Raw genomic sequence first — 140,967 nt, 5'->3', positions numbered from 1 at the left:
GAGATTGCCTCCATACTCACAGCCAAGATAGTAAATAACAATATTGCATCTTGGGGAGAAGAGAGAGTGCCACACCTAAGGACCTAAAAGATTTAAGAATGGCGGCCTCCATCACATTCCCATTTAATTAACCAGACTGTTCCCTACTGGTGGATCCTGGAAGATGGCAGTGGACTACTGCAAACTGGACCAAGTTGTAGCCCTAATTGTAGGCGTGGGTATATAACCACTGATCTGGTAAATGCTTTCTTTTCCATCCCTGTTAGGCGGGAGGACCAGAAAGTTCGTATTATGGATACACAACAGTATACTATGGCTATTAACTCACCCGCCCTCAGTACATAATGTAGTCAGAAAGGATCTGGGTCATCTGGATATAATAGCACATTGGTCCACATATTGATAACATTGTGTTACTTGAACTGAATGAACAAGGAGATAAAAGCATATCGAAGGCCTTGGTAAGATACATGCCCTCCACAGGTGGAAGATAAGCTCTCTGAAGATTCAGGGGCCTACCATATCAGTAAAGTTTTTAGGGATCTGATGATCTGGGATATGCCAACATATCTCTTTCAAAATAAAAAACAAAGTATTGTATTTCACAACTCCCTCACTCAGAAGCAAACACAATGGTTGGTAGGACTCTTCAGATTCTGGAGGCAGCATATTTTATAGTGGGAACACTGTTCCAGCCCATTTTTATACAAACAGCTTCCAGCTTTAAGTGAGGCCCAGAACAGGAAAGGAATCTGCAACAGGTCCAGCCTGCAATGCAAGTGTTCCTTCCTCTTGGACCATTCTCCCTGACAGACCCAATGATATTAGCACTGCCAATTATTGCAAAAGATGCAATGTGCTGTTTATGGCATGCCCCAGTTGGACAATTACAACATAAACCCTGTAGCAGCCAAACAATGCTACCTGTAGTGGAAAATTATACGTAATTTGAAAAATAGTTCTTCAGGTGCTAGTGGGCCCTGGTTGAAACGAGCTTCTTACCATAGAAGTGATCATACATCTAGAACTGAGCTGAGATCTGTCAAGTCAAAATCATAAGATATGGCAGACCCCAGCAACAATCTCTGTACTATGATGCAAGTGATATATGGGGAAAATGGGGCCAGAGGACATAAATAAGCTGCACAAGTCCTGATCCCAATTCCATTCTCCGCTGTTGACCACTGCCTCTCCTTCAACTTCAGGGAAAGATAATAGTGTGGAGAAATCCTTCCAGTGGGCAGAACTTTGGGTTATATACATGGGCATCTACTCTGAGTGAAGATAAAAGTGGCCCAAAGTCTCCTAGGCAAACCTAATGACTTGGTTGGTTAGTTAAAGTCTTGGAAGGAGAAAGATTGGAAGATCGAGGACAAGGAGGTTTGGGGAAGAGGCATGTGGATAGACCTATATAGGAATTAGCATGAAAATATGAAGATTTTTGAATCATATGTTACCTATAGAAATCATCTGAAGAGACACCATACTGCCAAATAGACAGAATGACTCAGCGAAGTGTTACTGTGCTTCTGTTATTGGCCTCAGTGTTGGCATAGTGGGAGCTTGAATGGAGTACCCAGGGATTGAGGCTACACATGGGCCCAGCAGCGTGAACTCCTACTCATCAAGGCTGATTTAGCTACTGCTTGTGTCAAATGCCCTGTCTACAGGTAACAGAGACCAATGCCGAGCCCCTGATACAGCACCTTCCCTTGAGGAAACCATGTAGTCACTTGGTGGCAAGTAATTGTGGACCTCTTCCATTTTAGAAAGTGGAGTGAATTAATCCTGATAGAATTGACACATATTCTGGATATGAGCATTTGTTTTTAGAAGTTTATTGCTGTTTTTATAATCACACACAATTTTAATTTTTTTTATTATTTATTTATTTAATTGGCTGTGTTGGGTCTTCATTGCTGCACACGGGCTTTCTCTAGTTGCGGCAAGCGTGGGCTACTCTTCCTTGTGGTGCTTGGGCTTCTCATTGCGGTGGCCTCTCCAGTTGCAGAGCACGGGCTCCAGGCGCGTGGGCTTCAGTAGTTGCGGCACATGGGCTCAATAGTTGTGGCACACGGGCTCAGTTGTTCCGCAGCATGTGGTATCTTCCTGGGGCAGCGATCGAACCCGTGTCCCCTGCATTGGCAGGCAGATTCTTACCCACTGCACCGCCTAGGAAGTCCCTGGATATGAGCTTTTGTTTCCTGACTGCGTGACCTCAGCCAACATCACTATTGGAGGACTTACAAAGGGTTTGATCAACCTACATGGGGACCCACATAGCATCACAAAGGACCAAGGAATCTAAGGGGTAGAAGTAGGAGTGGCCTGACTTACACGACTCCCGGTGACCCATCAGGGGAATTTGTGCTTCCTGTCGTCACACTCTAGGATCTATGGTGTAGAAGTCTTCAGTGCCAGAAATGTTTCCTCCAGGGGGTGCAACAAGAGTTGTATTCACCTTTAGTCTACAGCAGCCCTCCATTCATTTCAAGATCCTCATATCAAAAGATCTTGTTGGCAAAGAAGAGAGTCCCATCCTCCATTCCTCCATAGCTCATTGAAGTCTGACCAAAAAAGTGTCTTTTCAGAGCACCAAAAATAATAGCTATCATGACTTGTCTAGTGAAAATCACAGCTATTTTGAAGACAGGTTTCATTAGGACTCTTGCTGGTATTGCAGCTGCTGACTTAACACAGCTCACTCAGTGTGACTCCAAAACCAGATGTTAAAAATATATATATTGTGTGTGGAGACGGAGAGAGACATCAAACTGAAGAGTAACCGATGATTGCAGGTGAAGAAGAGGTGTGGTTACTACCCATGTAATATCACAGAAATTAGAAAATATAATTTCTATGTCAGAATTACTTTCTGTAATAGATTGATATGTGAGAATTGATAAGGAATGACATCAGCATCATTGTGACGTAAGATGTTCCTCTTTTCTCTCCCCCCTTTTTAACAATTAATTAGACATCTGTCCACGAACAAAAGTGCCTCACAGGGACCTGCAGGACCTACCACCCTACACCAAGGGACCTGGGAGGACTCTCACCTACCTGTGCTTCCAAAAATAGACAAACAGACCTAGTAAGGGCTGCAGATCTAAGGGAGTCAGCGAGACTGCCCCACCCCCACTTGCCCCAGTAAGGGAAAAACCTGGAGATTACTGGCCTATTCAGATACGCAGGAGCAAGAGGATTTTGCAGAGGTCCAGTCTGCCTGAAAGGAGACTGAAGTACACCATTGGGGCGGGAAGGATAAGAGTTTGTACAGAGTGGAAAGGAAGGAACTCTACGAGAGTCCCCACCTTCGTGCAGGGTGACACTACATAGGGCTAAGCTGTCAAGTATTGGTGACCTCTCTGACCTCCTGCAGAGGAGGTGAAAAGCTGTGAGTACCCTGCTACCCCAGTTTTGTGGGTTACAGCTGGAGAAACCCATTTCTCTCCAGCAGCACCCAGAGTACTGAGGTGGGACCTCTATGACTGGGGAGAGGAGGATAAAGGGAAGGAAGCAGATAAGAATATCAAAAGGCATTAAGGAGGTTCCTGCTGACTACTTCAGTACTTCAGCACAAAGTCCACCCTCAAGCTTTTGGAATTATCCCATCGGAAAATCCTCCCACTGGGTCCGTGGGCACCCCCATCACCCAAAGTGCTAAACCCACACTCCTATCCATGCCCCATCCCTGCCCACCTGCCATTCTGTGAACGGATCTTTATGGGTGCTTCAGGTACAGAGGTGAGAGAGCAGGTCCAGTAATCAGAGTGCTCTTAGAAAAATGGACCAGGGAGAAACTACAAACTAGAGCTGTAGTGCCACCTTCTGGAAGACATAAGACGTTTCCAGCAGTCAGCCTGGTGAGTTATAAGAGTAAGAAAAGATGTAAATTCGTCAGAATTCTGCCCCACCTCAAGAGGGAACATGGAGAGTGGAGTAGGTCTTCCCATTCAAAAGTTGAGGTAACCCCAGCAGCACCAATGATCACTGCCCCATCTGAAGGCAATCAATAAAGATTTAAGGAGGTGTCTGCTACTTCAGATGGAAAAATGCAAAGATATAAGGAACATGAAAAGCCAAGAAAATATTTCACCCCAAAATGAATAGTTCTCCAACAACTGAGCTCACAGCTGCAGAAAACTGATCTAGCTGATAAGGAATTCAGAATAGCTGTTTTGAAGAAATTCAATGAAATGCAAGAAAACTCGGATAGTTTGATGGTATTAGGGGGAAAATACATGAAAAAACAAAATTAGTTATTGACCAAAGAGATAGAAATCATAAGAAACAACCAAGCAGAAATCCTGGAGAAGAGCAAATGAGAAGATCACAGTAAAGAGCATCTGTAGTAGAGCAGATGGAAAATAGGATTAGTGACTTAGAAGCAAGGAATTTAGAAACAGCACAGAAGTGAACAAAGAAAAAGAATAAAAAAGAGCAAAGAAAGCCTGAATGATCTATGGAACTCAATCAAAATTAGAATAGCCAGTGTTTCAGAAGGAGAAGATACGGAGAAGGGGTCAGAGAGTTTATTTAAAGAAATAATAGCCAAAAACTTCCCAAATATGGGGAAAGACTTGGACATCCAAGTTCATGAAGCTAGTAAATCACCAATTTACAAATGTAGGCATAAACGGAAGGAAAAAGAAACAGTAGATATACAAAACAACCAGAAAGCAATTTATAGGATGGCAGTAGTATGTCTTTACATATCTGTAATTACTCTAAATGTAAATGAATTGAATTCATCAAGCAAAAGGCACAGGATGGCTGAATGTATTAAAACACAAGATCCAACTTTATGCTGCCTATAGGAGACACACTTCAGCTTTAAGGACACACATAGGCTCAAAGTGAAGGGATGGAAGAAGATACCCTGTACAAGTAGAAGCCAAAAGAAGTGGAGTAGCCATAGTTATATCAGGCAGAGTAGACTTTAAGCCAACAATGATACAGGTGTCAATACAGCAAGAAGGCTTAAGGAGGCAAAAGATCTGTATGCAGAAAACTTTTAAGACACTGATGAAAGAAATCAAAGATGACACAAACAGATGGAGGGACATACCATGTTCCTGGATTGGAAGAATCAACATCGTGAAAATGACTGTACTACCCAAAGCAATTTACAGACTCAATGCAATCTTGATCAAATTACCAATGGCATTTTTCACAGAACTAGAGCAAGAAATCTTATGATTTGTATGCAAATGCAAAAGACCCCGAATAGCCAAAGCAATCTTGAGAAGGAAAGACGGAGTTGGTGGAATCGGGCTTCCTGACTTCAAACTATACTACAAGGCCATAGTGATCAAGACAGTGTGGTACTGGCACAAAAACAGAAAGGAAGATCAATGGAATAGAATAGAGAACTCAGAGGTAAGCCCAAACACATATGGGCACCTTATCTTTGACAAAGGAGGCACGAATATACCATGGAAAAAAGACAGCCTCTTCAATAAGTGGTGCTGGGAAAATTGGACAGCTACATGTAAAAGAATGAAATTAGAACACTTCCTAACACCATACACAAAAATAAACTCCAAATGGATTAAAGACCTACATGGAAGGCCAGACACTATAAAACTCCTCAAGGAAAACATAGGCAGAACACTCTATGACATCCATCAACACAAGATCCTTTTGGACCCACCTCCTAGAATCATGGAAATAAAATCAAGAATAAACAAATGGGACCTCATGAAACTTAAAAGCTTTTGCACAGTGAAAGAAACCATAAACAAGACAAGAAGGCAACCCTCAGAATGGGAAAAAATACTTGCCAACGAAACAACGGACAAAGGATTAACCTCCAAAATATACAAGCAGCTCATGCAGCTTAATACCCAAAAAAGCAAATAACCCAATCCACAAATGGGTGGAAGACTTAAATAGACACTTCTCCAAAGAAGACAGGCAGATGGCCAACAAACACATGAAAAGATGCTCAACATCACTCATCATCAGAGAAATGCAAGTCAAAGCCACAATGAGGTATCACCTCACAACGATCAGAATGGCCATCATCACAAAATCTGGAAACAACAAATGTTGGAGAAGGTGTGGAGAAAAGGGAACTCTCCTGCACTGTTGGTGGGAATGTAAGATGGTACAGCCACTATGGAAAACATTTTGGAGGTTCCTTACAAAACTACAAATAGAACTACCATATGATCCAGTAATCCCACTCCTGGGCATATACCCAGAGAAGACCATAATCCCAAAAGAAACATGTACCATAATGTTTATTGCAGCACTATTTACAATAGCCAGGACATGGAAGCAACCTAAATGCCCATCAACAAATGAATGGATAAAGAAGATGTGGCATATATATACAATGGAATATTACTCAGCCATAAAAAGGAATGAGATGGAGCTATATGTAATGAGGTGAATAGACCTAGAGTCTGTCATACAGAGTGAAGTAAGTCAAAAAGAGAAAGACAAATATTGTATGCTAACTCATATATACGGAATCTAAAAATGGTACTGATGAACTCAGTGACAAGACAAGGATGCAGATGCAGAGAATGGACTGGAGAACTCGAGGTTTGGGGGGACGGGGGGTGAAGGGGAAGCTGAGACGAAGTGAGAGAGTAGCATAGACATGTATATACTACCAACTGTGAAATAGATAGCCAGTGGGAAGTTGCTGTGTAACAAAGGGAGTTCAACTCTAGGATGGATGATGCCATAGAGGACTGGGATGGGGAGGGTGAGGGGGAGTCGAGGGAGGAGGGAATATGGGGATATGTGTGTAAATACAGATGATTGAACTTTGTGTACCTCAAAAATAAATAAATAAATAAAATGAAAAAAAAATACAGCAAGAAGATATAGCAGTCATAAATATACACACACCCCACATTGGAGCACCTAAATATACCAAATACTAAAAGGTCTGAAGGGATAAATAGACAATAAATGCAATAACAGTAGAGGATGTCAGTGCTCTACTTTTCAGCAATGCATAGATCATCCAAACAGAAAATCAATAAGGAAATGTTGGAATTGAATCATATTTTAGACCAAATGGACCTACAGACCGAATATACATTCTGAAAAGTGCACACCACACATTCTCCAGATAAGTCATATGATAGGACAAAAACAATCTTGGCAGATTTAAGAATATTGAAATCATACCAACTATTTTTCCAACCACAGGTAGTATAAAACTAGAAATCAATAACAAAAGGAAAGCTGGAAAATCTATAAATATGTGGAAAGTAAACAACACACTTCTGAGCAAACAGTGGTCAAAGGAGAAATCAAAAGGTAAAATAAAAAATATGTTGAAACAAAAAAAACTGGAAACACAACATACCAAAACATACGGGATGTTGCAAAAGTAGTTCTGAGAGGGAAGTTTATAGCAATGAATGCATCCATTAAGAAATTAGGGGGACTTCCCTGGTGGTCCAGTGGTTAAGAATCTGCCTTCCAATGCAGGGGACGCAGGTTCGATCCCTGGTAAGGGAACTAAGCCTATGTGCTGCAGCTACTGAGCCCATGGTCTCTGGACCCTGCACACCGCAACTACTGAACCCATGTGCTGCAACTACTGACCCTGCACATTCTGGAGCCTGTGCACCATATCTAGAGAGAAGTCTGCACACGACAAAAGATCCTGAGTGCCACAACTAAGACCTAATGCAGCCAACTAAATAAATACTTAAAAAAAAAAGAAATTAGAAAGATCTCAAATAAACAACCTAACTTTATATCTCAAAGAACTAGAAAAAGAAAAATTAAGTTTAAAGTTAACAGAAGTAAGGAAATAGTAAAGACCAGAGTGGAAATAAATGGAATAGACACCAGAAAAACAATAGGAAATATTAATGGAATTAAGTGCTGGCTTTTCAAAAAGATAAACAAAATGTACAAACCTTTAGCTAGACTAAAGAAAACTTTAGCTAGACCAAGAAAAAAGAGAGAATACGCAAATAAAATCAGAAATGCAAGAGGAGACATAACAACTGATAACGACAGAAATAAAAGAGGTCATAATAGACTACTATGAACAATTATATGCCAACAAATTAGACAATTGAGATTAATCCCTAGAAACACACAGCCTCCAAGACTGAATTAGGAAGAAATAGAAAGTCTGAATGGACCAATTACTCATAATGAAATTGTCAATAATAAAAAAATTAACAAAAACAGCTCCCAAAAAACAAAAGTCCAGGACTGGAGGGCTTCACAGGGAAATTCTACCAAATATTTTAAAAAAATACGAGGACAGCATTACCCTGATACCTAAGCCAGATAAGGACACTACAAGGAAAGAGAACTATAAATCATTATTCCTGATGAATATAAATGTAAAAATTATCAACTGAATTCAAGAACACATTAAAAGGATTATACGCCATGACCAAGTAAGATTCATCCCTAGGATGTGAGGATGTTTCAATATGCATAAATCAATAAATGTTTTACAACACATTAATAGAATGAAAGATGAAAATCACATGATCATCTCAATAAATATGGAGAAATCACTTGACAAAATATAACATCTTTTCATGATAAAAACCTTCAACAGATTGGATATAGAAGGAACATACCTCAGCATAATCAAGACCATATATGAGAAATACACAGGTAACATTATAATAGTACACTCAATGGAGAAAAATTGAAAGCTTTTATTCTAAGATCAGGAACAAGACAAGTAACTTCACTCTCACCTCTCTTGTTCAGTATAGTACTGGAAAGCCTAGCTAGAGCAATTAAGCAAAATAAAGAAATAAAAGTCATCCAAATCAGAAAGGAAGAAGTAAATTGACATTATTTGCAAGTGATATGATTTTATATATAGAAAATCCCAGAGACTCAATGAAAAAACTGTTGGAACTAATCAACAGATTCAGTTAAGTTGCAGGATATAAGATTAACATGCAGAAGTCAGGTGCACTTTTATACATTAACAATCAAAAGATCTGAAAAAAGAAATGAAAACTGTCCCTTTCACAATAGCTTCAAAAACAATAAAATACCCAGGAATAAATTTAATCAAGGAAGTGAAAGATCTCTAGAATAAAAACTACACAACTTTGTTGAAGGAACTTGAAGAAGACACAAACAAAAGGAAGTTTGTGGATTGGAAGAATTAAAATTGTTAAAATGCCATCTATATTCTGACTGTTTATTTTTCACCATTGCTAGAGTATAGTGCACTTTGATGCCGCTAATTAGCATCTTTTCATTTCAACTTGAAGAACTCCTTTCAGCATTTCTTGCAAGGCAGGTGGTAGTAATGAACTGCCTCAGTTTTTATTTGTCTGGCAAAGGCTTTATTTATCCTTCATATGTAAAGGTTAACTGTCGGATAAAGTATTCTTGGCTGGCAATTTTTATCTTTCAGCACTTTGAATATTTTTCTTTCTTTCTCTTTCTTTCTTTCTTTTTTTTTTTAAATATGTATCTCACTCTCGCCTGTCCTGTGACAATTCTGCTGAGAAGTCTGCTGATACTCTAGTGGGAGTTCCTGTAGGTTACTTTCTTTTTTCCCTAGCTGCCTTTAAGATTTTTTTATCATTGATTTTTTGACAATTTCATTATCATGTGTCTTGGGAAGTTCTTTTTGAATTGAGTTAATAGGGTGTGCTATCAGCTTCTTGGACTTGTATGTCCAGTTCTTTCCCCAGGGTTTGGAAATTCTCATTTATTATTTCTCTAAATACGCTCTCTGCTCCCTTCTTCTACTCTTCTCCTTCTGGTAGACCAATTATTCTTTTATTTGTTTTTCTCATTATATCTCATAGTTCTCACAGGGTTTCTTTACTTTTTAAAAATCTTAGTTTGTCTTTACTCTTCTGAGTCATTTCTACATTCCTATCCACTGGGTAACTAATCCCTCTTTGATCTTTTGCCTCTTTTCTGAAGTTCTCTAATGTATTATTTATCAAATTCATTGCCTTTTAACTCCAGAATTTTGTCTTGGTCTTTTTAAAAATTTCAGTCTGTTTGGTACATAACTTCTTCTGTTCATTAATTTTATTCCTGAGTTCAATTGCCATTCTGAGCGTTCTCGTAGCTCACTGAATCTCTTCATAACAACTGTTTTTAATTTTTTATCAGTTATATTGCAATATTCTGTACCTTTGGGTTCAGTTGCCAGAGGATTATTGTTTTCTTTTTGTTATACCATATTATCGTGATTTTTCATAGTGATGAAATGTGCCTCTGCTGTTGCATTCAAAATACCACTCATCTTTCTTGTTTACTTTGACTTTCAGTTTAACAGATAGGCAATTAGAAACTTTTGTTTTCCACACGATGGTGCTATAGGTCAAGCTTTTGGATGCCCTTTACCTGAACTAGTTCTGGGGCTGCACTTAGGAGCACCTGCTTAAAAATAAAAATAAAAACAAAAACAAACAAACAAAACCCACAAACAAAAACAAACAAAAAAAGGCATAGAAAAAGTTAGCAGTGGGGGGTAGTGTGGGCTTAGCACCTGGGGTTTGTGAGTGCCCATTGCCCATTAAGAAGTTCCTCGAGTGGGGATTGGACCTCTGCTGAAATCTTGACTAGACAGCAGGGCACTTGTTCCTTTAATGACCTTTGATATACTTGTTTGCCTCTTTCCCTTTCCTCCCCTCTGCCCCCTTCAGTCACAGAGGTTTTTCCTCAGAAATCCATGCTGCTGAAGAGAAACAGGTCCATCCTCCTGTGACCTATGCAGCCCAGTGGTTAGTCACTCACCCCCTTTTGCTTTCCACCTCCTCTGTGAGGGAAGTCACTATTGTCACTGCTGGGAATGCCCAGAACATGCAGTGTCACCCTGGGAAAAGAGGGCTGATCTTTTGAGATTCTCCTTCTTCTCTGTCTCCAAACTCGTCTCTCTCCTGTTCCAATGGCATGCCTGTTCTCCTCTCAGCCTGTCTGGACTTCCACAATTCCTCCATCTCCCTTGCATGTCTGTCTTGTTTTGCATTCACCAGTTTCACCTCCCCTCCCTGACCCCACCCTCTGTGTTCTGGTGTAACGTGAAGAGGCACTTTTATTTGGTTATGAATAACCAATTTGTTGCAAATTAAAGGGGAAAGAAAAAAAGAACAACTCGTGCCGCCATGATGCTGACATCAACCCCCACCCCTAAAGCCATCCATAGATTCAACACAATCCCTATTAAAGTTCCAATGACATTTTCCATAGAAGAAGATGAAAAAAATCCTAAAAGTTGAATGGAATCACAAAACACCAAAGCAATCATGAGAAAGAAGAGCAAAACCAGAGATATCACACTTCCAGGTTTCAAACTATATTACAAAACTATAGTAATTAAAACAGTATAGTACTTGTATAAAAATAGACACATACACCAATAGACAGAATCAAGAGCCCAGAATTAAACCACTGCACATACAGTCAACTAATATTTGACACGGGAGCCAAGAAAACCCAATGGGGAAAGAATAGGTTCTTCAACAAATGGTGCTGAGAAAACTGTATAAGCACATGTTGAAAAAGGAAACTGGACCCTTGTCTCCAACCACTCACAAAAATTAACTCAAAATGGATTAAAGGCTTAACCATAAGACCTGGTATTATAAAACTCCTAGAAGAAAACACAGGGAATAAGCTTCTCAACATTGGTCTTGGCAATGATTTTTAACACCAAAATCACAAACAACAAAAGAGAAAATTGACAAGTGGGACTGCAACAAATTTTAACATATACCTGGAAAAGATGAAAACTTTAATTCAAAAAGATATACACACCCCAGTGTTCATAACAGCACAGTTTATAATAGCCAAGACATGGGAGCAACCTAAGTGTCCATTGACAGATGAATGGATAAAGATGTGACATATGCGTGTGCACACACACACACACACACACAATGGAATATTACTCAGCCATAAAAAGAATGAAATAATGCCATTTGCAGCAACATGGATGGACCTAGAGATTATCATACTAAGTGGAGTAAGTCAGACAGAGAAAGACCAGTATCAAATGATATCACTTCTTTGTGGAATCTTAAAAAATGATACAAATGAACTTATTTACAAAACAGAAACAGACTCACAGACATAGAAAATAATCTTACTGTAACAAAGGGAAAGGGGTGGGGAGGGATAAATAAGGAGTTTGGGATTAACATATACATTACTGTATATAAAATAGATAAACAACAAGAATCTACTGTATAGCACAGGGAATTATATTCAATATCTTGTAATAACCTATAATGGAAAAGAATCTGGAAAAAATATATATATATAAAACTGAATCACTTTGCTGTTCATCTGAAACTAACGTAACATTGTAAATTAACTATACCTCAATTTAAAAAAAGAGGTTAAAAAAACCACAGTGAGATATCAGCTCATATCTGTTAGAATGGCTGTCATCAAGAAGACAAGAGGTGAGTGTTGGTGAGGATGTGGGAAAAAATATCCACACACGCACACACACACAATGGAGTATTATTCAGCTGCGAGAAAGAAGGAAATCCTGCCATTTGCAACCACATGGATCTTGAGGCATTATGCTAAGTGTAAGTCAGAGAAGGACAAATACTAGGTATGATATCACCTGAATACGGAATCTAAAAAAAAGCTGAACTCAAAAACAGAGTAAAATGATAGTTACCAGGTGCTGGCGGATGGGGGAATAGGACAGATGTTAAGGGTACAAACTTGAAGCTATTAGTTAAGTAAGTCCTGGAGATCTAATGCACAGTATAGTGACTATAGATAACAATATTGTATTATAAAATAAACCTCAAACTGCTAAGAGACTAGATTTTAATTATTCCCTCCACAAAAAAGAAATAATTATGTGATATGTTAGAGGAGCTAGCTAAGGCAATCACATAAATGTATCAGATCAACATGTTGCATGCCTTAAACTTTCACAATGTTATATGTTAAATATCTTCCACCTTAAAAAAAAACAAAGAGAATTGATAGGATTGGAAAAAGGAAAAATAAACTCATAGACCTCTCCCATTTCAACCATCCATACCTTAACAATTCCATTCACTGTGAGCTTATTATAAAATAAACCTTTGGCAGTGCTTGAAAGAAACTCCTGCACTGCAGCTACCACGATGATTAATTGCATGGCCTCTAGATTCAAATCACCTGATTTTTAATTCTAGCTTGGTCCATGTTAAGCCAAATACTCAATCCTGCTAAGCCTCATTTTTCTCATGTGTAAGTGGAATACCATGGTACTTACCTCATAGAATTACTGGGATGACTACATGAACTAATCCATGTAATGTGCCCAGCACAGTGCCAAACATAAGGTTGGCATTTAAGGAAATGGTCGCTTTAAAAATATATGTATATGTTTTTGCTCCAGGGAGGGAAATACAAGTACAGAAGGAGCCTGGCTGGCTAGTAAAGAATATCTTTCAGGGCTTCCTAGGTGGCGCAGTGGTTGAGAATCCACCTGCCAATGCAGGGGACACGGGTTCGATCCCTGCTCCAGGAGGATCCCACATGCTGCGGAGCAACTAAGGCTGTGCACCACAACTGTTGAGCTTGCGCTTTCGAGCCCGTGAGCCACAACTATTGAGCCCATGTGCTGCAACTACTGAGGCCCACGTGCCTAGAGCCCGTGCCCCGCAACAAGAGAAGCCACGGCAATGAGGAGCCTGCGCACCACAACGAAGAGTAGCCCCCACTCACTGCAACTAAAAAGAAAGCCTGCGCACAGCAAAAAAAAAAAAAGACCCAACACAGCCAATAAAATAATAAATAAATTTAAAAAAAAAAGAATATTTTTCACTTTCAAGGGTTTTTTCTGTTTGGAACTTTGCCCTTCTCTTTCAGACACCTTCCTTAACTATTAAAGCTCCTGAATTTTGGTTTGCTAAGACCTCTCCTTGCTGCTATTCCAACCTCCTCTGGGGTTCGAGAAGGGCTGCATATTGCAACAAATTAAGATCAGAGTTGTTTTCCATAGTAAAGCTATCTTAGTTTCAGAAGGCAGGAATTCTAATTATTGTGTTTAAAACCCTCTTTGTAATGTATCTTCCACTTCCTGGAGTTTATTTTTATAGGTGCTTTCATGTGCCTATGAAACTAGAAGAGATGATAATACTCAAACCACAGAACCATTCATTCTAAAATTAACAATACATGTGGCATTTTTTCCCTAAAGACCACCCCAGATATGAAGACTAAAATAGATTATTTTCACAATCCACCCTTTACAATAAATACCACCACTCCTTCCTCTATGTGCGTCACCACTGACCTCTATCCGAATGAGCTGGCCCTGTGAATGTGGCCTGGGCCTCTCTTAGAAAGTTGTCCCCTATTGGCTTTAATTAGATGTCATTTCCTAAACATGTGTATTTTGTACGAGTTTACTCATAGGAACAACAGAAGGTGATTATTGACTGTTCCTTCTACCCTTAAGCTGCTTTCTAGTGCCCTACCATACAACATATAGAATTAGGGACACTTTAAAGTTATTTTTAGAGTGAAAACCCTCTTAAACAGTTTTATAATGTGGAAGTCATTATGTTTTCAGTTTTCAGTGGACCAATGCTACTTGTGTCCCATTCAGATGATTTTCAAATGTACTTTAAGTCTGACCTAGTAAAATCTAATAAAGCATAAAGATGGCCACAAAGATAAAGCATAAAGATGAGCTACTTTGTACCATAGTTTAGGAAGTTTGAAACAGTTTGCAGGTGTGGTTGTTTAATTCACTGAGAGCCCCATCCTGGAATAAGCCACTGTGTGCCAAGAAGATCTCATGCACATTTCACCAATCACTGCTTTCCATTAGTAAACTCTTCTAAATGCATCTGTCACTTATCACAAGCTGCTATGATCTGAATGTGTCCCCCCCTCAAAGCTCACACGTTGAAATCTAACCCCCCAAGGTGATGTCATTGGGAGATGGGGCCTCTGAGAGGCACTTAGATCGTGAGGGTGGAGCCTTCCTGAGTGAGATCAGTGCCTTTATAAAGGAGGCTGCTCAGGGCTTGCTGTCCTCTTCCACCATGGGAGGATACAATGAGAAGTCTCAACCTGGAAGAGGATCACCTCACTCGACCATACTGGCACCTTGATTCGGACTCCCAGCCTCCAGAACTGTGAGGAATATATTTCTGTTGTTTATAAGCTACCCAGTTTGTGGTATTTGTTACAGCAGCCCAAATGGACTAAAACATAAACGTAATTCTCAAGAGTTTGTGAATATTTTATGCCAGGTAGGAAAGGCATAATTTTAGACCATAGGACATAGTAAGGGAGAACAGGCCTGGAAAGGGCTTCAGAAGAGATAGACACAGCAGGTTTGGACACAGCTGACTAAGAGAAGATGCAACTGGAATTTGGTTTCTCAACCTTAGCACTATTGACATGTGGGGCTGGATAATTCATTGTTGTGAGGGCTGTCCTGTGCATTGCAGAATGATTATCAGTATCACCCCCAGCCTCCACACACTTGATGCCAGTAGTGGCCTTTCTCCCAGTTGTAACAGCAAAAATGTCCCCAGGCATTGCCCAACATTCCCTGGGCTGCAAAACCACCCTCAGTTGAGAACCATTGAAGTAAAGAATTTTTCCAGAGTTCCAGAGAAAAACTTTACACTGTGCTTTGTTTAGGCCCCTGATGGCAGTGGCACCAACTATAAGCTACTAAGAGGCATTTGTCATATGCTGTCAAGAGGTTGACATTTAAAGCCCATCTCACTTGGGTTCCAGTTTACCCTTCTTAGGTGGTAGTCTCTTCCCTGAACACCAGTGTGTTTCTAGATACTCATTAGGAGATTATGAAATCTATTTAGTGGGTCCCAACCAGCATTAAAAAAAAAAAAAAAAGGAAAGAAAAGAATGGAATAGAATAAAATAGTACAGAAGATGTAAGGGTAATACTTTATGGAATAAATATTGCTTTGCAAAACTTTGGATTATATATTTGTATATAACTGTGTGTGCTTGCTCATATTGGATATTAATGTAAAATGTATTTCTTACCAAGAGTTGGCAGTCAAAAGAGTTTGAGAATCCCTTTTCTATTTTAACACATCCCCTGAACATACACTTCTTTCCTACTGTGCAGTGTATTAGTCTCTCACTGATGCTATAGCAAATTACCACAACTTAGTGGCTTAAAACACACAAGTGTATTCTCTTATAGTTTAGGAGGTCAGAAATCTGAAATCAGTTTCACAGCACTAAAGTCAAAGTGTTGACAGGGCAAGAACTTCAGTCTTATAGCTTCAAGGAACTGAATTCTGCCAGTGGTGAGCTTAGAAGAAGATTGTGAGCCTCAGATGTGATAGCAACCCAGACTGACATGTTGGCTGCAACCTTGTGGGACCCTGAACCGAGGACTCTGTCAAGCTGTGCCTGAACTCCAGACCCATAGAAACTGTAAGTAAATAAACTAGTGTTGTTTTAACTTCCTAAGATTGCACTAATTTGATATGTAGCAATAGGAAACTAATATAGGTGTTCAAGGAATTCACTAAAGCAAAAATCTAAACTATGCTGATAAAGTACATGGATATTAATATTAAAATTATGTGATTTTACGTAATAACATGGAGAAATCTCAAATGCATTTTTACTAAGTGAAATAAGCCAGACCCAAAAGTCTGCAACTATATGACATTTTGAAGGCAAAACTATAAGGATGATGAATAGATCAGTGGTTAACAAAGTTTGGGAAGAAGGGAAGGAGGTTGACTATATAGGGAAACAGGAGAGAATTGGGGTGAGGGGGACAATGCATGAACTGTTCTGTATCATGACTGTGGTGATAGATACACATCTCTATACATTTGTCGAAAGCCATGGAACTGCACATCAGAGACAGTGACTTTTATTCTGTATGAATTTAAACATAAATTTTAAAACTAAGTAAATTACGAATCCTTACTTGGAGCTATTTGCCCTGTAAGAGTTTTATCTCTAGTTGGACAGTAGGAGAGGCCAAAGAGAACTCTTTGTCCCAGGATTGGAGCCACCACCATGGTGCTTAGCCTAGAAATTGTAGAGAAGGTGGCTTCCTTGTCTTGTCCTCTAAACACTTCTGTTACACTCATAGAGCCAAGGTCCAGTCAAAATGATCAACTCTAACGTAGGGCCTGGTAAAGTTATTGAATGTCAAAGATAAGCAAAACTGGTTAAGTAGAAGAAGAGAGAAAATCAGGTTGGCTTTATATTTCTCCACAGTTGCAATATTTACAAAATGTATGGTAATGGATTAGACTTGGAGACGTTAGTATGGACTCATGTTTATCATAATATAGAGACAGATGCATATAGAAATATTTTTAGATATATGTATATACACTGGTTAGTATATACAGAAACATTTCTTTACTCTGTCAGATGAGAGGGTCTAGAAGAAGCAAAAAGGAAAGTAGTGCTAAAACCCAGTGGCAAAGAGCACACACAACACCCAGATCTTGGATTCTAAGTACCATTATTCAATAAAGGGAGACAGGACTCACTGGAGAAATGGCTGATCCTAGGGCTGGGACAGACAGGGAATATACAAGATGAACCTGGAGCATCTTGTGGTGCCAGAAAGCAAGGAAATGCTCAAAAAACAAGACAATGAGTATATTCCATGGGACTCAAGTGCTACCTGAAAGAGCTCTCAGTGGCCAAAGCTGAAACATTTTGAGCAAAAAAATAAATATTGTAGTATTGGATTATAATCCAAAGTATAAAATCTTTCAATCCCTACTGACACGAATGAGTAGGTAAATAAATAAAAGTAGACAAATCTCCTGTACGAAAGAATTTCAAGGGAATTCCCTGGCTGTCCAGTGGTTAGGACTCCGAGCTTCCACTGCAGAGGGCCTGGATTTGATCTCTGGTCGGGGGTACTAAGATCCCACAAGCCACGCAGCATGGCAAAAAAAGAAAAGAAAAGAATTTCAAATAATTTGCGTAGGTACTATACTCTGAAATCAATAGAGCATAACTCCCTATCCCTTAAATATGGGCTGCCTATAGTGACTTCCACCCAAAGAATGCAGTATGGAAAGGAGGACAAGCGTGGAAAAACCTGACAAACACTGCCTGCGATGTACAATCAAGCTTAACATCATCAGCATTGAGTCATGTTGATGGCGTGTATACTGGACATGTTGTGGTGAGAATGGCACTCTACCTTTGCAGTCTTCCTCCCAAGCGCCCTAACCCTAATCACAAGAAAAACATCAGACAAACCAAAACTGAGGGCCAGGCTACAAAGTATCCTGACCTGTGTTCTTCAGAACTCTCAAGTTCATCAAAAAGAAGAAAAATCTGAGAAACTGTCACAGGCCAGAGGAGCCTAAGAAGCCTAATAGCTTATATAATGTGGTATCCTAAATGAGATCCTGGGACAGAAAAGGGACATCAAGTAAAAACTAAGGAAATCTGCATAAAGTATGGACTTAGTTAATAATTATGTTCATTAGCCTTGACAAATTAATCTATTAGTTTTGACAAATGTATTGTTGGCACCCAGGGCAGGCTACCCCCAAATATGCCTCAATGGCATATTGATTGTTTTGAACTAAAGTTACTTAAGAAGCAGCTGGTAAAAAAAAATTAAAAAAATCCACTCTGACCCCACTCTTTCCTGCTGAAAGCAGGAAATAAATCTCCCAAGTGAAGTTATCCTCCCTATATCAGGAGGGTAGAAAGCATCCTTATCACCAGTTAGGGAATTCAAAGCTAAGAAAGCGGTATAAACAAACTGTTGCTTCTTTATTAGTCTACTACCCCAAGCACAAGCCCCTTTGTTTTGTTAAATTATTCACAAATAATTGTTTCTTTGTCTAAAAATGATACATAAACAGCTTGCTTTGGTCACTTTGGAGATTCCATTTCTATGAGAACTCCATGCATACAAATTAAATTGGTTTGTTTCTCCTGCTTTATCTGTCTGTCAATTTAATTACTAGACCAGCCAAAAGAACTCAAGAGCCCTAGGGGGGAAATTTCCCCCTCACTGACAGTATCCTACTAACATAGGATATTAACAGTGGAGACAACTGGACACTGGGTTTAAGGGAACCCTCTGCACAACTGTTGCTACTTTTCTGTAAATTTAAAGCTATTCTAAAATTTAAAAATTTTTTAAAACACATTTTAAAAATCCAAAAGCATGTATAGTATGATTTTCTTTCCTTTCTTCTTTCCATCCATCCATCCTTATATCCATCTATTCTTTTTAAAAAATTATTTATTTATTTATTTATTTATTTATTTATTTATTTATTTATTTATTTTTGGCTGCATTGGGTCTTTGTTGCTGCACATAGGGTTTCTCTAGTTGCGGCTAGTGGGATTACTCTTTGTTGCGGTGCATAGGCTTCTTAGTGTGGTAGCTTCTCTTGTTGTGGACCAACGGGCTCTAGGTGCTCCGGCTTCAGTAGTTGTGGCATGTGGGCTCAGTAGTTGTGGCTCATGAGCTCTAGAGCACAGGCTCAGTGGTTGTGGCGCATGGACTTAGTTGCTCCACAGCATGTGGGGTCTTCCTGGACCAGGGCTTGAACCTGTGCCCCCTGCATTGGCAGGTGGATTCTTAACCACTGCACCACCAGGGAAGTCCCCCCATTTGTTCTTCCATCAATTCTTCTCTCTGGATTTATACATAGAGAGTTGCCTGTAATGTTGTTCACCACATTTTTGTTTTTCCTACAGGGTATGGATCCTTATAAAAAAAAAATTGAAGCAAAGTTGATTTACAATGTTATGCTAGTTTCAGGTGTATAGCAAGTGATTCAAATATATATATAAGTGTGTGTATGTGTGTGTGTGTATACACACACATATTCTTTTTCAGATTCTTTTCCATTATAGGTTATTATGAAATATTGAATATAGTTCCCTGTGCTGTACAGTGGGTCCTTGTTGTTTATTTTATATATAGTAGAGTGTATATATAGTAGTGTGTATAGTAGTGTGTATCTATTTTATATACAGTAGTTAATCCCAAACTCCTTATTTATCCCTTCCCACCTCTTTCCCCGGTGCCCTCCTCTTCCTCCCCAGCTTTTTCCCCATCACTGCTTTCTGTACACCAGGTCAAGAGCCCACAACCATCTGGCTAGAACAAGTCAAGCATTTACTTTACTTAGTAGATGTCCAAGGAAATAAACCAACTTACACAGAAACAAACTAGAAAGGAGAAAATATTAAAATTCTTCTAAATCTTTTACTCTTCCATTCACCTTCATTTTGGATTTCTACTTTTTGGTGGGTATGTGTCTTAATGCTTTAATTCACCCAGATTACTGAAGCTGAGACATTCTGGGTTTAAACATGACTCTGCTGTTTGTCTTAGAAGGAGTCTGTTAAGATTTTATTAGCAGAATGTTAAAGCCTACCTAAGTGTCAGTCAACACTCTTTTGAAAGCTACACCCTGGAGAAGGTATTTGCCTGTAGACAATCACAGGCTGACAGAGTTCTTGGAGAATTTGTAACCAATAGGCCAACTCTAGGACTGGGACTAAAATGAAAAGGAAACATAATTTAATCCTTTGTTTATAGCAGCAACACAGCCGTGTGCACATCAATGTGATCATTTGTAAAGGGTTGATAATTGGGGTAGAGATGATAAAAGTAAAGCATTACTTATACCACACCAGTGTCACCCATGAGGCAGTTATGGTAATGCAAGGATCTAGGCAGATCCAACAGGAGTTTCATGGAGATTCAATTCAAATGTTTATAAAACACCCAGATACATTTCTAAATGACAGATATTCAGAATGCATCTGTTCCCAGCTCTCTTCCTGAAGCTTCTGTCTCCCAGCCTCACAGAACCTGCAGCAATAGCATTTTTCTTTTTGAGTGGGTGTCCAAGTTGAAGTAGTTATGAAGAAAATCATACTGGAAGAAAAACAAAGCCCAACAGCAAAAACAACTTATGAAAGGGAAGAAAAGTCAAGGTGAATTTAGATTTCTAAAGATACTGTGTTTCTGGCCAGAGGAAATAACACACTTTGCCAGTTGGCTTCGTGGAATGCAGTCTGGGCCCAGAGACAGATGGAGCAGATGTTGGAGCTTCTTCCTGGATTGTGTGGCCAGACTTCTATCCTTTAGAATCTCCAACCATAGTTGTCTGAGCGATGGGAATTTGTCCATGTCATCTCTGTTCACTCATGTTCTCATTCAGAGGTGATGATGCTGAGGCTGTGCTCGCTCCTAGTGTGAATGGGGCTGAAAAGGGCACCATGCTCCTGGCATGCCCTGGGCCCCAGGATGTACCTTGGCAAATTCTGCTAATTCTGGGGAGACCTGTTGCTGTTCAGCCTCGCCCATTCCCTCCCTCTTCCTGTCAGTCAGACCTACTCTCCTCACCACATGGAGAACTCTCCCTTGGCTTTTTCTAGAACGGGTCAGTGCATAGCTCTTATTTGTTTGTCTGGCCAACATCCAAATGCCCTAAGCAGACTAGAAATCTCAATACACTTGAGGGCAAGTTAATGAAACACAAGCTAACCACCCTAACATTTCACAACCAGAATGGACTCACAGAAACCAAATGTAAAATGAATTAAAATGTCAAGAATGAGACTAAAAATTTGTGAGAACATTGACGTTATATGTGGAAAGCATAGGGATCTGTTCCAATTCTTTTAGAAAGAGCCCACAATCTAAGAGAGATGCTCACGTCTCAATGTTCGGAGCAACTTGTATGCTGGAGCAGGGGGTGAGGAGCAGAAGGAGATGTGAACTATCAGCTTGAGCATTTCATAGCCATTCATCTCACAGAAGAGCTCTCAGACTGATGGGAATGTTTAGTGTAGTCATCTGAGCTGATTCTTAAAATAATAATTAGTAATAATAACAATTTGTATGTCATACTGTACTCTAGTTTTGATTGCTTTATATAAGCTTCTCTTTTGAGTGACATAATCTTGTCCTTCCAACTAGACTGTAAATTGTAGATCACAGACTGAATCTTAGACTTCTGTTTCTTCTGTCAATACCTAGGCCACCTAAAGAACTTGTAGTAGGTGCCCAATACAGAATGGAGCTTGAAGTACTCACATAGCTAAAATAGACCTAAATAACAGTTTTCTTCTCCGGTCCCCTATTAAAGCAGGTGCATTCTCTCTCTCTCTCTCTCTTTTTTTTTTTTTTGGCTGTCTTGGGTCTTTGTTGTGCGCACGGGCAAGCAGGAGCTACTCTTCGTTGTGGTGCGCGGTTTTCTCATTGCAGTGGCTTCTCTTGTGGGGGAGCATGGGCCCTAGGCATGCGGGCTTCAGTATTTGTGGCATGTGGGCTCAGTAGTAGTGGCTCACAGGCTTAGTTGCTCTGTGGCATGTGGGATCTTCCCAGCCCAAGGCTCAAACCCGTGTCCCGTGCATTGGCAGGAGGATTCTTAACCACTGCGCCACCGGGGAAGCCCAAAGCAGGTGCGTTCTCTGACTCTCCTGAAAAGATAGTTCTCTTTCCTCTTATACATCCCGGGAAGTGACGGACAGTGAGCACCTCACCATCCAGTCCGACCTGGTAATCAGTTTGTAGGTAAACTGATGCACAGCCAAACTGATTGCTCATATACTGAAATGTTTTCATACCCGTTGGAAAATAGGCCCCGCCTGCCACAAGCCTCTAAACGTTCTCCCTCTGCCACCCAGCTTCCACCCCTGGGACTCCCAGGCCCCTTCACCACCCATGTCAGTGTGCTAGGACTAGCTGTAACAAAGGACCACAAACTGGGTGGCTTATACAACAGAAATCTCTTGTCTGACAGTTCTGGAGGCTAGATTCCAAGTCTGACATCAAGATGTTTGGCAGAGTTACGCTCCCTCTGAAAGTGCTCAGGGAAGGGTCTATTCCAGGCCTCTCCCCCAGTTCCCAGGAGTTTGCTGACAGTCTTTGGTGTTCCTTGGTGGTAGACACATTGCTCTGATCTCTACCTTCATGTCACAAGACGTTCTCTGTGTGTGAGTGCCTGTGTTCAAGTGTCCCCTTTTCATAAGCACACCAGTCGTATTAGATTAGGGGCCCACCCTCCTCCAGTATAATCTCGTTTTATCTGTAATGACCCTATTTCCAAATAAGGCCATATTCTGAAGTATTGGAGGTTAGGACTTAAACATATGAATTTGAGGAAGGACACAATTCAACCCATAACATAACTTATCAACTAAAAGTCAACACCTGGCACAACAGGAGGACTCCAGGACTCACTGAAGTCCCCTCATCCATTCTGATATGTCCATTCATGAGATATAGCACTTGGTAAATATTTTGAATATTTCCTTGCTCCCAAGAAGTTCATTCAATGCTGATAGATAGACTGACTTCCCAAGAAGTGTGTATAAAACTTTTGTTCCACATTTGGATAATACTAGGAATGCTACAGATTAGTGTATCAGTGGTTCCAACCCAGCTGTATGCTTAGAATTCTACCTTTGTTTTGTATCAGCTGGTGAATGAGGAGCACCAAGTGGATCTGCCTAACCCCTTCCCCAGGGTCTAAGGAAAACCAGACCCTCAGAAGCTAATGGCAGCATCCTGAAGGAGATTCTTACAGGCTAGAGACGTTTGACATCCAGCTCTGAGGGTCTCTGAATTCTTGATCTGTGGTTCGAGCCAGGATGGAATGAAGGTGTCTTTCATGGCAGAAAGGAGGCCTGCAGGGACTGAAGAACTCTCTTGCAGAGCATGGAAGACCTTGGTAACCCTCTAAGACTTTAGCAAACTAAGGATCTCAACTCAACAGCCATTTATTGGGCTCCCATTTCCTTCCAGGCAAATTCAGGATCTACCAACCAGGACAAAATTCTTCAACATGTTTTCTCCTCCGGTTTATTGAGGGTTGTTCCCAGTGTGGCTGCATTTCCAAATATCTGTCACAAGTGTGGCTCAGATCATTTTTCATTTTCCTTCTTTTCTGCTAGAACATAATAACAGTTCTTATCTTTGAATATCCCATTGCAACTTTAAGATTTCCTTGAGGGGAATCTCTGCTGCGAGTGTGTGAAGTAAAAGACATTATCTGTGTTGGGGGAAGGTGCAGGCAGGAGGCAAGAGCCCTGGGGGGCATTTTCAGTCAGGGCGGCCAGCAATCCTTTAGACCAAGAGTTTTCAATTGTTTCCAATTTTAATGAGAGCAGTTCCTTTAAAAAAATCTGTTTCGAATAAAAGAGTGTTAGGCTTCACAACAAAGAAGCTTGAAAATCTCTGATATAGGCTGACACCCTCCTTCTCAGAGATGAGAATTCTGCGTTTCAAGAGGATTGGGTCTTACTGGGGCACTCGCAGATGTCTCTCCTTGGGAAGCAACGGACTGGATTCAGGTGGCCTCTTTCTTAGCCCAGAGATCTTGCTTCCACACCACGCTGTCTCTTACTCCATCCCCTGTTTAATTCAAACTGAGCTAGTCCTGCTCTTGTTTTATTTCTTCTATCTGTTTGGCAGAGCTGTCCTTTCAAATTAAGTTTTACAGAATTCTGCAAGGAGCTGTGGCTGCAGAAGAAGAGAACACGAGGAGCCCAGAGTAAAGAGACATCTAAGTTCAGACATCTGGACAGCTGTCTCAGGCCTCTGCCTTCATGCAATGACAGCCTAAACTTTTGACAAGCTCTCTTGATTGATTATTATTTTCTCTGAGCCTCAAGCTGAATTCTTTGGTGAAGCTTCTGTTTCTGTAATGTTGGAGGACAGGGAATAACAGAGCTTAAAGCTTGCATAGCTTCAGGCCATCCTGATGAGTCCTGCTCTCTGTCCCTTGGGTCCCAGCTCTTCCCTACAGTATGGGTTCCTGACCTCTGGCTGAGGGGAGCAGCAGGTTCTAACCAACTGCCAGGTGTCCAGGGCTCTTGGGACCTGGAGGTAGGTGGTCTGGCGTGTTCTGGGAATGTAACAACCTTGGACACCAAAAGGCTGATCCTGCTCTCTTTTGCAACAGTGGGACCCTATCCCTGTTCCAAGGAGAGCTACCCCAGAACCTCCCCCTGTCTTAAAGGTGAAGAGAGGGAAAAATAAGTAAGTCCCCTGCATACGAACGAGTTCCATTCTGAGAGTGCATTCATAAATCCAATTTGTTTGTAAGTCCAATAAATTTATCCTAGGTACCCAACTAACACAATTGGCTATGTAGTACCATACTGTAATAGGTTTATATTAATTTTCACACAAATAATATATAAAAAACAAACAAAAAAATAAAGAAAACATTTTAAATCTTAACAGTACAGTATCTTGAACAGTACAGTAGCACACTACAACAGCTAGCATACAAGGGCTTGCATCGCGTGAACAGGCAAGAAGAGTTACTGACTGGAGAACGGAGGAGGTGAGAGATGGTAGAGCTGAAGGTTCGCCAGCAATAGGAGATGGAGGGCAAGCTGCAATTTCACTCATGCCTGACGTTGATGCCACAGGTTCTGGTTCCTTGCTGGATTCAATTCTATCTACCCTTTTGAAACAATGATCCAGTGATGTCTGCATAGTAGCTCTTTTTTTCTTACCATAGATGACACTATAGCACTGGATTGCATTCTGAATGGCTGCTGTGACCTTTGTGTACCATTCTACATTTGGGTCCTGTGCCTCAAAAACTAACAAGTGCCTCCTCAAATAAAGAAAACCCCTTTCCATTTCCTGCATCGTGAATCTCTTTGGTTCTTCAGTTACTTCTTCCTGTTGTCTCTTTTCATCCTTTCTCTGGGCCTCCAATTCCGTCAGATCTTCATTAGTAAGCTTCTCATGTTGCACAGCAAGGAGGTCAATGAAGTTGTCCTCTTGAAGATCTAGCTCCAGCTTCTCGCTGAGGGTAAGTTGCTGAAGCCCTCTTTGGACTTCTCATCCACCTTCTCAAATCCACAAAAATTCTGAACCAACTGTACAGTAAAGTACACAAAAGCACAACCACTTGTTGAGGATGCATGCATGTGACAACATACACCAGACACGTGAACTAACTTACGTGATTGGACATGCGAGCGCACATTTGCATTTTTGAAAGTTCGCAACTTGGAGGTTTGTATGTAGGGAACTTGCTGTACTTAATCTCTAGCAGGTAATTCAGCTACATTATTGTACATTTAGGTGCAAATCAACTGTGGAACTATGAGTGACACTTTAAAATAAGCCCCGTTGCCAAGAGGCTTCATTTGGTGCATCACATCGGTCTGGTAATAATCTGTTTGGAATTGTAAACTATACTGCTTCATATAATAGACTTCGGTTTTCCTTTGGCTTAGTTCCACCATAGCCCCAAGAAATTCCTCATAAAGGCACATCTGAAAGTGCTCTTGTAGGTGTGTCAGTGGCTGGACAATGGGAGCAATGTTTCTGTATTCGGCACCAGATACTAGATGAAGGTTCAGGACATAGAAATGTTTCTTACTCTCTATCTTCTTGATATGAGTTCCCCACCTTCAAAGAAGAAACACAAGCACACTCAATAGTCCCAGTCTTCTGAGTTGGGGAAAAAAATGACATAAGTACTTCTCTGAATTTTTGTTTTTTTGGTCATAGGGAAAGGCAAGGGATTGGGGCATATTTGCATGCATTAAAGCTCTAGTTACAAGGGGAAGTGGGGAAGGGGCAAAATTAGAATCTACATTTTTCCTTTGATTGGGGGGGGTTGGGGGATTTTTTTTTTTTAATTTTAGTGAAGTATAGTTGATTTTAAATGTTGTGTTAATTTCTACTGTACAGCAAAGTGATTCGGATATATATGTTCTTTTCCATTAAGGTTTATCACAGGATATTGAATATAGTTCCCTGTGCTATACAGTAGGACCTTGTTGTTCATCTGTTCTATATATAATAGTTTGCATCTGCTAATCATGAATTCTCAATTCTTCCCTTCCCCACTTCTCCTCCCCCTTGGCAACCACAAGCCTGTTCTCTACATCTGTGAGTCTATTTCTGTTTCGTAGATGTATTCATTTGTGCCATATTTTAGATTCCACATATAAGTGATATCATATGGTATTTGTTTTTCTCTTTCTGACTTATTTCACTTAGTATGATAATCTCTATGTTCATCCATGTTGCTGCAAATGGCATTATTTCATTCTTTTTTATGGCTGAGTAATAGTCCATTGTATATATATACCATATTTTCTTTATCCATTCATCTGTTGATGGCACTTACATTGTTTCCATGTCTTGGCTATTGTAAATAGTGCTGCTATGAACGCAGGGGTGCATGTATCTTTTTGAAGTATAGTTTTGTCTGGATATATGCCTAAGAGTGGGATTGCTAGATCATATGGCAATTCTACTTTTATTTTTTTGAGGAACCTTCATACTATTTTCCATAGTGGCTGTACCAAATTACACTCCCACCAACATGTAGGAGGGTTGGGGTGGGGAATTTCTGCACAGGAACAATCCTTTTTTTTTTTTTTTAATACATCTTTATTGGAGTATAATTGCTTTACACTGTTGGCTTAGTTTCTGTTGTATAACATAATGAATTAGCTATATTTATACACATATTCTCATATCCCTTCCCTCTTGAGCCTTCCTCCCACCCTCCCTATTCCAACCCTCTAGGTTGTCACAAAGCACCAAGCTGATCTCCCTGTGTTATGCAGCAACTTCCTACCAGCTATCTATTTTACATTTGGTAGTGTATATATGCCAGTGCTACTCTCTCACTACGTCCCATGCTCCCCTTCCCAACCCCACCGTGTCCTCAAGTCCGTTCTCTATGTCTTTATTCCTGCCCTGTTGCTAGGTTCATCAGTACCATTTTTCTAAGTTCCATATGTATGCATTAGCATATGGTATTTGTTTTTCTCTTTCTGACTTACTTTACTCTATACAGAGCAATCTTGAGGTCCTGGACCAGCCATGTCATATGCACATGACTGGCTGTTTTGCTGCATGGTAACTTTTGATACTGAGACATTTCGCCCTAACCTAAGAAACAGATCATCTTAGCCTGGGTTCTTCAATGAGTGAAGCCTGAGGTAGAAGCTTATGTGCTTTATTATTGAGTGCAATCCCAGGAAAGGAGTTGGGGAAAGGACTGAAATGGCGAGATATGAGACCCAATATGATAGTGTATTAACAGCTCTACAGCTGGTGCCAAATACAACTGATTGCTCAATCTCATAGGACTGAAGAGAAGGACAGAAGAATTTATATTCAGCCTCTTATTGGTCAAATAAGACATTAACGTCCCACCTCCTTAACCATTCCCCCTTCTGGATTGCACAATGTGGCCACTGGGTGGTCCCATGCCTCCTCAGCATTGAGGAGACTGAAGCCCAAGCCAAGAGGATCAAGTTGCAAGAGGCAAGGCTTGTCAGGTGTTGGAGGCTCCATGAAGTTGATCATGGTAGTGGAGGCTGGAAGGGAACATGTGACCTCTGACTCCAGGTCTTCCCAGGCCCAAGACTGGAAGTGGGTGGACCTCAAGTCTAGTGGCTCTGGCTTCTTCACTCCTTGTCCCATTTACATCTTTTTATCTTCTCATCTCTTTCCCCTTCTCCTTGGTTGGGACTAACCCATCAGTATGGTAGACAGCGATAGGCACCATCAAGATCTCTCTTCAAGGAAGCATTTGCTGACCAGCAGTGAGAAGTGCAGTCAGTGAAAGCCTCCAGCTGTCAGCTGCTTTAGGATCTGCCTCAGCTGCAGAGATTTGCTTTGCCCAAGGTCATGCCCATCCTGGGGCAGTCTGCATCTGGTCACTGAACATGGGCTGGCCATTTGTTTCAGGGATATAAAGTCCCAGATATTTGTTTTAGGTCGGTTTGAAAGGCTTTGTTCAGTCCAGAGCTTCCCACCGGTTGGCCACAGTTTGACTTCTCCTTTTGCCCAATCCTGCTTCATCCCCCTTCCTGCCACAGGTTTTGATTCCTAATAAATATCTTGCATCCCAAACCCCATCTCAGCATCTGCTTCTGGAGAATCCACCCACCCAGCTTACAATATTGCACATGGAGCATATGTCAAATGTGTGTAATGAGTTGGTAAAGTTAGGCCATTCAAGAGTGTGCAACTTGTCTTCTATATCCCATCCCTGGCCCCCACTAGCCTCAAGGGACCTAGTCCTAAGTCTATTCCAGGAGCAGTGGTGTCAGTGACAGCAGTAAATTTCTGATTCATATTGGCAACACCACATGTAGATATCTGGGGCCAAAGAACCCCTGGACAGAAAAGACTGGAATTTCTGCTACTAAGTGCACCAAACAGTATCTTGGGGGCATTACCACATATGCGGCCTCATCTGTATCTAAAGATTGGCTATATCCAAAGGCTAGGACATATAGGTACATTTATGTTCAGTATTTGATGTTTGTAGAATACCTGAGCCCTTTTATTTCCTCTCTAGGTTACTTACCGTTGCCCTGGCTTCCTATGTGTTAGGCCAGGTAGGAGGCAAAGACCCCCATGTCCTTCTTTATGCCCCCCTCTCTGCTCTTTCAGGGTGGCCCCATTTATCATTGCAGTGGCTTACGGAGCAGTGGGACGCTTTTGTGGTAGAGGTTGAGGGGTTAAGCGGTAATAGAATATTTTTCCTGATGATCCCTAATTCTCTTTGCTCATGTTGGACACTGTAGGACAGCATCAGAGCTGTACAGCATCACAGTTTGCTTTCTTCCACGAATGAAACTCACGCAGAACATGTAGGGCGTTGTGTATGTGCCCTGCACCCATATACCCCGGCCCACTCTCCTTAGGAGTTTCATTCTTCCTCCCATCCAGTTGTACCTGGAGCCTCTTTGCCAGCCTTCTCTCCCAGTCAAAATAATATATCTGCTTTCAAGAGAAATGGAAAGGGTGATTGAGAATTGAGCATCTGTTAGATCCATCTTCTTTCAATTTCCATGTTGCTTGATCCAGAACAGTGTAAATGATGCAGAGACACTGACAGGAAGCTTCCTGTTAGAAAGCTTCATATTAGAGCGCAGACCTGGTGTGGTGTGTGTACCTCCAGTATTGGAAATTCCTTCCATGTCCTGCCCTAACCATCGACTCATTTTGTAGAATTGAGAATTATTGGGAGATCACCATCTTAACTCAGTGGATTGACAAGAAAGTAGGCCAATAAGACCCAAAGAAAGACAAAGTGCAGGTGCGGGTAAGGTGGCTGCTTATGGCGGAAACGGTTGGGGCTCATCAGTGAGGGATTTGTCTATGAGACTGGCATTTCATGTTCTCCTATGTTGCCTGTCTCTGTGAGGCCCATGATGTCATGGAAGAAACCCATCATGCATTATTTTTTTATTGTTATTTCCACCCCTAGTCCTTTAGCTAGGAATCATGTAATTTTAACTTTCCTCTAAGAGAATACCCATCTGGTCAGATTTCATACAGTGCTCAGTCTTTACTCTCTGTTGTCCACAACTAATGATAGAAAATATTTACATTTCGACAATTTTAAGAACAATTTATTTACTCTGTTTTTTTCAAGCTAGTCAAATTTTATTTCCATTTTGTGATATTTATCACAATTGAGAAAATCCTTGGTCCTTTCTCAATCAAGATAAAAAGAAATATATAAGAAGGCACTACATTATATAGATCTCATCAAGAGAGTTACTTTTCAATCCACTGGCTCTGAAAAGTTAGCTTTCCATACTTTTTCACCTGTATCCCAGTGGAAGTAAAGACCTTTTCATATGACATTTGAACAAATAGGAGCCTCAGAGCCCAGCCACAGATTTTAGGTTTTATATAAAATATGGATCTAAGTCCTAGCTCTGTTTCCGACCACGAATTCCCTCGTGGCTCCTGGTGTGTTCTTCTGGCTGCTGCCACCATTGCTGATTTCACAACAAGAACATCAGCACTTCAAGGACACAGTGTCTCCTGGATTCGTCAAGGGACCCTGCCCTGGCCTGGCTTCCTGATGGCATCCACATAGGTCATTGTCCTCTCCTCTCTTTCCTCCCCAATCCCCCCTTTTCCAGATGTTCATGTATCAATACTTGCCAGGTCCTCGCTATGATTACTCTTTGGGGCCCTTTCAGAACACAAAGTGGGCAAGTTTACAATTTAAACCTTATGGGTTTGAATTTTCAAGTTAGTGAACTTAAACCTTTTGGTGATTACTCTTGTCCAAATTCAACTTCCTGCCCTTATGAAAAAAATAAAATCGTCTCCAAAGACATTTGGACATGAAGTAGCTATTGTAAAAGAACATACGGTTGGTGACTTCAGTGTAAAGGAATCAGAAACATATGGATTACATTTCCTTTTAAATGAGCATGGTCTTTAAAATGAAGGCAGTGAATGAATTATTTGGTAATATCCAGATGAGAGGCGGTCCATATTAAACTATTTGAACAGTAAGGGAGAGCACCTGGCCTGCTTTCAGGGTTCCCCATCCTTGAGCAGCAGGCAGCTTCTGTATTTGCTTCTGCAGAGGCCAATCACCAGCTGTGAGACCTGTCCTGAAACACAAATACTGGCTTCAGTTGGGAGACCACCACTGTTCAAAGGCATTATTGAGTGGATTGAGTGGTGGGTATTAAATATTTGTAGCCATTGTAGTATATTAGCTGCCAACCAGTCTTTGTAAATAGAAATCCTACCTAAGTGACCATGGGCAAATCCCTTTGCTCTTCTGGGCCTGTTTCCTCATCTGGGTGAACACTAAATAAGAAAATGTAAGTGAAGGGCCAGGTTCAGACCTGAAACATTTATGACTGTGCAGATTTATTTGATTCCTCAGTAGAGAGAAACATTAATTTTTATCACTGCAGCAGAAAGAATGACCATAGCCTTTCTTATATCAGGCCCAATCTGACATAGGTGTATGTTTTCAAGTTGGACACAGTGTGCAGAGGTTGGTCAGTGATCTGATTTTAAAAGCATCTTCAGATCATCAGGTGCAGCTTACCAGCTTTCACTTTAGGTTTCATCAATTATTGGTTTTCCTTGGATTTTTGTCACCAAAAAGACAAACCAGAAACCAGGAGGGAAGAAATGCTAGAAATAGGATGAAGTCATCCAAAATATGTGATACTGTTTCACAAATACAAATATCTTAGAATCAACAAGAACAATCTTAAAGAGGCTGCAAAACCACAAAAAGGCAATTAAAACATCTGTGCAGAGTTGTAGGGGGATGCAGATAGAGCTGGGGTGGGTATGGGCTGATAGTATAAACTATCTTTATATTTCAAATGTTTGGTAGATTAGTGAAGTGAAAATCCAAGTTTGAAATTACTAAGAATTATTGAGTAGTCCTTAAGTGCAAGACAGTGAGCTAGCTGGGGTGGGGAATGAGGACACTGAGATGAGCCAGCCAGGACCTGCAGTCAATAGACAGAATTCAAGACAGTACTGTAATAACAACAACATTATATTATTAACAACCTGCCATCTAGCCCTGTGAAGAAAATGAAAATCTTTCTTCTATGTCTAAACTTGTGCAGAGTTGGCAGCCTTTTTGAAATCTGGTCTGATGCATTCCTCTGTCACTCTCAAAGAAGACCAGGTCCCCAGGAAGAGGGACTTAGCTGGCCCAAGAGCATTTTCACACCCTTTTGTTGTTGTTGGTCTTTTTCATAACCTACGTGGTTCTTTCAAAATCACTGCAGGCTCAACATGTGTATCAGCATGTGATGCAATATTTCTTTATGCCACCCAATTAGGTTCCTCCTGCCTTCCTCTCTTTGTCATTATACTACAGTCTCCCACTGATCCAAGTAGGTTGCCTTAGAAATACTGTAGTTTCATTCTTCTGCTTCATTCCCCATGATACTAAATTGCTACACACTGATGACTTCTTAAAGTGCTTTATTGAGATATAATTCATATATTGTACAATTTGCCCATTTAAGATGTACAATTCAGTGGGTTTTAGGATAGTTGTGTATGTGTGCAACCATCGCCACAGTCAATTTTAGAACACTTTCAACACCTCAAAAAGAAACTGTTCTCTTAAGCTATCACCCCCGTACTCTCTGACTCTTGTCCCTCCCACCTCCTAGCCCTAAGCAACTACTATTCTACTTTGTGTCTCTATAGATTTGCCTATTGTGGATTTTCATATGAATAAATCATGCAGTATGTGGGTTTTTGTAACTGGCTTCTTTCACTTAGCCTAATGTTTTCAGGTTTCATCTGTGCTGTAGCATATATCCGTACTTCATTCCTTTTTATGGCCAAATAATATTCCATTGTCTGGCTATACCACATTTTGTTTTCATTCATAGGTTGATGGATATTTCGATTATTTCCACTTTGGGGTTGTCATGAATAATGATGTTATAGACATTTGTGTACAACTCTTTGCATGTACATATGTTCTGATTTTACTTAGGCATATACTGGAGAGTAGACTTTGCTGGGCCATATAGTGACTCTGAGATGAATCATTTGAGAAGCAGCCAGACTACTTTCCAAAATAGCTGCACCATTTTCCATTCCCACCAGCAACGTAAGAGGGTTCATTTTCTTTACAACTCTCCAACTCTTGTTATTGTCTGACAATGTGATTCTAGCTATCCTGTTGACTTTTGCAGCATTCTTTTTCTCCAAAAAAAAGGCAGCATCTTTCTTACCTATACCTTTTTGTCCTTTCCTGATATCACCACCCTAGTCTAGAATTTCATCACCTCATGCAGAATTCTGGAGGGTAAACTGCTTTCTTTTCTCCCCTTTCCACATTACGCTACCCAGCCCTGCCAAACTCTATACATGAGACGTATGTTAACCTTCTTCCTCAGATCCCTTCAATGACTTCTAAGTTCCTATCACACCAACTCTGAACCCCTCTTGTTGGCTTTCCAGGTATCCCTGAAAAATCTGGCCCAACCTGTTCACCTCACCACAACCTTCCCTCTCCCTGACCACACCCATAGGCAGATGTCACCCTTCTACCAGTGCGATGCTGCTGCTTGGTGGCCTCCTCGGACTTAGAGTTCTCACTGTGACTCTCCTCTTTTCTCTTCCCCTTGGCCAAAAAATACCACAGCTTCTCAGGAGACTTATCTGAGTCCTTACCCTTCCTTCCCCTGTCCAAGAGGCGGGTGTGGCTAACCACATGTCTAACGTGTAGGCCAGTCTTGTACTTTCTCCCTGGAATCTGAGCCAAGTGATATTAGGATTGAAAAATGGTGACAGTGGTCTCCTACGAAGACTCTTCATTCATTCCTATTACGTAGATCCCTGGTTCAGCCTTGAATTCCTCTCCTTTCCATGAGCTGATTTTTTAACTCTTTTCTTGACTGTATAAGCTATTCCCTTAAATTACCAACACATTCCTTTTTATTTATTTGCCTGTGTTAGCCAAAGCCACACTTTATTGATTAAACCTGATAATCCTAATGGATACATGAAGCACAATAGTACTAGTATGAATGTTCCTTCAGCACTTGCTATGGACCAGGCACTGTGCAGATCTCTTCACCTAGATGATTTCAGTTAACTTAAGTAATATCTTGTCTCTCTCTTTTTTTTTCCTGAAGAAAGAGGGCTTATTGGATCAACTACAGGAAAAATTACAGTATCAAAGCAATGTTTACATGTAGTGGTAGGAAAGACTGCCTTTGCTCCAAAAGTGTCTTTGCTGCTAATTGAGTTTCAAGGTTTTTTTTTTTTTCTTTCAAAAATAAATTTTTTGTATTTGTTGTCTATTTTATACATATTAGAGTATATATGTCAACACCAACCTCCCAGTTCATCCCGCAGCCTCCCCCTGGCTTTCCCCTCTTGATGTCCGTATGTTTGTTCTCTACTTCTTGTTTCTATCTCTGCCTTGCAAACTGGTTCATTTGTACCATTTTTCTAGATTCCACATATATGTTAATATACAATATTTGTTTTTCTCTTTCTAAGTTACTTCACTCTGTATGACAGTCTCTAGGTCCATCCATGTCCCTACAAATGACCCAATATCATTCCTTTTTATGGCTGAGTAATATTCCATTGTATATATGTGCCACATCTCCTTTATCCATTCATCTGTTGATGGACATTTCGGTTGATTCCATGACCTGGGTATTGTAAATAGTGCTGCAGTGAACATTGGGGTGCATGTGTCTTTTTGAATTATGATTTTCTCTGGGTATATGCCCAGTAGTGGAATTGCTGGGTCATATGGTAATTCCATTTTTAGTTGTGCAAGGAACCTCCATACTGTTCTCCATAGTAGCTATATCACTTTACATTCCCACCAACAGTGCAAGAGGGTTCCCTTTTCTCTGCACCCTCTCCAGCACTTACTGTTTTTAGATTTTCTGATGATGTCTATTCTAACTGGTGTGAGGTAATACCTCATTGTAGTTTTGATTTGCATTTCTCTAATAATTAGTGATGTTTTCATGTGTTTGTTGGCCATCTGTGTGTCTTCTTTGGAGAAATGTCTGTTTAGGTCTTCTGCCCATTTTTGGATTGAGTTTTTTTTTTTTTATATTGAGCTGCATGAGCTTTAAGACAGTCTCTTCAATAAGTGACACTGGGAAAACTGGACAGCTACATGTAAAGGACTGAAATTAGAACATTCCCTAACACCATACACAAAAATAAACTCAAAATGAACTAAAGACCTAAATGTAAGACCAGACACTATAAGACTCTTAGAGGAAAACATAGGAAGAACACTCGTTGACATAAATCACAGCAAGTTCTTTCTTGACCCACCTCCTAGAGTAATGGAAATAAAAACAAAAATAAACAAATGGGACCTAATGAAACTTAAAAGTTTTTGCACAGCAAAGAAAACTAAATAAGACAAACCTCAGAATGAGAGAAAATGTTTGTCTCCTTTTTATGTATCTTTGAGATACAGGAAAACTGTGCCAGGTGACAAGCTGATTAACAGAGGAGCCAGGTTGATGCTTGATTCTGAGTATGTGCCCTTAGCTGTTACTCAGTAAGTCCTCTCATGCCATCTGTCTGGCAACCAGTGAGGGCTCTTCTCCATTCTTTGGTCTGAGGATAATTCACATTTCTCTGATGGCACTTAATTGCCTTCTAACTTGTATTATAATTATTTGTGTGTGTGTCTTAACTTCCTTAGCCCAGAAGCTAGTATATCTAAGAGATAATCAATAAATATTTCTGAAGGGATAAATAAATATATAGTTGCATCTAAAGAAGATCAGGTGAAATTTCCAATTCTAGTGGAAGAAGGAAATCACTTTAGCAAAGCTAGTACAGGAAATTCACCCTGGCAAAGATGGCAGCAACTACCCTTTTCCCATATTTATAATTTCTTCTTTAAAAAGCATGTTATTATAAAATACTGATCTCTGTTCCAGGACTTTACACACAAACCTTTAATAGTGGATTATGGTTTTGGTCACCAAGATTACTTTAATTAAATTCAGTAGTTAGCAAATACTTGCAGCAAAATTTCTCTCAAGCTGTACCATTGGCCAGTGGAGCAAACTGCTTTTTACCAGGGTCTCTCTGCTGAGATGTTTTCTCCTTTTTTAAAAAAAAATATTTTTTTCTTATTTTTATCTTGTTTCTCCTAGACTTTCATTATGGTTCAGCTGAACCAGCTGCCTCTCCTTGTAATCTTCTCATTACATCCTGGAAGGAACTGAAGAAGAATCAGTTTCCCATGTAGCAGCTATTGGGGGCAGGTAAGAACAAACGGAGGGCAGCAGCCCTGCTGGGATAGAATGATGCCAGGCTGGCTGGCTGATCCTGGGTAGAATTAAGCAGGATGGCAAAGACCAGCATAAATGATGTCAGTAGTAACATTGTCATGTTCCCACAAACTGCATGAGTTGTCTAATTGAGGCAATTTTTTGAAACTTCCACAGAAAACATGCAAAATCTAAGTTGTCCTTTTAAATATCATCAGCTGCTACCGTTCACTTTCCAGGCTTCAGCGGTTAAGACTACTATCCCCCTTATACGGGCCATGGAACACAACCTTTGTATGTTTCTTGCCCCCTGTGGTAATATAGAATAATATAAGCTGCCCCTATCACATGAACTATGTGATAGAAAACCAACTAGACCCTTGCTGGTATGGGAAAGTGGAGCTGATACTGTAACTGGAGACAGAGGAGAAAGGCTAAGACAGACCATGCAATCAGGTTACTTCCAGGAAGGATGGGATCAGTTCAAGAAGATCAATATGGAGAGTGAAAGAACTGAAAATAGCAAGAAGTCACCTTCATTTCAAAAAGTGAATATTTTCTACACACTTGGAAAGTTTTTATTTGTTTCATTGAAATGTTATTTCCCAATATTAATAAATAAGCAGAGTGATTCTGAAGAGAAGCATGCTAAACAATGGAAATGTTATGGACTTAAGGGCACAGAGACCTGGATCCCAGCTCTGCCACCTCTCAGCTCTGTGTTCTTGAGCAAATTGCTGAAGCTTGATGAGCCTCAGTCTCCATGTTTATACAATGGAGAGAAAACGACAGCCTGCAGGGCTATTAGGAAGGGTAAATGAGATGCATGTATATAAAGTACTTGCTACAGTGAGCGGCACATAGTGGTTACTCAACATACGGTAAGCAATCAATGTGCTCTTCCACCACCAATGTGCTGACCTGGTCACCAGCCTTCTTCATGACCAGCAATGTGAACAAGACAGAATTACTGTGTCTGATGCAAGGAGAGATGTTAAAGGAAGGTTAAAGATTAGGTAGAAAGGCTTCTTTGACAAAAAAAAAATTTTGAAGACAACATATTTTCCTAATATAAAGTGTTTACGGCAATGCAGAAGTATCTGAACATCTCTTTTGTAAGACTGGAGGCACCTGCACCTTTCAAACAGAATGGCAGACTGAGTACCTCAGCACAGGCCTAACAATTTTAATTCTTGCTAATTCAAGCCTATCTGAACAATCAGCAAAGCTAACCTGAGTCCCAGAAAGAAAAAAACTATTTGACGCAATGGTGAATTTATATTATGCTGAAAATAAAAGGGGCAGGGTAAAATGAACCTTACTATCTAAACCCAAAAGCTTTAATAACCTGCAGTGTAAATCAGCAGTCAGCCTTATAATAGTATAAAGCCACTGGATGATAGTTGGAAAACTGGGTACATAATCATAGCCAAAAAAGCCCAGGAAATCATAGACCTTTGATTTTTTAAAAAATAAATTTATTTATTTATTTATTTATTTATTTTATTTTATTGGCTGTGTTGGGTCTTTTTTGCTGTGCGCAGGCTTTCTTTTTAGTTGCAGTGAGTGGGGGCTACTCTTCATTGTGGTGCACGGGCTCCTCATTGCTGTGACTTCTCTTGTTGCGGAGCACAGGCTCTAGGCGCGTAGGCTTCAGTAATTGCAGCACACGGGCTCAATAGTTGTGGCTCACGGGCTCTAAAGCGCAGGCTCAGTAGTTGTGGCACATGGGCTTAGCTGCTCCGCAGCATGTGGGATCTTCCTGGAGCAGGGATCGAACCCATGTCCCCTGAATTGGCAGGCGGATTCTCAACCACTGCGCCACTTAGGAAGCCCTAGACCTTTGATTTTATCTTGAAAGACAGATTTAATTTGGATTTGAATGTTTCAGTTATATGCAATAATTTCATTTCCCCCAGCTTTCTAGTTTTTGGAAATTATTCTTGGCCTTAGTAATAACATTCTCGAAGCTGATTCTATGCTAGTGGGTGTAACTTCCAGGGACAGAGTGGAACATAGAGGAAAAAGCAGAACTGCTAAATTGTTTCTCAAATTTGCAACTTTTTTCTTTAAACAATAACTTGTAATTTCTAGGGTATTGCCCGAAAACAACGTGCTCTACTCCAATAAATTTTGTAGGCAAAAAACCAAGAAAGTTTTTTTTTTTTTTAAACTCAACTATTTCTGTGAGGAAATCTTACATTTTAGCTTTCTTAAGCAAAGTAGACAGAATATAGCTAAACCTTTTTTTACTTGGACATGGATGACTCAGGGTAATCAATTAGAATGTCTGGAAGGTTGAGTGGTGATATATTAGAAAAAGCACAGGATCAAGAGATCTAGTTATAACTAATTAATTCTGTTATTTGGACAAATCACTTCACCTGGATCTGGATTTTCTCAGATTTAAAATTAGGGATTGGTTTCTAAGATTCTTCAAGAACTGAAATCCTTTATTTTTAAAGTCAGTTATGGGATTATGCTCAGAAACTATGTGCTGTAGCTAAACCCATGTCCTCACCTGCCTTAACCCTTCAGCACATTTAACACAACTGATCACTGTCTCCTCCTCAAAATACTTCATCACTTGTGTTCCAAGACTCTATACTCGTCTTGTTTTCCCCTTCACTGGCATCCTCTTTTCTAAGTCCTTTGTTGAATCTTCCTTATCTTACCAAAGTGTAAATACTGGAGTGTAAAATCTCCTCTCCATGCATACATCTTTCCTAGATTATTTCACCCAGTTATATGGCCAAAGCCATAAAAAGATCCCAACTATTGATAACTCCCAGATTTATATGCAGAGTCCTCATGTCTCCTGTAAATTCCAGATGGCCTACTCATTATCTCCATTTGAGTATCCAATAAGCATAGCAAAATCAATGATTTAAACAGAACTTGTGATTTTCCTTCACATGCCTAAGCCTTGCCAAGAATTCTGGATGTCAGTAAATGGCACTTCCATTTATCCTGTTTCTCAGGTCAAAGCTTTGGAGTCAGTCTTGGCTTGTGTCTTTCACTCACATTCCACAGGTCCTCCATTAGCAGATCTTTTTGACTCCACTTTCAAAATCTAACCACTTCTTAACACTTTCAACTGATACTGTCATAGTCCACGATACCATCATGTGTTGCCTTGAGATGGTCCCCTGACTGGCCTCCATCAGCAAGAGAGTGATCCTTTCAAAACAGAACCTGATTATATTCCTCTCCTGCTCTCAACTTTGCACTGGTTTCCTGTCACAAAGAGAAGAAAATGTGGCATCCTTACCTCGCCCCAGATGATCCAGCCCTGGCAGCCCTCTTCTCCATCTCCCCTCGCTTCTCCCTCCATTCCAGCCACATTCCTTGCTGTTTCTCAAACTCAGTGAGCACGCTCTTGCCTCAGGGTCCTTACTGCTCCTTCTGCCTGGAATGTCTTCCTCCCAGATCTTTGCATGGTTTGCTCTCTCACTTGTTCAAATGTCACTTTCTTCAGAGAGATCTTCTCTAACTGTACTGTCTAAAATGACAGCTGCCCCACTTTCATTACTCTCTTCCTTTACTGACTTCCTATTTCTCTAAAACATGTACTACTCCCCAATATTATTGACTTGTTTGGTTGTTTACTGTCTGTTACCCTGACTAGAATGTCATCTTCTTGACGGCAGGACTTTGGCTGTTCTGTTCACTGCTACGTCCTTAGCAACTACAGCAATGCCTGACATTCAGTAGGAGCTCAGTAAATATTTGTCAAATGAATTAGGAAGGTATTGAACTGTTTGCATGTAACTCAATTTGTTGCAGAATATTTGCAAGCATGTTTGATGGTTCTGTAATCTCTTTGCTTCTCAGGGTGCTAGCTTTTATTGCCACTCCCACCATTTTATAATCTGTTGCTCCTCATAAACTATGGTTATAACCTACAAAAACCCCCAGGGTTTCCAGGGGAAGCTAGATAAAAAAACTTGTTAGAACCATGAGATTCATTTTATGTACAATGCAGCATTAATAAGTCCTGTCTGTGGCAATGTGGAAAAAAGTGACTTGAATGGGAGCCAGAAACTTGGAGCTCTGGTAATTACTCCTCCACCAACCAGCTGTGTGATGGGGCAAATCACATGGCTTCCCATCCCCTCCTCTGTCTCCAGGTCCTGAAGATATCTTCATATGGCTGCTGGCGGGCAGACTACCTAAATTTGTAATACCTATTTCTATCACAACTGGGAAGATATTTTACTTGCATTTGGAATTTGGGCTGAGTGAAAGATGTGTTGGCTTGAAGTGATGTAGTAGTTGATTGGAGTTCAAGAATCTTATATTTCTCCACCAATTTTATATAAGATTTATTAGGCATATGCTATGCTGAGCAATAAAATAGGAATTGTAAATAAAGTGGTGAATAAGACAGTCTTTACCTTTGCCTTTATGGAGTAAACAGTCCAGTGGATACAGCAGGCTTCAAACAAGCAATCACTCCAAGAGACCAGTTAAGAGGCTTTTTCAATTCTCCAATTCAGGGGTGATGTTAGCCTGGCCTGGAAGGGTATAGATGCACTGAGAGAGAAATTAGAGAGCTGTTTTGGAGGCAAAATTGATAAAACTTGGCAATTGCTTGAATGTAAGGAGTGCAGAAGAAGGGGAAACATGGATAGCTTCCCAAATTTGATGATTGATTGGATGTGAGAAATGAGGAAGAGGGAGGAAGCATGGCTAACTCCCAATTTTCTGGCTCGAACAACTAGGGGTGGGAGTGGTGATGTCATTTCCCAAGACAGGAAACACTGGAAGAGGAGCAGATGTAGGGACAAGAGGTTGGGAGAAAGAATGAGTCCAGTTCAGGCTGAGGAGACTGTGAGACAGTTAGTGAAGATGGAGCAGGTGGGGACGTGGGTCAAGACGACAGGCACCAGACACAAGTGTAGGGTGCGTCAGCAGATGTGGAATTTTTGGACCTATGAGACAGAGTGACATCACTCTGGGAGAGAGAGCCCAGAATCAGAAGACAGTAGGGCCCAGAGCCAAGCCTTGAGGAACTCCTATATTTAATATTTGGAGAGAAGAGAAGGTTGAGCAAAGGTATCAAGATGGGCCAGACAGGAAGAAACCAAGGAGAGCTAGCTGGGTCCCAGAGGTCAACGGAAGAGAGTAGCCAGCTGTGACGACTGCTGCAGAAAGACCAAGTGGGGTGAGAACTTCAGATTCAGCACTATGCACGTAAGTGTGATTGTGGAGTGAACAGTTTCAGGAGATGATGAATTTGGAATTTCAAATGGGGTAATTTGATGAGAAAATACAGGCAGTGCATAATTTTTTAAAGAAGTTTGCTCTAAGGCAGAGGAGATAGTGTAATAAGTGGAGGAGCACAGGGAGCCAAGGGAATAGCTCTCTTTTTTTTAAAGTCCAGACTTGAACCTGTTTAAATGGGAAGAAAAATGATATGGCGAGGGTAAGGTAAGAGAGTGGGAGCAAGAGAATGAGATTAATAGATAGCACAAGATTTCCAAGCAGACATGAGAGAGTAAGATTCAGAGCGTAAGTGGATGGACTGATTTTAGATCACAAATACATGTTATTTGCTGTGTCTGGAGGGAATAAGAAAAGATGGGTGAGGGTGCAGGTAAGTCAGGCTGGTATGGAAACTTGAAGCAGTTCCCAGCTATCACTTCTATTTTCAATGTAAAGTAGGCGGCAATGGGGAGGAGGAGGGTTAAGTGAGGAGAGTGGAGAATGTGTGAAAATAGTTGTGGTAGATAGTGACAAAGTAAGGCAGAGAAAAATGGTAGCACTGAGGATCCAGCAGAAGCTAGTCACCATGAGTTTATAGTGTTACCAACCTGCCCAGTCACGTTACCTTCTCCTGTTTTGTTTGGTTTAATGGTAAAAGTAAGATAGGGACAAGTATAGAGAAGAAAATAAAAATCAGCCATAACATGTAGGAGTGTTTCTTCCGTTGCCCACCACCCTGGGTACACCACTGAGCTCCCACTGTGTATTCCTTGTACCACGTGGCAAGTCCACAAAGCATCATGAATCCAACCACTAGCTGTCTCTGTGGCTGGAGGCCAGGGAAAGAGACCTTCTTGGGAAGAAGAAGGCTGAAACTGCTGCTACCATCTTGCAATCATGAGGAAGAACCAATTAAAAGCTCACAAAGAAAGCAAATGTTACTGAGGATGGAGAGACAGAGAAATCCATTCGTGATGATGTTTTTTGAGCCCTAGACCTAGCAATGCCTGGAGTCATACCCCGCCCTTTCCAGTTTCATGAGCGAATACATTTCCCTTTTCACTTGAGCTAGTTTAGATTGAGGTTTCAGAAGGGCTTTTCCCTGATACAAGATTTTAATTTTTAAAAAGAAGTCCCCTAACCCCTCAGTCATCTCTTTTTTGGAGATGGCTTTGCTGTCCATATGAGGACCGCGGATCAGAGGAATGTTATACAGCTGCGAAAATGGTTGATAAAAATTGCTTTGGAATGATATAAAGTAAAAAAGGGGGGCAAGATTTAAATTTTATAAAAATGTAGTTACAATGCTCTTTTTATAAAAGATGAAGCAAATACAATAGTCTTACAGTGATTATTTTGGGTTATGAAATCACAATTGGTTTCTCCACCCCCTTTTTCCCTATTTTATACACTTAATGAGCATGCATCACTTGTATGCACTTATATACTTACTTACTTTTGAAATTAATTTATATTTTTACCAAAGTAATATGTACACATCTTTTTAAAAAATCAACCATTGTTGTGAAGCTTATAATGAAAAACAGCAATCTCCTACCACACCCCCTCCACCCATCCCTGAACCTGCTTTAACTTTTCCTCCTTGACTGTACCTTTGTATTTCTAAATATTATGCATAGACAGCTGTTTTTGATTGTCAACTTTAGAAAGTATCTTTTGACATTCTATTACATCAAATTAGGAATTAAGCTGTCTTCTACAGTATCACCTCTCAATCTCTTTCCTCTCATCCTCCTAATATTATTATGCCACAATTTAATTTGTACCAGCAATGACTGATATGCACATTATTCACTGCTGAACCAATAGTGTAGTCATGAATATATTTTTGTTCTAAGATAATTTTTTCCTTCTTCTTGCAGTTAATAATTGCCTTGTTTTTTTCATTTGTTTGTATTCATTTATTGCCATATATGCATTGCAATTTTCTTAAAAGGGTCCAATGATCAGTAAACTTGTGGCAAGAATATTTGTCAAAAAATAAAGCATCTCAGATAATCTCACCACCACTCCCACATCTCACCTCAGCCTGGAGATAACACAGTCCTCCGCCCTCCTGGACAGCTTTCTCTCTAGGTCTGCTGCATAGCCCACATCCCCAGGGATGATGGATCCGTGGTTTATTGAGTCCCATGTCTTCATCTTTCTTCAGTGTGTGGGGAAGCACATCTTTCGTTGGCTTCCTAAGAAAGTGCATGGGAGGTGAGTTTTCTAAGTCTTTGTATATCTGAAAGTTTTAGGTATTTAGTTTGCTTTCCTACTTGATCACCATTTTGGCCAGGTATAGAATTCTAGGTTGAAAGTAATTTTCACTGAGAATTTTGAAGAAACTCACAATGTTGTGATAAAACTGATACCATCCTGATTCCTGTTTATTTGGGTTTTTCTCTCTGGAGACTTTTTTTAAATTGTTCTTTTTAGATGCTCTGAAACTCACAATGAAGTACCTCAGTGGGAATCCTGAGTTTTTGTTTCTGTTACTGTTTTCCTATTAATTATGCTGGTCACACAATACAGTCATCCCTACTTATCTGTGGAGGCTTGGTTCCAGGATCTATGGTGTGGATACCAAAATCCATGGATGCTCAAGTCCCTTATATAGAAAGGCATGATATTTGTGTATGTGTATCACAGAATATCTGAGGCTAGGCTGAAGAAAACTAGTTGCAAGGAACCACCAGTGCAAAGGCCCTAAGGTAGAGGTAGGTCTGTCATATTTGAGGAATAGCAAGGAAGTCAGTGTAGCAGGAGAGTGACTGAGGAAGAAATAGAAGGAGAGATCAAAGAGGTAAAAAGAAGGTCTCATGGGTAATGGGAAGCTTTTACAGAGTACAGAGGGATGTCATTATAAGGTTTGAAGGAGAGTGACAAGGTCTGACTTCAGATTTTGAGGAATCACTCTGACACTTATTGAACATAAATTGTAGGGAGCAACATGAGAAGTGAGGAGACGAGTTAGGAGGCTGTTCCAGTAATCCAGTGGAGAGAGAGATGGTGACTTACACCAGGGTAGCAGCAATAAAGGTGGTAAAGAGTAGTTGGATTCTGGATTTATTTTAGAAGTAGAGTGAACAGAATTTCCTGATAAAATGGATGTCAAGTGTAAAAGAAAGAAATGTCAAGGAGGAATCTCAGGTTTGTGGGCTGTGTAACTGGAAGGAAGAAATTCCCATGTGCTACAATTAGAGGAATGTCTGGAGTTCAATTTGCATGCGTTGAATCTTCCTGTGGCTTACCCCTGCCTTCTGTTGGGTGCGTGTCTTAAGGTCAGAGCCACTTCAGTTCAATTCTTCCAGAGAATAAACCCACAGTTCCTTACGTGTATGTGTAGAGGTGGACTGGGGGCAGGAGTGTGAAGTCTTTGGGCCATAAAGAGTGAGAGTGAAAGGCCATGTGGGGAGTTAAGTTGTTCTATCTGTGTTCAACGAAGCCCCCGTTTTTATTCTCACATCACATCTGCACCTTCCATGGAAACAGATACCTCCAAATCCTAAGCCTTTCTGGGGTTCTGTGGAGGTGGATTCTCTTGCTTCTCGTTTCTCTTCTGTAGGCTTTTGGGTTTTTGCTTCCTCAGCTTCTTGAAGTGTTGCAAAAATTTGTTGAAATTTTTTATCCATTCTTCCCTTCTCTCATTCTCGTGTATGTGTATTTGGAGAACAAGAAGATACAGTGTGTGTGATCAGTTTGTGTTACTGAGCTGGTGGTATGCATTCGGGGGAAAAAATCCTTTTTTCAAGCCTACACGATTTTGATATCATCTCAAATTCTAACCTCCAGAATTGTAAGAAATAAATTTCGGTTGTCTAAGTTACCTAGTCTGTGGTATTTTGTTGTAGCCATCAGAGCTGACTAAGACACTAGCCCAATGTAACTTAGCTGGAAAGCCATAGTTTGAGGAGCAAAACCCCTGTCCATCTAACTTCAGAGCCTGCTTTGTTCACCACTGTGCAATGTGGCCTCTCTGATATGTAAGTAAAATATTAGGACTCCAATAAATAAATGTGCAAAGAAATGGAATGAAGGGTTAAAAAGAATGCATTTGGTATGAGAAAAAAAAAAAACTTCAACCTTACTAATAAGGTTGAACATTAAACATTAAAGTAGTATCGACCAAAAAAAGATGAGGGATCTCTCTTTTTGGTTACAGGTTTTTAATATATAAGTGGTAATAATGCTGTTTAGAGTATAATTGGGTGGCCCTGTAAATTAGCATAAGCATGCTAATATTCTGCTGGTGTGCTGCAAGGCTCTTTGACAGGTTATTGACAGTGGTTGGCCTGTGTCCATACTAGGTGTTAAATATTTTGAATTCCACCCCTAGTTGGAAGTCAATTTAGTGACATTTATTTAGAAATATAAAAATGGTCACATTGTAGTACCCTGTAATTCTACTCCTGAGTATCATTCCTAAGGAAGTAATATAATTTTGGAACTAGAGATATATCTGTTTACCACTCCTTAGCCTTTCTTGTAATTATAAACTTTTAGAAATAATCTAAATGTACCATAACAGGAGAATGGTTATGTAAACAAAAATTCTATTATACAGAAATCAAAAATAAAATAAGCCTTGTGAAAATTGATAGTAATATAAGGAAATGCCCATAATATGATTTAAGTTAAATTTTAAAAAACTCTATTGTACATAGTTGGGTTATTTTTTTATAGTGGGTAGCTAGGAAAATAGTTGGAAGGAAACACCCCAAAATGTTCATAATGATATATGTTAGTATGATGCATGCTTTTTTCCTGTTCTGTTTCCTAATTGTCCACAATATGAGTATACTTCATTTAACATAGAAAAAAATTATGAAAGAAAAATAGGCTATCCTCAAGTCAGTTCTTCCTATGCCTCTTCATAAATATGTAAAATGGCAAGTAAAACAACATCATTCCCAGCAGACTCTGCACACTTAATTATTGAAGAAGATAGTACATTTTATTCTTCTTGAAATATATAATGGAGGTACAAAAAAGTCTGTTACTCTCTACATAGATGAGGGGAAGGACCCATTGGTGCTTTTTCAAGGTCTCCTCAGTATGTCCAAATGCAGTCAGTGGGAAACAGCGCCCCCTTATGAGGCGTGGCACAAACCACTGGTTTTCCAATTAGTTGGTTGGTGATGCTCACCGTCTCAGCAAGTCCCTCCAGCGGTGGTTTATTATCTGGCTGTGAATTCCTGGGGAGTGGGGAAGGGTGTGGGAGGTGCTAGGTAGAAGAAAGCTTTATTATGGAGATAATAGACTTCATGCTATCAGGGCAACTTGGGAAAACTGTATCTGTATTGCCTCTGAAGGTTTTGTGGTAGTTTATATGGGTTATTCCCTTCCTTACATCAATTCCTAATTTAGTTTGATGTCTCTTTAATCTTTGTCTTCCTGCTTCTGTATTGTTTTCCTTTGTTTTGTTTTGTTTTCAACATTCTTAAGCTCTTTATTGGAGTATAACTGCATAACACTGTTGTGCCAATTTCTGCTATACAACAGTGAATCAGCTGTATTTATATTCCCATATCCCCTCCCTCCCATGACTCCTTCCCACCCTCATCTCACCCCTCTAAGTCAACACCAATCATCGAGTTGATCTCCTTGTGTTATGCAGCAGCTTCCCACTAGCTATCTATTTTACATTTGATGGTGTATATATGTCAACTCTACTCTCTCACTTTGTCCCAGCTTCCCCTTCGCCCCGGCCCCTGCCCCCCACCCTGTGTCCTCAAGTCCATTGTCTGCATCTGCATCTTTATTCTTGCCCTGCCACTGGGTTCATCAGTGCCATTTTTTTAGATTCCATATATATGCGTTAGCATACAGTATTTATTTTTCTCTCTTTCTGGCTTACTTCACTCTGTATGACAGACTCTAGGTCCATCCACCTCACTATAAATAACTCAATTTCATTCCTTTTTATTGCTGAGTAATATTCCATTGTATATATGTGCCACATCTTCTTTATCCATTCATCTGTCGATGGGCATTTAGGTTGCTTCCATGTCCTGGCTATTGTAAATAGTGCTGCAATGAACATTGGGGTACATGTATCACTTTGAATTATGGTTTTCTCAGGGTATATGTCCAGTAGTGGGATTGCTGGGTCATACAGTAGTTCTATTTTTAGTTTCTTAGGGAACTTCCATATTGTTTTCCATAGTGGCTATACCAGTTTACATTCTCACCAACAGTGCAGGAGGGTTCCCTTTTCTCCACAGCCTCTCCAGCATTTATTGTTCCTAGGTTTTTTGATGATGGCCAATCTGACTGGTGTGAGGTGATACCTCATTGAGGCTTTGACTTGCATTTCTCTAATGATTAGTGATGTTGAGCATTTTTTCATGTGTTTGTTACCCATCTGCATGTCTTCTTTGGAGAAATGTCTGTTTAGGTCTTCTGCCCATTTTTGGATTGGGTTGTTGGCTTTTTTGGTATTGAGCTGCATGAGCTGCTTGTATATTTTGGAGATTAATCCTTTGTCAGTTGCTTCGTTGACAAATATTTTCTCCCATTCTGAGGGTTGTCTTCTTGTCTTGTTTATGGTTTCCTTTGCTTTGCAAAAGCTTTTAAGTTTCATTAGGTCCCATTTGTTTATTTTTGTTTTTATTTCCATTTTTCTAGTAGGTGGGTCAAAAAGGATCTTGCTTTGATTTATGTCATAGAGTGTTCTGCCTATGTTTTCCTCTAGGAGTTTTATAGTGTCTGGCCTTACAGTTAGCTCTTTAATCCATTTGGAGTTTATTTTTGTGTATGGTGTTAGGAAATGTTCTAACTTCATTCTTTTACATGTAGCTGTCCAATTTTCCCAGCACCACTTATTGAAGAGGCTGTCCATTGTATACTCTTGCCTCTTTTGTCAAAGATAAGGTGTCCATATGTGCGTGGGTTTATCTCTGGGCTCTCTATTCTGTTCCATTGGTCTTCCTTTCTATTCTTGTGCCAGTACCATACTGTCTTGGTCACTGTAGCCTTCTGGTATAGTCTGAAGTCAGGGAGCCTGATTTCACCAGCTCCGTCTCTCCTTCTCAAGATTGCTTTGGCTATTCAGGGTCTTTTGCATTTCCATACAAGTCATAAAATTTCTTGTTCTAGTTTTGTGAAGAATGTCATTGGTAATTTGATAGGGATGATGTTGAATCTGTAAATTGCTTTGGGTAGTACAGTCATTTTCACTATGTTGATTCTTCCAATCCAGGAACATGGTATGTGCTTCCATCTGTTTGTATCATCTTTGATTTCTTTCATCAGTGTCTTATAGTTTTCTGCATACAGGTCTTTTTGCCTCCTTAGCCAGGTTTATTCCTAGGTATTTTATTCTTTTTGTTGCAATGGTAAATGGGAGTGTTTCCTTAATTTCTCTTTCTGACTTTTTGTTGTTATTGTATAGGAATGCAGGAGATTTCTGTGCATTAATTTTGTATCCTGCTACTTTTTATATACTTCTTTATTTTTTACTGTTAAAATGTTTAAAAATTTTTAATTCTTGTTTTTTTTTTAATTGAGGTATAGTTGATTTACAATACTGTGTTAGTTTCAGGTGTACAGTAAAGTGTTTTGGTTATACATACATATATACACATATATATGTATATATATCCTTTTTCAGATTCGTTTCCATTATAGGTTAAAATTCATGTATTCTTAAATCTATTTTTACTTCTATCTTACTAATTATTTTAAGTGTTTATTTCATGATTTTATTATTTATTTTGTAAAATGCTTTTATTTTTCTAACTTGTCTTTAAGAATTTTATCATTTATGTATATTTAAAATTTCCATTGTTTTATATCATTCTTAACTTAAACTGACAAGATTCTTTTCCTTGGTTAAATTTTTATCTTATATCCTTTTTCTTTTACATTTCTTTTTATTCTGAATTTTTAGTCAGTCACTTCTTAAATCTTTGCCTGATATTAACCTTAGATCTTTCTCTTATTCTTTATCCCTTAAATTTTGTGTGACTTTATGGTTTGTTTTTCTGGAACTTGGCCACACGGGAGCTGCAAGGAGATTGGAGCTGCCCCTGCAACCACTCTTCTGAGTTCTACTTGCCCTTTCATTCCTTCTAAGGAGAGCTCTTCTAAAAACCTTACTCTTGAGGACTCCAGCTGAATCTCCATAGTGCTATACTTACTTTCTGTTTGCAGATGAGGGGGCATGACCCACCAGGAGTTGTGGAGATAGTTATTAGAGCATGGTGTCTCTAGAATCAGAACATACTGGCAGCCAATAAGGTTGCTCCTTAACATCTATTAAAATGGAAACAACAACAAAAAGTAAGAACTGAAGACTAGAAAGCTGAGGGTGGCCATCCCAATGAAAAGTCACAATCCCTTGTTCTATTCCCAGGCTCAAGCAAGTTTTTCTATCTGAAACCCATTGACTGAAGAAGTGACTGTTCCGTAGGAGGAACGACTAGCCATGATATTGGCTAGTATCTACTGACATAATGCCTCCAGTTCTTCCACGAAGAGATCTCTAACCATTTACTTGGGTGACTTTACATTGGGAAAAGGAGACTAAACAATTTTGAAGAGTATTGAACACAGAATCTGAGCTGACATGATACCAGAGACTCCAAGTGTCATCATGGACTCTTGTCAGCGTGGGACCATGGTATTAAGTGGAGTCCTGGGTAAAGTCTAGTTCACAGTCTCTAAGTGCACATTTGGAATCGATACACTTGGTAGTTGGTGTAACCCTAATATTGAGCCCCTTGTCTGTGGAGTAAAGAGCATCATGGGGGAGAGAGCAAATGGAAACCTCTAAATCCATACCTTCCCTCTCCCAGTTAGATAGTAAATCAAAACAACACTGTACCCCAAGAGGAATGGGAGAGATCAGTGCCATCATTAAAGACCTGAAAGATGCAGGGATGGTGGTTCCTTCCATATCTTCAATTCCAGTCTGGCTCCTGCAGAAACCAGATGCGTCCTAGAGAATGACTGTAGACTATTGCAGATTTGACCAAGTAGCACCAATTGCAGTTGTGAACGATTAGTTACTTTGAAAAGGTCAGTGATCCATTCTCACAATGATAGGTAACCTATTTGAAGTATGGATTTGTCTTTGCTGCCCACAAAGCCTTGGCCAGCACCATTATCTGGGGGCTTTGGGAATACTTGATTCATAGACATGGAATCCCACACAGCATAGTGTCTGACTTGGGGACCCACTTTACTGTAGAAAGATTGTGGGAGAAGGCCTCTGCCTGTGGGATTCACTGGTTGTAGCACATACAACATCATCCAGAGGCAGCTGACCTTATAGAATGCTGGGAAGGACTTCTAAAGCTGCAATTCAATTGCCATCTTGAAGGAAACACTCTGAAAGGATGGGGTCTTATCCTTTGGTGTGCAGTGGATTTATTAAATCAGAGACTTCTAATGTGCTGTTTTCTCAGTTGGAAGGGTACAAGTCAGGAAAACAACAAAGACAGAAATGGCCCCACCTACTATTCCTTTCAGTGTCTCATGAGAAAATTTCTATTTCTCATCTCTGCACTCTGGGCTCTGTGTGATTGGAAGTCCCAGTGCCCTAAGTGGGTGTACTCTTCTTAGAGGACACAGCAAGGGTACCATTGAACTATCAGTTACGGCTGCCACAGGGCACTTTGGACTCATTGTGCTTAGGGACTAGCTGGCAAATAGAGGAGTTACCACTTTGGCAGGAGTAATTGACCCTGACCAGTGGGAAGAGGTAGGATGCTTTTACACAGTGGGGACAGCATCATGATCCAGTTGGGCACCTGCAGGTCCTTCCTTACCCTGTCGTAACTCTGCGTGGACATGTGCACCAACCCTAGACTAAGAAAGGTGTGAAAAGCAAGTGATTGGACCCCTTGGGAATCTTTCTACCATCAGAAAAGCCACTAGAGCTGCTGAGGGTGAAGGGAATTTAGCATAAATTGTGGAGGAGGGAGCGGATGAGTTCCATTTGTGACCTTGAGATCAACTGCCATGTCAGGAACTGTAGTACATCCCCTTAAACTCCTTTTTCTGAGTTTCCTCTCAGAAAGAGAGGCCCACAGGAAACAAAAGAGGTGCTGCTCCCTCAGCCTTTATTGAGAAGCAGATCTTCCTTCACAGTGATCTTTGGGAGCCATGAAAACGCACCTAACTGGCCTCCTGGGCCCAAGCTGCTGTGCTTAAAAGCCGTCACCAAGGGAGGACTTGCCTCCTCCTATGGGCTCTCCTCGCTGAGTCAAGTAAGGAGACACGGAGCTCTGGGGGCAGTCTCTGGGCTCCAGGACTCCCGACAGTTTTGTCAACCCTTCCACTGACTGCAGAGCGTGTGCAGCCAACCTTCTTTCCCTCTCTCCTTTACTCGAGGTCAAATTTACATTAAGGTCTCATGACTCTCCCATTTTTCCCTGCCCCCTGCCTATTTCCTTTCCCACAGGCATTTCCCCTAATAAAACCCTTGCACATTTCATCTCATCTTAGTATTTGGCATCTGCTTCTGGAAGCATCCAGACCTAAGATGGAGCTGTGAATTTGTTCTAACAGATGGCTTACTTACTTGTCCAATCATCTGGGAGCTTGTTTTTAGGCTTAGGTGGGCCAGATCTCAAATAGCCTTTTCTTCTAGGGTTAGTTTGGCCCTAAAACTAAGGAGTTTGCTTTCTGGGGGTTCTCATTAAATGCTCTGAAGTTCAGCAAGGACTCTCCACTCTGGCTGGCTGGAACATGAATATCCTCCAGCTTTTTGTGAACTCTTGAATTATTTATCTTACAGTTTCCTGGTTTTTGTTTTGTTTTGTGGCTAGCTTCGTGGTATTTATCTTATGCACATGCAGCTAAGTATGCGGCAATTGACTCAAGGAACTCCTGTGCAAATTTCTCTGTACAGCTCCCTCTGATACTCTGCCCTATACACTCTAGGCACCTCAGTCTCCCCAAACTCCAGGCCAGACAGCCGGGATAACTGTAGGTGTTACTGCATTTGTGTTCCTTCTCTCAGAGAGGCATCACAAGCCTGTACTGATTGTTGTTTAATATCTGAAAACAGTTGCTTCATAAATCTTACCCAGTTTTCTAGTTGATTACCACAGGAGGGTAGTTACCACAGGAGGGCAAGGCTGGTTCCAGTTGCTTTATCATGGTTGAAAGTAGAATCCCAGCAGCAGCACCACCTTTAGACCTGAGCAAGTAGAGCTCTTTCTGTCTTTAGCTTTGGAAGACCTTTTTTTTTTTTTTAAGTTTTCAAGTCCTGTCTGCTCCTGATGCCTAAGACCAGCTGAGGCCATTAGCACCAACCTGTGGAGTGTCCCAAATCCAGACCAGGACTCATGTGGGCTCTGGACCTATTTCTCTCTCCTGGTTGCTCTCTAACCCTTAGCTTGCACGTGGGCTTGACTGGAAGCACTGAGGAACTCCCATGCAGGAGTGTGGTTTGAGTGGTGCATTGTTTCCTGTGCTTGACGTGATATTTCTTTTGCAAGATTACATGACATTGGGCTGCCAGAAACTGCTGATATGCTGATTTTGGATGACTCTCACTCACGTGGGACACAGTATACATTCAGTTCTCTGGTCTACCACTGCCCCACCAACGACCCTTAGGCTTTATCCATGTATGTGGGCCCATGAATCAATTCTCGCATATGTATTCCAACTAGTCTACAGCACGAAAGCAGGCAGCAGGGGAACGGCACATGTCCTTTATCCTTTGTGCCCCTGTCATGGGCACCCAGGGCAGTCTCCTCACCCCATGCCCAGGCTCTGTGCCATGTGCCAGCTGGTCTTCCATTGGTAACTGCATCTATTTCCTCCAAGCACTTTTGAGACTAGTGTTCTGCAATGCCAACGGGCACCTTTGTGGGTATGTTTAGGAGGTGGAAAAGTAAGTCATGCATAATAGATCCATTCCAGTGTTTCTATAAGCAGGAGCTTTTTGATTCCTTCAACTACAGCAGCAGTTCTCAACATGAGAATCACTTGGGAAATTTTTTAAAATACCAATGCTTTGGCCCCACCCCATACTAACTATGACAAAATTTCTGGGCATGGGGCTTCAGCATACTTGCTTGGAAAACTGAGTTGATTCTAATGTACAGTGAGGGTTGAATCTGCTGCTCTCATTCTGGCATATCAGGCTCATTGACTATAGTCTACTGCTGAGTTTGTTTCAATTAATTCTAGTCCAGAGCTTCAAGTAACATATTAAACATGATGTTTTTGATAAGAGCATCAGTATCAATAAATCTGACCTGATTCAACCTTATATTCGGTCTAACACCCTTATAATCCACTTCCATACATGCTCCCCAGAATTCAGCTGATACAAAATGTAAAGATCCTATGTGTGTAGGCCATCTTCCTGGAGAAGACCTGGCACCTCTTTGTCTAGGCTATTTTAGGATCTCATTTTGAGCCTGGAGGCAATGAGAAGTGGGTGGGTGAGGCCTGCGAAGAAGTATCCCTTTTCAAGGCAAATGCTCCAGATGAGGCAGAAAGATTTTTCTGCAAGAAGAGATAGTTTCCTCAGACAGATTAGGGAGCTGCTTCTACTGGTTAGAAGGTTCTGAGAGAACTGATGATTTGAAATTCTCAGCTTTGTCTATGTCTGTCCTAATAGCCCCATCCTGCCTCAGCATCTCACTCCTTCTCAGTGACCTTACCTTACCATTAGAGACCTGGTGGGGTTACACATTTAACTGGCATTGCAACTCTGGGCATAATCTAAACTATGTTGGTCTTGCAGCTTGATGAGATAAGGGCCTTCTTTAAGGTACCCCTAGAGATGATTTTCTGATTGTCCACTTATACTTTGAGATGGGAGTTTAGATCCTTAATCTTCTTTTTTTTTTTTGAGGGGGTGGGAAGGAGCTCTCTTTAGGACAGTCAGAAGAAACCATAATAATCCACAATCCTCATATCACCATTGTCACCATAGTAGCTAACTCCTGCAGCCACTCCATCTCCCAGTGCCTTGCTTTCTACCTGTAATTCATCCTCTGCCACCTTGGTGAGAATTTGAGTAAGTGCTGCCCAGCAAGGAGGATATTCATGTGCTCTTGAAATATGTGAGTTGCCCAATCCCGTAGTCACATTTTGAGAATCTATTTCCTGGAACAACTCCTGATATAAGTATTGTATCGGGTCTCAAAACAAAACAGATGGCACAACCCATGGGTGTAACTGGAATTTAACAAAGGGGCTGTTTCTGGAGTTGTGGAGAAAATTAAGGGAAGCAGTAAGGAATCCTTACAGATCCAGGAACTACCAATGATGAGAAATCATTACCACACTTAGACCTGAAGGAACAAAAGGAAATGGTTTTGCCAGAGCCTAGGAAAGCTAGAGCTGTGGAAGAGATCCACTCAACAGGAGCTGGGCTGTAGAGGAGCTCAGCCTTTGCCAGATTCGTGGTGCTGAGGTACAGAAGGAGCCAGGAAGAAGAAATACCTCAACCTCTCTCTCTTTTTGCCTTTTGATTTCTTGGTGATGCCTCCCATTGGTCAAACCCAACTGGCCTCAGAGGTCAAGAGATGCTGTCTGATGCAGCTAGTAGAGATCAGCTTCCCAGGGCAGGATAGGGCAAAGATTGGATTAGATGATGAGGAACTGAGAATAATTAGCCCAAGATCCAATTTCTTTCCAAAACCTGCTTCAGGAGCAGACTTTTATGAAGTCTCTGTTGATCTTAACCTTTGCTACTTACAAATTTATCTTTGGCTACTGAGGGGATGCTCCCAGGATATGGGAATTTTTTTAAAAAACATATTATTCCCGATTTTATTTTGATATTGTCAGTCCATGAAAAATCTTCTCAGTGAGGTAATAATACAACCAGGAAGGGAAGTGAAATTATCCAGCTCCTAGCTTGCTGTTCACTTCTCTACCTAAACTCTAGAACTTCTCTTGTTTTTCTTTTGTATGGTGATTCTGGTTTTCATAAATGCTGAAGCATCACTTGATGTCAGTAAAGGTCTTCTGGCCTCTGGGCAGGCTGAATGAGATGCCAATTATAGGGCAGTGCTCAGTAAAATTCCCACCTTCTCAGGGCATAGGAAATAGGGTGGAGTCGTAATTTTAGAGAGAACACTAGAAAATTGAAGGTGCAGTTGGCAGGCCTGAGGTCCTTTTTTGGGTAAACTTCATTGCTTTCCAATGGCTCATAAACTGTGTGATAAATACTAACCACTCTGAGAGTGCTTTCTGTGCATCCTTAGATAAAAATAATGTTTAGCAATACATAACATTTCCCCTGAGGTTTAGCTTTGTGATAGCTTCCTCCTTGTAAATATTTTATTTAAACCTTGAAGCAAGAATGACTATACTAAACTGTTTTTTTTTCAAGCATGGAAAAGACTGGTAATTGTCTTCCAATGTCCATTCTTTCTTTTTTCCTTTTAGCAATGGAAATCACCCCATAGAATGTTAGAGACAAATCTAGTTTTCCTTAGAGCCAGATATGGCCATATGATTTCCTTACCATTGAAATACAGATAAAAAAGGGATGTGCAATGCATCTGCATCACTTTCCTAAATAAAAGCAGTTGCTCTCCACTTTCTGCCTTTTTCCTAACCAGGGCCAGGGTACAGTTGTGGTGCTGGTGAGACAGTGCTGAGCATGTGGACAAAGACCACTCCCTTGGGGGGATGGATGATGTCATGGAAGAGAACCACCTGCACATCTTGGAACTTCCACTTACCACTGGGCTATCATTTGAAGAAATAAATTTCTGTCTTGCTGCTTTTTTTGGATCCCTTTGTTATAGCAGCTTAGCCTAAACCTTAATTCATAATACATCAGGGCTTATTTGGAAGTCACACATTACAATTGACTGGTTTATGGAAATTTGTCTGAGAAGTTCTCCTGTAATCCCTAACCTCCCATCTAAATAAGCAAGTGGCCAAACAAAATATTTTATTGAAAATCAGATTTTGTATTAATTTTATGTGCTTAAATGGATAGCTGAAAACAGAAATGAACACATATTTTAATATGTTTTTTGGTATTATATCTGGGATAGTTTTCTTATTTGTTTGTTTGTTTTCATTTGTGTGTTTTTTTTCCTTCTCCTTTTTTTAAATCATTCTTTTCCATGCTTACGGTTCCCACACTGGTTGCCCACCAGATTGTGTGCAAGACGCTGCAGAGAAGAAGACAGGCATGAATTCACCCTCCTCTTCTTTACAGTTGTTCTCAATTATTCTATGTGAATTGTCAAAGTCAGGAAGTGTATTTTCTAACTTAGGAAAGAGGGTTGATTTATACACAGCTGATCTTCATTTTAAACACTTTAACTTAGTGAAAGTAACTAAAATATAATATGCAATATGACAGAGTAGGAGAAATAAAATCCTTGGGAACTAATAATTTGAGTTCCATTATTCATTTCACAAACATTTATTGAACATATTGTGCTACGAGGATACTGGACTCCGTGTTTCATCGACACTCAGGCCATGGTTTCTATGGGAAATGCCTTTAATGCATAGAAAAGAAGACAGGTATTTGAACATTTCTTGTATAAAACTATGGGTAATGGAGTAAAGGCTTCTGTAAAACAACATCTCAAGAGAGGTCTGGATGCATCCTCCCCCAGCTTGTCACTAAAATACCTAGTTAGCTTTGAAACGGATAAGAATAGCACCACCAAAAATTGGGAGTAATGACTACTGATAGCAATTGGAGAAGTTTCTAGTTACTAATAGTTCCATGCAGTCAGAAACAGGGCAAATCTCCCTGCTTGGAAATACACAGGAAGCCCCCTGCCCTGCCCCTGCCTGGATATCCATGTGCAAAAAGAATGAAATTAGACTCATATGTTACACCATATTAGAAAGAAAGAAGGACCCTCAAAATGCATCAAAGACCTACGCAGAAGAGCTAAAAATATAAAACAGATTGAAGAAAGCACTGGAGAAAGCCTTTATGACACTGGATTTAACAATGAGTTGAGGAAGGTATCCAGGGAATGACAGTACATCTGAGGTGGTATTATTGCCAAAGACAAAGCATTTTAGGTGGGGATAGAGACAAGGGGCAGCAAAGCCTTTGGGAATTAGAGTTTCCTGAATCGATATTCAGCATCAGAGAAGTAGAAATGGGACTTGGGGTGGGGATGGGGGGGTGGACAGTGAGGCAGCAGGGAATGGAGACCACTTCAGCCTGTGGATCCCTGAGTTAGGCCCACTCTCACCATCAGTGGGTGTGTAGGACTCTTGGTTTCGCTCTCTATCTACTTGGACAAATATCTTTCTCTGTACTAAGTCTGGATACTGTCCAAGTCCTGATACTGGATAGATTTTTCCTTTTGTGCAGCTATATTGTGGGGAGGAAACACTTGACAAATTCTCCAAGAACCAAAGAGAAAAATGACAAGATAAAAATAAAGAGAAAGACCATAATAGATAAAGAAGAAAAAATGACAGAGATTCAACCTAAGAATTATGGATGTTTATGATGAAGGAACAAAAACAACTGAAACAGAAGAAGCAGTAATTAAAAACATGTCTATAAAGCTTTCTTAAAGTGAAAAAAGCTGATTAATAACCTCAAAAGAATCACAATGTTCTAAATTTTTAAAAAAAAACTATGAAAGACTTTTGCTCTTAAACACATCCTAGCAATAATTTTTGAATTATGAGGATAAAGAAAAAAATCCTGTCTGTATCCTGACAGAAAAGTAACAGGCTTTCAAACAGGACTTTTTCTATAGTGTGTTACTTTGGGTCTTCCAAGAAGCAGACTCCAAGACAGAATTAGATGTGGAAAGGATTTACTGGGGGAAATGATTGTAAGAAGAAAAGGCAGGGAGCCAGAGGAGGTAGGAAGGGTCTTCAGACTGTGATGCTGGTCTGACCTTTTTGTAGGAGAAAGGGAAGAGAGGGCTGGATAAGACAAGTCCCAGGCTGCAGTGCAGAGTTAAGAAAATTTCTGGCAGGCCAATAGGAAGCCTCCAGCCAAAACTTCACAGGATTTTCATTAACATCCTTGCCACGCTTGTCATTCATTGGCTGGGAACAGCCTTTGGGATGCATGTCCTCAGTGTTAACACTGTGGTAGGCTCAGAGCAGCAGCTGGGGCTGTCAGTCAATTGCACTCACTGTAGCAAGAGATCTGACTGATAGATTTTCATGGCCACCACATGCAATCAGCCCAAACCCTACACCTGAGGGCCATAGATGATAAGTATCAACAATCTAAAAGTTTATTAGGAACACGTAAGTAGGACTTAAGACAACAAAAGGAGTCTAGAAACTGCTACCCCAACCACGCTCTAGAAGGGAAGGGTACAATTTGAAATAGAAAGTCAAAATCACTCCTTGATCTATGGGCTGCAGAATGGATGTTATATTAGCAGGCATGAAAACAACATGAATCACATCATACACCTCCATCAAAGCTCTTGGGGTGACTAAGTGTATTGTCAATGAGCAGTCATATTTTGAAAGGAATCTTTCTTCTGAGCAGTAGGTCTTTATTATAGTGGGCTTAAAGTATTCAGTAACCCCTGGCTTTGTTGTTCCGGTGTTATTGAGCACAAGAAGAGTAGATTTAGCATAATTCTTAAGGGCCCTAAGATTTTTCGAGTGGTCAATAAACATAAGTTTCAAATTGAAGTTGCCAGCTGCAAGAGAGTCAGACTGTCCTTTGAAGCTTTGAAATCAGGTGTTGACTTCTCCTCTCTAGGTATGAGAGTCCTAGACAACAACTTCTTCCAATAGAAGCCTGTTTTGTCTACATTAAAAATCTGCTGATAGTGTATAGCCACCTTCATTCATTATCTTAGCTAGATCTCCTGGGTAACTTGTTTCAGCTTCTACATCAGCACTTTCTGCTTCACCTTGCACTTTGATGTTATGGAGACAGCTTCTTTCCTTAAACCTCTTCTGGCTTCAAACTTTTCTTTTGCAGCTTCCTCACCTCTGTCAGTCTTTATAGAATTGAAGAGAGTCAGAATCTTGCCCTGGATTAGGCTTTGGCTCGAGGGAATGTTGTGATCTTCTGTCCAGACCACTAAAACTTTATATCAGCCATCAGGCTATTTCGCTTTCTTATTCATGTGTTCGCTGGATTAACACTTTTAATATCCTTCAAGAACTTTTCCTTTGCATTCAGAGCTTGGCTAACTGGTGCAAGCAATCTAGCTTTTGGCCTATCTAGGCTTTCAACATGCTTTCTTCACTAGGCTTAATCATTTCTAGCTTTTGATTTAAAGTGAGAGAAGTGCGACTCTTCTTTCACTTCAACACGTAGAGGCCATTGTAGGGTTATTAATTGGCCTAATTTCAGTACTGTGTCTCAGGAATAGGGAGGCCTGAGCAATAGAAGAGACAGGAGAATGGCTAGTCAGTGAGGTGGTCAGAAGACACACATGGTTTAGTTAAGTTTGCTATCTTATGTGTGTGTGTGGTTCTTGGTGCCCCAAAACAATTACAGTAGTAACATCAAAGATCACTCATCACAGATCACCATAGCAAATATAATAATATTGAAAAAGTTTGAAGTATTGAGAAAATTACCAAGATGTGAGATAGAGACACAAAGTGAGCAAATACTGTTGGGAAAATGGCACCAATAGACTTGCTTGATGCAAGGTTGCCACAAAAATTCAATCTGTAAAAAATACAGTATCTGTGAAGTGTAATAAAACAAAGTGCAATAAAACAGGTATGCCTGTAGTCTTTTACTCCAACATAATATTCATTTTTCAAAAGGATTCACATTTTCCCCAGCAGTTCATTTGTTAAATTTACAAGGTAACAGGTATAATTACAAACATTCATGGACTAAAACACCCAGGGTGACAATAACTTTTAAACTAATGTTGCCTGCATATTCTTGGATTTTAATAAGTAATAGCTCTTGATCACTATTAATAATAAAATCTTACTATTACACTTAGGTTTATAGTACTGTGTGTTTTTATTGTGATGAGATATACATAATGTTACCTTTATCTTTTTAACCATTTGTAAGTGTATAATTCAGTGGCATTAAATACATTCATAGTGTTATATAACCATAACCATTATCTATACTTAAAACTTTTTCATCATCCCTAGCAAAACCTTTGTACCCAGTAAACGATACCTCTTTTTCTGCTCATCCTAACCTCTGGTAACCTCTATTTTCTGTCTCTGTGTATTTTCCTCTTTCAGTACCTCATATAAATTCATACCATCATACAATATTTATCCTTTTGTGTCTCACTTATTTCACAAAGAATGATGTTTTCCAGGTCCATTCATGTTGTAGCATACATCAAAATTTCAATCCTTTCTATGACAATAATATTCCATTGTATGTATATACAACATTTTGTTTATATATTCATCTGTTCATGGACATTTGGGTTTTTTCCACCTTTTGGCTATTGTGAATAATGTTGCTACAAACATTTGCATATGAATGTCTTTTTGATTCCCTGTTTTCTATTTTTATGGATATATACTTAGGAGTGGAATTTGCTTGGTCATATGGTAGTTCTATGTTTACTCTTTTGAGAAACCACCAAACTGTTTTCTACAGAGCATCATTTAACATTCCCTCCAGCAATGCATAAGGGTTCCAATTTCTCCACATCCTTATCCACATTTCTTTTTTAAAAATATTTATTTATTTATTGTTTGGTTGTGTTGGGTCTTCGTTGCTGATCACGGGCTTTCTCTAGTTGTGGAGAGCGGGGCCTACTCTTCATTGCGGTGCGCCAGCTTCTCATTGCAGTGACTTTTCTTGTTGTGGAGAACCCGCCCTAGGTGCACTGGCTTCAGTAGTTGTGGCTCCAGGGCTCTAGAGTGCAGGCTCAGTAGTTGTGGTGCATGGGCTTAGTTGCTCTGTGGCATGTGGGATCTTACCCGACCAGGGATCAAACCCGTGTCCCCTGCATTGGCAGGCAGATTCTTAACCACTGCGCCACCAAGGAAGTCCCTTGTCCACATTTCTTGTTTTTCATTTTTGTTTTTGATTTTTATTGTAGTTATCCTAGCAGGTACAAAGTAGTGTCTTATTTTGGTTTTCATTTGCATTTTCCTAATGAGTAATGATGTTAAGCATCTTTTTATGTGCTTATTGGGCTTTATCTTCTTTGGGAAAATGTTTTTTCATAGCATTTGACCATTTTTGAATTGGGTTGTTTGTTTTTTGTTGTTGATTTCTTTATATATTCTGGATATCAATTCTTAATCGGGTATATAATTTTCAAATATCCTCATTCTGCAGGTTGTCTTTTTTACTATCTTAGCATCCTTTGATGTACAAAAATACTTAATTTTGATGTTCAGTTTATTTTTCTTTTGTTGCCTGTGCTTTTGTTATATCCATGAAGTCATTGCCAAACCCAATGTCATAAAGACTTTCTCCAATGCTTTCTTCTACAAGTTTTATATTTTTAGGTCTTATGTTTAGGTCTTTGATCCATTTTGAGTTTATTTTTGTATGTGTTGTAAGGTAAGGTTCCAATTTCATTCTTTTGCATGTGGATAACTATTTTTCCCAGCACCATTTGTTGAAAAGACTATTTTCTATTGAATAGTCTTGGCACTACTGTTGAAAATTAACTGACCATTATAATGGTTTATTTCTGGGATCTCTATTTTATTCTATTCTATTGGTCTATATGTCTATCCTTATGCCAGTACCACACTGACTTAATTACTTTAGCTTTGTGGTAAGTTTCAGAAGTGAGAAGTGAGAGTCCACCAGCTTTTTCTTTGTCAAGATTATTTTGGGTATTTGGGGCCATTTGCAGTTTAATACAAATTTGAGGACTGGCTTTTACATTTCTGTGAAATAGGCTGTTGGAAATTTAATAGGGATCATGTTGTACGTATATCACTTTGGGTGACGTTAACATCTTAACAATATTAAGTCTTCCTATTCACGAACATGGAATGTCTTTCCGTTTATTTAGGTCTTCTTTAATTTCTTTCAGCAGTGTTTTGTAATTGTCAGCATACAAGTCTTTCACCTCCTTGGTTAGATTTATTCCTAAGTATTTAATTCTTTTAGGTACTATTGTAATTGAAATTGCTTTCTGAATTTCATTTTCTGATTATTCATTGCTAGTGTATAGAAACATAAGTGATTTTTGTGAGTTGATCTTATATCCTGCAACTTTGCTAATTTTTTTTTTTAAATATCTAACAGCTTTCTTGTAAATTCTTTGGGATTTTCTATATAAGATTATGTCTTCTGCAAATAAAGATAGTTTTATCTCTTCCTTCCCAATTTGCATTTCTTTTATTTCTTTTTCTTGTTTAATAGCTCTATTTCCAGTACAATATTGAATAGCTGCAATGAAAGTAAGCATCCTTGTCTTATTTCTGATCTTGGAGGAAAACTTTCAGTTTTTCACCATTGAATATGATGTTAGCTGTGGGGTTTTCATAAATACTCTTTATCATGTTGAGGATATCCCCCTTTTATTCTTAGTTTTCTGAGAGTTTTTTTTTAATCAATTAAAGGGGATTGAATTCTATCAAATGCCTTTTCTGCATCATTTGAGATGATCATGTAATTTTTTTTTCTTTTGTGCTATTTAGGCATTGTATTACATCAGTGGATTTTCTTATGTTGAACTAGCCTGATATTCTTGGGATAAATCCCACTTGGTCATGATGAATAATCCTGTTAATACTATGTTGGATTTTTTTCTTGCTAATATTTTGTTGACTATTTTGCATTCATATTCATAAAAATAGTGGTCTGTCATTTTCTTTTCTTGTGATTTCTTTATCTAGCTTTGTTATCAAAATAATGATTTTATAAAGTGTTCCCTCTTGCAATTTTTTGGAAAGGTTAAGAAGGACTGGTTTCAATTCTTCTTTAAATATTTGGTAGAATTCACTGATGAAGCCATCTGGTTCAGCACTTTTGTTTGGGGGGAGGTTTTTGGATTACTTATTCAATCTCTACTTTCTCTTCTTGAGTCAGTTTAGGTAATTTGTGTGTTTTGGAGAATTTGTCATTTCTTTGGGTCAACTGATTTGTTGATATAAACTATATTATTCTGTTATAATCCTTTTTACCTCTATAAGATTGATAGTAATGTCCCCACTTTTCACTTCTGATTTTAGTTATTTTCATCTTCTCTTTTTTTCATTGTAATTCTAGCTAAAGGATTGTAAATTTTGTCAATTTTTTACCAAGAACGAATTATTGGTTCCATTGATTTTCTTTATTGTTTTTCTATTCTCTATTTTGTTTACCTCCACTCTGATCTTTATTATTTCCTATCTTCACGTTTAGTTTGTTCTTCTTTTTCTAATCCCTTAAGGTATAAAATTGGTTTATGGATTGGAGATTTTTCTTCTTTTTAAATATAGGCATTTGTAACTATAAATTTCCCTCTGAGCATTGTTTCACTGTTTGCCGTAAGTTTTGATATATCGTATTTCTGTTTTCACTTAGCTTTAAGTATACTCTAATTTCTCTTTTGATTTATTTTTTGACTCATTAGTTGAGAGTGTGTTATTAATTTTCACATATTTGTGAATTTTTTAGTATTCCTTCTGTTATTGATTTCTGACTTCACCCCATTGTGTTCAGAAAAGATAATATCTATCTTTCAAAGCAATTGAAACTTGTTTTCTGGCCTAATATATGGTCTGTCCGTGGAGAAGTCTCAGGTGTGCTTCAGACTGCTGTTGTTTGGATGGAGTATTCTGTATATGTCTGTTAGATCTGGTTGATTTATTGTGTTGTTCAAGTCTTCTGTTTCCTTACTTATCATCTGCCTGGTTAATCTATCCATTATTGAGTAGGGTACTTAAGTCTTCAACTATTAAACTGTCTAATTCACCATTCAATTCTGTCAATTTTTGCTTTATGTATTTTGAGAGTATGTTATAGATGTGTGAATGTTTACAATTATCATATCTTCTCACTGTAGTAAATCTTTCACTAATATATAAGATACATTTTTGTCTCATAAACTTTTTTTGATTTAAAGTCTACTTTGTCTGATATTAGTATGGCTGCTTCAGCTCTCTTTTGGTTACTATTTGCATGGAATATCTTTTTCCCTCCTTTCACTTTCAACCTGTATCTTTAGATCTAAAGTGAGTCTCTTGTAGATAGCATATACATAAATCATGTTTAAAAAAATCCATTCTGCTAATCTGTCTTTTGGTTGGAGAGTGTAATTCATTTACATTTTTAAAATAAATTTATTTATTTATTTATTTATTTATTTATTGGCTGTGTTGGGTCTTTGTTGCTGCATACGAGCTTTCTCTAGTTGAGGCGAGTGGGGGCTACTCTTTTTTTTTTTAATTTTATTTATTTATTATTATTTTTTGGGGGGTACACCAAGTTCAATCATCTGTTTTTATACACATATCCCCATAAGGGCTACTCTTTTTTGCAGTGCACAGGCTCCTCATTGCCCTGGCTTCTCATGTTGCAGAGCACAGGCTCTAGGTGCATGGGCTTCAGTAGTTGTGGCACATGGGCTCAATAGTTGTGGTGTATGGGCTTAGTTGCTCTGTGGCATGTGGGATCTTCCTAGAGCAGGGGTCAAACCTGTGTCCCCTGCATTGACAGGCAGATTCTTAACCACTGTGTCACCGACAAGGCCCCAGTTCATTTACATTTAAAGTAATTACTTCTAAAAAGAGATTTTTCTTCTGCCACTTTGCTGTTTGTTTTCTATATGCCTTAAAGTTTTTTTCATTTGCCCCATTACTGCCTTCTTTTGTATTTAATTGATTTTTGTATGAACGATTTTATTCCTTTCTCACTTATTTATGTATATAAACTATATATTTTTGTGTGTGGTTTCCATGGGGATTACACTTAACATTCTAAAGTTATAGCAATCCAATTTGAATTTATACCAACTTAACTTCAATAACATGAAGACTCTGTTCCTATATAGCTTGATTCTCCTCCTGCCACATTTCTGTTATTGATGTAACATCTTTATACATTGTGTGTTCAATAGTTTTTTCTCTATTTATTTTTTGAATCACATAGAAAATAAAAAGTGGAGTTACAAACCAAAATTACAATAATACCAGCTTTTGTATATTTTTAAAATTTATTTTATTTATTTATTTTTATTTATTGGCTGCGTTGGGTCTTCGTTGCTGCACTCAGGCCTTCTGTAGCTGTGGAGAGTAGGGGCTACTCTTCGTTGTGGTATGTGGGCTTCTAATTGTGCTGGCTTCTCTTGCTGCAGAGCATGCGCTCTAGGTGCACAGGCTTCAGTAGTTGTGGCACATGGGCTTAGTTGCTCTGTGGCATGTGGAATCTTCCCAGCCCAGGGAATGACCCTGTGTCCACTGCATTGGCAGGCAGATTCTTAACCACTGTGCTACCAGGGAAGTCTGCCCATGTATTTACTTTTACCAGAGATCTTTATTTCTTCAAAAGACTTTGAGTTACTTCCTAATGTCCTTTCATCTTAACCTGGGCTCCTGTTAGCATTTCTTACAGGGCAGATATAATGGTAATATACTCCTTCAGCTTTTGTTTATCTGGAAATGTCTTATTTCTTCCTCAATTTTGATGGACAGTTTTGCTTGATATAGAATTATAGGCAGACAGGTTTTTTTCTTTCAGTACTTTGAATATGTCAACCTACTGCTTTCTAGTCTCCAAGATTTCTGATGAGAAGTCAGCTGATAGTCCTCTTGGAAATCCCTTGTATGTGACAATTCACTTCTCTCTTGTTGCTTGCTAGATTCTCTCTTTGTCCTTGGCTGTTAACAGTTTGACTACAGTATGTCTTTGTGTGGATTTCTTTGAGTTTATCTTATTTGGAATCTGGATAGATTTATATTTTGCAAAAAATTGGGGGGAGTTTTTGTACATTATTTCTTCAAATAATCTCTTTGCCCCTTTCCCTCTCTTCTCTTTTTGAGACTCTTGCAATCTGTATGTTGGTCTTCTTTAATGGTATCCCACAGTCCTCTTAGGCCCTGTTCATTTTTCTTCTTTTTTTTTCTTCTTTTTGTTATTCAGACTGGGTAATCTTATTTGACCTATCTTCAATTTCATTGATTCTTTCTTCTTCCTGGTTAAAAACTACTCTTGAGCTCTTCCAGTGAAGTGTTTATTTTAGTTATTATACTTTCAACTTCACAATTTCTGTTTTGTGCTTTTTTTAGAATTTCTATCTCTTTGTTGATATTCTCTATTTGATGAGATATCTCACCCATATTTTCCTTTAGTTCTTCAGACATGGTTTCTTTTGGTTCTTTTAACATATTTAAAATAGCTAATGTTAAGTCTTTGTCTTGTAAGGCCAAAATTCACAAGTTCTTAGGAACATTTTCTGTTGACTATTTTTTTGCCCGTGTATGGGCATACTTTCTTGTTTCTTTGCATTTCTCGTAATTTTTTTGTTGGAAACATTTTAAATAATGTCAACTCTGAAAAAAATATTTTGTTGCTTCCTCAGGGTTCGTTGCTGTGTTGTCATTTGTTTGCTTAGAGACTTTTCTGAACTAATTCAGTAGTCTGTATTCTTTGCTATAGTAGCTACTGATGTCTATGTTCAGTTATCTTATTGGTCAGCTAATGGTTAGACAGAGGTTTCCTTAAATACCTAGAATCAAAAAGTTTCCCAGTTTTTGCCAAGGGGTTCTCTGTTTGTGTTGAGGTATCCCTTCAACACTCAGCCAGGCAGTTGACAATTCTGCCATAGCCTTCACATCTGCCTTGAGCAGTGCCTCTAGATTAGATAGATGTGAGAGTTTAGGGCCTTCTCAGTTCTTTTCTGAGCATGTGTACAGCCTTAGTCATGTGCATAGCTGTATACATGCATGTGGCCTCCTAGGTTTTCAGGAATATGTTGGAGCTTTTCAAAGCCCCCTATAGAGATGTAATTCCTGAATTTTTCCTTTTTTCTATTGAGTTTAATGTTTATGTCAATTGTTTGCCAACCTCAAGCAGTTGCAATGTTAAATAATTGCCTATGATTGTTTTTAACCAATGCCCCTGGGGAAAGGCTGTTTGCCCTGAGTCAACTCTGAGTCAGGTCAATAAAAACGGCCATGAGGGTAGAGTCTTCCAGGGAATCACCAGATAGTTCAAACAATAACAGTTGTCTCAAAATGAGGCTTTAAAGGAATTTAACGCTTTTATGCTTCATCAAGTACCTGCCAAACTGCTGATACCAGACTGCTGATACCAGGCTGTTGATTTTTAAATCTATTGTAGAACTGAGGAGAGGAAAATGAGAATGAAGCAAGTTAAAATGCCATAAAGCTCACTGATTTTTTTTTTTTTTAACTGAGATTTGGCTATTTTTCTTGAACAGATACTCTATTAATTGTTGCAAGCTTTTGGTTACTTTCTTGAGTTCTGAAATAGTTAATTCTGACAATGTTCCCAGTGTTCACATTGGTTTCATGGAGAAGATTTTCAGTGATCCTGTCTCTGCCTTCCTTCTGGATATCTGGGTTTTGACTTGATCAATTTATGATGTGCCGATTAAGGTCTGAAATTTTCCCGGGAGACCCCTAGGGTTAGTTTCTTTACTGATGGTTTATAACTGGATTTATGGGTCTGACTAACCTGGCTTTATTATTTAAAGAGCCTCTCTAAGAGTTTCTCCTTTGAGCTTTCTGTAAACAAGATTCCTTTCACAGACCTTGGTGGTTCAAGCTGGTGACATAGCATGGCCCACTTATGCAAATAAGGGCCCTTGGGGAGCTTGCACATGGGATGTCTCTCTGATTTCCAGTGCTTGCCTGTGTTCTCTTTCTCTTGCTGCACCATACTCTTTTCCTTTAAATGAAAACTTAAATGAAAATAGTCTGTGGAAGTTGGTGAATCCTTTTAAATAACTAAACTGGGGAAATCTTTGCAATGGTATGTACATACAATATAATAGCATGCAGCTGTAGGAAAGAATGTGAAAGATATCTGTGGACTGATATGGAAAGGCATCCAGGGTATATTGTTATGAAAATGCAAGGTACAGAATTGCATATTTAGTATACTATTTTTTTACATAGGAAAGAGGAGAAATACAAGGGTACATAATTGCACTTGCTTGATTTGTGGATAAGGAAATACTGAAAGAATAAAAAGAAACTATTAAAATCATTAACTATGGAAATAGTGGAAGCAAGATGTAAATTTTCATATTTTGATTTTTGAAACATGAATATATTACCCATTCAAAAAATTAAAATCTCAAAGTAAATGAAGAAAAAAAGAAAATAAAAATTAGGTCATGTGGCCCAATGTGGATAATAAAGTATTATAGAGGTTCATAATAAGTACCAAGAAAAAAAGATGGAAAATAATAGACATGCCAAATAATAAACATAAATAACAAAAGTAAGTAGCAACACAAGATACAGAGGAGAAGTTTCACTTGGGTAGCATATTGAAGGCTTGGATTATTGTTTAGTTTAGGATTTCTGAAGGGCAGCACTGATGACTTTTTTTTTTTTTTTTTGGTTAAAACACCGTTAATGAAAAGGGAAAGACACTAATATCTCCCTTGTCTGCTCTTCACGTTTTACTATGTTAGGAAACTCTGGAGCCTACACCTTAGAGCTCCAGGTACTGCAGCAGTGGCTCTGATGACGTTTTGAGTGGAGTATTTCTTTGTTGGAGGAGGCTGTCCTGTGCACTGTAGGATGTTTAGCAGTATCCCTGGCCTCTACCTACTAGGTACCAGTAGAACCACCCCTGCAACATTGTGACAACCAAATATGTCTCTAAACATTGCCAAATGTCCAGGGAAGGGGGGCACCAAAAGCACCCCCAGTGGAGAATCACTGCTTTAGCTGATCTGAATAGTAAGTAGATTTTCTGAGCAACTCATTATAACAATTTTTCTTTTTAATGTTCTAGTGAATGTTTTCCTGGCAACTGATCTGTATCCCAGAACTACTCTTTCACTGAGATGTCACATATTTCAGGTAATAGTATTTTCCAGCTCTTTAAAAATTAGGATAAGCATGACTCAACCAGTATGTTATTTTGCAACTTCTTTTGAGCAACATTAATGATTTCTCAGAAATAGTTTCCTTTTATTTAAATTGTTCAGCCATTTGACGTGATTTTATTGCTTTGAAACTTCATGTGGTAGGGAATCTCTTTTTCTTTAATGATATCAGAGAAGTGTAAGTAAATAATCAGATCTTATGTATACACTTTTCAGTAGAGTTTTTAATTTAAAATTTTAGGGGAGGGACACCTCTATGGTGAAGTAGTTCTGTTACTGACTCCTTTTCCTTTCTTTTCTTTTCCTTCCTTTCCTTTCCATTTCCTTTCTTCTCTTTTCTTTTCTTTCCTTTGTTTTTTAAGCTTTCCTTGGGAGTCTGGAATCCATCAAAATCCTTCAAGAAATTGTCCAGGGAGTGGTAAGGCCAGTAATTAATTAGCTCCATATCTGTGGAAATCCCCATCTGGCAATAACCTGCACTCAGAGAGCCATGCTAGCGCAGTAGCTGACAGTTCTGACAGCCTGACTGGTGGTATGTCCTGCAAAGGGAAACGAAAGGAGCTTCCCCTCCCTCAGCTCTACCCAGAATCTTCTGAGAGTGATGCATGTGGTCATAATTATTTTTAAATACGATTGTTCCGTTTCTGAAGAAAGCAAACCAAACCTGTAATCAAGCAACTGGTCCCCAGATTACAGCACAACCATCCGCATGAACTTGGTGTTATCCTTTCTCCTCCCTGCTTGTTCCAAAAGTCTTTGCTAATGTGATTAATTTCAGTTCGAGGAAAGGGGAAGATCACCTTTCCCAGGAGAATCACTTTGATTTACCCTGTCTCTGACCTCAGGTGGAAAGGTTTCCTCGTTGGAATGGAGATAACTGTATCTCCGGTTCCAAGCAGAAAAGCGAAGGCCTTTATATGACCGCGACAGAAAAACTGTCTTCATTCTGAAAAAAAACGGAAGGAGTCGGAAGACGGGATACGCTCAAATAAATCGTCAGCAGCAGCACCTCTTTAACCACCTCTCCTGCCTCTTCCCCAGCACCTCCTGAGTATTTGCAACCCCTTCCCAATTCACTCGAGTGCGTGCACGCAGACTGGGAACTCGGCTCACAGGACGCGGAACTCTCCCAGAAGTATCCGCTAAATAGCAAACAGATGCCCAGGAAGCCAAAGACCTCGCTGACTTGGGCACCGCCCGGGAGACGAATTCCAGCCGGCGGTTTCCGAATGGAAAGGCTGGCCACGGGACTGTCTTATTCTCTGTGCTTGAAACCGGTCGGTTTCGAAAGCGGGGCGTCCTCTTTCCCCGGGCAGGGGTGCGAAGAGCCAGACCCGGCTCCAGGACTGGAAGCCCCCCGTGCCCCGCAGTTGCGGAGTTAAGAGGCAGCTTCCCGCCGTGCCCCTTCCCCCTCTCCTTCACCTGGAGACAGACGCCACGCCCTCCGGTTTCTTGTCGTCCCCTCTTCAGCCCCACTTCCCAAGCTCGGGAAAGGCTACGGGACACCCTCGACCTTGTTTCCAGCCTCGCACTTGTTGCCTGGGCCGCGCGATTCCCGAGCTTACCCAGGAGGCGAATTTAGGGCCAAAATTTGCCTCCGGAAGTTGGTTCAGACAGCGCGGCTGTCCCTCTCAGGGTCGTTTCGGAACATGTCCCCCAAAGTCCCGGTTCGTAAGCCCCCACCCCAGCCCCTAGCGCACGACTCCCCAGGTGGTGACCGGCGGGTGTGCAGCCCGCAGCTCATCACTTCAGGCAAGGGGCTGAGGGTGCTCTGTACCTGTCCCTTTTCCGACAACACCCGAAACCGCACCGAGGCACACCCAAAAAATCCCATGAATCCAAATACCCCCATTGGAGGTGCCCAAATTCGAGTTTGGTCCGACTCTTCTCCTCGCGGCGCCAGCTCTAGAAGCCTCTTCTGCGAGGGCTTTTCCTTTAGACCCAAGGGGCGCGCTGGCGTGCGCCAGGTCCGCCTCTTCCCCAGGCCCTGGCGGGGGCGGGAGTGGGTAGGCAGGGGCCTGAATCTGATTAGTGGGAGGGGAAGCCGTGGTCCCAACCACTCTCTCCTGTCTCCCAGTCTTCTCCAGGAGAAGGCAGAGAAGGTACGAGAGAGGAGGGGCGGGGGTCCCATCACTGAGCACCCAGGCTGGGGGTCTGAGCCGTCGCCGCTGCCCAGCTCTCACCTCATCCCCACCCGAGGCAGCGGCCATGGGACCCCCTTCCAGCTCCGGCTTCTACTTGAGCCGCGTGGTAGCCCTGCTGCTGGCTGCGCTGGCTGCCGCGCTCCTGCTGGCGCTGGCCGTGCTCGCCGCCCTGTACGGCCACTGCGCGCGCGTCCCGGATGACGCGTCCTTCCCGCCCGGCAAGCCCGAGCCGCCGCGGACCCCGAAGCCCGGCCCCACTCTGGAGCCGGAGGTGGCGGCCACCCCGCGCAACTGGCGACCCCCGGGGCCCTGGGACCAGCTGCGCCTGCCGCCCTGGCTCGTGCCCCTGCACTACGAGCTGGAGCTGTGGCCCCGGCTGCGGCCAGACGAGCTCTCGGCGCCGGCGTTGCGCTTCACTGGCCGTGTGAACATCACAGTGCTCTGCACCGTGGCCACCGCGCGGCTGCTGCTGCACAGCCTCTTCCTGGACTGTGAGAGCGCTGAGGTGCGGGGACCCCTGTCCCCGGACGCCGGAGACGCTTCCGTGGGCCGCGTGCCGGTGGACGAGGTGTGGTTCGCGTTGGACATGCAGTACATGGTGCTAGAGCTCAGCGAAGCCCTGCAGCCCGGGGACCGCTATGAGCTGCAGCTCAGCTTCTCCGGCCCGGTGTACCAGGACACCAGGGAGGGACTCTTCCTCAATCTCTACACGGACCAGGGTGAGCGCAGGTAAGGGCAGGCCGGCCCTGGCCTCCTCGACCCCAGCCCCGCGTCCCCCGCGCCGGCTGAGTGTCCAGTTGCCTAGGTGCGATTCTCCAGCCCTTCGCAAAGAACCCCAGCCCATCCCTCACGACGTTTTCTTCTAGAATCGGAGGATGAGCGCCTCCTTCCTTCCTTTCCCTTCAGAAACTGATCGGAGAGAAGACTACTGCTGTCCTTCCTCTAGCCAGGTTTCAGCACCATCCCTGCCCATCCAGTTTGTTTCTATCGTTCCCCCTTTTAAGGTCTCTGCTACCCCAAAAGTTTATTGCCCTCTTCAGAGAACCTCCTTGTCCTCTAACCCAGAATTTCCTCAGGGCAACGAGCAAACCCCTTGCTACTCAAAGTTTGGTCTGCGGACCAGCAATAGCTGCAATATCTGGGAGCTTGTTAGAAATGCAGATTTTTAAGGCCTCACCTTCGACTAAGAGGATCCCAATATGCATTTTAACGGAGGTCCTCGGGTGATTCACCCGCGTTAGAGTTGAAGAAGCGCGGGACTAGAGCACCCTTGACGCTCCGCTGTTCCTCCCCAGCGCCCTTCTGCGTTTTCCCTGCTCTTCCTCTTTGGCCTGGGTGCTCCGTAACTGCTGCTCTTGCAACAAATATACCCACGTCGGGGCTGTTTGTTTCATAGTTTTTTCTTTTTGCTAAGGTTCTCCAAAACTTCAGAATCCCCTTTCATTCCTGCCCTCCCATCCCCTTGCGTGGGCGCCGCGTGTCTTTTTGCTGGCGAGCAGAGGCATCCCCACCCCACCCGGCTCTTTGGCTCTGTGCCAGAGTTTCGGGATTTCAAAAACAAAAAAATGTAAAAGTGATGACAAGGGACCTCCGAGTCTGCAAACTCACATACAGTACATGTGTTCTCTTCACACTCGTTTGCGATAGTGTCTCCCACACGGAATGTTTCCAGCTCAAGAACTGCCTCTCTCCAGGCTCTGGGACCACGTAACTGATCTCCGGCAAGCGCCAGGGAAATTGTCTTTTTTTAAAACTGGTGAGCTCCTTCTTCACTCATGCACTAGTGGAGTATTTGTGGTTTACACAACTGCATGTACTTTGCCCATTATTATTAGAGAAAATGTTCTCAGATGTTCTTGGAGGGAAAGAAACCCACTAAATTACCCCCTAAAACTTCTCCTGCACTATTTTCAAAACTTCAGGGGTTTAAGATAAGTTTAATAAGCTAGCGTAAGTGGATGCATAATCTGTAACTTTTGTTTTTAAGGACAGTATGCTTGATTTTTCTTTCAAAAATGCATCCATGCTTGAGAAGTAGTTTTGAAAAGTTTCTCATGAGGTTAATGTGTTACTGGACTTACAGGCTCTGGAAACCTTTTGAAATAACTTTGTATTGTTCAAGGTGCAGGATTTTTCAGAGGGGGAGAACACAGGATGTTTTTTGCACACCTAGCTGACAGTGTTTTCTGCTATCAGTTCGCTAAGTCTTAATCTCTTCACCATCTCTTCCATCTTCCTGCCTTAATGGGGCAGTGGCCAGGACAAACTGCCCTAGCAAACACGGAAAAGGAGAGTCTCTTTCCATTTTTCTATTGTGCTGCCAACTCTAGTAGTAACTAGAAACCATATTTTGAGAGCATTCAAATTCAAGTAAGCAGAAAATTTAATAAAGTCCTACAGATGTTCATAGACCTAGGTGGAGCTCCAGAACTGTGGCATCTGAGAGGAGTTGTTGCCTGGAAGTTGTTCTTCTGAGTCTCTGCTTCTGAAACCAGAAGGGAAACCTGCAGTTGAGCTTGAAGTCAAGATCACAAAGAACCTGAACAAAATGATGACTTGTGATGAGGGAGATTTTGGAAGCCCAGCAGGCTTGAGTTTGAACTGTGTGACTTGAGCCAGTCTCTTCACCTCTCTGAGTTTGTTGCCTCATGGAATAGACATAATAAGCGTCAACCTTTAGAATGTTATGAGAATTAAATGGGAAGAAGGGGGGATCATGACTGGCATATAATCTTTGCAGTGGTGGCTACTATCATTAGCTCAGGGTAAAATTATTAGCAGCCTCCTGTTATCTAAACAGGGAAGCTGCCACATTCCTGGTAGATACGACTCTAAGAAGATCTCTGCATGCAAAGAAATTGCCCACTGTTTTCACATTTTTCTTGGAGTGTCTCTAATTCCAGCTACAGTAGTTGGAACATGTTTACTTCTGTTCTTTGATGGTCCCTTATCACAGTCCAGACAGCCTAATGTTTTTAAATAATTTTACTCAACTCTAAGGGAAGAGAGAAAGTCAATCCAGGAAATACAAAGAGCAACACTATTTGACACTTCTAAGGTTTAGGTTATGATTTTCTAGCTTCAGAAGTTGCTGGGGATGCTTTCCACCTGTTCTCAGCCTTTCTCTACTTATCAGGTGACTTCACATTTCCGCCCTATAGGAGCCATCTACTGGATGTCTGGGACATGTGCATCTTCCACGTGTAGAAAGTTGAAAGCAAGATCCGAACCTTAACGTCCCTCTAATCAGTATTTCCCAAACTGCATTCGCTGGCATATGACTATTTTCAGATTTTGCCGTATTCACATATCTCTGGCCGTATTATTTGCTTAAAAAAGTTACTTGACTTAAACAAAAATGTTAAGTAGATCTATTGAAAAGCAACTCTGTACCATTATTATAGATGGAAAACCATTTGAAATTTATAGAAAATGTCACAGACTAATACAATGAAAACAAAACATTTTAATAAGTTCTACCTATTATTATTCTCTGCTGAAGGATCTGAAGGCTTCGAATCTGAAGACTGCTCTCTCTTTGTTAAAAAAGGGAAATTAGAATTAGGTGTTCAAGATAAATAACACCAAACCAATGCTTTCTCTTGACCTAATCAGAATGATTAATAAAACTGAAAAAGGACTAACTTTATCATGTGTAGATCTGGTCTATATAATAGTGTATCTGAGGGCTACCCAAAAGCTTTCTCCATCTATACTTTGGGAAACCCTGTGTTAGAGTAGTGATACATGCTTTAATGTGTATCAGAAACATCAGAGGAGCTTATTAAACATGCAAATTCCAGGGGCACACCCTCAAAAATTCCAGGTCAGTACACCGATGTTCATAGCAACACTATTCACAATAGCTACAAGGTGGAAGCAACCCAAGTGTCCATTGATGGATGAAGGGAAGAAACAAAATGTGGTCTCTATACACAATGGAATATTATTCAGCCTTAAAAAGAAAGGAAATTCTGATATACTACCACACAGATGAATCTTGAGGACATTATGTAAGGCACCTAGAGCAGTCAAACATAAAGAGTCATAAAGTAGAATGGTGGTTGCTGAGGGCTGGGGGAGTGAGGAGTTTTTGTTTAATGTGTATAGAGTTTTAGTTTTGCAAGATGAAAAGAGTTCTGGAGACTGGTCGTATGACAATGTGAATGTACTTAACACCACTGAATGTTACACTTAAAAGTAGTTAAGATGATGCATTTTATGTTATGTGTATTGGGTTAGCCAAAATGTTTGTTCGGGTTTTTACATGCATAGGAAAAACCCAGCTAACTTTTTGGCCAACCCAATATTTTCCACAATTAAAAAAAAAATTTAAAGCAAAAAATTGCTAGAGAAGTGGGTTTTGAGTGGGGTTTGGAAATTTACACATTTTAACAATTGCTTCAGATAAGCATCTTTTCATGCTTATTTGCCACCTGTATATCATTTCAATGAAATGTATCTTCATGTCTTTTGTCTATTTTCTAATTTATTTTTAATGTTGAGTCCTGGGATTTTTTTTTTATATATATATATTCTACATCTGAGTCCATTGTGAGATATATGGCTTACAAATATCATTCTGCCAGACTGTAGCTTGTCTTTTAATCTTCTTAATAAGATTTTCAGAGAATAAACATTTTAATATTAAAGTCCAATTTATTAATTTTTTTAATAGAGCATACCTTTGGTGTAATGTCTAAGAATTGTTTTTCTTTAAAGACTATTTTTTTTAGAGATGTTTTAGATTTACAACAAAATATAGGGGGAAGTACAGAGATCCCCAGCTCCCCCACATGCATAGCCTCCCCCATTATCAATATTACTCATTAGAATGGCACTTTCTTTTGTTTTTCACTAAGAGTGAATCTATATTGGCACATCATAATCACTCCAATTTCATAGTTTACCTTAGGGTTTACTTTTGGTGTTGTGCATTCTATCTATTTGGACAAATATTTAAAGACTTATATCCATCATTATAACACCACACAGAGTATATCCACTGCTCTAAAAATCATGTTATCTGCCTATTCATCTTCCTGTCCACCCACTGTGCCCAGCAACCACTGATCTTTTTATTGTCTGCATACTTGTGCCTTTTCCATATGTCATATGGTTGGAGTCATACAGTATATCACCTTTTCAGCATGGCTTCTTTCACTTAGCAATATGCATTTAAGGTTCCTCCATGTCTTTTCATGCCATGATAGCTCATTTCTTTTTAGTGCTGAATAATATTCCGTTGTCTGGATGTATCACAGTTTGTTTATCCATTCACCTACAGAAGGACATTTTGTCTGCTTCCAAGTTTTGGCAGTTATGAAAAAAGCTGTTATAAACTCTATGCACAGGTTTTTGTGTAGACATACATTTTCAACTCCTTTACGTAAATACGAGGAGCATAATTACTGGATCATATGGTAAGCTTATGTTTAGTTTTGTAGGATACCACCAAATTGTCTTCCAGAGTGGATATACCATTTTATACTCACACCAGCAGCGAATGATAGCTGCTGTTGCTCCATATTCTTGTCAGCATTTGATGTTGTCAGCGTTCTGGATTTTGGCCTATATGCTAGTAAGTATCTCATTGTTTCAATTCGCATTTCCCTGATTTCATAAGATGTGAAGCATCCATTCATATGCTTATCTGTATAATTTCTTTGGTGAGGTATCTGTTGAGGTCTTTGGCCCACTTTTTAACTGACTTGTTTGTTTTCTTTTTTTTTTAATTTACTTTATTCAAGTCTAGTTGATTTACAATGTTGTGTTAACTTCTGCTGTACAGCAAAGTGATTCAGTTACACATACACAGAATGGAGTTGTTTGTTGCCTTATTGTTGAATTTTGAGTTCTTTGTGTATTTTGGAGAACAGTCCTTTTATCAGATGTGTGTTTTGCAAATATTTTCTACCAGTCTGTGGCGTGTCCTCTTATTCTCTTTATATTGTCTTTGACAGAGCAGAATTTTTAATTTTAGTGAAGTCCAGCTTATCAGTTATTTCATGGATCATGTCTTTGGGGTAGTATCTTAAAAGACATCACCATACCCAGGATCATTTAAGTTTTCTCCTATGTTATCTTCTAGGGGTTTTATAATTTCACACCTTACATTTAGGTCTATGACCCATTATGAATTAATTTTTATGAAGGGTGTTAGAGCTGAGTCTAGATTCATTTTTTTCTGCATGTGGGTGTCCAGTAAGTGATTTTCTTTGCTCCATGGTGTTGCCTTTGCTCTTTTGTCAAAGATTAGTTGACTATATTTTTGTGGATCTATTTTTTGGCTCTCTATTTTATTCCCTTGATCTATTTGTGTATTCTTTTGCCAGTACCACACTGTCTTGATTATTGTAGCTTTATAGTAAGTCTGGAAGTCAGGTAATGTAAATCTTCCAGCTTTGTTCTTCTCCTTCAATACAATGTTGGATATTCTGGTTTTTTTGCCTCTCACTATAAACTTTAGAATCAATTTGTCGATATCCATAAACTTAACTTGCTAGGATTCTAATTGGAATTGCATTGGGTCTATGAATCAAGTAGTGAAGAACTGATATGCTGATAATATTGAGTCTTCAAATCCATGAATATGGAATAACTCCCCATTTATTTAGTTCTTTTTAAAATTTCATTCATCAGAGTTTTCAATTTTGCCTTATCTAAATCTTGTACATATTTCGTTAGCTTTATACCTAAGTATTTCATTTTTAGGGGCGCTAATGTAAATGGTATTGTGTTTTAATTTCAAATTCCATTTGTTCATTGTTGGTATATAGGAAATAAATTGACTTTTGTATACTTACCTTGTATCCTGCAAGTTTACTATAACTGCTTATTAGTTACAGGAGGTTTTCTGTCAATTCTTTTGGATTTTGTAGAAAACACAGATGATCATGTAATCTGCAAATAAGAGTGTTTCATTTCTTTCTTCCCAATGAATATATCTTTTATTTACTTTTCTTGACATTGCATTTGGAAGGACTTTCAGTACAATGTTGAAAAAGAATGGCAAGAGGGGACATCCTTGCCTTGTCCCTGATCTTAGTAGAAAGCTTCAAGTTCTCACCATTAAGTATGATGTTAGCTATAGATTTTTTGTAGATGGGCTTTATTAAGATTAGGCAGTCCCCCTCTATTCCTACTTTACTGAGAATTTTAATTTTAAATAGGTGTTGGGTTTTAGCAAATGCTTTGCCTGCATCTGTTAATGGGTGATCATGAGATTTTTATTATCTATTCCATTGATGTGATGGATAACATTAACTGATTTTTTAAAATAAATTTATTTATTTATTTATTTATTTATTTATTTATTTATTTATTTATGGCTGCTTTGGGTCTTCAATGCTGCACACGGGCTTTCTCTAGTTGCAGCGAGCGGGGGCTACTCTTCATTGTGGTGCAGTGGCTTCTCTTGTTGTGGAGCACAGGCTCTAGGCATGCAGAGCCTTCAGTAGTTGCAGCACACAGGCTCAATAGTTGTGGCACATGGGCTTAGTTGCTCCTCAGCACATGGGATCTTTGTGGAGCAGGGATCGAACCCGTGTCCCCTGCATTGGCTGGCGGATTCTTAACCACTGCGCCACCTAGGAAGTCCCACAGTAACTGATTTTTGAATGTTGAACCAGTCTTGCATACTTGGGGTAAATCCCACTTGGTGGTGGTGTATAATTCTTTACATGCATTGTTGGATTTGATTTGCTAATATTTTGTTAAGAATTTTTGCATCTGTGCTCTGGAGAGCCATCAGCCTGTAGTTTTCTTATGTTTTGTTCTGATTTTGGTGTTAGGGTAATGCTGGCCTCGTAGAATGAGTTAGGAAGTATTGCCTTTGCTTCTATTTTCTGAGAGTGATTGTAGAGAATTGGTCTTCCTTAAATGTTTGGTAGAATATACCAGTGAACCCATCTGGGCTGGTGATTTCTGTTTTGAAAGGTTATTAATTATTGATTCAATTTTTTAAATAGATATAGGCTTTTTCAGATTGTTTCTTCTTGTGTGAGTTTTGGCAGATTGTATCTTTCAAGGAATTGGTCCTGTTCATCTAGATTATCAAATTTGCAGACATAAATTAGTTCATAGTATCCCTTATTATCCTTTTAATGTCTGTAGTGATGTCTTCTCTTTCATTTCTGATATTGGTATTGACACAATTGTATTAATATACCATATTTTTTACTGTTTTCAATTTTTTTGCCCTTGTTCTTTGTTCCTATTTTTGTCTTCCACTCTTCTTCTGCTTTTCTTTACTATGTTGAATTTTCCAATCCATGAACACAGAATATCTGTTCATTTATTTAAATCTTTGATCAGCATTTTATCATTTTTAGCATACAAATCCTGTACCTGTTTAGATTTATGCCTAAGTATTTTTTTGAGCAATTGTAAATGGCATTGTATTTTTAATTTTAGTTTTCATGTATCTATTTCTATACACAGAACTAGAGTTTTGTGCTTATCTTGTATCCTAGGTCTTGGTGATCTCACTTGCAAGATCTAGGAGTTTTTTGTTGTTGTTTTGTTTTGTTTTGTTTTTTATAGATTCCTTGGGATTTTCTACGTAGATCATCATGTCATCTGCATATAGAGACAGTTTTATTTCTACCATTCCAATCCATATGCCATTTCTTTTCTTGTCTTACCGTACTTTGCTGGCTTAAATTTCCAGCACTATGTTGTATAAGAGTGGTAAGAGTGGACATTCTTTCTCTCTAATGTTAGAGAGAAAGTTTTTAGCCTTTCACCATTCAGTATGATTTTAGGTGAGGGTTTTTTGTATATGTTCCTTATCAAGTTAGGAAGTTCCCTTCTATTCATGGTATTTCTGGGTTGCTTTTTTATTTATTTTTTTAATCATAAATGGCTGTCAGATCTTGTCAAACAAGGCATTACCTGTTATAGGATAGAACGTAATGGGGAAGGGAAGCTACAACAAAATTACCAAAAGAGTGTCTGAGGAAGATCTCAGAGCAAGAAATTTGTTCTTCCTTTTATGGTTAGCATGGTCTGCAACCAGTGTGGCCTTCTAATTCATAGAGTAGGAATGGCTTAGGCCAGTGGGCCCTGGATTGTGTATGTTATCCTTGTGATCTATTTGAGGCCTCAGGGCATCTAGAATTTTGCATATGGGATAAGGACATTGACTAGGGAGCTAAATAGGGGCCACCATGCCAGGGATCAAAGTAAATGTGTTAGCAGTGAATGCTGTGGAGTGGTTGTGCAAGGTGTGGTTCCAGCGGGAGTTGCAGCCATGCTCAGAGGACTGGCCACGTGAGCAAGAGCCCAGATGAGTGCCATGTTATCAGTGGAAACTACTGAGCCTTGACTGTTATGAAGAAATGGTTTACAAGTCGTACCAGTCAAGAGAATGCAGTCACACCAATATGGCAAATCCAAGAAGTCCTCTCCTTTCAAGAGGTCTCCTCCTTCTCTGCCCTTCCCCAGTCTGGCATCTGGGTATAGGAGAAAGCTTCTTAGTTCTCATGCACTTAGGAAATAAAAGAGCCCTGAAAGGGAATTCAGATTTTGAATGAGTATCCCCTCAAACAAGACTTTTAAAATCTGTAACGAGTAACCTGTAATTGGCAAGCTTGCATTTTTTCCCTCTACCATCAATAACAACATGGGTTCCAGACTATGAAGTTATAGGACAGATTGCTTTACACATCTGAGTTCTGGTAAGTAAATTTTGACAATTAATTCCCTTCATGTAAAAAAAATGTTTCCTCCAACACGAGTGACTAGCGCTTATAACATTCCAATTCATCCAAGCTTTCCGAACAATTATTACCAAGGACTCCGTAAAACAATGTACTCCAAAACTATATCTTGTACCAGTTGCTTCTGACCTTTGGAACCCATTGCAGAGAATACTTATGCTAAAGCCACTTTCTCAGCTCATCAAGGTTTGATTAGTCATCTGATAACAGATGTCCTAGGAAAATTGAAATTAAAAAATCACGTGTTCTTTTCTTTCCTGGTAAGTACAAGTCACTCAAAAGGCCCTGGACTACAGAATGGCTAACAGGTTGTCTTTGGACATTTTAAAGATGTAAGGAGGCCTTTTCTGAAATATCTTCATGAGGGTAAAATTGGTTACAGCAGTACTGAGAATATTAGGTGACCATATTCCACTTGTACCTCTTGGGAGATGAACTTGGCCTTCCCTGAGACCCTTGTTCAGAATCACTAATCCCAGTTAATAAATGCACACCTTTGGGGTCCCTTTCATTAGGGTGATATTATACCATTACTAGTTATGAAAATTTTTTTAATATGCACCTCTTCATTTACTGTGTGCAAGATTTATTTAAGGTATAGGGTGGTTGTGAGAAGCATGGGATTTAACTCCATGAAAAACAATTTAAATATGACAGTACTAGAGCCACCTCCTTTTCTTATTGGCATAAGTGGGTTGAAAGGGTTTAGACTGTGTTAAAAAAACAAAATTCAACCAAGTAGATTTAAAGATGTTATTGGCTTTATTCAATGATGCATAAATCAGGCAGCATCCTATCTAGCAAATAGGAAGGTGCTCCCAGGAGCTGTACAAAATGAAAGACTTTTATACACAGAAGCGGGCAGGACAAGGAAGTTATACTAGTTAAGAGCTAATTGTTCATGGCAAAGTTACCTGTCTTTAGGGGACAACTGGGGTTTATCAGACAGATAACCTCAGTAGTGCTGACTAGATAATTCCAGGTTGAGTAGTTTAAGATTCTGTTCCTGGGAGAGGCTGAAACTGTAATTAAGCATCAAGTCTTTGTTTGGTGATGTGGGACATTGCCAAATGATTCCATTTGGGGCATGTTGTTTTGTTTTTAACAAATGAGATGTTTTAAGTTTACTGTCTTCCTTTTGTTGCCTCGCAGCATGTGGGGTCTTAGTTCCCAGACTAAGGAACCAAACCCACATTCGCTGCACTGGAAGGTGGATTCTTTACTATTGGACCACCAGGGAAATCCCTAACCTATATGTATCTTGATAATAAAAATGAATTTCTTATCGAAACATGGTGTTGTCTCTTACAGCCTGACAATCTCTGCCCTGTAATTGGGGTGTTTATAGACTATTTACACTTGAGGTAGTTATTGAGTTGATTGGACTTAAATCTACCATCTTGCTATTTGCTCTCTGTTGTGTAAACTGTTTTTATTCTAGTTTTCTCTTCTTTTGAATTGAGTAGCTTTTAATATTCCATGTAATAATAACTAACCCAGCTAATTAGCTATGTCTTTTTATGTGTGGTGAGGTGGGAAGTAGGGCAGGAGGATTGCTCTAGGGTTTACACTATGTGTCCCAAATTTATCAGACCACAGTCAAATGAAATTATGCCCACTTCACATGTAATGTATAAATCTTAGAAGCATATCCTTCCATTCTCCCCCTCCTATCCTTTGTGCTATAGTTGCTACACATCTTACTTTTACATAGGTTATAAACCCCACCATATACTGTTTATTGTTTTTCCTTTAAACAGTTAATTACTTTAAGATAAATTTTTATGAGAGAAAACTTTTTATTTACTTACATATATGCCATCTCTAGGACTCTTCATCCCTTTGTGTACATCTTGGCTTCCATGTTTTATTATTTTGCTCGCACCTGAAAGACTTTGATATTTCTTCAAGTTCAGGTGTACTGGTGATAAATTCTCTCAGTTTTTGTCTGACTGAAATATTTTATGTTTCCTTTATTTTTGAAAAGATATTTTTGCTCAGTATAGAATTCTAGATGGAAGGTTTTTGTTTTTAATTTCAGCAGTTTAAGGATGTTATTTTACTGACTTATGGCTTGAATAATTTCTGAAGAGAAGTCTGGGAATTTTAATTTTTATTCCTCAGTATTAGATTTGCTCTATTTAGATAATCATATGATTTTTGTTTTTTAATTTGTTAATATGGTAAATTACACTGATTGACTTTCTAATATTAAACTAACTTTGCCTGACCATGATAAATCCCGCATGGTCTTGATGTATTATTCTTTTTGTATTTTGTTGCATTCAATTTACTAAAAATTTAAAAATAATTTTTACATCTATGTTCATGAGACATATAGCTTTTTGTTTTGCTTTCCTTTTTTTTTTTGCAATGTCTTTGTCTGGTTTCGGTATCAGAGTAACACTGGCTTTAAATAATAAATTTGGAGGTATTCCTTCTTTAATTTTCTGGAAAAACTTATGTAGAATTGGTATTATTTCTTCCTTAGATGCTTGGTTGAGCCAGGAGCTGGGCCAGGAACTTCTTTGTGGGATGGTTTTTAACTACAAATTAAATTTCCTTAATAGATATAGGACTGTTTAGGTTATTTATTTTTTTATGAGTGAGCTTTGGTAGTTTAAGGTTTTGAAGGAATTTGTCCATTAAATCAAAGTTGTCAAATTTATAAGTATAAAGTTGTTCAAAATATTCTTTATTATTATTTTAATATCTGTAGAATCTGTAGTGATGTCACCTCTTTCTTTCCTGATGTTGGTCATTTGTGTCTTCTCTCTTTGGGAAGCTGGAGCCCTAGTTCTGGTATGACCCCTGTTACTTACTAGTTGTCTAACTAGTTGCATAAACTCCCAGGACCTCACCTTTTACATCTGTAAGTGAAGAGAGTGGGGCTCTTTAAAGGTGTCTTCCATTTCTGATAGTGAACAAGTTTGATCAGTCTGCCTAGAGATTTATCTACTTTAATAATCTTGTAGGACCTGTTTTTTATTTCATAGATTTCCTGTACTGTTTTTCTGTTCTTTGTTTCAGTGCTTCATGCATTAATCTTTATTATATCCTTTCTTTTTACTTTGGGCTTCATTTCCTTTTCTTATTCTGTTTTCTTAGGGTGGGTACAAGGTTATTGATTTAAGATCTTTTTTCTTCTCTAATATAGGCATTTAGTGCTATAAATTTTCCACTAGCTACTGCTTTAGTGATATGCCACAAATGATGTTATGTTGTTTTTTCATTTTCATTCAGTTGAAAATACTTTCTCATTTCCCTTTTGATTTCTTCTCTGACTCATGGATTATTTAGAACTGTTCTATTTTGTTTCCAAATATTTTTGCATATTGTCATTTTTAATTGATGCCTCCTATTTTAAATTTTATGTTGTTGAGTGCTGCATTTTGTTATGTTGCTTTAACAAATGCTGGCCTTTTTTGAATAGGCACATAAGTTACTTGGTGACCCTTTTGATCCTTGTTCGATCTCTTGAGAGTCTGAGCCCTTTGAGAGTGCATCTAAAGGCACCTTTACTCTAGGGCTACTTTACCTCACTACTCAGGCATTACCCTTCTAGTCTCTGTTGAAAAATCCAAATATTCTGGAGATGTCTATACTCTGGCTTGTGGAGCTTGAGCAACTCTTAGCACTATGTAAGCTCTGGATATTGTTCCACTTTCCCCTCCCTGGTAGCTGTTCTATCCCTGACAGTTTTTCTTTGCTTGACCTCCTGAAGTGCAGATTACCATTTGACCAAAGACTAGAGGGGGATTCTATGCAGATTTCTGGATGTCTTTCTCTGCATAGCTACCTCCGCCCTGATAGTCTACCCTGCAATTTCTAGCTATCTAGGTCTCCCTGAGCATCCATCTCTGCCTCCTCAACTTAGTGAGACAGCTAAGGGAGCTGGAGCCCTGGTTCTGGTACCATCCCTACCACTTACCAATTATCTAATCAGGTGCATAAATTCCCAGGGTATCAAGTTTCCCATCTGTAAGTTAAGGTGGTGGACCTCTCCAAGGTCTCTTCCAATTTTGAAATTCAATGAAAGAGAGAATGTATAAATCCTATTCTTGTTCATTATCCTTTAGGAACACTCCTTGCATTTCTTATCACACCATTTCCTTTTCAAAAGATAAGAAAATATGGAAGTATTTAGAGAAATGAAAATAGAAAAATCAAAAGGTGAGAGTGGCTTGTTAGTGTGAAGTGGCTGGAGAACATTAAGATCTTTATTTGGGACGAATTAAGTGAGGCCAAGACGATCAAAATCAGTCATTTTGTGGAGGTGTTCAAAGAGTGAACAGTGAATTGAAAAAGACTCCCTTCCAGTCGCTGTTTATGCAGGAAATCTGGCACAGTCCTCAGGGTATGACACACAAGAGAGAAATTTGAGTAATATTAGAAAAGAATTTAGAAATCTCAAAACAAGGTCAGTGAACTCAAGTGTCAGCCACATGATATTGTTGGTGTCACAGAGAAAAGAGGTCAGTTCATTATCCTATAGAGGTGTTGAACCCACATATTTTATGTGGCTGAGCAGTTTTCTCTGGGAGATGGTTTACCGTCAGAGGTTTAGATCCTGTATCTTTTGAAAACAAGTGTAACTAGCATGTTGAAAAAGCATACCTCATAGTTCAGTAAAAAAATGCAGTCATTTTTCTCCCACTGTCCTTTTGCAATTTAGTCTCTGGAGTAATATCTCCTGTTTTTGCATGAATACTCTAGCAACCCATAATTTCCTGCTAATTCTTAGGTAACAGATGATCTATGGTCACTAAGTTACAAACATTATCCAGATGCAAAAAGCTTAGAAAATCCGGTCCTGTGTGTTACTCAAAACTTTGAACTTCAGTTACTGTTAAATCTCCCTTTCTCTCTCTCAAACCGTACTTCTCTGACTTGGGCTGACTTCAGGATAGAAGCCTGCAGTGAGTAGCAGGTAGTGGTCCTTTCATCTCTTCGCCTTCTATTTCTAGTCCTCCCCTTCCACCTTGAGAGCTGTTGTTTCAACCCTACCAGGTCCAGTGGGACTGGGGGAAACAGGGAGAGGCAACACGCAGGGCAGCTCTTACTTGAACCAGTACTCTTATCACTTGGTCTCACTCTGGTCTAGCAGATGCCTTTTTCCCTTGGGATGTCATTTTCCTGGACTTTTCAGAGTTCGCTCACTTTCTCCTACAATTCTGTTGTCCCTGCAGGATGCTTCCCTTATTTCTCTGTTCTGATGGTCACTTGGGACTCCTTCCTCAGACTCTAGACATACAGTAGTACATCTCCAAGCTCATCCAGGTGGCTATATTGGACAGAACCCAAGACAGTCTTCATACTGGCTTATTCTGTGTCTCAGGGCCCACAGCTCTTCCAGGGAACACTCATACATCCCTCGCCTGGGACTGATGTGGGTCCCAAGGGAGCAGCCCTCTCCTGGTTCTACCTCCAAAACAGTCAGAATAGATTCCCACCTGGTAGGAGTTCAACTCCAGCCAGTGTCAATTTCAGCTTTCTTGAGTGAATTAGGCACCAGCTTCTAAGTCTCTCAGCCTTAGGAAACACTTGCTCTGCTTTCCAAGGGATTTTCTTTCCCTAGCTCAGGGTTAGAGAGTTGCACCTCTTCTCAACTCCCTGAGTGCAGGAGGACTTGACAATATAATGTCCCTCCCCACCAAGGAATCTTTTCTCTGATCTCTTTTTTCTACGTTCCCTGACCCTTCTTCTATGTCCTCGATGTAGCTGAGAAACCCAAGAGTGGCTTGAAGTTTCTTGAGGCCATTTACTTTCAAAATCTTCATAACATGGTTTGGCACCTTTCTTTGGAATTTTACATCTATTGTGTTTTGTCGTCTGGTGGAAACTTCAATTTTAAGATCGTATTACACAAGTAATAAACAACCATGATTCACGGGCCAATCCTTGAACCACAGTCCAGTGGTGTAACGTCTGTCTTTACTAAACATTTTGATTTCTGAGTGTTGTTACTGTGTAAAAAAAAAAAATCTGGGGGGACAACTCTCAATAGAGTCTTATTTAATCCTTGACCAGCTATGTTATTTAGCACTTCTTAACTAGAGCTGTAGGCATACAGAGGTCATAAAATAATTTGGAATGAAATACTGTACTGAATGGCTTTTTTATATATGGTAGTAGATGTATCCCCAAGGGCATCATATATCTTGCCTGTTAAGACCTTTTTCTAGCACAAGAAAGTGGTGAGTCCACCATCCTCTGGCTGAACAAGAGAGCAGGAAAGTGGCTTTGCAATAGTGAGCCACTAGGAGACAAATTCTCCCAAATTAACTCCCTCACCAGCTGACCACTCTAAACCCAGACTTCATAGGCACCATAATAACATGTTTCAGTGAGGTTTGAAGGGAGGAAAGGGTGGTGGATGGTTCTGTTTTCTGTGACGATATCCTTACAGGGTAGCTTGAGTCCCCAAAGCAGAGAGAGAAGAGAAATAAATACCAGCCTTGGATGTGGCATAACCAGATCGTGTGTGCTGCTGGCTGGCCCTGACCTTTGCCGTTAAGATTGAGAGCCAGAAAGACTGTGTGGTGTAGGGATTTTTCCCTTTTTGTTTGTGTGTATAAAACCAGGGAGGGAAATAGTTGAGTAAAATCCAAGTGTTTCTTTTATTTCACTTCTCTGGAGACCTTAATCATGGAATTGGAAGGATTTGCTCGAAGCTTGATTTGTTAAAGCCGTGACTCCCTGAGTTGGTGTCTCCTCGCCTTTTTGATCCTGCACCTCCTTTTGGTGAGCATGAAAGTTTCCCACCTCCTGAAGAGTCTGACTTTCTCCCGCCTCCCCACCTTGCCACCTCCTTGAGATTCACATGCTGTGGGAAGTCATAGCAGCAGAGAAGATATTATCAAGCTGTACTTTCTGTAGTTTCCATTACAAAAACAATAGGCATGTGTTGGCTTTCCAAATATATAAGCATGTATTATCTAATTAAAGCTGCTTTCTCACTTTACATTGCACTTTTCATGCTAACAGATCACCATTTGTACAAAATGCCCTGCGACTTCAGAAGGCTCATAGATCTTTTGAAGGCTGTGTATGAAAACGCCCAAGGGGAGTATTTCTCCCCATCTTAGATGAATCAGTCATGGCCACCTCATGGGCTCTTTTTTCCATCCTGTTGCGGTCTTTATCTCTGTTGGAATCAGTTTTAAAGCTAAGTGGACTTAGAGATCATCTAGTCCCATCCCTGGATTTTATGGAAACGAATGTCCAGAGAGTTTAAGCAGCTTTCCCAAAGTTACACCGCTATGTTTACACTGCAGATCCTGAGCAACTACTCAGGTTGCTGAATCCCCTGCTCATTTTCCTTTTTACTACATTGTCTATTGTTTGAATCTTCTCTACATTATCCCATCCCTTTTAAAGATACCAACCAATACTACAAAGCAAACAAATGCCAATGTGACAAACTCTGCGAAATACTACATATTCTTCTGTGTATACTAATATCAAGCTTCCTTTACTTTATAGTACCTCCAAGGCTGAGAAAATACTTAATTGCTATGAACCCATATTTTTGCCAAGTGTTTTAAATGATACAGAAGAAAAAAAATACATAACCCCTAATTTCTGGTGGTTTAAAGTTAATTGGGGAGACAAACATGGTTCATGTTCAGCTTGTGGCTGCCTGTGATCTGTGGAATCTTTTTTTTTTTTTTTTTGATTTATAATGTTGTGCTTAATTTCTGCTGTACAGCAAAGTGATGGAACCTTTTTAAATGCATTTGTAATTAGTGATTTCCAACCCTCCACCCCTACTCTGTAACTTATTCCTCCTTGAATTCTTCTGTAGTTCATCTATGTCAAGAACAATCTGTGAGATTGGAAGGAATATAGGAGAATTCACAGGTCACTTATTGCTAAATTTAGTTGCTAATAATATAAAAGCTCACCCAATGATGAAACATAGCTAGTGTCGTTATTTTCTAGAATGGGGAAACTGAGGCTTGGCAAGACGACGTGACTAGTTCAGGGTTGCTCAGTTAGCAGTAGATGGAGCAGAGTCTTATAGCCAACGTGGCTGCTGTCAGAGCCCGTAAGCCTCCTTTCAGCCCATGAAAGCAAGAATAAAATAAAGTGGGGAAAAGCAAATAAGGCAAAATAGGCTTGTTGAAAATTACAGTTTTGTCACAGTGAGGTGATAAGCACATCAAACCAGCTGACTATGAAAAGCTTTTGAACATGGCTCCTGTTCTGTGTGCTCTTCCTAAGGCTGGATGAAGTTTTACATGAGCAGGGCCCTTATCATGGTGGAGGAGGGTTTTACAGAGGTGGGTAATGGGTGGACTGTGCTCTCAAGATAGCTGTGTTGAATTCGCCTTTTATTTATCTAAGAACTGAGCCTGAAGCTGGAGTGAATGCAGGAGAGATATTAAGTCTCAGCAGTCTCAGCACCTTAGGAGGAAAAAAAAGAATTTAGCATCCACAATTGTCATCTAAAAGCAGTTCCCAGGCTACCGAGTCTTGGAAAACAGGATAATGAGACTGCAAGTTTCTTTGGAGGAGAAAGTTGTTTGATAGGACGCATGCTCTTGTCAGACTCAGGCAGTGTTTACAGAGGGTGAACCTGGCAATCTTCTTGTTTGCTTAGGGTATTCTTGTCCCTAAGCTTTTCCCTATAAATTACCAGTGCATGGTGGGATCATGTCACTTTTTGTATTTTTCTATGAAGATGGGAGAAGGAGTAGGGATTCGATAAATCCATATGTAAATGAAAGTTGTTTTGTTCAGTTGGGATGTGTCCATATTGTTTAGCCCCAAGAGTATACAAGATAAAACTTTTTAAAGTTTTCAACCAGGAAAAAGAGGGAACATGTGAGAAAAAGATAAAAATATAGGCATTCTTCCTCTGACTTACACTGGGTAGAGGATGAAAGCAATAGACCATCCCCAAAGAAGCAATCCTAGTTTAAAAAATCCTTGGTTCTTAAAAGCCTGGCATTGCATATTTGTTATATTTGTTTCTATTCTGTTTGTAAAAGGTTTTAAAGGCATATGATGTAATGAAGTAAATGTTATTTTGCAGTTGAAAATTAAAGAGTTCTTTTGTATTTTAGGTCTTACAGGAATTCTCAGGGACAGTGAGAACTAGAATGTGTGTGTAGTGTGGGGAGGGCAGCAAGACAGATGAGGGTAAAATAGTCCAGCTCTTTCCTGAAGATAATTATAAGCCATAATTCCTCTCTCTGTATATTTGTGCTTCCACAGGTTTGAGATAAAAATAAACAGATTTTTCCCAAAAATGTATTTCAGGGCCCTCTTAGCATCTCAGATGGAACCAACATTTGCCAGGAATGTTTTCCCTTGTTTTGATGAGCCATCTCTGAAGGCAACTTTTAATATTACAATGATTCATCATCCACATTATGTGGCCCTTTCCAACATGCCAAAGCTAGGTAAGTAATGTTTCCTATCATCGTATATGTATATGCATGTATATATATATACATATGCATGTGTAACATTATATATATAAATGTACATATAGAAGTACATATGTTTATAATATATAAGTACATATATTTATATATTTGTATTTATGTTTTATATATTATATGTACATATATATACTTAACTCTGTAGATTTTCTAGACAATGTGTTGAGAGTGTATTATGATTGTAATGACTAGTATATTATAACCAGGGAGGACAGTCACATGAGCTATGCATCAGCACCCACATCTTGGTGATGGTAAATCCTGATTCTTTTTGTATTAAGAGATGGGGACATGATGCTGTTCTCATACATTGGCAGCCTGCCTGCCCATTAATTTGCACTTCAGCTATTGATCATTAGTGATAACAAGCTAGTGGACTTGGTCTGAATCTGGTACATAGATGAGGGTTTGGTTTTGTTTTTAGTTTGTTTTTTTGTTGTTTTGTTTTGCTTTGTTTTTGGCTCATAGAACTTTTTTTCTTTTGATTGAATTAGTATGCATTTTTTTAAAATTCAGAGATTTCTCGTAAAAATCAAAATTCTTACTTTTTTTGAAACTCAGAACATGTCACAACATTGGCCCTGCACTTCCTACGTGCCAGTGATGGTTGCAGCTGAGAAGAGGCTGCCTCCTACAGACCAAGCCCCTGCCCCCACCTGCCGTGGTCCCCACCACTCCGTGTTAGTGTACACCAGCCCGTTCACATTGAGTACCCGGCCCTCACAGGCATTTGAGTTTGTGATTTTAGGTTTAAAAACCCCATTGTGACTCCACTGAAGACCTGTCTGAAACCTGAGAATGGCAGAATTGTATCTTGTTGACCTACCATGGGCCTGGGAAGCTCTAAATTAAGTGCTGAGAGAGGTAAGCTGGACTAGGAAACAGTACTGGCTGGAAAAGAGAGGCGGCAGCTTGTGGGCCTAGTTTATAGTGCTCATAGATTTGCCCCATCTGGACCATGTTATTCAAGGTGCTCATTCAGGACCAAGATACCATCCTTAGCCCTTTCTAATATGGTTTTGATAGATTGGGGATAGAGAAATCCAAACTACTGGACTCTGGTGAGTAGTTGGGAAGAAGTAGCTAGGTGACAATCAATTTGACAGATTATTTCAAAGGTAGATAATTGTGCTTATTATTGCTTATTTACAGTGATTTGGACTAAAATCAATTTCTCTAGGTCAGTCTGAGAAAAAGGACGTGAATGGAAGCACGTGGACTGTTACCACCTTTCACACCACACCCCACATGCCTACTTATTTAGCCGCCTTTGCCGTCTGTGACTATGAGCACGTCAGCAGGACTGAAAGGGGCAAGGAGGTGAGTGAGGGAGGCTCTGCAGGTGAGGGGACGTTTGCACTGGATTCGTCAGGCACTCCTGCATCAGGGGCTGTGCCTACATACCCCGCCGTCCCCGCCTGGTTCTCGCTCCGACCTCTCCCAAGCCCTGTTTTCGCTCTCAGCTCAGCTTTGCAGAATGGGATGCAACAGTTCCCACTGCGGCTCTGTGGAGGGGTTTTTCTGGAAAGGCTGCACATTAAGCCCACCTGAGGCAGGTCTGAGCCCCCTCTTCCCAGGCTTTCGCTGCCTTTCGGAGCACAGGAGAGAACCGGGAAAGCGGCCGCACTAGGATCTTGAAGCTCAGGTTTACCTGCTGTTTACCTCACCTACATGCTCCTGCAGGCTTGAAGCTGGGGTGCTGCTCAAAATATCTAGCAACCATTATGATACGGACACCAAACACCCCAAACTGACACCAGCAGGGACAGCTGCTCTGGCTGAAATGCTGCAGCAGGTTAAGCATCATTCCTGTCAAGAAGCAGGCCTGCTGGGTTCCTCATCTCTGGGGCGTGAACACTTCCCCAGAGTTGTGTAAATAGGTGCTCTGTCCTAAAACACCTAGTTTTCACCCAGTTATACCCTTGTTACATAATAATCCTTTAGGGAAATATCAAGGTTATTGTAGCAGTACTTTATAGACTGGTTCACTCCCTGCACTAGAGTGGGGAGGTAAGAAGGGCCAGTGCCTCAGGCCCAGTTCTTTCTAATCAGATTGACTTCACGGGCCGAGGAGAATCAGGCCCTGCAGCAGGCTGAGGCTCTCTCCTGGGCCCGTGAACTTCCAGGCTTGTGCCATTCACTTGTGGAGACTAGGAAGCCGTGGACGAACCAAGTCTGTCACCAGGGAGAGAACCGCTCAAAGCCACTTCTCCTGAGGATGAACTAATAATGCTGCATTAGATGCAAACAACAGCTCATTAACTTCCTCGGCTGTTGGCTCTGGCCTGATTTCCCTTATTGAATAATCACTGGTAGATCCTTGATATTCATAGATATAACATGGGCCAAGTCAAACATTCATGACATATATTGATAAATCTACTCAGGCATGATGTGGAAGCCCACACTTTGTACCAGGCGTGAAGGAGAGGTCCCAGAGCTCACAAGTGACCCAGGGTGGCTGTCAGCATCCTCATCTCCAGGAGTTTGTTGCTCTCAAGGCTGCTGCACAGTGAATAATACTTATAAAAGGATCATATCTATTTCATCATGAAAGATCACCCTGGAAAGAAAACCAGCTACCATAGAAAGCAAAGAGGAAATGGAACATGCCTAAGAAAGTAATGATCAGCCAGAAAATTGAAATTTGGGATAAATTTATCAGTGGAATGTTGCGTTTGGCACTGGCTCAGCTCTGGAAAGTGAAGGAGTCTACCATGTACCCTACAGGCAACCAGACTGTACTCTTAGAATAGCATCCAGACTCTACAAAGATGACTCATTAAGTAAGAGATAAAAATTTAGTGAAGTTGGGACTTCCTAGGTGGAGCAGCAGTTAAGAATCCACCTGCCAATGCAGGGGACACAGGTTCAATCCCTACCCCAGGAAGATACTACTTGACACAGAGCAGCTAAGCCTGTGCACCACAACTATTGAGCCTGTTCTTTAGAGCCCGTGAGCCACAACTATTGAGCCCATGTACTGCAACTACGGAAGCCCACGCACCTAGAGCCCATGCTCTGCAACAAGAGAAGCCACCACAATGAGGAGCCCCCGCTCACTGCAACTAGAGAAAGCCCATGTGCAGCAACAAAGACCCAACACAGCCAATAAATAAATAAATAAATAAATTTATTAAAAAAAAATTTAGTAAAGTTGAAAATGCGGTTCATGCACGGCATGAGGATAAACGCTAAGATACACACAACTGAGTTTGCAAATAACATATTTTGAGCAGAATTTATTACATTTGGGTATGAGTAAAGATATTCCTCTCTTAGAAGTTGAGGTCTGCTGTGTCTAAGGAGGGCCACAAGGATACACTGGTGGGCTAGGCATTCTGAAGGAACTTTATGGCTGTATCTCTGAAATGTTCTGCACCTGTTTGTGATCCTTGCTGCCCTGCTCCTCCCCCAACAGCTTGGACTCATCATTTGCCTCCCTTTTGGCTCAAAGACTGGTCGTTTATGGGAGGATCTTTGTATACTGGAAATTTACATACAAACATTAATTGTTACTGCCTTTTTTCCCCCAAAAGGCTACAGTTAATATGCACACATTATCCTGAACTTGGGAAAAGGTGACTGTTATTTCCACTCAGTAGCGTGGGTTCTGGTTTAGATGTCCTCCTGACTTTGCCTCGAAGGTAAGAGCTAGAGAAGCAGCAGGTACGGGTAGTGCAGGGGTAGGACTAAGTCTTGGGCCCCTCTTTCCCAGGATAATGAGGCCTGGAGGGTGGGGAGGAGGCTACAAGAAAGGAGGGGATACAGGCAGGAGGCTTCCAAAACAGGTGGTTGCATTTTGTGAAAAGCGAGCATTCCTGAAGACCTCACGTAATTCAAAAGTAACGTAATTCAAGACAAATCTGCAGCAGAAAAAAAAGCCAAGTCAGGTGAACGTGTTCTTGGAGGGCAGCAGTCTGCAGATATTGTTGTGTTGCTTTTCATTTTCTCTGCATTTTCTTTAATGTTTTGTAGAGAGCTTTTTCTCAAATTAACTGTATTCACATCAGGGTAATTATCTTAATTCCCTCCTCACTAACTTTCAATCTAGGGTTATGAGTTTCATACATGCTTTTTAGCATTAACACTAGCAAATCCATTTAAAAGTGCTCAGATGGTATTGTTGTACAGGACACCATGATTTCATATTAAAATGACAGTGAATGTTAAAACCACATCAAATTAGTCACCAAAATCACACAAACAACTTCAAGTGTCCTAACAACAGCACAGTTATGTTAAACTAAAAAAACATGGCCAGGATTTCTTTTCATCTACTAACATGGAAATGTCATAAACAGAGAATATAATTCACTTCCTTCAACAACTATAAAGTCTTAAGACTTTTGATGAACTTTTTAAATTTAAGGAAATTAACCTTATTTCAAATTTTGAAAATAAGATGGGACTATTCATGTTTTCATTAACAAACCATTTTAAATTTGGATGATTCTAATTTGTTTAATATGTTCTATACTGTTTAACTCCCACTAACTGCACAATTCTGTTTTGAATCATTGGAAATATGTCCTGAAAAGAGGAGCAAGGACCCAAGGGGCCCTTTTACTCTAACATAGAATCTACATTTTCCATGGGGGTAGGTACTGTTCCCAGGATTATTTTTGAATTTTAGAAGTTTTATATGTTATTGCAAAAGATTGAAACAACACACTTTCTACGGAAACACTGTTCACAACTTAGTGAATAGCCTGCTGGGCTTTTCTCACTGCATGGATGCATTTAACATTTTATTATGCAGCTTCTTCTGAAAAGGTACGCCTTTGGCTCCAGAGCATGAGGGAACTGGAGCAAGCAGGCTGCCACTTTCCAAAGTCACTATGCTTTTCCTAATCACTGCTTGTTTCTGTTTAGATACGCATCTGGGCCCGGAAAGATGCCATCGCAGATGGAAGTACTGACTTTGCGTTGAACATCACGGGTCCCATCTTCTCTTTTCTGGAAGATTTATTTAATATTAGTTACCCTCTTCCAAAAACAGGTGAGGCATCTTCCTTTGCAATGCATTAGATTTCCTATTATGGGGGCCCTGGGTTGAGATCAAAAGGTACCTAGATGGGCCTCCAAAGACCCATTGGCACTTTGCTATTTTTGCTATTTTGGAGTTAGCCCTGCTGGCTTCCCACCATTATGTCCTACACCTTTGTAAACACACAGAGGCCTGTCTGCTCTTTCACTGCACCGTGACCAGCAGGGCACCGTGACCAGCAGGTGCTCAGAGAGCTCCTCGGCTTTAGATACCTGATGGGTACTCACTGGCAACTTACATCCTCCAGACACTGCCTTCCGTCTTGCATTCTGTCCTTTCCTCTCACAATGCAAGTATGCAATGCAGTGTTCTGGATCCTTTTAGCTGCTTGCGTGAGTTACTCCAATTCCCTTTAGTAAGGTTTTGTTGGTTTTTCAAAAAATATTCTTTAGCTGTGAGTCATTGGATTAGGACTTGGGGGTCCCATTTGTGAATTTTTGTTGTATAAAATTGGAATCATGTGTGAACATAATATGATCCTTGAAGGAATATGTAAACATTTTATTTCTCATAGATCTGTACGGAATGTCCTTAGAATTGCATGAGCCACTCAGCTCAGAAAGTTGTTCCATGTTTTTTCTCTCTAAATTGAGGGTATCATGTAAGTGTGTTTTGTCCCTCTGACAGGCTAGTTAGCTGAAGTCTTGGGGAAAAGTGTGCTTGGCCTTTACTGGCAGACAGTGGAAGGAAGGTGAGGAGGAAAATTGGGGAGTTCCAACCTCTTGAACACTGGGAAGCCAGGGGCTCTGCAGCTCAAGCCTTCTGGCTGAGGAGGGTTGGGAAGTGAAGGAACGGGGACCAGCCTTGGCACCCTCACGGATCCCAGAGGTGATACCTGTCATTTAGAAAGTTGGAGGTGGCAGGTATCTGGGTATGGAGTCCAAGTTCTGGCACTTCTGTGGCTGGAGATCTCAAGATAACCCTTGTCTAGGCAAGAAAATTTCCATTTATCTTTATTTAGATAAGAAGTCCAGAGTTATTCTTGATATCCTGTTCTGTCAAAGCATCTCCTCCATCCAATTAGTCACCTCCTTATTATCTCCGCATCCATCCACTTCTTCCCATCCCCTTCATTCTCCCTAGTTTACATCACCAGCATCCCGACCCCAGCAGCTCTCACTTAGTTTCACCACTTTCGCTCTTGCCTCCTCCAATCCATCGTCACACTGAAGCCAGAGGGATCTTTCCAAAGCAAAATCTGATCATGTTACTGTCCTCTAAAACCTCTCTGTGGCTTCCCATTGCCCTGAGGATAAAGTCCAAACTCCACACCCTATCTTTGTAATAGTGCAACTCGTGCCAATCTCTTGGTGCTTTTGACAGTTTCTCAGAGTAGGAGGGATGCTCTAACACCATCTCTATCCTCTCCTACACTTTCACCTTTCTCTCCTCTCCTTCAGGCTCTTGCACACACAGTTTGCACATCCTGCCATACCTTTTACCCAACTGGTTAATTCTTATATTTCTCAACTCAGTGCCTCCTCCTCCAGGAAGTTTTCCCTGACACCCTCTTTCATGCTTCTACAGCATCCTGTGTACCCCTGCATTCAAACTCTTGACCTGCTAGATCCTAATCATCTCCCTCATTAGGTCAAGAGCAAGTTGGGGGTCAGGATCTAGACTGTCCTTTTTTAAGTACCCTGAGAGCCTATGACAGAGCTTCTCTCAGAGTGGTAAACAGTAAACATTTTTTTTCTTGGTGGGGGGAAAAATACATGCAGTGAGTTCAGTAATTCCATGTAAATTCTGGCTAGATTACCAGCTCCTGGAAGTCAGGGTTATATTTGGCACTTTTTTTGTATCTTTCATAGCATCTCAGCCAGTGTTGCTCTATGAGCTCATGAAGGTGGTGCTTAGTCAAAACTGCGTTTTAATAGATGATTAAAATAAGGAGTTTCTCTATCACTGGATCTTTAAGAGAAAGATAAACTGTTTCCTAATTACTTTAACTTTTGGTTGAATCATTTAAAAACAAAAACAAGAACAAACAAAGCAAAAAAGCCAGACCTTCCCTATCAGCATCTCCCACGTACACCTTACCCGTTACTCTCAGTGAGTCAGGTGAAAAGCCTTCTTATTTATTTCTCCCATGGTGTTTTTTTAGCGTACCTTCTTGTAGCTTGCTCAATTGAATTCTAAACCTCAGAATCTAAACCATGTGTATGTTTCTATTATATAGAATAACATTTATTGTTTTTTTCTGCTCATTTTTTTATTGAAGTATAGTTGATTTACAATGTTTCATGTGTACAGCAAAGTGATTCAGTTATACATATGTATCTATTCTTTTTCAGATTCTTTTCCATTATAGGTTATTACAAGATACTGAATATAGTTCCCTGTGCTATACAGTAGGTCCTGTTCTTTATCTATTTTATATATAGCAGTGTGTATATATAAAATATATATTTTAAATTCCTAATTTACCCCTTTCCCCCTTTCGCCTTTGGTAACCATAAGTTTGTTTTCTGTGTCTGTGAGTCTATTTCTGTTTTGTAAATAAGTTCATTTGTATCATCTTTTTAGATTCCACACGTACGATAGTTGTCTTTGTCTGATTTACTTCACTTGGTATGACAATCTCTAGGTCCATCCATATTGCTGCAAATGGCATTATTTCCTTCTTTTTCATGGCTGAGTAACATTACATGTGCACACACACACGTGCATGCACGTACACACACACACACACAGTCATCTGTCTATGGACATTTGGGTTGCTTCCATGTCTTGACTATTGTGAATAGTGCTGCTATGAACATTGGGGTGCATGTATCTTTTCAAATTAGAGTTTTCCTCTTTAGAACAACATTTTTTTTTTCTGGTGTTGTTATTTTAATTCACTGTTTAAAGTCAGAAGTGGACTGAAATATCAAAATATTACAGAGATGATAGAGTTGGCTGTTTGGGTTGTTGTAAGTTTTGAAAGAAAAAGTGGCATCGTGACGCTTTTAGGAATAAATATGGGCATTTAAGGCTTGCAAACGTTTAAAATGGCAACTTCCCTTTTAAGTTTTTATTTTATTCTTAACTTGTAACCATAGCAGGCTAACGATACGTATTGTACATCCCAGCATGATTTGTATTTTTGCAAAAATAAAACCTCAAGTATTGATACAAAATAAATCATAAAGTGTTAAAATAATGACCATAATCAATGAAAAGCTACTGAGTGAATAAGAATCACCTATTACTTTAAAAAAATTTATTGGAGTGTATTTGCTTTACAATATTGTGTTAGTTTATACTGTACAGCAAAGTGAGTCAGTTATATGTATACATATGTCCCCTCTTTTTTTTGGATTTACTTCTCATTTAGGTCGCCACAGAGCATTGCGTAGAGTTCCCTGTGCTGTGCAGTAGGTTCTCATAAGTTATCTATTTTATACATAGTATCAATAGTGTATATATGTCAATACCAATCTCCCAATTCACCCTACCCCGCCTCCCCTTTCCCCTTTGCTATCCATATATTTGGAGAATCACCTGTTACTTTTCTGCATACTCTGTGAATGCAGAAGTAGATGACAGAGGCTCTATTCAAGTAGCTGAATCAGGGAGATAGCTTCTACATGTTAAAAGCAAAAGCAACAAATTGCTAAGTATGAGATAAAGTACTGGCTAAAAAAAAAAATCCTTAAAAGAAAGGATTGATAAGTGGTTATGGCAGTAGCCCAAATATATAAAGAATACCCACAAATAAATATGAAAAAGTTTTAAAAAGTAAAAGATGTATGAATAGATGTGTTACAGAAAAGGAAACACGTAGCTAATAAACTTATAAAGAGATATTTAGTCTTATTAAGCAATCTGAGAAATGAATATCCAAGGCCACAGTGAGGCACCATTTCATACCTAGCCAGTTGTCAAAGAGTAGGCATTCTGACAAATACCAAGCGATAGAAAGTGGCATTGTTGAAGGGAGTATCAATTGTTACAGCTCTGAAACCTATTTGTTATCTTACAATGTTGATCATTAGAATACCTTAAAATTTAGTAATTCCGTTACCACATATATATCCCCAAGAGGACTTTGAGCACATACGTGCCAGAAGGGGTGTACAAGAATGTTCATAGCTGTACTTTTCATACTAGCCCCAAACTGAAAGCAACCAAAGTGGTAATTGGTAGGAAAATGGATAAAGTGTGGTTCATTCACGCCATGGGAAACTATCCAGCAATGAAAATGAAACACTTTTTCTAAAGTTTAAAAACAAATGAAACCCAAACAATATAATATTCAGCCATATATATTTAGGGAATATATATGTAGCCTTTTCTTAAGCAGTGGAATGATAAACGCCAAATGCCGTATAGTAGTGAATCTCTGGAAGACGAAGCTAAAGGATAAGTTGAGAGGGAGCGCAGAAGAAGATGTAGGTCAGCAGTTCCCAAATGTTACCAATGCATTGGAACCACCTGGAAGTCTGGTTAAAACACAGATTGTTGCCTCTGACCCCAGAGTTTCGGATTCAGTAGGTCTGGAGTTGGTCCCAGAATTTTTATTTCTGATAAGCTCCCTGGTGGTGCTGATGCTGCCAGTCTGGAAATCACAATACAAGCTATTAGTAATATTCTAAATTAGGCACTGGCAAGCAGTCAGATCTGGCCCACTGCCTATTTTTGTATGGTCCATGTGCTAAGATTGGTTTTCACAATTTTAAATGGTTGAAAAAAAATCAAAGAAAGAATAATATTTTGTGATACATGAAAATTTTACATAAAATTCATATTTCAGTGTTCATAAATAGTTTTATTGGAATATGGCATGCTTATTTTCTTACATAGTATCTATGGCTACTTTTGTGCTGGTATGCCTGAGCTGAATGTGTGACAGAAAACATATAGCCCACAAAGCTGAAACTATCTACTAATCTGGCCCTTTACAGAAAAAAATTTGCCAACCCCTGTTCTAAAGGGTAAGTGGTAGAGTCATGGGGTTTTGTATTATTATTTTAAAGTAATGAGTTCATCATTAAAATAAAATAAAACAGGGTAATGTGTAAAGAAACAAGAATTGTGCTTACTCCAGTTCTTTGCATCTTAAGTAAAGAAAAAAAATTTTTAAATAGTCATCAGGGTTAATTAGAAATGACTTCTTGGAGTTGGTGAGATTGGACCACAAGTATTGGTGGCATTCAGAGATTGAGCAGGGGATTTCCTGGGATAGCAAACAGCTTCAACAGAGAAAGACTCAGTAGTTGTAGAGAACAAAAGGGATTGGCTTCAGTGGAGTAGAGGAGTCTTTTTTGAGGAAAGTGGGTGGGTTGCTGGGTAGGATGGGTGCAGATGGAAGAAAGGAAAGACGGAAGAATAGAAGACCTAGGCTTAGGCAACGAAGTATGACCAAAGGTAAAAGCATTATCTAATGGGGGCTGTGTAATGACCTGGATATACTTTAGTACACGCTGTCAATTTCAGCCAAGCATAAAGTCAACTTAAATTACTGAGCATAGCACAACATAAAGCATTCATTAGGCAAATGTAGCATGAACTCTAGGAACGATATTTCTTACATTAGCAAAAGAAAATTTTAAAACTTGTATCGTTCTAGTTTTAGAAATAATAAATGATCACACTATAGACAGTTTGGAAAGATAGGGAAAAGCAGAGAGAAGCGATCTCTCCTGTAATGCTACCATGCAGAGATAACCATACATATATACATTTTGGTGTATATATTTCAGTGTCTGTCTTCATCTCAATCTCCATCTGTCTCTGTATTTGCTTCTTTTGTTTTTAACAAAAATGACACTATGGAATTGATACTTTGCCCCCCCCCTTTTTTTAAGGTAACAGCATATAGCAACATGATCCAGATAACTATTCTTTTTTGTTGTCATTTTTAAGACATAAGATGCCTACATATCAATTTGACAAAACTATTTAATCCTCAGTGCTTGAACGTTTGGATTGATTTTCCCTTTTTTTGGGGGGGGTGGGTGCTGCTTTTAAAACACTAAAGAAAATATAAGGAAATGTTTACAAACATCCATGATATTTGTCTTAGTAGAAATTCCAAAAGTTGAACGGGTAGGAACGTTTTTAAAGGTTATGAAGCATTTTGCTGGATTGCTCCAGAAAAATTGTACCAGTTCACACCCTCACCAAAATGCTACGTGTCAGTTTTCCTATACCTACTTATTAATATTAATTCTAGCCAACACTAATTATTAATCTCATACATTTGAAAGATTAAGTTACAGCATTTTTTTTTTATACTAATTAAGCTGAACATTTTAAATAAGATTTTTGGCTGTTTGAATTATTTCTTTAGTGAATTGTTCACATTTTTTGTTTTTACTTTTTGATTCATCAGAGTTCTTTAAATATCGAAAATGTATTGTCTAATTGTGATACACGCTGCAAATATTTTTCCCAGTCCGTGTTTTGTCTTTCAAATTTGTTTGCAGTGTTTTTTGGTAAACAAATATTTAGTTTTAGATAGGCTTTATTTTTTAGAGCAGTTTTAGGTTTACAGAAAAATTGTGCCCAAAGTGCAGAAAGTCCTCGTATACCTCCTCTCCTTCCCCTGGTCCCCACCCCCAGTTTCTCTGATTGTTAACACCTTACATTGGTGTTGCTTTTTTTTTTTTTTTTTTTTCAACAATTGATGAACCAGTATTGCTACATTTTTATTAACTAAAGTCCATAGTTTACATTAGGGTTCACTCTTTGTGTTGTACAGTTCTGTGAGTTTTGACAAAAATACACAGTAATTATGTATCATACAGGTAGTTTCACTGTCATAAAAAATCCCGTGCGCTACTTATTCATCCTCCCTTTCCCCCAAGTCCCTGACAACCACTGATCTTTTTACTGTCTCTGTGGTTTTACCTTTTCCATAATGTTATATACATGGAATCATATCATGTGTAGCTTTTTCAGACTGGCTGCTTTCACTTAGTAACATGATTTAAGTTTTCTCCATGTCCTTTCATAGCTTGATAGCTCATCTCCTTTTATCACTAAATAGTGCTGTGTTGTATGGCTGTACTACAGTGTCTTTATCCATTTACTTATTAAAAGACGTCTTGATTGCTTCCAAGTTTTGGCAGTTATGAATAAGGCTGCTGTAAACATTCATGTGCATGTTTCTGACATAAATTTTTAACTCATTTAGGTAAATACCTGGGAGCTCAATTGCTAGATTGTATGGTCAGCCTATGTTTAGCTGTATAAGAAACTGCCAAATTGTCTTCTGAAGTGGCTGTACCATTTTGCATTCCCATTAGCAATGAATGAGAGTTTTTGTTGTTCCACATCTTCTCCAGCATTTGGTGTTTTGTTTTGAATTGGTGTGTCGTGGTATCTCATTATTGTTTTAATTTGCAAATTCCTAATGGTATGATGTTGAGCATCTTTTCATCTGTTTATTTGCCATTTGTATATCTCTTTAATGAAGTGTCTATTTTGATCTTTTGCTAATTTTGTAAGGTTATTTTCTTATTGTTGAGTTTCAAGGGTTCCTTGTATATTTTGAATACAGGTCCTTTATCAAAAGTATTTGATTTTCATACAGTGAAAACATTTTATTTTCTGGCTCTGTCTTCAGTATGTCTTTAAAGCCTTCTTTCCCCTTAAATTATAAATATTCACTTGCATTTTCTTTTTTTTTTCACTTCTGTTTTCTTTCAGTAATTTTATGATTTCATTTTGAGATGTTTGTATCTGGAAGTCTCAAATTTTGAAAAAGAGATGATTTCATTTTTCCCTCCATTTAAATCCACTTAGATATAATTGCCTTGCCTACTTTTGACAACCGTGCAATGGAAAACTGGGGACTATTGATGTTTGATGAGTCATTATTGCTGCTGCAAGCAAATGATAAACTAACAGAAAAAAAGACTGTGATCTCCTATATTGTCTCCCATGAGATTGGACATCAGGCATGTGGTAAAATGTTCTTTCTTATTTCACATGAAAATATTCTCCAGCTGCTGTACCAAAAGTAGCAAAACCCCCCAAACCCTGCTGTACACCAAATTTTTAAAAATTATTTGAAAAGTGGACCAGTGAAAGAAAACAAGCAAGAATCTGTATAATCAGATCCTGGGTGGATTTGAACTATTGGTGATAGATCATAGAGATGAAAACTTAAAGAACCTTCACAAGTCATATATTTATATCCAAAGAGTAATTGTGTTCCACAAAGTTCTCTTCAGGAAAAGTAAGCCAAGCAGAGCTACAATTATTTGCTTTTCGTTCCATCTTAACATAGAGATATTCAAAAAAGTCACTGGAAAATATCCACATTTCATCAGTAGATTGTTACAAACTTTTTTTGAGAGAGAAATTACACGTTAAAGGATTATAGTCAATATACTAGCGTCAGTGAGGTAAGCAGTAATTACTCCTCGAGCTGCATCCCCAAAGGTGATGTAAACAGGATTTATTTCATTAGATCTACATGCTTTTATGTTGTGATTTTAGAAGTTTAGTTGTTTGATTTGATGGAGATTCTCACATCTGTATTTTGACCTTTGTATATAAAGCTTGTCAAGAAAGAAGTCATCTAAAGTATGAAATTATCTTCTTGTTTTATGGACCCCTAAGAAGTTTTGGAGAAGAGTGATTTACTGGAATTGAATAACACCCTGTTACACGGTCAACACATACTTTCACAAGTTTTGATCAGTCCCCCAAAGTGTCATTTTTCATTATAGCCTAAGTGACACATTGTTTTGGAATACAGGCTGCTCACTATTAGTACATCACAGCTGTTATAAGAATTTGGTTAAATACCAGGGTGTGGATTTGTTGGTTTTGGAAATTATTGTGTTTTTCTTTCCTGATTCTATTCATCATCCATCTGACACTTGCTTTCTGTTAAGCTCAAATAGGAAATAATTACAGCTGGACTGCTTTGCAGAACATACAAAAACTTGAGTGACTTTTTGCATGGTGCAGGTCAAATCATGTCCTTAAAACATAGTCACTGCTTATAGCAAAATCCTGATGTGGTCTCTTTAGAGTATAAGATTCTGTAATTAGCAGGTGTTAAGTGAACATTCAGGACTTCTGCTTTAACTTAACATAACTTTTGGGCAAAGTGGCCAATTTAAGAAACGCTACTCTAGCTTACCTAGTTTTGAACATCACAGTTTTAAAACAAAAACTGCTTTCAGTCATTGTATGTGAAATGATTATTTTAGAGAAATGCATGACACATCTCTTCATGTTAAAACAACAATGTGATTTTGGAGTCCTGTTTTCAAGTTTTATCATTGATAGCAAATCATGTTTAATTTTATCTTTGACCTTACATTTATTTAACATGCAATTACCGTAAATATTACTTAGGTTGAATTTAAGAGTGTTCTTTTTCTTCCCAACTGCAAAAGTGGTTTGGAAACTTGGTTACCATGAATTGGTGGAACAATATCTGGCTCAATGAAGGTTTTGCATCTTATTTTGAGTTTGGAATAATTAACTACTTCAATCCTAAACTCCCAACGGTAAGTATGTTTGTTAAATTTATTTATAATTTTTTCTCCTAATTATCAAATTAATTCATGTTTATTGTTGAAAGTGTGTAAAATACAGAAAATATGAGGAATATTAAATTATCGATAATACCAGAGATGATCAGTGTTATCTTTTTAATATGTTTTCTTTTTCCAGGCTTTTATTATTATAAATAGTCCTAAAAGTAGGAGTTACACAGAACTGTGTAATGCCCTTTCTACTTCATACTGTATCAAGAGCATTTCCACAAATCATTAAATCATTTTTGAAAACAAGATTTCTAAGTGTTGCCTAATATTTTATCATATCACCTTATAAGGTATATATGTGTAATATTTCCCCACTGTTAGATTTTAAGTTATTTTCATTTATTTCTACTTAGACTGAATTTTAAAGCACTTGTAATCAGTAGTCTATGACTTTAATAAGGAATATGCTACATTATATATTATTTATATTATATATTGTGTTACATATAATATAGCTGATATCACATATAATACTAGTAGCTGATATTGTATCTATTATACCTGATATTCTTTTTCTGTTTTGAGTAAATAGTGTTGACTTAAAAAAAAATGCACAATGTGAGGGTTGTGAGTTAAGTTTTATTTGGGGCAAGATGAGGACTGCAGCCCCGGAGACAGTGTTTCAGATAGCTGAGAAACTACTCCGAGGAGGTGAAGGGGAGAGCCAGGTTATATAGAAGTTTTATAACAAAGGTCAGGTAGTCTGAACATCGAAAGATTATTCTTAATTAAAGAAAACCAGATATCTCAAGTTAAGGAATTTAGCGCTTTTCTATGTGTGGGAAGATGCAAGCGTCTGGGCTCACTGAAATCATTCCTTTGAAGTGCACCTCAGCTATCTGGGGCCAGTATCCTGTGTTTTCACATCCTGAGTTTCCGCAGGGCTTACTGCAGGGAGTGGCTGCAGTCTGATGGCTGCTAGATGGCAAGTATTCTTTTCAACCCTGAGTTTCCTCGGGGGTCACCAGCTCACGTTGGAGGGCTGCAATCTTTGATGACTGTGACATCCTTTGTTTACTGATATGGCAGGAAATATTCCATTTATAACTATTCCATTCCATTTATAAATATTCCATTTATCAATAGTAGTATGGAAAAATAAATTTATGGAAATGCAAATCTGATTATTTCATCTGTCAGTTATGTTTCTAATATTTTATTTAGAGTAATTAGATAGTGCTTTCAGAATGGCATGATAAAGCCAAATTAATTTTATTTGATTTAGGTGTTTAAATGTTAAGATTTAATATGATCTTTTGACACAGACCTCACTTTTTCACACCAAGCCAGGGGTCCTTTCTCTCCCTCTGTTCCTGCCTGCTGCCATCTCTCTGATGCTCAGAGCTGCTCTTTCTGCTGCTTTTTGCTGGGCTTTCTCTCATCTCCCATCCCAGTTGTTTCCAAGGCTCCATTTTTGGCCTCTTTTCTCCCCTCCCTACCCTCCCTCTTTCAGAGCGTATTGACATTTGAAATGCTGATCTCCGCTGGCCAGATCGTCTTTACAGGCCAAATTTATTCACTTTGAAGGAGAGTCTAAGATGGTGTTCTTTCTATTATATTGGTTGTAAAATTTCCCTCTTTTATGAAAGGTGGGAGATGGTAGGTAGGTTTTTTTGATTAAAAAGTTGGCAGAATAAAAAGTTGACAGACCTCTCTTGGCCCCACAGAAACTTAAAAAAAAAATCCTTTTTTACCCGTTTGTGAAATTGTAGTTTCTGGGAAGCACTGATGTAGCAGCCTCTTACTGCCCCAATTCCATGCCACCCACCCTACTCTTTGCAGACATCCTATAAAATGCCCACCATCACAGAGTCCAGCCACTCTGCAGTACCTCTGCTCTTCCTCCCTTGGATTGGACATCATTATATAGATCAGCAGAATGAAGTACTGAAAGGTTAATTGACTTGCCCAAGGTCATTTGCCTGGTTGAGGCAGAACCGTGGTTACATTCCAGTTATCTGGGTCTGGTCTGAAGATGAGGGTAATATGATAATAACAATAGTGTTGTATTTACCATTCACTGAGCACTTAGGACTTACCTGCCTGATAGTGTGAGTTCTATGCATATGTCATCTTACTCAGTCTTCAAAATAATCATGAGTATAGTTGTTATTTTTTCTATTTTCTATTGAGGAAACTGAGGCATAGACGCATTAGGTAAGTTGTTCAAGGTCTCACAGTTATTAAAGGTCAGAGATGAGATTCAGTTCCAGATTTCTCTAATCGCAAAGCCTGTGCCTTTAACCACTGTGCTCTGCAGAGAAAACACCTGGGAGTGTTCTTGTTCTCAAGGAGCTTATGGTGTGTGTTCATTATATAACTCTTTTCATGTACATAAACTTCATATATGTACAGTAAATCTTAGTTGTCTTCAAAAGTTCTTCCCATATACTCTATATCTACAAAATTGTTTATATCTTTTATAAAGTAGCAATTGCACATGTTTAGTGTCACCTTTGTTTTTGAAAGCATTTGGTTGTACCCCAAATTAACTCTGTGCTGAGAGTCAGTATGGAAAGAAGTTCTGTTCCCATAAAACAATTAGAATTGCCTGTGTCATTAATTGAATAGACTATACTATCAACTCAATACAACTAAAATGGCTAAGATATTATCATATCAGGAAAACATTGATGAAAACGTATTACCAATGCTTTTGAAGCTAAGATGGTAAGATTATCCTCTCTTGTACTATTTAGTTGTTTCTTTTTATCATTGATTCTTAATCACTCTTTTCTGAGTGTACATTTCTCAATCACTTGTAGAGCTGAGTGAAATATACCCTGGCCAGAAGACTATCAGATCCTGGAGCTTGAGAAAATTGCTTTGAGCTTTGTTTTTTTAAAAGCTTAAGGCTCTGTTTCAATGATCTTTGAGAGATCTAAACTTTGGCTTCCTTTTAATCTAGTTATTAGATTGAAATTGAGTAAAGAGTATCACAGAACCATATGCAGAAACAGATTTCCATTTTTTCTAATTCTGGTCTAATTGCAGCTGAAAGTTATTAAAATACGAGATGAATGGGTCATGGTCAAGGATTCAGAACATTTCAATTGGTTTCTTGATCTCTGACGCTCCAGCTCTGACATTGCTCCTCACTGACTGTTCTCCATCCCTCTGCTGCCTGGCCTAAGGAAGCAGCAGTCTTGGTGGAGGGAAAGGGCACATAAAGGCCTTGCAACCAGTCAGATCTCACCATGTTTTTACGATCACTGTAAGCTGAGGCAAGTAGTTGAACACTTCTGAGCTTTCGTTCCTCATCTGTAAAATATTTCATGCAGTCATGCAATAGATTATTCACTATCAAGTAGGCACTGTTGTGACAGCCACCATTTACTCAGCACTCACTATATGCTTATAGAGTATTAGGTACATTATCTGACTCAACCCTCTGAACAACTCTGAAGAAAATAATAATAATAATAATAATAATAATATAATCACAGAAGTGGTTAACCCTTATTGAGCATGTTCTACTTGCCAATCACAGTGCTAAAAATTTTATGTAAATTAATTTAGACCTGATAATAATCCAGTGAGGACAGCATTGCTTCCCACATTTTCAGAGGTGAAACTGAGTTTCCGAGTGATGAAGCTGGTTGCCTTTTACGAGTCACACAACTCCTAGGAGGCTGTGGTAGGATTCAAACCCAGGCAACTCAACTCCAAAGCCTGTGTTTTTAAGTCACAGTGATATTCCATACAAATTTACTATAATAAATACTGTCATATTTCTTAGGAAAATAGTAGATTTATTAGAAACAGGTTTTGTTCTCTGGGATCTCACAGCTTGCAGGAAGAAAGTAATGATGAGTGTATATACTCACTATCCAATCATTGCATGCAGTAGCTAGATAATGTCTTTTAAAAAGGTGGTATCACTTTTTAGGTAAAGTTTTCCCTTCCACGGGCCTGGAACAGGCTGGGACGAGCATCGCCTATGGGAGGCCCAGAGTAGAAAAACTCAGGGATATTGAGGAAGAGGTGTTTGTCTCATTCGTCACAGTTATCTTGTGTGACTCTGATGAAACCAAGAAAATTAGGTAAAACCTTATACCAGGCAGGCAGAAGAGAGACAGACAGTCCATTCTGAAAGAGAAAACCCCCTTAAAATATGGGAAAGGCTATGTGTACAAAAGTGTTCATTAATACATTTTTTATAACAGAAAAAAAAAAAACTAGAAGCAATTTAAATGCCTAACTAATAGGAAAATGATTATTAATGATGGTCCATCGACCTTATGGGGTAGTCTTTAGCTGTGTATTTATTTTATTTTAATGTTTTGCTTTGCAAAAGTTAAATCTGCAGTACTTTGAAAAGAAGAAAATCATCTGTGATTCGACCACCCTGTGATAATCATGATTAAGTTTTGGTTTATTTCTTTCCAAGTTATATTTGTTTCACTTATAATGCAGCAGCCATTATTAGGAATAGTTACACAGATAAGATAGCAAAACTTCTAAATGAATACTATAGTAAGTAAATAAATGAAATTAAAAGTTTTTACAAAAGTTTTACAAATAAATAAATAGGAAAAAAGGTTGAAAAGAGCTGAACTAACAACATTCTAATGGGAGTTATTGTAGGGTGTGGGCCTATGGGTGTTTTTTATTTTTGTTATTTTCTTTATTGTGTTATATGACACAGGGGTCAACAGTGCACACTCTCAAGAGCTCTTGGGTGTTAAATTAATAAAATCTATACTTAATGAATAAGGTCAGACTTATGCAGATGTCTCCTCTAAATCCTTGCTTCTCAAAGTGTGATTCTCAAACTAGCAACATCAGCATCACCTGGTAGTTTATTAGAAATATAGTCCCCAGCCCAGACCAACTGAATTAGAATATGTTTGACAAAATCCCCTTATTGACATTAACATTTGGCATGCGTTGCTCTAAATGACAGATTTTCTCATTTGGAGAAGAGCATTGTTTGATGATAGCTTAACCAAAGTGTTAATAAATCTAAACATAATGTGTTAAGAGGAGAGGGTTGATTGGAACATTGGCAAATGGAAGTGGGGCAGAGTTTGAAAGTTTATGTGATACTGTTGAGGGATGAGAGAGTCTACTCGGGGACCCCAGTGAGAGTCACTAGTGAGTTGAGACTCCATGTGGATTACTAGGGGCTCTCCCATCTCTCCAGGGTATGAGTGAGCTATCCCTGCAACTTCTCCACAGCCCTTTCTTTGGCTCTGTCTTCCCATGTACCTGTTGACTACTTTCTTTCTTTCTTTCTTTCCTTCTTTTTTGGCTGCATTGGATCTTCATTGCTGCGCACGGGCTTTCTCTAGTTGCGGCAAGCGGGGGCTACACTTCACTGTGGTGTGCAGGCACAGGCTCTGGGTGTGTGGACTTAAGTAGTTGTGGCACATGGGCTCAGTAGTTGTGGTGCATGGGCTTAGTTGCTCCTCATCATGTGGGATCTTCCCGGACCAGGGATCGAACCTGTGTCCCCTGCATTGGCAGGCAGATTCTCAACCACTGCGCCACCAGGGAAGTCCCCTCATGACTATTTGCTTTTCCTTCTAGCTTTCCTTCAGAAAGAAATGGCCCTTGTCATGTGTCTAAGAGAGCTCTAGTCTTTTGGAGAGTTCTGTACTTATTAAAATATAAATAATTGCCATCTCTTAATGCATGAGCTATAAACTGCAGTATCCAGTCTTGTGGATTTATTTCTAATAACTAATATTACATCAGCATCATTGTGAATTTGTGAATCTGGCATGCTTTTGGTTTATAAATGTCCATGTAACAGAGACTGATAAATTTTAAGGGATTACTAATAAAATTACCAATAAAATTCTAGAGATGCTAATTAAAATCACCTAGAGATGCTATTCCCTGGAGGACCTGTCTGAGCGGCCAGGGACCTCCTTAGGGGAATGTAGGTGTCTCTCTTGGAAACCACATAAACTTTTGTAATTGATTTTTTTTGATTGAATAAAAAAGGATACAAGATGGGAAGAAAAGTTTTGTTATTCAAGGAATCCTGACTTATTTGGCCCATTGTAGCCCAAAGAGTACTTCTCAATTTTTGGTTTTTCCCCTCTTCAATGTTAGTTTTTGGAAGTATTTTAGGAACATTGAACTTCATGTTTCTGTGACACCTCCGAAGTTAATGTGGCTCAATGTTTTCCTTTTAGAATGAGATCTTTTTTTTTAACACTTTACGTGGTGTCCTCAGAGAAGATCACGCCCTCGTATTCAGAGCCGTCTCCATGAAGGTGGAGAATTTCACAGAAACCAATGAAATAAATGAGCTCTTTGACCTATTTACTTACAACAAGGTAAAATCAGATACACATTTACATTTGTTCTGCACTCTTGCAGAAATCTACATAAAATGGATTCTAAGGGTCCTAGACTAATGTGCTACTACATAACTTTGGTACAGAAATCTTAATGTTATTCAGTAGATGGATTTCAGAAAACGTGGTTAAATCAGTTCTTATCTAGTAAATATTAATCATCCTACTGTAGGTGCTCAATACCATCTACCTTTGTTCACATAGGCTTAGCTTTCTACTTTTAAGGTGAACCCTTCTTCTGCTTGGTGGAAATTTGTTCTTGTGTCGACTGAAAGAAAAACACACAGCATAAAAGTTGTGAGTTAAGTTCTATTCAGGAATCTTACTGAGGACTATAGCCCAGGAGACAGCTTCTCAGAGTGGTCTGAGAAACTGCTCCAAAGAGGTAAGGGAGGATCCAGGATGTATCTGAACTTTTTTTGCTGGGAAAAACATGCAGTCAAGCATAAAAGGATTACTGCTAATCACAAGGAACAGACATATCAAGTTAATAATTTTAGTGCTTTTCTGTGTATGGAAAGATGTAAGAATCTGGGGTCATTAAAATTTTTCCTTACATATGCACCTTAACAATCTAGGAGCCAGTATATTCAAAGCACTGAATGCTTCCTGTTTTTCTCCATCCTGAGTTCCCCCCTGGACGTTCCCCTGCAGGACAGGACGCACTGTCAGTGGGCAGCGGCAGTGGGTAACGGCTGACCCTTATAGAACTGGAATGGCAGGCAACATTTTTTCTTTATACTTGCCATGTGAACATCTCAATTTAAAAACTTTTCTGTACCCTGAATCCTTTATATATGGGACATATTTTCTCATCTTTTGCCTATCAATTAGTGACGGTCTCCTGTTTTGTTAGCACACGGAGGATAACCCAGACATACAACTAAAGTGCACAGTGCAGTCAGGAGCACAGCTCAGAATCTTGCTAATCAAAATGGAATGTGTCAGAATTTAGATACTGAATTTTGTTCAAATAACGGACAGCTTCTCCTGTCTTAGGGAGCGTCTCTGGCCCGGATGCTTTCTAGTTTCTTGAATGAGAAAATATTTATCAGCGCACTTAAGGTGAGTTTACAAAATTGTTACCTGGAAGACAGTAAAACATAAATTGCTTTGGCATGTTATTTATTTTAACCTTAACTTTTCTATTTTGACAGTCATATTTGGAGACATTTTCTTACTCAAATGCTGAGCAAGATGATCTGTGGAGGCATTTTCAAATGGTAATTCTCTCATTTCCTGCCATGTTTTTGCTGCGTCGTTCCGTGAGATGGGGAGGCCATACGTGTATGGTGATGCCACAGGAAAACCCTTTCCTTGCTTATGACACTCCTTTAAGTCAGGGGTTGCGTCTTTCGTTTTCACCATGGTATTGCCAGTGCCCAGAAGAGAGCCTACATATATTAGACCCATAAGAACTGTGTTCAGTGAATGAATGAATGAATGAATAAGTGAATGAATGAACTAAGTAACCATTCATATACAGAGAGTTGAACAGAATTAAATTTGGCCCAGATTATCACTCACTGGGAATTGCTATATAAATGAGGAGTAGAATAGCTATGTATTTTCTTTTAAGAGATTGCTACCTCAAAGAATTTTGATGACAAATATCTGCTTTTGTGATGATTTTTTTAAAACAGGCTATAGATGACCAGAGTAAAATTCTTTTGCCAGCAAAAGTAAAAAGCATCATGGACAGTTGGACGCACCAGAGTGGTTTTCCAGTTATCACCTTAAATGTATCTACTGGGGTCATGAAACAGGAGCCATTTTATCTTGGAAAGGTTAAAAATCAGACCCTTCTAACCCACAAGTAGGTAGATTTACTCCTCCGTCTTCACCTTCCTTGGGGGTTGAGCTCTGATCAAATGGAAACCAGCCTGTGGGTGAGGAAGAATAACCCCTATCGGATATACACCATTCTGTGGGGTGACTCTGGGATGGTGACTGAGTGCTCTGTGCAGGATGTCACTGGGGTGCTAAGGTGGGACAGAGCCCCTGATGTGCTGAGCAAGGCCAGAGACCTGCATTTAGGGATTCAAGCAGTGCCCCTCCCCTGGGATTCAGGGCCACACCCACACCCACAGCTTCGGTTGGTTATGCGTTCTCTTTTGTCCGTTAGACAGAGGTAATGTATTACTCAGAATTCTGTGTGAAAGGCAATCAAATAGATCCTGAATGGCCTCATGTTAGTTAAGAAAAAAGGGGATCCTGTTGCAAGATTGCCTTCCCTTCCCTAGGAATGGAACTGAATGGTGACTATGTCCTTGAGGAGTAATTCTGTGTATGTCTGCCCACGCACGTATCTGTGCTTTGGTAGCCAGACCTAAAATAGTAGAATTACAGATCCTAAATTCAAACCTTAGGTAAGTCTTATTCAAAATCTCTGAGTTTCAGTTGCCTTATCTATAAAGTAAATGTAACAACATGTATCCCAGGGGATTGTTGTAGAAGTGAAATGACATAGTAAGTATCGAGTGGCTCAGCATTCATTACTTCCCTTTCCTTCTCTTTGTTAGATACTTTTCAACTGTTTTTGATAAAAATTTTGATCCTCAGATCTCATTGTATTAAGTATCAGCACAAATGAGTCATTCATTTTCATATATCACCACCACCAAAATTTTCAGGTTGTTCCACTCTTTCTTTAAAACTCCCGGGGAGAAAACAGAAGACCTGCAGGTCCCTTCTCCCTGTGATAGTTCATGACTTTTGAGAAGGGGTGGCCTTAGCTATCACATAAACAAAACCCCTCAATTCAAAGTCTGAGAAACCAGACTTGTGAGCATTTGAGCAAGGTTGGAAACATTGCCCAAATTCTAAGTAGTGTGTCTTTTCAGATGACTAATGTTCTCCCTGTGGTCAGTGACTTCATCCAGGTCACATCCACCAATGTGGGAAGAGTGCCAGCATTCAGTAAATACGAATAATCTGGCTGATTTTGTTGAACACGTTTCAGACAGGGAGAAAGCTTGAGGTGGAAAAGCATTTTGAAATGTTTGTCAAGCATTTTCTTCTTAAATGATTATTCAACTCTCTTGGCATGGATGTCTGCAGCATTTGAATGACCCCTGAGTAAGGCCAAGTGGCTATAATTTAATATAAACAGGCCTTGAAAGTTTCAGATACAGGAGAGTCTTAGTAGCTACCTTAAGTTATAAGAAGAAGCAAATCTATAAGACACAACAAGAGAGTAAACAAATAGCCAAAGGAAAACTGGCTTGTAAAACAACAGTGAATAATTCTAAGAGCAAAGTCCTGCATATCCACAGGGAATGACCAAAGAATATAAGTTCTGTTATTTTATCATCTTATTTAATATTGACTCAGAGCTGATGTCCTTATGTGTGAACATTAACTGAATTTTAAATTTTTTTCCAAAAAGTGACACATGGATTGTACCTATTCTTTGGATAAAAAATGGAACTACACAGTCTTTAGTCTGGCTAGATAAAAGCAACAGTAAGTAACAAATTTTTTAAAATATCTTCACATATATATGTAAATATATATGTATATTCATATAAAGGCAGAGAATGAAATGTTGAAATGTCTAGCTTTTGAAAAGCTATCTTGTTTAAAACTAAAATATTATATCATTCTTATTGAACATAGAGCTTTAAAGAAAAGTTTCTAATCAGAAGTCATTATATGTGGAAAAAATATAAGTATAGGGTAAGATCATTACATATTTTAGAATATCTTTACTTTTTGTTTTATTGGATTTATTGTTTAGAATTAAGAGGGTGTAGTACAAACATGCAGTAAAATATTTTTAAAATGTACCATTTCAAACTTTTCACATATTTCTTTGTAGAAGTATTCCCTGAAATGCAAGTTTCAGATTCTGATCATGACTGGGTGATTTTAAATTTGAATATGACTGGATATTATAGAGTTAACTATGATAAATTAGGTTGGAAGAAATTAAATCAACAGCTTGAAAAAGATCCTAAGGTAAGGTTATTTTTTTATACCTTTTATTAAATATGATTAATATTGCACTCTCTAGCCTTTAAAGGTTGAGTTTTCATCAACCTGTCTGGTGGGAACTTGACTCCTGTTGCCACCCCTCACCCCAAGGCATACTGGATTTTTTTTTTTTTATTCTTAGAAAGGAGAGGTTTTGGTTGAAAGTATTGTGTTTTTGAACATTAATCTCATTTTTCCCACAATAATTTTACCTTTCTAGGTAAAAAAATCAGAATAGTTGCCTATTAACCATTAATTTTGCGATCTTAAGCAAGGCAAATGTTCTGCTTCAATTTCTTCACTTTAAAATGGGAATAATATCATATCTTTCTTTTTCCTCATGAGGATTAGAGATGATGTAGGTAAACATACACTTAAAATTTCAAAGCCCATAATAGGTGCCAGTACATATATGCTAGAAAATGTTAATTTTCTAAAAATTGTATTTTCACCCTCCCTCAAAGGAGAGAATTTAATTCACAAGGTATCAATAATAATCCAATATCACTTTAAATTGTAAAACAACTGTAAATCATTATACAATATATAAATATTAAAATATTGGCTAGCTCTTATCAGTCAGCTGTTAATTGGTTGAATTAAACCAAATCTCCATTGGTGGAGATGGATGCTGGCTTAGAATTCTATAGAGCTGGCTCTGTTGTGAACTCTTGGGCTGTTCTGCCGAGACCAGCTCGGCGACTCGAGGCGAGTGACGGGTGCCGCAAGCTTGAAGAAGACACAGACACAGACTGAAGAGAAAAGTGGGACCGGGGGGCTCAAGACCTCTCGGATCAAGAGCCCTGCTGACTCATCCCAGGCTGCTTTTATTGAGTTCGTGGGCTAACATTCTCAGGTTACACTCATAAACAATCAAAGGCCTCACATGACTGAGGCAATTATCTTTGTTTACTTCCTGGGTCTGAGTGAGCTGGGGGTGGAGAGCAAAACAGCCCTGGGGGTAGGAGACCTCTCTCAGATATTGGGGGTCTGTGCCCCACCCGTGTTGGCCCCTCTGCGACTGTGCCTGTCTTAGGTTGTTCCTCCCTTGAGGAATCTTACCCATCTCTGGCTAACCAGTCATCCTCCAGGGCCAAACACGGTGATATAAAGAAGGCTCTATGCACCACCCCTGTTGGCCCCTCTGCGGCTGTGCCTGTCTTAGGTTGTTCCTCCTCTGAGGAATCTTACCCGTCTTTGGCTAACCAGCCATCCTTCAGGACCAAACAGGGTGATATTAGTCTCCACGCCCCGCACCCTCAGTTCCTCCACTGCTCAAGCAGGACATTCTGAATCCCATCACTCGGCCCACATACTTCAACATTTTCAATGCTTCAAAAAGGTTCCAGAATGTCTTCCCACACTGTTCCTTTAGTCTCTATTCGTAAAACTAGAGTGTTGAATTAAAAGATATCTTAGGTGTCTCTCTCTTCAAAAGTTCTGTGGGTCACACAGCAGCCTCTCTGGCAGAAGAGGCAGTGCACAGCATACTGGTCCAGAGCTTGGGTTCTGGGTCAGGTAGACTTGTGTTCATGGTTTTGTTCATCATTTACCAGATGTGTGACCGTGGGTCTCTTGTTTGGTCAGTCATGCCTTGGGTTCCTTATGTGTATAATAATGGGTGTAACCGTTACAGGGTGGTTGTGAAGATTAAATAAGGTGACATGTATATTACGTTTAACAGAGGCCTGACACCATTCAGACATTCAGAACATGATCAGTAAAAAATTATATAATTATAAAATTATTTTATAATTAAAAAAAATTATCATTGGGCTTTTGAGTAAAGGTACAAAAACCAGTTAAAATAATACTTTATTTAAAATCTTTTTCAGAGTAGCTAAATTCTTTTTAATTTCTAAGGGCACTCTTAGCCATGGAAGCACTAGGTCATGCCATTACAGCTATGATTTCTTGAAACCCTTGTAGATTTACTTATTGAAAAACTGGGGTCATTTATTCCTATAACATAATTGCTGAAAGAATAAAACATTTCTATTAATATTAATCTAGAAAATGTAAGTGTTATTATTACTACCAGAAAAGATATGTGACTACTACAAAGGAAAGAATTAAGCTTGGCTTGTTGGCTTGTTCAGATGCTCAAAGGGATGTTGTGAAGACAAATTTTATGGGACCACATATCTGAACATGCTGGGGGTGGGGGGTGTTGAAGGAACGCTGTAGGAAACTTTGGGCACCCTTAGGACACAAGCTGAGACAGAGTCCTGTGGCCTGGCAATGCCAGGGAGCTCAAACAGAAGCCTGAGGAATTAGTTTGGCAATTGACTCCTGCCTTTTCATGATTCAAAGGGCTATATTGGTGGTATTGTGTTGAATTAGTAAACTCTTGAGAAGAGAGGTACTATTGAAAAGAGTAACTCAGTATTGCCAAAATAGTGCTAAGTAATATTTATTTAAGGCTTCCTATGCCAAAAAGCCCCCTGACAACAATTTGGACATTGTGATACAATTTAATGTATACTTTCTGTTTTGGAGAGGCCCTTTAAACTTGGCTTCCTGTTTTATTTTTTAACATGCTGTTTTTCACAGAGTATTTTGGCAAAACTCTCAGCCATATTTAAGCCTTATGATTGATGTGCAGAGGGATCACTTGTCAAAAACAGATGTATAATAAATAAATTATGGGAACTATCCTTAGATATTATCACTTCTCTGTACATGACATAATTCACATGAAAGTGCTTTGTAAGCAGCAATGATCTTTAAATGTTATTATTTTGAAAATTATTTTTTTACTAAAAAATGTTCTCATCTTTTCTTGAACATTTTTGGATCTCATTTGCAGGCCATTCCTGTTATTCAGAGACTTCAGTTAGTTGATGATGCCTTTTCCTTGTCTAAGTGAGTATATTTTCTTCTCTCATCATTTTATGGTATAAAAGTTGCTAGAATATGCAACAACATGGATGAACCTTGAGAACATTATGTTGCATGAAATAAGCCAGGCACAGACAGACAAATACTGTATATTTCCATTTATATGAAGTGCTTAGTTGTCAGAATCCTAGAGACAGAAAGATTGGTGGTTGCCAAGGGCTGGGGCGGGAGGGTGGGAGGGGGAATGGGGAGATACTGTTTAATGGGATTAGAGTTTCAGTTTCACAAGATGAAAAGAGTTATGGAGATGCGTGGTGATGATGGTTGTACAACATTATGAATGTATTTTTAAAAAATTTTATTGGAGTACAGTTGATTTACAATGTCACGTTAGTTTCTGCTTTACAGCAAAGTGAATCAGTTATACATATGAATGTATTTAATACCAGCACTTTAAAACAGTTAAGAAGACAAATTTTATGTGTATTTTGCAACAATAAAGAAATCAGAAAAAAAGACAGTTCAAAAACAGCCATTATCAGGATAAGAGCAATAACATCTATTACTATTAGAAATGAAAGCCACAGAAAACAATGTTTTTTACAGCAATTTGACAAAAAGGAATAGGTTCTTTCTCAAGTCAAAATTTGGTGGTTAATTATATGAAAGTCATATATTTTCAATCAAATTAACTTTAGTATAATAAGATTTAAACTGATTATGGAGAAATTTTGAAAGGCTCTTAAAGGAGCAGCAAAAAAAATTCAATGTTTTAAAAGGAAGCCCTAAGGGGAAGTGGTGGGGGGGGGGTTTGATTGGGAGTTTGGGAATGACATGTACACACTGTTATGTTTAAAATACAATGCCTTTCCATGAAAGAAAAAAAAAAAGGAAGCCCTTAAAGGAAAACCTTTAGAAAAATGCAGTAGAGATGATGTAAATAGAAAAAAGTAATAGTGTTTAAATATTTATAGGAGTATTGCAAAATGTATACGAATCGTTATTTTTAAAATCTCAGTCAAGAGTAAAAACTTAGGTAAAATGCAAGGGATTCAGACTTGCATTTGTAAAGACTGTTAAATGTTAAAATGGATAAATTTAGGAAGATTGTAGAAGATGTGTTCATGTTTTTCTAAGATATTGGAAGTTAAGGAAATAAAGTGATATATCAAAAAAAAAAAAGAGTTTCTGGAAATAAATAGACTATCAATGAAGATTTTGAAGTGATTTTTGGTATCCAAAGATGATGACTGTAGGTATAATTTTAATGAGCCTGAATTTTAGCATATTACAGAATTATTGATTTCATTTATATTGAATTTACTCAATATAAGCTCTGCTGATAAGTTTCTAACCAGGAAAATGAATATATGTTCAGAATTTAAATTCTCAGACAGTAAAATTAAGGAGTACACATAATAAATTATCTAGTGTGTTCTTTCTTTGGCCTGTCATATTTCTTGAATGAATGTCTGCATGTTTTATCTTCCTTTTTTTTTTGCTGCTTTTCTCCATGTGATGTACGGCACATTTCCCCGTCCACTACTTTGCTGAAACATTTTGCTAAGATTACCATGACTTTAATATTGTAATCACATCCTCCTGCAAACTTCTTTTTTGACTTCCTGAGACTCCAGTATGCATACCTAGTTCTCCTCCAGTATCTGACTTCTCTTTTTCCTGAAGCTGTGAGCATCCTTAAGACCAGTCATGGTTATGCTATTCTCTTCTATCTTTCCTCTGGATAATTCACGCCTTCTGATGGTTTCAGTGATCATCTTATTATGCATATGTACAGTGCCCAGCAGATATAAAGTACTCAATAAATGTGAAAGGATATGTTAACTGCTTGTCTCCTCCTGTCTTCTGTTTATCCTGTGGTCATTTAAATTCAGTACCTTAAACAATGAACTTCTGTCTGTAAATTGCTCCTGCTATCAATTTCTCTCTGTCAAAGGTACTACTAGTATTCCCATCCCCCACACGTGAAACATCAGAGATATCCTTGACTCCTCTCTCTCTCTCTCCATTTCCCATCAAGTCATCATGTGTTATCTGTTCATTCTGGGGATCTGAGGAATGTCTTTTGGATTCTCACCTCACTTCTACTTTCACTGCTTCCGTACCAAGCCAAGCTTTCATCACCCTTTGCCTGGCCTATTGCATTAGCTTCAGCCTTTAGTGCTTTAGAATTCCATTTGCAGCACAATTGCAACAAAATTTTAAGGCATCAATTTCATGATCTTGCTCCCCTTGTTTAAACACCTTCCCACCAAATGTAAACTCTTCATCCTGATATTCAAGGCCCTCCACACTTTTGATTCACCTTACCTATTAGCCACTATGCATAAAATAAATTCCCTGCCTCAGTTAACTTGGTCTAATTCCCACTTTATCTTCTTTGTGGTAAACTGCCTTCCTCTTATCTCTCTATTTATTCCAGTCCTTCATTGCTTTTCTCAAGTTTCTCCTCCAAAAGGCCTTCCCTGCCTCTCCCATCACACGCGTATATTTTTCTTCTTTGCCACTTTATTGTATTCGTTGCCTCTGCTAGGACCTTTCGTTAACAACTTCTTATGTGCAAGTCTTAGCTCCTCACTAAGTAATAAGCTCCTCACTGGTAAGCAAGAGGAGTGTCCTGTTTGTCTTCACTATTTTTGTGTCCCTACTAGTATCTGGCAGAAAATTAGATGGAGAATGACTTTTAATTAATACTTGTTAAATGGAAATTATACGCTCTTAAGAATGTATACTAGATGCACAAATATTCTAGTGCCTGACAATCAGCCCAACATTTGGCCTGGATTTTCTGCAGCCTCCAAGAATTTGGGCAATTGAACCTATCAAACTGAAATGGAGGGTCTGTCCTCCATTGCCTGGATTCTACCTTATCAATGAGATGGGTCCTTTACCCTCCAGCTTCTTGATTTCGTATACCTTATTGAAGTCAGGCATTGAAGCATGGAACAAATGTGGAAAGTGTGCAAATCATTTAGCAAGGGAAGGTTTTTTGAATCTGTGTTTTGTTTGTTTGTTTTTTAAACCAAACAGAAACAATTATATTGAGATTGAAACAGCACTTGATTTAACCAAATACCTTGCTGAAGAAGATGAAATCATAGTGTGGCATACAGTTTTGGTGAACCTAGTGACCAGGGACCTTGTTTCTGATATGAACAACCATGATATATATCCATTATTAAAGGTAATTTCATTCTTTGTTAGGTGGGTTTTTAAAAAAAAAATTTCTTTCTTCCTCTTTCCATATTTTAGATAGCAACTGTGAAACAGGTCTTTCCCAAAATAATAGTTGGTTAGTTATGTATATAGTCATTTTCTTAGGAATGATTGTTTATTCTTAGAAGAAAACCCCTTAGTCATAGGCCTCATCCAGGAGATGAGTATCAGCGAAGGTTAGAAAGGGTCTTCATTCTGGGTGAGGTGTCAGTGCGTCTCAAGAAACCAGAAGTGGATGGAAATGGTATGACTTTTTTTTTCTTATATAAAAAAAGATAGTACCTATTAACAACTGTTTCCCTAAAAGATTGTTAGTCAAATGGAATGACTTTTCACAATTCTATATTCATGATTCATGTACTCTGATTTACAGGGCCAGCACTTAAAACCAGAGAGTTATATCCCAGAAAAAGTAAACATTTTGAAGCTGAGTTTGATATTGGGATGAGAGATGGAGAAATTAGAAATAATGAGTGAAGAAATGACATGCCATCATGTCCTTATAAAAGGGGAAAATAACCTCGATAAAAGGGGAAATTTCTGTTGTTAAATCTTAAACATAAGATGGCACAGGTAAAACCAAAGCCAGAGTTCAGGAGCAGCCCCTCTGAGAGTTAAGGGCCACAAAGAAAACAGCAAGTGTGTTAGGTGATGATTCCAGGTGAGATTCTGGGACAGTCTGAGGGCGAGTTCACACTTGGGGTTCCGGACTTTATTGTATCCGTGTACAAAGTGCTGGTGGGAACATACTTGAATGTGAGCATGGTGACCAATAAAAGAAGGTACTTGAATGTGGGATCGAGGTGGCTCATTGATAACATCTGATCACTTGTTCTGAGTAAAGAAGTAAAAGCTAATGTTTGCTTTTAAAAATTTCAATGAATAACATTAATTTATTCTGAGGGGTGTATTGGTAAGTGTATGACTATTATAATCTTATTATTTACCTGCCGATAGCTCAATTGAAGAAATTTTATTTTGAATTCAGGGCTTAAAATTAGTCCAAGGCATAAATCAGTATTCCTTGTTTTCTTAGAAACATGTATACTAAGTATGGAAGTTTCAAGGTAGAAAGTTTGTTTTATATTTTTCCATTTTTTTATCTATTTTAAAGACAACTGGAAATGTTTGGGTGACAGTAAATGATAAGAATGACTAATATTTGTTGAGTTCGTGCTATGTACCAAGCAGTGTGCTTACACACATATTGTTTATGTATTGCTTAGGTTTGAGGAAACTGAACCTAGAGAGGTTTAAAAAGTTATACATTTAGTAACAAATAAAAGTTATACATTTAGTAACAAATAAAGAAGAAATATCTGTCACCTCTTTGTTAACATCTTTTCAGACAAAGAGAAAAGCAGTGCAAATTGAGTGCTGTGAGCAGAACTAACAGTGTATTTTCTTTATTGTTTATAGAAGTATCTGTTAAAGAGACTTATCTCAATATGGAATACTTACTCAACTATAATTCGTGAAAATGTGACAGCATTGCAGGATGACTATTTAGCTCTGTAAGTACTTTTTGAGCAGTTATGATTGAATTAAATGATTCATATTAATGGATAGGCTTCCAGATTCTTAAAATAAGATACTAATAGTTATAATTCACTGAGATATTTGTGTGCAATTTGAGAACACTAGCTTTGGGATTGGTGAGCTGCATGTATCCTAACAGGAAATAGTAGTTTGGGACCTTAATTCTCATGCAAAGCACATATATGTACACACAGGAATTTATAGCTTTATATTCTCAAATCTTAGGCTACTGGTTGAAATCTTAAGAATGTCGTGCTATTGGTGAAGGGTTGTGCTAAGCAAAACCAGCCTATACAAATGAATTGAAGGGTATGGGAAGAACACAGGGGAAAAATCCCCTCTGTATGTTATTGATGACAGAGGGAAAAGTTCCATTATTTATGTCAGACAGAAATTCTAACATTATGCAAATATGATTAGGGAGCTTGATCAGTTATCTGTGTATGAGCATGACCAAGTATTGCAAACGATTTCCCCATCATTGCCTCCCTGTGACACAAGGTTTGTGTGTGTAGGCTGGGCTTCCAGATTTAGGGGGGGAATTTGTGACCGGCAATGAATGGTACAGGGATTATGTTTACAGCTCTAGTCCACATCAAGCTGAAATCGATTAAACCAAGCAAGAAATACAAAACATGCAAAAGGTGATTATTCTCTCTCACAAGTATCCTTCTGAGAGGGGAGAACTTTTTGAGCTAGGGTGTGTGACTAGAAGGACACAGAATTGGATTCACAGATGGATGGAAGATGAAAGGGACGAGCCTGGGTGGAAAGTGGGTAGGCAAGTTGTATAAGCGAAGAGAAAGGCCCAACCAGGCAGCGCCTTTGTTAACCAGACATGGGCTTGGCTCTCCTAAATTGGCCTGAGGTGACCCGCTTTTTGTAGCATCTCAGGGCCAATTCTCTTCGGAGCAATCTCAAAGAGTTAGACGGAGCTTCCAGAGAATTCCATCTTGCTGCTGCCAGCTTGGGTTGGGTGGGGAGAGTAGTGAATGTATAAATGAGTGCTCAGAGCTGTCTCTCAGAGGGCCTTCACCCCTGGAAATTCCACTTCTGCTTATCAGAAAGTCAGGCCAGGCTGGGACAAAAGTGGAGGGAGAGTGGAGCAATGGAGATTTGCTCTTGCTTTTTCTGGAAACTTCGGACCCATTGAATTCCTTTACCTCTGACTCTGAACTGCAGAGTGTAAGGAGTCACATTTCAAGGCACTGCTTATCTGGATTTATCAGTAGTGCTCTTCTCCACCTTCTTTTGAACTTTTGTTTGCAACCATAATATGTAACTCTGCTCAGCTATAAAAACAAAGCAGAAACCCCCAGCTTCTCTTCCTGGAGAGGATGTTGACAGCCAGGAGGAGCAGAGGAAGCAGCAGAAGCTCAGGTGAGGGAGGCACACTGTGGGAGGAGAGCAATAAACCTTTGCCTCTGTTCCCATGTGTAGAGAAAGAACTTGATTTTTAAGTGTATTGTATCAGATACTCGAAAGCTATTTTTTTTATCCATAAGGCAGTTATCGTATAAGGGAGGAAAAATAAATTGATAACAGATGTGGCGTGTGTGTACACCCATGTGTGTTTGAGGGAGACGAAGGATGGCAGTAATTTATTTCTTACTTTCAAAAACTGCCAGTCTTAGAGCTTATTTGGTGCCTGAGAGCCTCTCAGCAAATATTTCTCTAAACCTTAAATACAATTGCCATCCACAAAGGCTATTTTTTTTTAACAAACTTGATATTATTGGAAGGATGTTTTAAAATACCCATCTTTTTATGAAACACATATTCTTGGAGGCAGAAAAAAATAAAGGTAGTAATGAAAAATAAATGTTTTTCTTTGACTTCTCCTTCAAGAATATCATTGGAAAAACTTTTTGGAACTGCGTGTTTGTTGGGCCTTGAGGACTGTCTTCAGCTGTCAAGAGAACTCTTCAGAAATTGGATGAACCATCCAGAGAATGAGTAAGAGTAATATTGGAATTGCCCTTCTTTTTGTTCTGTTTCAGCACCAACAATTTCTCTGCCTTTTGATGCTCTTACTCTGGGAATGAACATTTTGTTTTTACTTAGATAATTTTCTCTCTTATTGTTTTTTTCAAATATCCTTTAAAGCACACACACAAACACAATTGTCTCATGTAGGTCTGTGCATAGCAACAGATTAGAATTTATACGTTGAATTCTCCCCCAGGACTTCTCATTAGCAGTGCATTCTGTAATAAGCACCTGTGCTTATTTTGAGTCTTATTTAGGTTGTTTTTTGTGGTTATTTATTCATATATATATATATATATACAAGTGCATCAGAGCACCTCTTTCTATATAAATTTGCAGGCTCACTGGCAGCTGAGACCAACACTCTGTCATTTAATATATAACCTCCGATAGACTCTTAGAAAATGTGACAAGATATGAAACCAAATGGAATTATCAACATACACTCTTTGTACTATTCTAATTTACTCCTCTGTCAAAACTCCTTAGTTTCTAAACTAGTTCGATGATCTCAAGATATTAATGTGAATGACAGTTTTCACAATTGCTTTTCTAGATTCCTACTTTTGATATTTGTATCTGCGATCACAGAAGTTTTTTCTAGATTTATACTTCTAAATATACGACAACCTAGATTAACATATAACTTTACTATGAAAAATATCATTGCATGTTATACCTTACAGAATACCTTATCCAATTAAAAATGCGATTTTATGTTATGGCATTGCCTTGGGAAATGAAAAAGAATGGGATTTTCTATTAAATATCTACAATAATAAAACAAAGGAAGATGAAAGGATTCAGCTTGCATATGCAATGAGCTGCAGTAAAGATCCGTGGATACTTAACAGGTGATTATTACAACTTACCTTGAAAGGGTTCTTGGTGGAATGCAATTAATAAACCACAGAGAGAAAAATAGAAATGAGCTAATGTAAGAATTAATATGAAACATATTTATGCATCAGTAACTTAGAACCATATGGAATTTTAAGTCCATTTATTTAAATTTATTCTTTCCATTGGATAATTTTTACGTATTTATTTTCTGCCACGTGTGCTTTTACAGATATATGGAGTATGCCATCACTACGTCTCCATTTACTTTTAATGAAACAAATATAATTGAAACTGTGGCAGCAACTGAAGTTGGCCGATATGTTGCAAAGGACTTTTTAATCAACAATTGGCAAGCTGTGAGTGAAAGGTAAGGAGGAAATATGACACCTCTCTTTCATTTAGGTCGTTGGTTTGGTGCTAGTGGCTCAACTTTAGTCTTGCTAGGTCACTAAAGTCCTTTGCGTCGACTGGAAAACTGGTGATTTTTCCTGTGTTTAGTCTCACTGCAAACTGGCTGTGTGGAAGATAAGGTCACTTATCCTCATTTTTGGCTTTCTTTGTGAATGTAGGTTTGCATGGGTTACTTATCTACCTCAGTATCCCCGTTGTGCCCACTAAGAATCTTGTCTTCAGAGACACGGATTAGAGCAAGTCATGTTTTTGTTTTGAGTGTACATCATCTCTTCATTTGTTTTGTGAAGTACATCACCATATCTTTAAGAAGCAGCAATGTTCATTACTATATAAGCTTGGATGTTGCTTGTGTCTTTTATTTGTCAGATTCCCTTTATATATCTGGCTTCCATATTCTTGAACTTTTTATATTTCTCACCTTTTAAGATTAAATCTGCTTGCTGCTTAGCCTGTCAGATAAAATATACATTGAAATGCACAAGTCAGACAGCATACCCTTGATAGCTGCTCTGTCTAGAACATGACTTAACCATACATTCTTTTTGCAAGTGTGGGATGTGAATCAAGCCATTTTATTGAGGGGCTTCAGGGGAAGGTCGAAGGGCTGGGAGGACATTGAAATCTGACAACGTCCTTCTCCAGGCCAGGATCTCCCCAGCTTCACAGTCGCTGAAAGCCTTAACCATACTTTCTTAAAAGGCTCGAATAATATGTCCTACAACTATCCACATACTGTAGAGTTAGCAGATGCAGAGTAACCAACAGTTTAGGTCCATACACCTGTAAAGTTGGAAGATGCTATTTGTAAATAAACTTAGGTTTTTGGAACAGATTTAAAATATAAATGTTTAAGAATCTGAATATGGTTCTCTTATAGAGCAAAATAATGGAATGTTTTTCTTTCATAGACATTTACTGAACACCTTTACAACACACCAGAAATATATTTTAAAATCAGATATTTAAAACATGTAGATAAAAGCTCTTTTGTACAGTACCATTTTTCTGGCTCATCAGTAGGACATGCATAGCATACTAATATATTAAAAAAATTGTCCTTATCCCTTGTTTTAAATTGTCATTCTAGGTTCATTGTTCAGAGAGACTTATGACCTTGGGGGTAAATAATGTCTTCCATTTTTGTTTAAGTCATTAAAGGTAATGCCCTCCTTCCCAGGTCCTACTTCACAGTGGGAATTTGGGAGGTAGGTATAAACCAGAATTATTTATACAGATCGCCTTGTGCCATGAGGTTTCAGAGATTCCAACCTCATAGAGCTGTCTGTTACTTTCTGTTCTCTCTCCTTGGAGCTTGTATCAAAAGCTCTGACCCCATGCCCGCTCTCCGGCTGACGTGCCTGGCTTTGCCTGGATTGGAAGCCATCTGCCCTCTTGCTGCTGTGATCATTTTGCCCAAAGTCACTCACTTCAGCTATAGCCCCGACTCTTTTCTTCCAGAGTATCCTGCTGAACAATCTAGTAGCAATTTTGGAATTAAAATGTTAGAGAACAACTCCTTAAAGAAATATGTGATGATTTGCTTGAGACCCAACTTGTAGTCACCACAAGCTGTCACATTCTCCATGCCTTCTGATGCCCTGCCGGGCCCTGAGGAAGACACAGCTTCACAGTTATCCCCCAGGCTCAGTGCTTAGTAGTGCCTGGCACTTGGTGTGCACTTGTAAGTGTTAAGGATTGTTCATGTTGGTGTTGTGGCTCAAGGTGACGTGGTGCCTGTCAGTCCCCAGCTGTATCCGCACTCAGATAGGTGAGCTGCAGCACAAACCTGACACTTTCTAATGTTGCAGAGCTTCACAGTTACCGGGAGTGGCTGATACACCTAAAGACTCCCAAGCCCATCTACCCCTTGAAAATCAGAATCTGCCAGAATAGAGTGCAAAATCTGTACCTTTCACTAGCCCCCTATGTGACCCTGATATAGTTTAACTGAAACTATACTAAAAAATGAAAAAATTATCTAAGGCTACATTGCTCAATATGCTAGCTACTAGCTAACATATGGCTATTTAAATTTAAATTAAGTACAATTAAATGAATTTAAAATTCAGTTCCACAGTTGTACGAGTCTTCTTTTAAGTGCTCAGTGTGTGGCCAGTAGCTACCATACTGGACAGCTCAGATAGACAGCATTTCCATCCTTGAGAGAATTCAACTGGACAGCACTGCTCTAAGGGGTAAAACAGCCCCTCAATTCATTTTTCCTCTCTTTCTATACCATACACAGCGCATGTAACTAGTTAAGCCCCCGAAAAGGCTTTGAGCAATCCATGGGAAAGATTGCCCTTAATTTAAGTGTGTTTTAATTTTTATCCCTTGGAAGAATTTTTTTCGGCATTTGGGGAACAAAAACATGTTTGCAACACTCCCTAAAAAGTCCATTGTCTAGCAATTTGTTTAAATGATCTAACTGTATTAAACATGAGTATAGAAGGACTTCCTTTAAAAAAAAAAAATTCTAAATGGATATTTCATTATCCCCAAGCAGTTCTTAGAATTATAATGCATTCACTTTTAACCATGGCTTAAATGTTTTTATCTTTTATCAACAAAATGCCATGCTCATAAAATAGATGTCTTTTCTATTTATGATAAATTAATCTTTGTTCACTCCTCTTGCATATTCTGCTACAAAAAGTCTTTGACACTCAAATAAATTTGCCTTCTACATCTAAAACATTTATTTTTAGGATTCAATTTATAGTCACCAGTTGCTGAATTTTGCAAATGATTTTGAATAGACAGTAATAATATGTGGATTGTTAAGAGGAAATAAAAATTCAAATTAATAATTAAAATATTATATACATTAAAATGGCACAGGGATGCTTACCTTATTCTTTGTACATCAGAATATTTACTTATGACTTCTTAAACAATTATATTTGACATGAATATTTGCATGTCACCAGTCTTCATAAAATGATAAAGATAGTGTAAAAGTATAAGTAAACAAATGCTAGGACAAATTAAATTTTATATTATTTAAGTGAAAAGGATTTATTCTGAATTTGCTAAAATGTGACTGATCACTTGCAAGTTAGCTTTGAAATTGGTGTTTCTCCAATGTGTTTCAATGAGCATTATTCATGGAAGACACTGACAAGCCTTCTGTGAACAGGGAGGCAGTAGCCCAATCAGTTCGGAAACTGTTTTAACCTCCACAAATTCACAGTATATGTTAGCATCATAAAGCTCCCAGAAGCCCATCAGAAGGAAATCTAGCATCTATCCCAGCATCTTGTCACTGTAATCCTGCTATGTACTGTCTATGCTAATGTAGACGAAGTGTCATTCTGCCAGTAGACCAGTTGTTCCAAGAGAAACACAGATGAGAAACTAAATTCTCCAACCCTTTCATCTGGAACTGTGATTAGAACAACATTTATTTATTGACACCCTATTAGTTAACATTTAGGCCTTGGTTTCCTCTTGTATAAAATGAAAGATGTTGTATGTTATCAACTGTAAGGTTCTTTCTGGTAGTAACAAGTTCTAGTTTTTTTATGCCAAGGCACAGTTAGTTCAAGCTGTTGTAGAGATTATAAAGTGATTAAGACATGGTGTCTGATAAATGTTGCAGAGGACAGATGGATAGGGCTCTGGGGATTCAGAGAGAAAAAGGGGGTTTGAGTGGGATTTGACCAAGCAGTTGAAAAAAATAATCCTTTTACATGGAGGGGAGGACACCAGTAAGTGCCTGGGGTCAGGCTCAGAGTCTGACTTGGGACTGGTTATCATAACTGGCTGGAGCTTAGGGCCCTGGAAAGGAGGCGAGAGGTCTGGTCAAGCGTTAGAGTTGAGACACTGCCAATAGCAGTCCAGGAACATCTGCTCCCCTCAGCCAGGCCCAAAATTCTTCCCAGGGAGCCTAATCTGAAAACATATTTTGGAACATTTGCTTGAGTAAAACAACTTTGGTTTGATCCTGCTTCTCACTCCCATGTACAGGGCACTGCACTGGTGGCTGTGGGGTATTTAGTTAATTGTTAGATGAGACATGATCTTTTGGTTACTGATCGCACTGAGGGAGCTTCCATGAACCATAAGGACATCTTTCAGGTTACAGAAAAATATGGGCATGCAGCTGTGGATAGATCCTATGAGAGCATGTGTGACTAGACATGAAGCCATAGGGTTTTTATGACTTTTTATTGGATGTGGTAGAAATGATATTTGTATCATCCTTGTTATGTTGCTTTTGGCTTTCATAAAATGATGTAGGCTTCACCGCTTACAGGAATATCCTAGCTTTATTTGAATATAGAATACAGGGTATCATCAGTTTCAAACTCAACTCATCCAAAATGAATCTTACCCTCTTCTTTACCAAATGCTTGATTTCTTCTCCAAATGTTGTATTGGCTAAAGGCCTACACTTGAAAAACTTCCACTCATTTTTACTTCTGCTCTATTGTATTTCATGGTGGGGAACGCAGAGTTGAAAAGGTCAAATTGGAACAAACCGAGATAATTAAGATGTTATCAGAATGGTGTGCCCAAGCACTGGAGGGCCCATTCTCACTGCCTGTCAGTGGAGCAGGCTAGATGCCTGGGTGCCTCCATGCTTGCCTAAGGGCCATGCTTGCTGCCAGAAATCAGACATGGCAGGGGAAGGGATGGAGGGGAGGGCAGATGTGAGAAAGGAGAGAAACAGAGGGTAAAATGGACTAGAGTCTCAAATCACCCTGACTAGCACTGAATGTTATCAATTTCTTGAAAGGGCAACTATACTGACAAACATTGGCTCCTGTCTTCATGTTAATACCTTTGACTATTGGTGGGATAAACTATTTGTAATGTATATATTTTTGTTGAGTACTCTTTCAGAGAGATTGCTGTCTCAACAAAAATGACACATCATCTGTCTCAAAAATATCTCCTCTTAAAACTTTCAAGAATGGGAAGGAATGAAGTGTGCCAGCCGCCCTGATAGGTGCTTCAATGTATATCATCTCATTTAATCTCCACACCAATGCTTCTAACTATATGTTATTCCCCATTTTTACAATTTATATAAGTTGCCTCAAGGTAACTTCACACCCAGCCCTGCCTCTGGGATAACGCTTCTCCTATATTTTGTAGAAAAATCATACATTTAGCAACATAGGTAATTTTCTTCCGTTTCCTGCATTTTTTTTTTTTTTTTTTTTTAAGTTTGGAACTCAGTTTCTTTGCAAATTTTCTCAAATTTCTTGAGTCCTTTCACAGACTTTTTATACCTGGCCAACAAAAATGAAGAACTAAGAAATATTTCCTCTTTCCCTATAGAAACAGGTTTGCTTGCCTGAATTACATGTAGACTGTCTCTTGTCCTCTACTTTACTGAAGTAGACTCAGCTTAAGTTACAGCCAGGAACTTACAAAGGACAAAAGCACTGTTTTCTCCCACCTTCGTCCGCACATTATGCCAATGTTAACTCTTACAATTTTTAATTTCAAGTATACATTTTTGAAGTAAATCAATTGTGTGTATAAACTACCAACAAGACTGAGTGCTGGTTCAACCCTTTCTTGTTCAGTCCATTATATTAACCTTATTTTAATTTTCTTTCTTTTTTTAATGCATCCAAAAGTATTTCTTTACTTTTTTAACTACACAGAACTTTGAGCAGGTATGTATCCGCTGTTTTTCCATAGCAACGTTCATGACTGTCCTTTAGATGATTCTTGTCAGATATTCAAAGGTCACTAAACTAAAGGGGAAGCTTCAGTTACCATACCTGTTTGTGAAGCTTAAGGAAAGTCAGAGCACTTAGCCCTCAGGATCACCAACATTTTGAGAATCTCTGAAGATATGGGTCCTCTTTCCAAAAAGCATATACAAATACAAAAGTTTCAATAAGCTTTCAGGGTATTTTAGTCAGAGTTTCTGAAACTGATTCTATATTAACTACATTTTTTAAGAGGTATACTTTGAATATTTACTTATTCTCTTTTAAATTTTCTCAATTTGGGTATGTGACATCTATTCTAACCACTTCATTTTAAAAGATAAAAACAGTTGTTGTTACTGTTTTTAAGAAGAGCTTTTTACATTTAAATGAAACTTTTAAAACTCTGTGTTACACAAATCAATATTTAACTATAATTACTTCTTTGTGCTAGTAGACTTTTCTACAGCATGAATTTTCTATTCAAAGGTGAAGCTAAAGTAGTTCATATACAGTTTTGCTTAGATTTGGGAGTTAGGAATTAATAGGGGCTGTATACTTAGTATTTATCTGCTGTATAGTTTTGTCTTGCAAAACATTTTCCATTCCTGATTAGTGTATTGTTGCTTTGCAGGTATGGAACACAATCATTGGTTACTCTATTATACGTAATAGGGAGAACCATAAGTACAGATTTACAGATCTCAGAGGTAAGTACTATAGATATTGTGCATTATAATGACAATTTAGAAGCTATTTTTATGCAATTTGCAGTTGCTAAAATTAAAAATAATATGCTTATCTGCATTGTTACATTCTGTGCTCCATGTGGTATTATCACTGTGCAGGAAATGCCTTTTAATTCTGTCTTGATCCTGAAGCAGAGACCATTCCTGTTCATGGAGGGCTGTACTTTGCCTGAATTATTGCAGTAGACTATGTCACAGGCTGGTCTTCCCCTCCACTCCATCCGTCATATCACTGCCTGTCATTGCCCTGCTCCCAAAGCTTCAATAGCTCATCATAGGTTTTAGAAGAAATTTTTAGATCTTGTCATTACCACATGAGGCCCTTCATAATCTGGCCCCTGCCTTATTCTCTAGCTTCAGTTTTGCCCACTTCACCAACCAGTGTCAGAGAAAAAGAAACATAGGTACCCCCGAACACTTTTCCTCTAGTTACACTGTACCACTTACAGAATTTCTTAAAATACCATGCTGTTGCACATTTCCCAGATTTCGAAAACACTCTACCTTCTGTCTGGGGTGCCCTTCTCTTGCTTGTCCTTGGCTGGGTAATACCTAATCATCCTTTAAGACCCTGTTCCAACCACACATTCTAGGAAGTTTTTAATTAACTGATTTACACCATTTCCTCCTCCATGCTCCCAAATCATCCTGTGTAGTTGCTACTGTGAAAGAGGAAGAACTGATAATTCCTGAAGGAGTGATCTTTGTTTGGGTTTTAGCCTGCCTGAGGCTGAGCTTTCAGGACCTGATTTATCAGGGATTCCCCAGGCAAGAGAGTGAAGGGCACACCCCAAAATGCTGGATCAAAAACTCTTAGAGTCAAAACTGAGTTTGTATTGATATCTTCAAGAGTACCTCAGTTCATCTTTATGTCTACAGAACCCAGTAGTTTTATTGTTGTTGAATGAATGAATGAAGTCTGTATAACTTTAGCAATCCCCAAAGTTCCAAAATTGTATAATCACTGATAGGTCATTTAAAAAAATGCAAAGACAGATTTAGCAGTGGTTAAATTATTGCAATTTTGAAAACAAATAAATTAGCTACCATGAATATCCTTGTCAAAAAACTATTAACACCCTACAGTCCTACTGCAATATCAGAAATAATTACTTAAAAAGGAAAATGAAAAGAAAGTCACATGAATCCCGTTTCACTCCACACCAGCACAGTTTTTATACACTCTCTGAATCTCTTGCTCTGGTCTTTCTACTCCACCCTGCTGGAACCTGGCCTCACTCGTGCTCTCAAGCACCCGTGAAGCGCCACCCACCATCCCACAGGCCCACACTCCCCTCCCACCCACTGCTGGCACGGCCGGAGTATGGCTTCCCCCACCTGGCAGCAATGCCCAGGCGTGGGAGAGAGCAGGAAGTTTGTTCCTGGTCCCTTCATCTACTTTTTCCTAGAACCTTACTTTTCTTTTGCATTGCAGTTAGGCTTGACAACCCTATTACTACCTAATTTCAAGTACATTAGGGTTTAAGTGACCTTTTTTGAGTTGGTAGGGGTAGAGTACAGTATCATTTGATGATAATATGTGTTCTGAGTTGTAATCCAATAACACAGAAATAGACTTCTAGAATACAACTTCTTCATTAATTGGGGTCTGTCTGGCTTGAAGGTAATATTGCAACAAATATTCCCACAACTGAATGCTTGACCTGACTCAGTGAAGGAATTTAGCCAATGGATGAATCCACTATAAATATTCTTAAATAAAGGATAACATTTGTAACACAACATGGATGTTGTGTACCAGTTTTGAGCTTTGGAAGTTTCAAAGTTTCTTTTGAAATAAGGAAAGGTCTCACTGTAACTTTGTCTACAAATCTTGTGTAATATCCAATATGCATTCAGGAAATCTTTATTGAGCACCTACTATGTGCTTGGGGAATAGAGCAATGAATAAAATAGACAAAGTTCCTTCTGCCTGGAGCCTCCCGTCTACATGGGATTCCTCAGGACAGGTGTGGTCTTCATCACATTTCCTCAGTCACAGTCTCCTCAGGGACACACAAGATAGGGACAGACATTTCTACTCATTCTAGCTGTCATCATCCATCTGTAAGATCATGTCGCTACTTAGCATGAACTCTGTCTTATTGGGTCTAAGTGAGAAGTTCGGTTGCACTGATGGGCTGACCGTCTCTTTGTCCTTTCAGCTGCAGCAGTTTTGCAGTAACATGTTGGAGGAGCACCAGAGACTCACAGTTCAGGCCAAACTACAGACAATAAAGAACGAAAATCTGAAAAACAAAGAGCGAAGTGCCAGGATAGCTGCGTGGCTGCGGAAAAACACATAATTTAGTGGCGACGTTCAGCCCTTCTCTTACATATTATAATGTGCTCACAGTTTTGTCTTCCAATGTTCTGTGAGTCTGGAAGACCACATGTTTTGTTATTTGTATTTCAGTCACATTTACTACTCAGGGTCCTGTTCTTCCCATATGGTCACATTTGGCCCTGAGGTTCAGTGATTGTTGAGGATTTTGCCAACAATGCTGTAATTTCTGGGGAAGATTTCGCTTCATGTTGGGCTATAAACCACATAATTTACTTTAAATGCCTTGGAAAAACAAATTTACCTTAGAAAGTTTTGCTTATTCTGTTGTGAAGGCCAGTGGAATATTACATCATTGGCTAAATGAACACATTCTTTTCTGAGGAAAGTACAGATTTGCAATACTCTAGGGTTTATTTAGTTCAAAATTTAAAAGAGTAATGAGCAAATGACATAACAGTATAAAGAAACAGAAACCAGAAAAATAATATTCACTAGAAGACAGACAAGCCAAAGAAATGCAAGTTTTAAAAAGAAGAAACAGACAATTTAATGAGCCATGTTAAGTGCCCCAAAGGCAAAAAATGTGTCTCCTCCTGCCCATTTCTCTCTCCTGAGTGCCTGCTGTATCACACCACACTTTACTGGCTACTGAACTTTATGGTGTCACTAAGAGACCTGGGATCGTAGGATCCATGAAGTGCCCTTAGCATCTGTGTTGTGGAGACCAGATGGAGAGCAAGGCTCTGCCCTGAAGCTCTTGACTGTGTAATTCACCTGTGGGACAGACACTCTTGCAGCCAAAGTTTAGCAGCAAAAATAATGATGTCAACAGATAATAGCAATTATGGGCTAACCTCTAGGGCAAAGGAAAGTGGTCAAATAAAGAGAAATAGAACTGAGAGATTAACAAGAGCATAATCTTTACAGCTTTGCACTCAGGGGATTAAGTTTGAAATGTGATTTCATTTGGCCAAATTGAAAGTTTGGACAAATGAGACATTTGTAGTTTGGACAACTTTAAACATTTTCGTCAGTCACAGTGTATGAAATTAGCTTTTGTTGCCCGTGATTTAATCAGGACAGCTAAGGCAAATCATCCTACTCTAGACTTTGTGTGTATACCATTTAATTCTTGTTTTAATTTTGATTTTGTTTTTACAGAATGAGGGTAAAACTACAGGTCTCCTATCTACCTCAAAGTGATTATGTCAGTGAAAAGCCTTTAAATATGTCATATAAGCTCAAGGCAATGTGACTTAAGGGTTTTTTCCTATTTTTTTCTGTAAGTTAATGCAGCCACAAATTAAAATGCAATACAAAAGTTCACTTTCATACTGACTTCACAAGAAGATACTCCCTGAAATGGAGTGGCAGGCTATGTGACTTGGCCATAAGGACAAACCAAAGCACAGTCTGCAACAGACTTGACCATGGGTCAGAGAGATTTTTCTTTAAATTTAGCAATTTTAAATTTAAGCAATAAAATGTCTGCATGTCTTCAAATTGTTATGTGTACAGTATCTTCCTGTGTTTTCTTAAACATGTGTTCTGTATTTGCTGTATCTCCTCCAATCATCAGTCTCATCTCTAGATAACCATGTCACATGTCCTCTCAACTGCTTTCTCCTCCTCTTTTTTTCTCCTCCACTTTCACTCCCTCCCCCTCCCTTGTGTTCCCCTGTCTTCCTTCTCCCTTTCCAGTAACCTCTGCCTTCCTTCTGCCTGGTTGTCCATGTCTTCTCTCCTTGATCTTCCACCCCTCCCGTGCTCTCATTCCAAGTGTGCTTGGAAGCTGGCGCTTGGGGCACCAGGCGGGCTCTGCTGCCTGTTATTGGGTGATGCCAAGCACTGATCCTACCAAAGGAGTACATTGGGCTCTTTAGACCATTTGCTGACAATTAAAATCCCATTATATCTTAGCTTCTACAGTAATTAAACATTAGTGAAAGTGTTTGTCCAAGATCAAAAGCCCAAATATTTGGTTAATAGCCCTTCCTCTAAATATGAACAAGAATTTTGAATAACGTACATTTTTTCTTACTAGGATGAAGCCGGTTACTCCAGATAAGCATTACATTTTATTATATCATACCTTATATTTAGTATAAAAAGAAGTAATTATTGATTGATTACTATGATAGCAATAAGTCAGAGAGTGATATTGAGGCAGATTTGTCTAAATGGTATAAATACTCTATTAACCAATATACCAGCTTATCTATTAGCAACCCAACTATAACACAGTTTTTCTGACCCATTCAGTTTACTTTATACTGTTCATCATAAAACAGGTTAACAAGATGTACAATGTATTCATAATTTTTTTCAGTTTGATAATTATAAATTAAAATTTTCTTTACAGTCTTATGCTTTTTTACTCCTTAAACCCATTCAGTGACTTTCCATTGTTGACCTTAAGTGAAAGAACTAATGCCTTAGTCTTGAAGATTCTAGATGCTTTGTAATTTAGAGGAGCTCTGGGGCCAATCTGTATAACAATTTATTCTAAAGAAAGAATGAAGAAGCAAAATGAGCTTTAAAAAGGAGTCCTACTTGATTACTTTTTCTGTTTACTCCAGTAAATGCTATCTTTTTTCCATCCAAACTCTAGTAGGATTAATATGTCTAATCCCAAGCCTTAAGGGAGGCTTACAAGTAAATATAACTGCATCCTCGGATACAAAGAATTACGTAGCATAGTCAGCAGCATTTGAAACTATATGTGTACTGCCTCTAGCTTAATCTTCTCTCCAGTTCAACAACATTCAGCAAAGATGCTCTTCACAGCACATGTGCTTAAGAGCTATTTGGACTCTTCCTCTTCCCTTCCTTTCATAAACAGGTCAATCCTAAAGGTGAGGCAGAGCGAGGTAAGCGTCTACACCAGTGGGAGCTGAGGGGTAGCTGAGGAGGCCCAGGACCTGGAACAGAGTGTAAGAGCTTGAGTGGGTGAAGAGGGAGTCCACAGAGTGGGGAGCAGCTTGGCACAGGGTGTCAGAGCCCATGACGGGTGAGTAGAGTGACCACGCAGGCAAGAGGGAGCTTATGACATGGCCAGTCAGAGCTCAGACAGGGTGCGAATGGAGAGTCCTATAGTGGGGTGAAGAGGAGGTTCAGACCCGAGGGGGGTTCAACATAAAGTATCGGAGCCTGAGGAGGGAGAGGAGGATATCCACATGGGGTGGGGGAGAGTCAGAGATGGAGCTTGGTTACCACAGGAGTATGGATCAATAAGAAAATATACAAATGATAAAAAGATCCAAGTTTCTCACTGTTGGAGAAGGGAGTTGCACATGTTCAAAAGGAAGAAACTAGAATGAACCCTTTGTTGTTGGATTAGAATTGGAGGCATTGATGTTAGCAGTTCTCACAGTTCTCAACATATGATAGATTTATCCATATAGATGTAAATGTGTGTTCATAAACATATCTTGTAATCTCTCTCTAGATATATATACAGATACAGGTGCAGATAGGGAGAGATATAGACACTGGCTTTCCAACTGAGAAGGCCTGGGAGCAGCAAAACCCTACTAACAGTGAGCGCAGCCAGTGCCCAGATCTTGGCTTCTAAATGCCGTGTTTTGCTAAAAGAACCTGGGCTTCTTGGGGAAATGGCTGATTTCAAGAATGGGGCAGGAAAGGAACTATTTGAGGTAGAACATCTCTTTGTACCAAAAGACAGGGATGTACTCAAAGAATGGTGGGTACATATCAAAGGGCACAAAAGCCAACCACAAAGGTATCAGGATACTAAGTAAGACAGGTCCAAGGCTTCCTCTCTCTTCACTTCCTCTCACAATGCCAAGCAGAATGAGACGAAGACATCACCTTCTCTGCTCTCAGGCTGCTGCTGAAAGTGGGCTAGTTTGATGACTTGAAGGGTCCTGGACCCTGAGTGTTGATAGATACATATCAGAGGAGTAAGGGGGTGCTACGCATGGAGTCTGCAAAAGTTTCTTTTTTTTATCCTCAGTGAAATGATCACCCTTATCACTTAGAATGGCCCTTCAATCTTAGCATATCTTATTTGGGATCAACACAGTCCATCAGTTCCATCAGTTTCTATGAATCAGAACAGTCGTTAGTGAGGCTAGGGATTTCAGGCCTCATTTTACAAGATTGTCCTAAAAATGCTCCATAATAGAGAATAGGTATGGTTTCTTTCTGAAATGATTACCACAATAAGATTAGTGAACATCCATGTCTCACATAGATACAAAACTAAAGTTTTTTTTAAAAGTTTTTTTCTTGTGATGAGAACTCTAAGGATTTACTCTCAGTGATTTTCATACATGATATAAAGCAGTGTTAATTATATTATGTTGTGCATTATATCACTAGTATTTATTATCTTATCTTTGTAAGTTTAAATCTTTTGACTACCTTCATGTAACCCTCCACACTCCCACCCCACCCCTGCCTTTGGTAATTACAAATCAGATTCTTTTTCTATAGATTTGTTTGTTTGTTTGTTTTTGAAGTATAATTGACTTATCACACTATGAGAGTTCCTGGTGCACAACATAATAATTTGATACCTTTCAAAATGGTCACTACAATAGGTCTACTCACCATCTGTCATCATATGAAGATATTACAAAATTATTGACTATGTTCCTCACACTGTGACATTTATTTTGTAGCTGGAAGTTTGTACCTCTTAATCTCCCTTACCTATTATTCTCCTTCCCATAATCCCCTCCTCTCTGGCAACCACTTGTTTGTTCTCTGTATCTATGACTCTGTTTCTGTTTTATGTTTGTTCATTTGTCCTGTTTTTTAGATTCCACATATGAGTGAAATCGTACAGTATTTGTCTTTCTCTGTCTGATTTATTTCACCTAGCATAACACCCTCTAGGTCCATTCATGCTGTTGTAAAATGCAAGATTTAATTTTCTTGTGGCTAATATTCCATTGTATCAATATTTATATACACCACATATTCTTTCCATTCATCCAATAATGGGCACTTAGGTTGCTTTCATATCTTGGCTATTATAAATAATGCTGCAATAAACATACAAGTCCATATACCTTTTCTAATTAGTGTTTTTGTTTTCTTTGGATAAATACCCAAAAGTGGAATTCCTCAATCATCTAGTAGTTCTGTTTCTAATTTTTGAGTAATCTCCATACTATTTTCCATAGTGCTGCATGAATTTACATTCCCACTAACACTACACAAGAGTTCCTGTTTCTCCAGATCCTTGCTTGTGCTTGTTATTTGTTGTCTTTTTGATAATAGCTATTAAGACAGGTGTGAAATGGTATCTTATTGTGCTTTTGATTTGCATTTTCCTAATGATTGGTGATGTTGAATATTTTCATGTACCTGTTGGTCATCTGTATGCCTTCTTTGGAAAAATGTCTATTCAGGTCCTCTGCCCATTTTTTAATCAGGTTGTTTGGGTTTTTTTTGATGTTGAGTTGTATGACCTCTTTGTATATGCAAAATATATTAACAAGATATATTAACAAAATATATACAAATTATATTAACCGCTTATCACATGTATTATTTAAAAATATCTTCTCCTACTCAAGTAGGAGGCCTTTTCCTTTTGTGGATAGTTTCTTTCACTGTGTGAAAGCTTTTTAGTTGCACTGAAATCTTTTTAGCTTTTTAGTCCCATTTGTTTATTTTTGCTTTTGTTTCCCTTACCTG

At 39.1% G+C, this 140,967-nt stretch overlaps 1 protein-coding gene across 1 annotated transcript; it reads left to right on the top strand.

The window, feature by feature from the left end:
* Window positions 1-71,783: 71,783 nt before the first annotated feature.
* LVRN (laeverin) lies at window positions 71,784-140,729 on the top strand. Its single transcript, XM_057737069.1, has 20 exons — window positions 71,784-72,448; window positions 90,709-90,851; window positions 92,074-92,213; window positions 95,769-95,895; window positions 103,678-103,832; window positions 105,288-105,401; window positions 111,587-111,730; window positions 112,751-112,816; window positions 112,909-112,974; window positions 113,395-113,567; window positions 115,140-115,216; window positions 115,572-115,711; window positions 118,536-118,591; window positions 121,619-121,772; window positions 123,224-123,318; window positions 125,192-125,299; window positions 126,019-126,186; window positions 126,405-126,542; window positions 132,896-132,971; window positions 135,176-140,729. Exons 1-20 carry the CDS (start codon window positions 71,784-71,786, stop codon window positions 135,314-135,316), a joined length of 2,946 nt encoding a protein of 981 aa, XP_057593052.1. The 3' UTR covers window positions 135,317-140,729.
* The last annotated feature ends 238 nt before the right edge of the window (window positions 140,730-140,967 follow it).

This window comes from Hippopotamus amphibius, chromosome 1 (genome assembly GCF_030028045.1).
Source record: "Hippopotamus amphibius kiboko isolate mHipAmp2 chromosome 1, mHipAmp2.hap2, whole genome shotgun sequence".
NCBI classification, from domain to species: domain Eukaryota; kingdom Metazoa; phylum Chordata; class Mammalia; order Artiodactyla; family Hippopotamidae; genus Hippopotamus; species Hippopotamus amphibius.
Note: the sequence above shows the minus strand (reverse complement) of the source record. Positions and strands in the feature narration are given on the sequence as shown.

Excerpts from the sequence above, each read along its gene's own strand:
- LVRN (XM_057737069.1), top strand. The coding sequence starts at position 71,784 with ATGGGACCCCCTTCCAGCTCCGGCTTCTACTTGAGCCGCGTGGTAGCC. Across the intron at positions 72,449-90,708 it reads ACGGACCAGGGTGAGCGCAG|GGCCCTCTTAGCATCTCAGA; the intron begins GTAAGGGCAGGC and ends AATGTATTTCAG. Across the intron at positions 90,852-92,073 it reads TTCCAACATGCCAAAGCTAG|GTCAGTCTGAGAAAAAGGAC; the intron begins GTAAGTAATGTT and ends CAATTTCTCTAG.